General features: G+C 43.2%; 1 protein-coding gene across 1 annotated transcript; it reads right to left on the bottom strand.

Annotated features, from left to right (window-relative positions):
* Positions 1–1,899: 1,899 nt before the first annotated feature.
* On the bottom strand, positions 1,900–91,784 carry nop14 (NOP14 nucleolar protein homolog (yeast)). Its single transcript, XM_069942000.1, has 19 exons — positions 91,571–91,784; positions 88,393–88,583; positions 84,298–84,432; positions 83,681–83,822; positions 74,698–74,840; positions 73,592–73,720; positions 72,282–72,404; positions 66,806–66,937; positions 61,518–61,818; positions 60,689–60,819; positions 50,441–50,526; positions 46,043–46,178; positions 35,174–35,275; positions 32,449–32,602; positions 25,837–25,996; positions 17,880–18,027; positions 6,588–6,706; positions 5,144–5,299; positions 1,900–2,524 (listed from the first exon to the last, which is right to left on the bottom strand). Exons 2-19 carry the CDS (start codon positions 88,570–88,572, stop codon positions 2,425–2,427), a joined length of 2,577 nt encoding a protein of 858 aa, XP_069798101.1. The 5' UTR covers positions 88,573–88,583; positions 91,571–91,784; the 3' UTR covers positions 1,900–2,424.
* Between the last annotated feature and the right edge of the window lie 25,015 nt (positions 91,785–116,799).

Below are 116,799 nucleotides of genomic sequence, written 5' to 3' on the forward strand. Positions count from 1 at the left end.
TCTCTGCACTCTGGTATGGGGAACACCAATACCCCTGAGAGTAAAGCCCTGCAAAAGGTATCTTCTTGATACCTTTCCTGTAGTTAGGTGACCAAAACTCCAAATTTGGCCTCACCAATGTTTCATACAACTTTACCATTAACATCCCAACTCCTATACGCGATACTTTGATTTATGAAGGTCAATGTGCCAAAAAATCTCTTTACAACCTTGTCCATCAGTAACGTCACTTTCAGGAAAAAATTTATCTGTATTCCCAGGTCCTTCTGTCCTGCCGTACTCCTCAGTGCCCTACCATTCACCATGTATGTCCTTTCTTGGTTTGTCCCTCCAAAATGCAACACCTCACACTTGTCTGCATTAAATTCCATCTGCCATTTTCAGTCCATTTTTCCAGCTGGACCAGACCCCTCTGCAAGCTTTGAAAACCTTGACCATTCACAATGCCTCCAATCTTCGAATCATCTGCAAATTTGCAGATCCAATTTACCACATTATCATCCAGATCACTGATATGGACAACAAACCACAATGGTCCCAGCACCGATTCCTGACACACCTGAGTCACAGGCCTCCAGTCTAAGAAGCAATCATTCACTACCACTCTCTGGCTTCGCCCATACAGCCAACGTCAAATCCAGTTTACTACTTCATCATGAATACCGAGCACATTCAAGTGAAACCCTAATTTTCTTTTTCACCTCGCCTAACATAAATATTTAAAAGTTTTTTTTGGTGTAGATGGTATGAGAAGTACAGATGAAACCAACACTTATTGGCTGCTTCACAGGGAAGGGGACCCTAAACCTTTGAGCAGCCCTCGGTGGGGTGGGGGGGGGGGCTAGCCAAATAAAAGGTTGAGAATCGCTGCGCATTTAAGGGGAAGGGAGGAATTTTTAAAAGAGATGTGAATGGCAAGTTTTTCATTTGTTTTTTAGGCAAGAAGGTGTGAGGTAAGTGGAGGATCTTCAAAGGTGAAATTTTCAAAGTACAGAGTTTGTATGTCCCTGTCACGATTAAAGGCAAAGTTACAGGCAGAGGGAACCTTGGTTTTCAAGGGATATTGGGCATCTGGTTCAGAAGAAGAGGGAAGTGTTTTGCACCATGGAGCAAAAGAGGCACATCAGGAGTATGAAAAATGTCAGAAAAAAGTCAGGAAGGCAAAAAGACCTGAGGCTGCTTTGGCAAACAATGTGAAAATTAAAATCCTAAGGGTTTCTACAGGTATGCTCAGAGCAAAAGGATAGTAAGGGACAAAACTGGTCCTCTTGAAGATCAGAGTGGTTGGAGTATGGAAAACTTTAATTTTTTTTTTTCGTTCATCAGTATTCACTCAGGAAAAGGGCACAAAGTCATGGGAAGTAAGGTAAACAAGCAGTGAGGTAATGGAATCTATACCGATTAAAAAGAAAGTGCTTGCAATAAGGTGGATAAATCCCCAGGACCTGATAAGAAATTCCCCCAGACCTTGAGGGAGGTCAGTGTAGAAATTGCAAGGGCTCTGGCAGAAAAGCCATGGGTGTGGTGGATGATAGCTCACGTTGTTTAAAAAGGTTCAAAAGTACCCCTGGAAATTATAGGCCAGTGAATCTGATGTTAGTAGTAGGTAAATTACTGGCTTTCCACCCTATATAAACCCTATCCATACTTCTCTCCCACCGAATGCATAACAAATATTTGTTAAGCGAGGTGAAAAAAAAACAAGGCTTTTACTTAAATGAGCTGTGGTCCCCAGGGTGGGGGCTGTAGGGCCCCCATTAAGAATAAAGGGCCATGGGACAAGTTGGCCATGGGACAAGCTGAAGGGCCTGTTTCCACACTGTGTTTCTAAATGTTTGTTGGGTTACTTTTCAAACAGTTTCAAGTAAGTGGTTAAATAATTTCAGTCATCTCCACAAATAAGTGATCAAAAATTTGCTGCTCAATTACTTTATTGATAAAGGGACCTGACTCAAAATGTGGTCTGTTCATTTCTCTTCATGGTCGCTGCCTGACCCGTTGAGTCCCTCCAGCTTCTCTTTGTTTCAGCATCTGCAAGTCTTTGCATTTTTTGGGTACTCCACAATGGTTCTCAGTGGGTAATCATGAAGCTTCCCATCCGTGCAAAACGACGACAGGTGCTTTGCCATCACTGGCCTTGCAGCTGGGATGAAGTGGATCCCAATGAGCGGCACTTTGTGGCTCGGAGTGAAATCTGGAGAGCCAGTGCACGTCACTCAATCCCCCCTGCACTGGCATCAACCAGAGGGCAATTTCAATGTGCCGACATGCAATCTCCTTCTGATGGAAGATTTATTTAACATCAACTTTCATGGTACAACACTGCTGCAAAGTGCACTGGGACATTTCTGTGCAAGGTTCTGTGGATGATTTGAGTATTTGTTCCAGGACATTGGACTCTGGAACTGCAGAGAGGGTGGGCTTTCACAGCTTCCTCTTCTTCCTCTTCAAGGCTTTCCAATCGCCCTCCTGAGTGGCCAGACTGTTCATTAGCATCTTGACTTTCCTCTTCCTCTCCGAATCTCTGCAAAGCAAGAGCAACCACAGGGGTCAGCCAACTGTTAACACAAGTGGAACAGAGAATCAGCTTTATTATCATGAAAGTGTCATGAAGCTTGTTGTTTGTGCGGCAGCAGGATTGTGCAGAACAAGGTGCAAAGTTATTATAAAATTACAATTACATAAATACAAGATTTTTAAAAATTAAATATAGTAAGTGGCCTAATAGACGTCTACAAGGTTCTGAGAGGCATAGGTAAGGTAGACAGCCAGTGTCTTTTTCCCAGGGTGGGAGTAGCAAACGTTAAGAGGAATCTTACAACATTTTTTTTTAGATTTATGCATACAGCACGGTAACAGGCCATTTTGGCCCACAAGTCCATGCTGCCCAGTTTACACCCCATTAACCTACACCCCAGTACATTTTTGAACTATGGAAGGAAACTTGGAGAAAACCCACTCAGACACAGGGAGAATATATAAAGTCAAGGGAGGAAAATTTAAGGGGGACATAAGGGGGTAAACAAAGTTGTGGGTGCCTGGAATGCATTGCCAGGGATGGTGGTGGCCAGGACTGGAGGGGCCTTTAACAAACTCTTAGACAAGCATGTGGATGAAGGTAAAATAGAGGGTTATGAGGTAAAAAGGGTTTCATTTTTTTTGGAAGGAATATATAGGTCGGCAGAACATTGAGGGCCAAAGAGCCAGTACTGTGCTGTAGTGTTTATGTTCTAAACAAGTAGTGAAAATAAGAGATGGTGAGGAAGGGCCGATAGGTTCATTGTCTGTTCAGAGATTGCAAATGAAAGCAAAGCCCTGTAGACTCTGAGAGTCTAAGTTAAAACAAGGGAGTGTTGGGCCTAGTCAGTCAGGCTGATGGTAGTTCATCAGAGCTTGGAAAGAGAGCTGAAATGCCATGCCCGAGCTCTGGGTCCAAGACCCTGGAACTCCAGCGCCAGTGTTGGAGAACAATTACTGTGTAGTCGATTTGAATCCATGGGATGGACAATAAACTGCTGCTCTGTCCAGGCAACCCACATCAGTGAGAGCTGAGAAAGACAAAGGGGCCGGATCTCAGGACTGCAACCAGTGAGGGTTTATAGAGCTGTTTATTCTGATTTTCTACACTTGCCCAAGGCTACAGATTTGATTTTCCTCGCCAGGTACATCACTCGAGTTCAGCTGAAGCCCTCTGAAGCCCTAAGGTGCCTTATTGAACAGTACCTTATTGAACAGTAGGTAAGAAAGGCAGAAAATGCAAACATACCATGGTGCATTGAACAAAGAAGGGCCATCTATTAACCACATCTGGATGAGCCAAGCTTTGAAACACTGGTTCAAGCCCAGATAAATACCAACTAACTAGATGCTTTGCCAAGTTTAGTTATAAATTGTTACCAGTGAGTAAAAGTTTAGGCGTGAGCAAGAGAAAATGTTTAAAATAGCAAATTAATGAAGTGCAAATAAGAACACATTGCAAAGTTAGCACAGTGGTTAGTGCATTCCTATTACAGCCCCATCAACCCAGGTTCATGTCCGGTGCTGGCTGTAAGAATATAATTCTCCCGTTCCTCCCTTCAAATTGTATGGGGGTTGTAGGTCAATTGGGTGTAACTGGGCTCGAGGGCCGGAAGGGCCTGTTACTGCGCTGTTTGTCTAAATTGACAAATTTTTTAAAAATTAACAAAAAATGTTGGAAAAACTCAACATGTCAGGCAGCATCTGTGGAGGGAGAATTCAGATCAGAACTCTTGGAAGTCCATGTTTTTGGAGTGAATGCAATGCTTCATAATTCAGGATCTAATCTTGAGGGGTGTATCATACAAAAAAAAATTAATAATAACCTTGCAGGATCAAGAACTTGACCTGAAGGCTCAAATCATTTAGGATGAGCCAATGAAGTGCAAGGTCCAGTGATTGGCATTCATGGCTCTGATGGGCATAGGTTCAAGCCCCAGACTTAAATCTGGGCTGATTCGTGTGCAGAGGATACACTGTCCAAGATACAGGTACACAATCCTTTATCCGATCATCTAAAGTCCGGAAAAATCCAAAATTCAGAACACACTGTCCCCCAAGGGTTCTGGATAAAGGATGTGTACCTGTACACCTTTGAGGCAAGGTCTTGCCTGCTGCATTAGGCAGTGATAGAAGATCCCACTGCACCAACATCACATTATCTGCTCATGGTCACAGGAGGCCTGGTGCAGATAAATTGGCTGTTTTGCTTCAGAGGTCACAAGAGTGACAGCTCATCAAAAGCATTCACAAGATGGGGGCAAAACATCGTGGGCCGAAGGGCCTGTACTATGCTGCAATGTTCTATGTTAACATCTTGAGTTCTGACTCAGCCCTCTCCAACCAGATGGCAGCAATGTCGACGCCAATTTCTTCATCTCCCTGTCTCCTAATCCTCCAGCTCCCCACTCCCATCAGAGAGCTTTCCCCTCCTCTTCATCTCTGACCTGTCGGCCAGTGCTCCTCCCTCTGCCCCTTCCTCCCCACTCCCCACTTTTTTAAAATTCAGGCACCTGCCTGCTTTATGATCATCCTCTGACCAAGGGGCCAAGACCGAAACATTGGACACTGCATGACCTTTGTGCATGGCCATTCCGAGTGTACAGCTGCGGCAGAGAGTCCTTACCGTTGCACGATATCCGAAAACTTGTGCCTGGCCAGGAACTGTGCGTCCTTCCGGATTTCTCGGATGGCTCCTTTAAATTCCCGCCTGTGTTTGTGGATGAGCCTCAGGCGCTCTCTCTCTTGTTCCGTGCTGCCACGCTTTTTCCCGTACTCCGTGCTGGGAATCACAGGGTTTGACTCGTTAGAAAACCCAGTTATTTACAAGTTCCTCCTCTATCCTACCAAAGGCTGTAAGCTCCCTGCTGAGAATGTGGCTCCCAGGGACATCCTCGATCTCAGTTACAGGGATAGGTGAAACAGGTGAGGACTTTATTCCCTGGAGTGTCGGAGAATGTGGGGCGGTTTGATAGAGGTATACAAAGTTATGAGGGGCTTAGATAGAGTAAATGCAAACAGGCTTTTTCCACGAAGGTTTGGTGAGACAAGAACTAGAGGCTAAGGATGAAATGTTTAAAGTGAATGTTAAGGGGAACTTCTTCACACAGAGTGTTGAGAGTGTGGAACGAGCTACCACGTGAAGTGGTGAATTCAGGATCAATTTTGACATTTAAGAAAAATTTGGATTGGTACATGGATGGAAGGGCTATGGTTCAGGTGAGTGGAACTAGACCATAGTTCAGCAGAGACTAGAAGGGTTAGTTTCTGTGCTGGTTCTAAACCAGGTGATCCTTCTTTGACAGAGGGCCCCAACTTGCAATATCGGAAGGTAACTCAACCACAACAGAATTGAGGTGCCATCTTTCAGTGCAAAACACTGGAAGTACAGCGCACAGTTCTGATTCTCCAGCAATAGGTAAGATAACATTAAACTGAAAAGGGTGGTGCAGAAAGGATTCACACGAATATTATTGGGATGGTTAGACTCAAGTTACAAGGATAGGCTGGGACTTTTCTCCCTGGAGTGCGGGCAGCTTACGGAGGAGAGGAAAAAAAAATCACGAGGGGTATTTTTTTTTGCCAGGATATGCAAGGGATTTAAGATGCTAGGGGAAAGATTAAAAAGGAAGCAGAAGAGCAGCTTTTTCCATGTGGAGGATATTTAGCACATGGAACGAGGAAGTGGTGAAGGTGGGTGCAATTGTGACATTTAAAGACATTTAAACAGGGGCATGGATGCAGAGATACGGGCCAAACGGCAGGGAAATAGGACTTGTGTGGAAAGGTAGGGCGGAAGGGCCTGTTTTCCTGCAGTAAAGCCCCCTGACCTTATTCTGTGCTGCATATCAGTCTATAAATAGCAAAGTTTAACCCAGGAGTTGAATTGTGTTGCGATCTCCTTCACAACCTCTGTCGGGATGCTGATCTTTAGATCAACCGTGTCTGCCTGTCCCGCATCGGACTTGTCAGCCACAAACGAGCCTGCAGCTGACGTGGACATTTACCCCCTCCATAAATCTTCGTCCGCGAAGCCAAGCCAGAGAAGATGTGTGACCCAGCATACTTACATTTCAACTAGTTTGGGTGTGTAGAATTTTAAGAGGGCAGGTTTCTTCTTTTCGAACGCGAGTGGCCGATAGCACGAAGGCCTGTCTTTTATCTCCTTCAGCACCTCGTGGAACAGTTCCTGCACATCAACAGTAAATGCAATTTTAGCAGCTTGTATTCATAAGGACATCTTTAAAATCCCAAGTCGTTCCACAGGATCAACATTCAACAAGAGCTGACAAGCCGCAAGAACAAGGGGGAAGAGGACCAAATGTTTGGTCACAATTAGGTTTCAAGGCATGCCTCAAAGGAGGAAGAGTAGAGAGATGGAGGAGGAAATGCTAGAACTTTGTGGACTCATTAGAGGAAGGCTGTAGATGTTTTGAAGAGGGTGCAGAGGAGATTTACCAGGATGGAGCTTGGATTGGAGAACACCATATGAAGCAAGGTTGACAGAGCCGGGACTTTTCTCTAAGGAACAAAAGGATGGGAGGTGACTTCACAGAGGAATGTAAAGATTCCAAGGCCCTACGATAAGGGGTGGGCAGCCACCGCCTTCTTCCCAGGGCAACAATAGCAAATTCCAGAGGAGATCCGTTTATGGTGAGTGGAGGAAAGTTTAGAGGTGATGTCATAGGCGAGTACAGTTTTTTTTCCATACAGAGACAGAGAGGTGGGAACCTGGAATGTGTTGTCGGGGGTGATAGTGGAGGCCGGCACAATAGGGACATTCAAAAATTTGGGTTGGTTTATGGATGGGAGGGGGATGGGCAGAGTGCTGGTAAGTGGGATTAGAGGAGGGTACTTGGATCAGTGCAGACTAGAAGGGCCAAACTGCCCTGTTTCCGTGCCAATTATTATATGGTTATAAAAGATTCCGACAAGTACATGGATGCAAGAAGAATAAAGGGTTAAGGGTGTGAGGTAGGGAAACATTAGACCAATGGTTCTCAACTTTTTTCTTTCCACTCACATCCCACTTTAAGTCATCCTTATGCCATTGGGGCTCTGTGATTAGTAAGGGATTGTTTAAGGTGGGATGTGAGTGGGAAGGGAAGGTTGAGAATCACTGCTCTAGACCCAATTGTTACTGAAATATTTGGCTTGAGAAAAATGGTCATTGGCCCATTTCCTTTGGAGATCTGAAACCCTGCACATAATGAGTCATTGAGGGACGATTAAAACAGTGGTTTTCAAACTTTTTCTTTCCACCCCACATACCACCTTAAGCAATCCCTTACTAATGACAGAGCACCTATGACATAGGGAATACTTTTTTTTTTTTTTTTAAATTTTTTATTTTTCACACCATAAATCACAATAGGGAATACTTAAAGTGGTATGCAAGTGGAAAAAGGTCAAGAACCATTGCATTAGACTTTCGTGGAGTAGGTTTACATACAGTAGGTCGGTACAACAATGTGGACTGAATGGCCTGTACAGTGCTGTTATGTTCTAAGATGACTGGAGGAACTGTTTCCAGTGGCATGAATGATCAAAGGGGAGAATCAAGGTTCAAGTTGTGACATGTATGAGGAGTCACGTGATGGAGTAGTGGCTGGTAGGAGAATACCAGCCCTCTCCAGAAAAGAAGAAATAAAGTGAAGAAAATACAAAGTTCAAGAAACACAAAACACAACAAATAAAAGATAAAGGTGTGGAGAAAAGAAGGAAAATGGCACCCAAGAAGGAAAAAGCAAAAAACGGGGAAAAAGAAGAAAAGCCGCCAAAAGAGAAAGGAAAAGGCCATACTTGCATGAAGAGGCAGGGAGCTGTTGTGGACAGAGGAGCCCACTCCCCGAGTGACCTCCCGATAGTGGGACTGCAAAAATGGCTATCTGAGCCAAACAGAAGTGCGCAATGCGCACACCAAGGAAAAGGAAAACACCGACGGGAGGGGGGGCCCAGCTGTGGAGTGAACTTACCCAGCGCGACCAGCTGACAGCAGGGCTCTCAGCTGGAAGAAGAGGAAAAACAGCAACAGGAGGCCCAACAGATAATTAGCCCAGAAGAAGAGGACCAACAACAAGAAGCTATGGAAAAAAACACCCAACAAACTGAGGCAAGCAGCTCAACAAGAAAGTTAGAAGAGGCACAGATACAAGGAAGTAGAAGACACAAACACGGGTGCAGACCAAGCTCTGCACAGAGAAATAGAAGGTAACATAGATGGACAATATATAGATTTTAAAAAATTACAAGAACAAATGAAAGCATTAAAAGAATGGTTGACATTACAATTTAGTGAAATGAAAAGAAAAATGAAAAGTACAGAAGAAAATGTGAGTAGAATAGAGCTGGTCATAACAGATGTAGGGAAAGGATTAGAAAATGCGGAAGAACGAGAAATGGAAGTAAATGACTTAGGAAGAAAATTAGAAGAAAGAAACAAAAAAGTTAAAGAAACACAGGAGTTGTTAGCTCAGAAGATGGATAGAATGGAAAACTAGTAGGCGAAACAATATAAAGATAGTGGGCCTAAAGTAAGTTAAAGAAGGCAAAAATATGAAAGAATTTATAAAAGAATAGATCCCAAAGGTCCTGGGAATGCCAGAAATACAGGAAGGAATGGAAATAGAAAGGGCACACAGAACATTACCCCCGAAACCACAGTCACAACAAAATCCAAGATCCGTTTTAGTAGAATTTACAAGATACATGACAAGAGAAAATATACTGGAGCGGGCAAGGAAAAAAATGAGAGAAGACAAAAAACCATTGGAATACAAGGGTCAAAAAATATTTTTTTACCCAGACACAAGTTTTGAACTCCTAAAGAAGAGGAAGGAGTTTAACACAGCAAAATCGATCCTATGGAAAAAAGGCTATAAATTTACGTTAAGATATCCAGCTGTGCTTAAAATAGTTATCCCGGGGGAGCAAAACAGACTGTTCTCGGATCCGGAGAAAGCACGAGAATTTGCAGAACGTCTGCAGGACAGAAACAGAGATGAAGAGATGTAACAAGAACGAAGAACAACGACAAACTACATTTAAAGATGTAAAAATAATGTACAAGTAAGAACTAAAGAAGGGAAAGAAAAGGAAGTATGGGAGAGGGGAAAAAAAAGAAAAGAAGAGGGTGAGCTTTGTTAAATGTGAAGATAAAAGTCTTTTTTGGAGGGGGTTGGGTGGGAGAGAATAACAGTCACTGCGAAATCAGTTGACGCTTGCGAGCGGGTTCACAATCAGAATGGAGAGGGGAGTTGTGGTTGCCCAGCAAGGGACAAGGGGCAACTCAGAGAGGTGGGGGGAACACTTGGGGTTAAGGGAATTTTAGATGTGGGAGTTGAAGTATTTTATGTTTTAAATGTGTTGTCCCACATTTAGTTTAAAAAGGGAAAACTGAGAGATGAAAATGGGGAAAAGGGGAAAGGTGGTGGTGAGGAAGCGGAAATGAGGTGTTGAACTATATGACTTTAAATATTAATGGAATACATAACCAAATCAAAAGGTGAGGCTATTAAATTTATTGAAAAAAGAAAAAATTGATATAGCATTCATGCAAGAAACACATTAACTGAAGTGGAACACAAGAAATGAAGGAGAGACTGGGTAGGACACGTAACGGCAGCATCATATAATTCAAAAGCCAGAGGTGTAGCCATATTAATCAATAAAAATGTACCAATCAAAATAGAGGAGGAAATAATAGATCCAGCAGGGAGGTATGTAATGATAAAGTGTCAGATATACTCAGAATTTTGGAATTTGGTCAATATATATGCACCTAATGAAGAGGATCAAAAGTTTATGCAAGATATCTTTTTGAAGATTGTAGATAAGCAGGGGAATATATTGATAGAAGGGGATATTAACCTTAATTTGGACTCAAAGGTGGATAAAACCGGACAAAAGACTAACAAAAAGAATAAAGTGGCCAAATTTATGGATAAATCAATGCAGGAAATATATATCCTTTTGGATATATGGAGGAGACAACACCCAAAGGAGAAAGAATACTCATATTATTCGAGTAGACATAAAACATACTCAAGGATTGACTTGCTCCTGTTCTCAGCCCATATCCAAGGGAGAGTTAGGAAAACGAAATATAAAGCTAGATTGTTATCTGATCACTCACCCCTGTTATTAGCAATAGAGCTGGAGGACATTCCATCGAGAACATATAGATGGAGATTAAACTCCATGCTACTTAAAAGACAGGATTTTAGAGAATTTATTGAACGCCAAATTAAAATGTACTTTGAAATAAATACAGAATCAGTGAAAGACAAATTTATACTATGGGATGCAATGAAAGAGGGCAGATAATAAGTTATGTAACTAAGATGAAAAAGGACTACAATCGGGAAATAGAACAGCTGGAAAGGGAAACAGTAAGTACAGAAAGAACTAGCAACAAGGGAAGATACAAAAAAAAGAGAATTGGCGGACAAAAAAATAAAATACGAAACATTACAACATTATAAGGTGGAGAAGAACATAATGAAAATAAAGCAGAAGTATTACGAGCTGAGAGAAAAAACGCACAAAAAACTAGCCTGGCAACTTAAAACAGAATAAGCTAAAAGAACTGTATTGGCATCAAGGAAAAAGGACAAACAAATTACATATAACCCAACAGAGATCAATGAAAACTTTAAGGAATTCTTTGAACAATTTTACCGAACTGAGAACAAAAGGAAAGAAGACAAAATAGATGAGTTTTTAGCTAAAATTAAACTACTGAAATTGCAAGAAGAGGAGCAAAAAAAATTGATAAAACCATTTGAAATAGAGGAAATACAGGATATATTTAAAAAGCTGCCGAACAATAAAACGCCTGGAGAGGATGGACTCCCAATAGAATTCTATAAAACATTTAAAGAGTTATTAATTCCTCCTCTCCTGGAAGTAATGAACCAGATTGAAGAAACATAAAACTTGCCAGATTCATGCAAAACAGCAATAATTACAGTAATACCAAAGATGGGGAAAGATCCACCAACACCAGCATCATATAGACCAATATCTCTACTTAACTCAGATTATAAGATAATAGCAAAACTATTAGCAAACAGATTGGCCGAATGTGTACCAAAAATAGTAAAACTAGATCAAACTGGATTTATTAAGAAAAGATGAACAACGGACAATGTCTATAAGTTCATTAATTTAATCCATGCAGTACAAGGAAATAAGATACCAACAGTAGCTGTTGCTTTAGACACAGAGAAAGCCTTTGACAGGGTAGAATGGAATTATTTATTCAAAGTATTACAGAGATTCAACCTACCAGAAAAATATATTAATTGGATTAAAGCATTATATAAGGGACCATTGGTGAAGGTGACAGTAAATGGATATGTATCAAACCAATTTAAATTAAGTAGGTCAACTAGGCAAGGATGTCCACTATCTCCCTCTTCGCGTTAGCTATAGAACCATTGGCAGAACTGATAAGAACAGAAAATAAAATAAAGGGATAAAAATAAAGAAGGAATATAAAATCAGTTTATTTGCAGATGACATCATAATATACTTAACAGAACCAGAAATATCAGTAAAAGAACTACATAAGAAATTAAAGAAATAAGGAGAAATATCGGGGTATAAGGTCAACGCAAATAAAAGTGAATTGATGCCAATGAATAATGCAGATTTCACAAAGTTTAAGAAAGAATCACCATTTAAATGGCAAACACAAGCAATCTGATACCTAGGTATTAGATTAGATAATAATTTAGGCCATCTATACAAATTAAATTATCAGCCATTAATGAAGAAATTACAGGATGACTTAGAACATTGGCAAGAATTGCCACAAACATTGATAGGGAGGGTAAATTGCATTAAAATGAATGTCTTGCCAAGGATACAATATCTATTTCAATCATTATCAATTCCCTTAACAGAGAAATTCTTCAATGAACTAAAGAGAATAATAAGGAAATTCTTATGGAAAGGGGGGAAACCGAGGATAGCGCTAGATAAATTAACAGCTACAAACAAGGTGGTTTGCAGCTACCAAACTTTAAAAATTATTATGAAGCAGCACAATTAAGGTATCTATCAGATTTTTTTCAAACAAGGGAAAAACCAGATTGGACCAGGTTAGAGCTAGATAAAATAGGGGAGAAGGTACCTGAACATATACTTTATAAATGGGATGAAAAACTGGTGCAATATAGAAGTTCTCCAGTACTGCACCATTTATTCAACATATGGAAGAAGATGGCAGATGTAGGCAGCCTCCAAGAACGCGGCGCGGGCTACACACTCTACTGGTCTGGCAAGCCTTCGGATGAACGACGCCTATCTGGTGTAGGCTTCATGGTCAAGAGCTTCATTGCCTCCAAACTCGAAAACCTTCCGACAGGCCTCTCGGACCGAATCATGTCCATGCGACTCCCCCTTCAAAACAAGCGTCACATCACCCTCATCAGTGTCTATGCTCCAACCCTCCAGGCGGAACCAGCAGAAAAGGACAAGTTCTACACCGACCTGCGCAACCTCATCCAACGCACCCCTACAGCCGACAAGGTTGTCATCCTGGGTGACTTCAACGCTCGTGTCGGCAAAGACTCAGAAACATGGCCAGGAATCCTGGGCAAGCATGGCGTCGGCAAGTGCAACGACAATGGGCGCCTCCTGTTGGAGCTCTGCGCAGAACAGCGGCTTGTCATTACAAACACCCTTTTTCAGCAGAGGGACAGCCTTAAGACCACCTGGATGCATCCCCGATCCAAACACTGGCACCTCCTGGACTACATCCTGGTGCGAGAAAGTGACAAACGAGATGTGCTCCACACCAGGGTCATGCCTAGCGCGGAATGCCACACTGACCACCGGCTGGTTCGCTGCAAGCTCAACCTTCACTTCAAGCCAAAGCCCAGGAACAATAAAGCCCCCAGAAAGAGGTTCAATGTTGGAAACCTGCAGTCAGACGAAGCGAGAGGAAACTTCCAGGCAAACCTCAAAGCAAAGCTCGACGATGCAACCCGCCTCACGGACCCGTCCCCTGAAACCCTCTGGGATCAGTTGAAGACTACCATACTGCAATCCACTGAAGAGGTACTGGGCTTCTCCTCCAGGAAAAACAAGGACTGGTTTGACGAAAACAGCCAGGAAATCCAGGAGCTGCTGGCAAAGAAGCGAGCTGCCCACCAGGCTCACCTTACAAAGCCGTCCTGTCCAGAGAAAAAACAAGCCTTCCGTCGCGCATGCAGCCATCTTCAGCGCAAACTCCGGGAGATCCAAAATGAGTGGTGGACTAGCCTCGCCAAACAAACCCAGCTCAGCGCGGACATTGGCGACTTCAGGGGATTCTACGAGGCTCTAAAGGCTGTGTACGGCCCCTCACCCCAAGTCCAAAGCCCGCTGCGCAGCTCAGACGGCAAAGTCCTCCTCAGCGACAAGATCTCCATCCTCAACCGATGGTCAGAACACTTCCAATCTCTTTTCAGTGCCAACCGCTCAGTCCAAGATTCCGCCCTGCTCCAGCTCCCTCAACAGCCCCTAAGGCTAGAGCTGGATGAGGTTCCCACCCTGGATGAGACATATAAGGCAATCGAACAACTGAAAAGTGGCAAAGCAGCAGGTATGGATGGAATCCCCCCAGAAGTCTGGAAGGCTGGCGGCAAAACTCTGCATGCCAAACTGCATGAGTTTTTCAAGCTTTGTTGGGACCAAGGTAAACTGCCTCAGGATCTTCGTGATGCCACCATCATCACCCTGTACAAAAACAAAGGCGAGAAATCAGACTGCTCAAACTACAGGGGAATCACGTTGCTCTCCATTGCAGGCAAAATCTTCGCTAGGATTCTACTAAATAGAATAATACCTAGTGTCGCCGAGAATATTCTCCCAGAATCACAGTGCGGCTTTCGCGCAAACAGAGGAACTACTGACATGGTCTTTGCCCTCAGACAGCTCCAAGAAAAGTGCAGAGAACAAAACAAAGGACTCTACATCACCTTTGTTGACCTCACCAAAGCCTTCGACACCGTGAGCAGGAAAGGGCTTTGGCAAATACTAGAGCGCATCGGATGTCCCCCAAAGTTCCTCAACATGATTATCCAACTGCACGAAAACCAACAAGGTCGGGTCAGATACAGCAATGAGCTCTCTGAACCCTTCTCCATTAACAATGGCGTGAAGCAAGGCTGTGTTCTCGCACCAACCCTCTTTTCAATCTTCTTCAGCATGATGCTGAACCAAGCCATGAAAGACCCGAACAATGAAGACGCTGTTTACATCCGGTACCGCACGGATGGCAGTCTCTTCAATCTGAGGCGCCTGCAAGCTCACACCAAGACACAAGAGAAACTTGTCCGTGAACTACTCTTTGCAGACGATGCCGCTTTAGTTGCCCATTCAGAGCCAGCTCTTCAGCGCTTGACGTCCTGCTTTGCGGAAACTGCCAAAATGTTTGGCCTGGAAGTCAGCCTGAAGAAAACTGAGGTCCTCCATCAGCCAGCTCCCCACCATGATTACCAGCCCCCCCACATCTCCATCGGGCACACAAAACTCAAAACGGTCAACCAGTTTACCTATCTCGGCTGCACCATTTCATCAGATGCAAGGATCGACAATGAGATAGACAACAGACTCGCCAAGGCCAATAGCGCCTTTGGAAGACTACACAAAAGAGTCTGGAAAAACAACCAACTGAAAAACCTCACAAAGATAAGCGTATACAGAGCCGTTGTCATACCCACACTCCTGTTCGGCTCCGAATCATGGGTCCTTTACCGGCACCACCTACGGCTCCTAGAACGCTTCCACCAGCGTTGTCTCCGCTCCATCCTCAACATCCATTGGAGCGCTTACATCCCTAACGTCGAAGTACTCGAGATGGCAGAGGTCGACAGCATCGAGTCCACGCTGCTGAAGATCCAGCTGCGCTGGATGGGTCACGTCTCCAGAATGGAGGACCATCGCCTTCCCAAGATCGTGTTATATGGCGAGCTCTCCACTGGCAACCGTGACAGAGGTGCACCAAAGAAAAGGTACAAGGACTGCCTAAAGAAATCTCTTGGTGCCTGCCACATTGACCACCGCCAGTGGGCTGATAACGCCTCAAACAGTGCATCTTGGCGCCTCACAGTTTGGCGGGCAGCAACCTCCTTTGAAGAAGACCGCAGAGCCCTCCTCACTGACAAAAGGCAAAGGAGGAAAAACCCAACACCCAACCCCAACCAACCAATTTTCCCCTGCAACCGCTGCAATCGTGTCTGCCTGTCCCGCATCGGACTTGTCAGCCACAAACGAGCCTGCAGCTGACGTGGACTTTTTACCCCCTCCATAAATCTTCGTCCGCGAAGCCAAGCCAAAGAAAAAGGAAGAAGATTCACGTAGAAAGGAAAAAAAAAACAAATTACCAACTATCAAAATTATTATTGACACAAAAATCAACTAATCCCTTTCACAATAGATAACCTTTCTTTTAGAGAATGGGAGAGAAAAGGAATTAAAAGAATAGAAAATTATTTTTTGGGAAATAATTTATTAACATTTGAACAAATGAAGTACAATATGGAATAACTCATGGTACAATGTTTGCATACCACCAACTGAAACCCTACTTGAAGGATAAATTGGGAAGCAAACTGAGGTTACCAGAAGGAAGTAGCTTTGAATATGTGATTACAGACACAATGATAATAAAAAGATTTATAACAAACATGTACATCAATCTGCAAGAGAAGGAAAATGATGAAATAAGCTATAAACCCAAACAAAAGTGGGAATAAGATCAAAACAAAGATAAAAAATGAAATATGGGAAAAGTTATGCTCTGGAACTATGAAAAATATAATAAACATGAGGTTACGCATGATACAATATAATTGGTTACACAGGCTATATCATGCCCCAAAAAATTAAATAAATGGGATCCAACATTATCAGACAGATATTTTCGCTGTAAGAAGGAAATGGGAACAACAGTAGATGCAATTTGGGCATGTGAGAAAGTGAAAAAGTTTTGGGAAGATCTAAATCAGGTATTAAATAAAATCACAAAAAGCAACATACCAAAAAACCCAGAGATCTTCCTTCTAAGTAATATAAGAAGTAAAGAATTAGGCCTCAAACTGGATGAAGCGCAAAAAAGATTTATTATGATAGTCTTAGCTGGAGCAAAAAAATGTATAATGTCAACCTGGAAATCAGAAGAGAGCCTGAGAATACAGCAATGGTACATAGAAATGAATAAATGTATTCCATTGGAAAAAATAACATATAATTTAAAAAATAAAGTCACATTATTTGAACAAATTTGGGAACCGTACATGGAACACAACAGAGAGGGCCTACCGCGGACCCCCACCCCCTAAAATGATAGAATGAGAAGAAGACAAAATGACCTGATCCAGTATAAAAGTAGATGACACAATTTTCTTGTTTATTTTCATTGTGTGATGACATTGTTTAATGGTTTTATTGTATTATATATGTTGAACGTTTAATGGGTTGGGAGGGGGGTGGGAAGGAGGGAGGGAAGGTAGGGGGGAAAAAAAGGGGAGAAAATGCCACTGTGTATATTTAAGAAGGAAATGTTTGTATTTGATTGATATGGTTCATAGAGTGAAAAATAAAATTAAAAAAAAAGTTGTGACATGTACCTGGTTCAGTGAGATGGGTTTGTTTCACGAGCAGTTTAGCAAGTCAACTCTATTATGCACGCAGCCAACAAAGCAAAAGGCCAAGAGCACAGTGTACGATGTTACAGTTAACATATCACCAAGGGCAGCACGAGATCCATTATTCATTCAGGAACCCTTGAGAATGCAGGGAAGGAACAGATTTTGAATCTGTGAGCGTACGATTTCATACACAAGTGTCCGGGGTCTGATGGCTGTCTGTTGGGTTAGGCAACACTATTTCAGTGCCAGCTACCAGGGTTCAAATCTGGTGCTGCCTGCAAAGAGTTTGTATGTTTTCCATGTATTTGTGTGGGTTTGCATGGGGAGTATAGATTTATTTTGCTGAAATTGGGTAACGCAGGTTTAATTGGCCGGAATCTGATTCTATTGTGTTGTAAATAATGATATTAAAATTAAAAGATATGAAAATGTCGTTGGCAGTGGGAAGTGTACTTGGAGTTGATGGAGGGAGGGAGGTCTGGGTGATGTTCTGAACTCCAAATGCAAAAGAGAGGAGGAATGTAGGTGGTGGAGCTGAAGTGTGGACGAGTTGGCCAAAGGGCCTGTTTTCATGCTGTATGACTATGACTAGAAGAAGCTGGGGCCAGATGGCTTCACTCTGCCCTCTCCTCCATGTACCTTAACTGACCAATCTAAACCCAAGGAAACAGTTGAGCGATGAACTCCAGGACAGAAACAGAAACAGAAACAGGTCCTCACCTGGAGCTGTGGTGGGTAATCATTCATGGGAAGGTGCGAGGTGAGGAGGATTTCCAGGGGATGAATTATTTCCTGGAATGCTGGTAGCTCCCTGTACATCAAGCAGCACCTCTTGCACAGGTTGAAACACAATGCCATGCAGGAGAACCTTTAGGAGGAACAACAGACTTTTTAATCAGAGTAGAGTTGTGCACGACGCAGAACTTTCATCTCCACATTGTGACGGATTATGTTATATTGTATATAAATATGTTTTAAAGGAGATAAATTGTGGGGGTTTTTTTAAGTGTAGGACACAGACAGACACACTTCACAGCACGGATCTCATTTAAAATGCAAGAGCTCTGCTCAAGCCAGACGGTCCAGGCTTTGAAGAATGCCTATAAGGACTTCACAAGTAGGTGTTAATTGGACATGATGTGGAGTAATGGATTATTGTTCTGGAAATCAAAAGATGAATGGACTCAGAAGATTGAGTCTGGAGCCGCAGTCTAAATGAAGTTTGCTGTTCTAAGAGGGTCATGTAGTTTTCTGAGAGAGAGAGTGAGAGAGAGAATTCAGTTCTACAGTTCAGCGGCAGCAGCTGGGACTGGAACAGGACAAGCTGGCAAGCTTGTGGAAAAACCCCATTTTGAAGACAAGTTGTGAGTTCTTCGCCTGGTCAAAGCCCTTGTGGTCCATACAAGAGGAGATGGCTGGCTCTATGTTTCACTTGAGATAAGGGAAACAAAAAGGAACTCTGTGGTGACCTGAAAGAAAGAGGTTATCATCTTGAAATCCTGATGAGGCAAGTTTCTTTGGCAAGACACTGAAGTCACTGATCAGAAGGAATCAGTTTATGTTCGACAAGCAACAAATCTCTCTCTGAAAATCGACAAGAATCTTCCCAAGCAGTAACCATTTACCTTTCAGGCACCAAAGCCTGGTGAAGTTACATAAATGTTAAATTCTGTTTAAGTAACCATTTGTCTTGGTGAATTTCTATTGGGTTTTGGGGTCCTCTGGGCCTGTAACAACATCTTTGAACCTCATTGCATTAGCTCTCCTGTGCCAAAACAATTTTAATTTCTTGCTGAGTTTCCAGTAAGGGTTTAACTGCAGGTGGTTCTCTCGGCTCAGGAAGACACTATGGGTGGCAGGATTTGAATGGTGATTAGTCCAACTGAGGTCCTCCATCAGCCAGCTCCCCACCATGACTACCAGTCCCCCCACATCCCCATTGGGCACACAAAACTCAAAACGGTCAACCAGTTTACCTATCTCGGCTGCACCATTTCATCAGATGCAAGGATCGACAACGAGATAGACAATAGACTCGCCAAGACAAATAGCGCCTTTGGAAGACTACACAAAAGAGTCTGGAAAAACAACCACATGAAAAACCTCACAAAGATAAGCGTATACAGAGCCGTTGTCATACCCACACTCCTGTTCGGCTCCGAATCATGGGTCCTCTACCAGCATCACCTACGGTTCCTAGGACGCTTCCACCAGCGTTGTCTCCGCTCCATCCTCAACATTCATTGGAGCCCTTTCATCCCTAACGTCGAAGTACTCGAGATGGCAGAGGTCGACAGCATCGAGTCCACGCTGCTGAAGATCCAGCTGCGCTGGGTGGGTCACGTCTCCAGAATGGAGGACCATCGCCTTCCCAAGATCGTGTTATATGGCGAGCTCTCCACTGGCCACCGTGACAGAGGTGCACCAAAGAAAAGGTACAAGGACTGGCTAAAGAAATCTCTTGGTGCCTGCCACATTGACCACCGCCAGTGGGCTGATATCGCCTCAAACCGTGCATCTTGGCGCCTCACAGTTCGGCGGGCAGCAACCTCCTTTGAAGAAGACCGCAGAGCCCACCTCACTGACAAAAGGCAAAGGAGGAAAAACCCAACACCCAACCCCAACCAACCAATTTTCCCCTCCAACCGCTGCAACCGTGTCTGCCTGTCCCGCATCGGACTTGTCAGCCACAAACGAGCCTGCAGCTGACGTGGACATTTACCCCTCCATAAATCTTCGTCCGCGAAGCCAAGCCAAAGAAAGAAAATTGCAGTACCAGTGATCCACACTCAAATCTGGCGCTGTGGCACAGTGTCTCAGAATCAGAATTTATTGTCATGAACATCTAACGAAATTTGTTGTTTTGTGGCAGTATCACACAGTGCAAAATTTATATATACATTAACAAAATAAATTTAAGAAAAGTGTATGAAGAGTCAAAGTAAAGGCAGTGTCTGTGATTCATTGTTTTTTTTTTAATTTTTAAATTTTTCACACTATGAACCATATCAATCAAATACATACAAACATTTCTTTCTTAAATATACACAGTGGCATTTTCTCCCATTTTTTTTCCCCCCTACCTTCCCTCCCTCCTTCCCACCTCCCTCCCAACCCATTAAACGTTCAACATATATAATACAATAAAACCATTAAACAATGTCATCACACAATGAAAATAAACAAGAAAATTGTGTCATCTACTTTTACACTGGATCAGGTCATTTTGTCTTCTTCTCATTCTATCATTTTAGGGGGTGGAGGTCCGCAGTAGGCCCTCTCTGTTATGTTCCATGTACGGTTCCCAAATTTGTTCAAATAATGTGACTTTATTTTTTAAATTATATGTTATTTTTTCCAATGGAATACATTTATTCATTTCTATGTACCATTGCTGTACTCTCAGGCTCTCTTCTGATTTTTAAGTTGACATTGTACATTTTTTTGCTCCAGCTAAGGCTATCATAATAAATCTTTTCTGTGCTTCATCCAGTTTGCCTGCACGAATGCTATATCTATTTTCTCTTTGTTCAGTAAATTTAATAGCCTCTTCCTTTTGATTTGGTTATGTATTCCATTAATATTTATAGTTATATAGTTGAACATGGCCATCTCATACTTTGTTTACATCTTATTTCCACTTCCTCACCACCACCTTTTCCCCATTTCCATTTCCCAGTTTTCTTTTTTTGAATGCACTGTATGACAACACTTCTAAAACATAAAATACTCCAGCCACTCCCACATCTAAAATTCCCTTAACCACAAGTGTCCCCCTCCTCTCTGAGTTGCCCCTTGTCCCTTGCCAGGCAACCACAACTCCCCTCTCCATTCGGACTGTGAACCCGTTCCCAAGTGTCAACTGATTTCGCAGTGACTGTTATTCTCTCCCACCCAAACCCCTCCAGAAAAGACTTTTATCTTCACATTACAACAAAGCTCCCCCTCTTTTCTTCTTTCTTTCTTTATTTTTTAAACCCCTCCTCTTCCCCCCCCTTACTTCCCTTTTCTTCCCTCCTTTAGTTCTTACTTATACATTATTTTTACTTTTTTATACGTAGTTTGTCGTCATTCTTTGTTCTTGTTACATCTCTTCATCTCTCTTTCTGTCTTGCAAGCGTTCTGCAAATTCTTGTGCTTTCTCCAAATCCGAGAACAGTCTGTTTTGCTACCCTGGGATAACTATTTTAAGCACCGCTGGATATCTTATCATAAATTTATAGCCTTTCTTTTGCTGCGTTAAACTCCTTCCTCTTCTTCAGGAGCTCAAAACTTATGTCTGGGTAGAAAATTTTTTTTTTGATCTTTGTATTCCAGTGGTTTTTTGTCTTCTCTCATTTTATTCATTGCCTTCTCAAATATATTTTCTCTTGTCGTGTATCTCAGGAATTTAACTAAAACAGATCTTGGTTTTTGTTGTGACTGTGGTTTCAGGGGTAATGTTCTGTGTGTCCTTTCTATTTCCATTCCTTCCTGCATTTCTGGCATTCCCAGGATTTTTGAGATCCATTCTTTTATAAATTCTTTCAAATCTTTGCCTTCTTCATCTTCCTTAAGGCCCACTATCTTTATATTGTTTCGCCTACTAATAGTTTTCCATTATATCCATCTTCTGAGCTAACAACTCCTGTGTTTCTTTAACTTTTTTGTTTCTTTCTTCCAATTTTCTTTTTAAGTCGTTCACTTCCATTTCTACCGCCATTACACGTTCTTCCACATTTTCTAATCTTTTCCCTAAATCTATTATGACCAGCTCTATTCTACTCACTTTTTCTTCTGTACTTTTCATTTTTATTTTCATTTCACTAAATTCTAGTGTCAGCCATTCTTTTAATGCTTTCATTTGTTCTTGAAAAAATTCTTTATCTATGTACTGTCCATTCATTTTACCTCCTATTCCTCTGTGCACAGCTTGGTGTTCTTCTTCTTCTTCTTCTGTGTCTGCTCTTGGGTTTGTGTCTTCTATTTCTCTTCCTTGTATCTGTGTCTCTTCTGACTTTCTTTTTGAGCTGCTTGTCTGTTTGTTGGGTATTTTTGTTCCATGGTTTCTTGATGTTGGTCCTCTTCTTCTGGACTGGTTATCTGTTGTGTCTCTAGTTTTCTTTTTTCTTTATCACACCTCCTGTTCCTTTCTTTATCTTGCAGCTGGGAGGCCTGCTGTCGGGTCTCTCTCAGCTGTTCGTACTGTGGAGTTTCACTCCACAGTTGGTCCCCCCTCCCGTCGGTGGCCTCCTTTTCGTGCGCATGCGCAGTTGCGCACCTGTTTGGCTCCGTGAGCCATTTTTGCAGTCCCGCAGTCGGTGGGTCGCAACCTTGCGGGGTCTCCACTAACCTCGGGGAGCGGGCTCCTCTTTCCATGGCAGGTCCCTGCTTTTTCGTGCAGTTAAGGCCTTCACCTTTCTCTTCTGACGTCTTTCTTTTTTCTTCCCATTGTTTTTGGCTTTTCTTTCTTAGGTGCCATTTTCTCCACACCTTTATTTTTTTTATTTGTTGTGATTTGTGTGTCTGGGGCTTTGCTTTTTCTTCATTTTTTTCCTTCTTTTCTGGAGGGCTGGTATTTTCCTACCGGCCACTACTCCATCACGTAACTCCTTCTGTGATTCATTGTTCATTCAAGAATCTGATTGCAGTGAAGAAGCTGTCCTTATGCCATTGAGTGCTCATATACCTTTATCCTGGTGGCAGCAGAGTGACGAGGGCATGGCCTGGGTAGTGGGGGTTGTTGAGGATAGAGGCTGCTTTCTTAAGACACTGGCTCTTGTAGATATACTTGATGGCATGAAGACTGGTGCCCACGATGTCACAGGCTGTTAACCCTCAAGTATTTGCCTGTCCTTCGTGTTGGCACCTCTGTACCAATCAGTGATACAACCAGCCAGAATCCTCACCAAGGTACACCTGTATAAGTTTGAGAGTCGTTGGAGACATACCGAATCTCCTCAAACTCCTGACAAAGTACAGTCGCTGGTGAGCCTTCTTTGCGATTGCATCAACATGGGAGGGTCCAGGACAGATCCTCGGAGATGTTTACTCCCAGGAATTTGAAATTCTTGACCTCTCCACTACTGAGCCCTTGATGAGGACTGGGTCGTGTTCCCCTGACATCCTTCTGAAGTCCACAATATCTCCTTGGTTTTGCAGATGTTGAGTGTAAGGTTGCTGATCCATTCAATGAGCTGATCTATCTCCCTCCTGTGCACTTCCTCATTTTTGTTTGTGATTCTGTTGACAACTGTGGTGTCATCAGCAAATTTGAGTAGGTTTCCTCTGTGCTCCAGTTTCCTCCCACCTTTCAAAATGCACAAGGGTTGTAGGTTAATTGAGGCATTTGGGTAGCATGGGCTCGTGGGCTGGATGGGTCTTTGTCTCTAAATTTTAAAATTTGCTTTGCCTTACTAACCTCTACAGCAAGATAGTTTACAGATTCAGATTCTCCAAGCTGGCAAATAAACAGTAACCACTTGGGGAGTGTCCCCTTTGGCAACCAGTACTCACAGAATGGGACTCAGTCTGGCTGCAACATTGTGTGGGACAGTAGCTGCCAAGCATCGGACCAGAAGTCAATCCAGAAGATCAGCAGAACGGCTGAGAAGATCACTGGGGGGGTCTCCCTTTTCTCTATTGACAATATTCACTGGGAGCATTACTGAAATAGGGCTCAATGAATGATTGAGGTCCCTTTCTATCCATCACACAGTATCTTTGACCCACTACCATCAGGAAGGAGGGACAGAAGCATCAAAATCAGGACCGCCAGGCTGGAAAATAGCTTCTTCCCATAGGCTGTGAACAGTATCCTGCAACCCTGAGACTCTTATAAATGGAACTAAAGAATATTTACACATATTTATTTTCTATTACAGCACTGTCTCCAAGGAGCGTGTACATTCTTCCAGGCTCCACATGGGTTTCCTCCCACCTTTCATAATGTTTGAGGGGTGTAGGTCAATTTGGTGTAATTGGCAGCTCAGGTTCATGGGCCAGAAGTACCTGTTACTATGCTGTGTATCCAATTTTAAATTTATTACATATTTATGTATGCATGCAATTATTATGTACTGTATGAGAAATGTGTCTGCACTGTAGTACGGAGAGACGCTGTTTTGTCTGGTTGTATATGGACTGTCAGACAATAAAGAAACTTGACAGTGTCATAGAATTTGGGATGCCATAGTGGCCCAACTTAGAGGAGTCACTACCTCACAGTGACCCAGGTTCACTCCCGACCACCACCACTGACAGGGTGGAGTCTGCAGGCTCTTCCTGGACTCACTCCCACATCCCATGGACATGCAGAAGAGAAACAGGAAAACCAGAGATTCTGGAATGTAGAGTGAATAAGGAGAAGCTGGTGGGATGCAGAGGACCAGGAAGTGGCTGTGATGGAGGGTCCCGACCCAAAACATCGTTTGACCATCTCTCTCCACGGATGCTGCCTGATCTGCCAAGTCCCTCCAGCTTCTCATTGTTCACCAAGTGAGTGCAGTTAAGAGTCTGCTGTAAATTGCCCCCAGTGTATCTAGGGAATCGAGGGAGTACAAAATGTATTGGTGAATATCAGTGGTGAATGGTCAGTACTGACTCAATGGGCTGAACAGCCTGTTTCAACACACAGGAAGCCGTGCTGTCTTCAGCTGAAAGAGCACAATATGCCCATGGTCCGTGCTTCTCCGTTTGGCTCTGCTCAACCTTCCTATTCAAGCATTTCTTCAATGACCTTTTGAAAGCTGCCGGTGAAGTTGCCTCAATCACGCTGCAGCAGTTTCCAGTGTTTAGAAAACAGAATCTCCCCAGCTCTCATACTACTGTGTCCTGTGCCTCACTACTCAGCCTTGTGGTATTAGGTTGTAGAGTAAGGAACAGACCCTTTGGCCCAATTCATTCATGTTAACCAAGTTGGCATTTTGGGCTCGTCCATTTGACTGCATTTGGGCCATAGCCTTCTCAGCCTTTCATATTTATTCAGGTGCCATCCGTAACCATCTCTGACCCTCTGAATTGTAGTTGTTGCCTCCCCATTCTCCTTTGGCGAAGGCTCCATCTTTGAGCTGACACCGTAGTCAATGTTGAGTTCATGATTATACAAGGGAAAATACCAAAGTGGTTTCCCGTTGCCTTCTTCAGTTACAGGGTCCACACTGAATGGATAATCTTGACCATTGAGCAGCAGATTCATCTGCCCAGTGTTATTAGTTTTATAACCATAAATTCCAATTTGTAGAATCTGCTTGTAAAACCATCCACCATCTGCAATCCATGGCTTCACGTGACCCTGATTGGGAGGCTAAATAGGTACTACCCCTTGTCCAAGGGTGACCTGTAGGGTAACGGACAGAAGGAGGGCCTTACACCTCCTTTTGCTGAGCAAATGTGCAGCACTGACACCAACTTTCTATCCATAGATCTGTCTAAATGTCTCTTGAATGCCAGAAATATCCCGCTTCTAGTTTCCTATGGCAGCTCATTCCCGATACAGACCACCCCGTGAGTGGAAAAAGTTGCCCCTCAGATCCCGTTAACTCTCTCCTCTGAAATCTATGCCCTCTAGTTCGAGAACAGTCTACCCTGGGAAAAAGACTACGAGTGTTCACCTTATCTGTACCCCTCATGACTTGATAAATGGCAAGGTAATAAAGACCCAGACACTAACCCCGGGCTAGTGCAAGCTGGGACTCACTTGATGTGCGCTGCTTGCAACTCATCCCGTGGCTTTGTCTTGTGCATCAGGCTCATCGGCAGAGGCTTCATTTCCCAGGATTCCGCAGCCTCCTTATCCTTCAGCACCAGCAGGTTGGAGGATTTCCCAGCTGCTTTGAAAGGCGGAACCACTACGTACCCTGGAAGACATACAAAACCTTGAATCACAGGATCACCATGTCACGGGTAAAGCTAACAGTTTAATTCCCCAACTCTTTGCCTGTAGCCTGCAATTTATTTTTCTTTGTACACTTCAATTCCATTTGGGATGTTCTGAATGACATTTAAAAAAAAAATCAGAACGTTCCACTCTTTACAAAAAAAAAAGGACGACACGGTTAGCACAACACAAAATCTGGCATTTTCTGTTAGGAGTTTGTACATTCTTCCCGAGTCTGCGTGGGTTTCCTTCCACTGTTCAAAAAACATTCCGTAGATGTAAGTTAATTGGACGGCACAGGCCCCTGGGCCGAAAGACCATGTTACTGTGATGTATGTTTTTATCAAAAATGTCTTGCATCTCATCCCACCGGTTGTGCCTGCTGCTTTTTTAATCTGTGCCCCTAACTCTTCAACCATTTGCTCATGAGAACACCTCTTCATTGGCCTTATCAGAATATGCTCCATAAACCTCTATGAAATCTGAACTCGATTTCATTTGTACCAAGAATCTGTTTCTGCTGTCTAACCCTAGAGATAAAAATCAGAATTTATTGTCATGAACAAGTCATGAAATTTGTTGTTTTGTGGCAGCATTTTAGTGCAAACATTCATATTATAACCATCTTATACCATTATTATAAAAAAAAGTAAATTAATAGTACACAAAAAGTAAGGCAGTGTCTACGGTTCATTGAACATTCCGGAATCTGATGGCAGTGGGGAAGAAGCTGTCCTTGTGTCACTGAGTGCTCGTCTTTAGGCTTCTGTACCTTTTTGCCAATAGTAGCAGAGTGAAGAGGGCATGGTCTGGGTAGTGGGGGTCTTTGAGGATGGAGGCTGCCTTTTTTTAAGACACTGCTTTTTTAAGACACCGCTTTTTGTGGATGTTCTCAATGGAGTGAAGTCTGGTGCCTGTGATGTCACAGGCCAAGTTAACAACCCTCTGGAGTTTATTCTTGTCCTGAGAGTTGGTTCCTCCTTTGATGCAACCAGCCAGAATCCTCTCCACAGTGTAAGTTTACAAGAGTCTTCGATGACATACCTAATTTCCTCAGACACCTCACGAAGTATAGCCACTGGCGAGCCTTCTTTATGATTCTATCAACGTGGAGTCTCCAGGACAGAGCCTCGGAGATGTCGACACCCAGGAATTTGAAGTTCTTGACCCTCTCATCTACTGAGCCCTCGATGTGGACTGGGTTGTGTTCTCCCAACTTCCTCCTGAAGTTCACAGTCATCTCCTTGGTTTTGCTGATGTTGATCGCAAGGTTGTTGTTCCTACATCATTCAACAAGCTGATCTATCTCCCTCCTGGACGCTTCCTCGTTGCCATTTCTGATTCTGTGACAACTGTGGTGTCATTGGCAAACTTGTAGATGGCATTGGAATTGTTCCTGGCCCCACAGTCATGGCTGTATAATGACTAGAGCAGTGGGTTAAGCATGCATCCTTGGGGTGCGCCTGTGTTGATAATCAGTGAGGAGCAGATGTTGTTTCCAATTCTTACTTACTACCTAAATTGAGAAAGTCAAGGATCCAGTTGTGGGGGTGGGGAGGGGCGGGTGGTACAGAGGCCTAGAGTTTGTTGCTTCTTGACCAGCACTGAGGGAATGATGGTATTGAAGGACGAGCTGTAGTTGATGAAGAGCAGCCATATGTATGAATTTCTGTTTCAGGTGAACCAGAGCTGAGTGGAGAGCCAGTGATATTGTACCTGGTGTGGAGCAATTGTGACAATCGGTGACTTGCAGAGGGTCCAGATCTTTACTTAGGTGCGTGTTAATTCTGGCCATGACAAGCCTCTCAAAGCATTTCATCACAGGAGATGTTAGCGCAACTGGGAGATCGTCGTTGAGGCAGCTCACACTACTCTTCATGGGCACCAGGATGATTGCGGCTCTTTTGAAGCACGTGGAAACCTCTGACTGCAGGAATGAGAGGTTGAAAATGTCCATGAACACTCCAGCTAGTTTGTGGGCACAGATTTTCCAGTACCCTGCCAAGTACACCGTCAGGGCCTGATGGCTTGTGAGGGCTCACCCTCTTGAATGATGTTCTGATGTCACCCTCAGAGAGAGGTATCACAGGGTCCTCGGCCTTTTCAGGGATTTGGTACTTCTTCTCAAAGCAGGCATACAAGGTGTTCAGCTCATTGGGTAATGAAGCATCACAACCACCGATATTGTTTGCCCTCGTTTTGTACTGGCCTGCTCACCCTGCCACAGCTGGCGTGTATCTGTCTCCGTCTCTCGCTTCCTCTGGAATTTTGCTTCAGAGTTGGCCTTTGCAGGCCGTACCTGGACTTCTTGAAAAGATCCCGATCCCCGGCTTAAACACTCTTGTTCTCGCCCTCAGCAGGTTGCGTATTCTGATTCTTCCAGAGCTTCTGATTGGGGAACACCCTGTCTTTGTGCATGGGCAATCTCATCCACACAGATCTTGATGAAGTCAGTGACACCTGATGCATATTCATTCAAGTCTATGGATGAGATCTTTAAGTTACTGGGATCAGGAAGGAACATGAAGAGCAGCAGCCGAATATGCCAGGGATAATAATAGCTAAGTCGAGTTAGAAGGCCAAAAAAGCATTATTCTTTCAAGATTTAAGTGCGAACTTGGTAAAACAAAGATCTTGGTGTTGAAAGACAATTGTGTATACGGAATATAAAGTACTTGATGCTAATATCCAGTAACACTGAGGATCGATGTGCCAGAGGGGCCCTGAAGATTCTATAAATCCCCAAAAGAAGTAGAGAAGTTTCTACAAGAACTACAAGGGGGACCCAAGAATGAACTTTGGATTTTTCTTGTTCTTCTTTCCAAAGTGGACTGTAAATTTTAAAGTCGGGATAAAAGTTAAAAAGAAAAAAAAGTTATATTTGGAATAGTTTTGAGCAGATAATTAAAGTAATATCAAAATGGAGAAGGACAAAGAAGAGAAAAAAATGGAGGAGAGTTTGTACAAGATGGTGCTGAAGTTAAGGGGAGGGGTTCTTTCTCGGATAGTTCTGCAGGCTTTTTTTGCGGGCTTCCAGGGTTTCCTATATACGTCACTGTCAGAGCAGGAACATTGCAGGTGTTTTTTTAAAAGGAGAATATTATTGCACTGTATGGTTTATCTCCTAAATCTTATGGACAATTCAAGGATCTTTTGATACCTCTTATTATGGATGTACTAGACCAAGCGGTAGAGACCCAAACCCTCCCAGAATCCTTCTCAATAACTATTATTGCAGAACTACCCAAAAAGAACAGATCTGATAAAACCATCCTCTTATAGATCTATTTCCTTGTTAAATGCAGATTTCAAAAGTTTGGCCAAAGCACTAGCTAATAGGCTAGGGCAATATCTACCTAAATTGATAAATCTGGATCAGGTAGGGTTTGTTTAAAAAACAAAAACACTCTGCAGACAATTTGAGCAGATTATTCAGTATAATTCATTTTGCTAAATCTAAAGTGAATCCAAGTATAACTGTATTTCTAGATACAGAAAAGGCATGACTGGCTAGAGTGGCTATTTCTATTTAAAGTACTAGAAAAGTTTGGAATGGGCCAAGCATTTATTGATTGGATAAAAACTCTTTCCCGTATGTCACAGGCCAAAATCATAACCAATAGACAGACGTCACCGATGTTTCCTTTTAAGTAGATCTAGCAGGCAGGGGTACCCACTGTCTCCAGGTCTTTTTGTTCTGGCAATTGAGCCAATAGCAGAAATCGTAAGGAGAGATCCAGACATAAAGGGATTCAGAGGTGGCCAGGAAGAGCATAAAATTAACCTATTTGCAGATGATGTGCTGATCTATCAAACCCAAGTGAGTTTTTGGCTAAATTACAGACCACACTGGAGAAATATGGGAGTTTCAGATTCTAAAGTTAACTAGTAAAAAAGTGAAATTATGCCATTAATATATTTTGATTCTGAAAGATATCAAAAAGGAAGCCGGTTTAAATTGAAACTGGACAGAATCAAATATTTAGGAATAATGGTAAATAATAATCTACAAAATTTATATATTTATCTCCCCTCACTTGGAAAGAAGGAGGAAGACGTACAAAGATGGAAAAGTCTGCCCATCATCTTAGATGGGAGGGTTAACTGTGTGAAAATGAAAGTGATGCCGAGACTGCAATATCTCTTCCAGTCATTGCCCATCTCTTTGCCTAGGAATTTTAAAAAAAAGAAATTTAATGGTCATATAAGACTATTTCTTTGGAATAACAAAGTACCTAGGATCTCCATGGAAAAACTGACGTGGGAATATAAATTGGGAAAATTAAGATTATCAGATTTTTAAAAATACTATTTAGCAGCCCAGGTGAGGTTTCCCTCATCCTTTTTTGAAGATAACTCCCCCTCATGGATCCATATGGGATTACACACAATGAGGATGGGATCAGTGAAGGATTCTATTTACAAATGGAATGTCAAATTAATAACAAAAAAAGCACCATTTTAATACATATGATTAAAATTTGGCATGAGATTAATGAGCGTATTGAAAAAAAGTGGGAATATCACAAAGCACCACTGTATTTGGGTAATAGAATTCTAAATCTTTGGTATGAGGTGAAAATTGTTATGACGAAGGACTACTTATGTCCTTTGAGCAATTAAAACAGAAATATGATTTGTCAAATGAAACCTTCCATTGCTATGTTCAGTTAAGGGTCCTTCTTTAATCCCACAATGGTCCCACCCTCAAGTCATGAAGTGGAGGGGATACTTCATCTGGGAAATGCACCTAAATTTATAACTCGGTTGTATCTGTTCTCCAAAGTGAAAGTGCCAAACCAGGCCTACAAAGATCGAGGGAGAGGTAGGAGTTGGATCTGGGTGTTATAATACTAGAAAAATACTGGTTTGATTGGTGTCTGGATAGCAAGTTATCAAGGATAAATGCAAGATATGGACTGGTTCAATATAATTTTCTACACCAACTACATCTCACGCCACAAAGCTACACAAATCTGAAATGTGCTTTAGGTGTGGCATTTCTACATGGCCATTTGTGAAGGTACAGTCATTTTGGCATGATATCACTAACAGGAGTGACCTTCACATGTGACCCAGAGCTACATCTTGTTATTGCTTGATGGGCCGTGAAGAAAATAACTTGTAACTTAAAAAATAAATATGATATGTTTGTCCATACTTGGATTATATAGGGGCCCAATTATAAATTTGACTCAGTGCATAAAGTTACATTTTTGTATCTGTGGTTGGGGGGGGGTGGGGAAGAGGAGGGAGGTTCTCCTTTTTTTTCTTTTGTAAACATTTAATGTATAAAGAAAAGTTTAAAGATTCTATGAATATATTTATGAAAAATGAAAAATAAAACATTTAATAAAAGGCACTTGAGGAAGGAACAAGTTTGCTACCAGCTTGGTTGCATCAGACCTTTATGATTTATTAGGACTCCAGCAGCAGATACAGAGAGAAACACATTTTTATTTCAAAGAGGAAATGAACGTTAATGCATCTTTCTCCATCAACTTACTGTGCTGTATTGTTTGTGGTATAGGTTAATCTTTTATCCATTCATCATTCATTCAGCAATAATAAATCTGTACAAAGTGAAGTTTGGGAGAGACATCAGGGGTGATTTGTTTTATATAAACACAGAGTTGTGGGTGCCTGGAATGCCGAAATATTAGGGGCATTTAAGAGACTTAGACAAGCACAGGGACGAAATAAAAATAGATGGTGATGAATCAGGAAGGGTTTCATAATTTTGTTTGGTTGGAGTAACAAACATCGAGGGCCTGTACTGTGCTGTAACATTCTGTGTTCTACGTACTAAGTGAAAAATCAAAAGTGCAAACCCTAGAATTTGAAACAAGGTGATTGGGTGGGAAAAAAGGGCATTGGGTGCATTTGTATTCATTGGTCAGGGAGATTGGAAGTCACATTGCAGCGTATAAAACTTTGATTTGGCCACATTTGGAATATTGTGTGCAGTTCCAGTCACTGTATTACAAGAAGAATGCGGGAGGCTTTGGTGAAGAGGTTCACCAGAACGTTACCCGAATTGGAATGCATCAGCTATAATGGTTGGACAAACTTGAATTGCTTTCTCTGGAGTGTGGGAGGCTGAGAAACAACATGACAGAAGGAATATAAAATGATGAGAGGTAGAGATTGGGTAGACAAGAGTTTTTGTCCTAGCAAGGGAATGTCACAATCAAGAGGGCCTAGAAACAAGGTGAAAGGTGGCAAGCTTAAAGGTTGATGAGGTAAGGTTTCTCATACACAGAGAGTGGTGTGTCTGATGGCATGCTGAGGTACTTACCGAAGGCTTTAAGGTGAAGGATAATGGACGCGAAATGCTGGTTTTCTTTCCCTGCAGATGCTACCTGGCCTGATGAATATTTTTAGCATTCTCTGATTTCATTTCAATTTTTAAAACATTTTCTTTGAACTCACCCAGGGAGTCTTTACTTGGGACGGCCAGGTGGAGAATTCCCAGCAGGAAGTTGATGACCTCAGGAACAAATCTCTTAGAGAAGGAGACAAAGTCGAGGAAGAGGCAACACGTGAAGAGCCCGGCGGCCACTTCCCGCAGCGAGGAGACAGAGCACTGGTTGACAGAAAACAATGGGCAAGGTCAGTGCAGGGGCAGCTTGTAGATGAATCAACATCCGCTCATCCCATATTAATTCAGCTAAAAGTGGACTAGCATGGAAAATGGGATAGAATGGGGAAAGATGTCCGAGGTTACGGGGGTGAGAATGACCTGAAGTAACTCACGGATCTTATTAGAACGGCATGGTTAGTGCAATACAATTACAGCGCCGTTGGCCCGGGTTTGAATCCCGCGCTGTCTGTAAGGAGTTTGTACGTTCTCCCCTTGTCTGTATGGATTTCCTCCGGGGGGATCCAGCTTCCTTCCACCCTCCAAAAAATATATGGGGGTTGTAGGTTTATGGGCATATTTGGGTGGCATGGGATCGTGGGCTAGAAAGGCCTGTTATATCTAAAAAAAAACAACTCATTGAACAGTACAGTACTTGTCCTTTAGCCAAAAATGTTAGACCGACCTATGTAAACCTACTCTACAACAATCTAATCTTTCCCTGCCTCATACCCATAACCCTCTACATTTCTTGCATCCTATTCAATTGAATCACAAGATCCTGAGGGGATATGACAGAATGGGGGCTGACATGTAGGAGAAGCTTGAACAAGGGGACATGGACACAAGGGGGGTGGGGGGGGAGGGGGAAGGACAGGTGTCCATTTAAAACCAAGGTATGAAGAAGTTCCCTCTGGCAGAAGGTAGTGAATCTCTGGAATTCTCCAGTCCCGAGATGTGTGGAGGCTGGATCATTCAAAACAGTTAAAAGTGGAAGCAGATACACTTTTGAAAGACTGGGGAACCGAGGGTTATGGGGACATGGCCCAGAGGAGGAGTTGAGGCCAGCAGAGATCAGGCGTGACCAGAATGAATGCCAGGGCAAGACTGAGGGGCCAAGTGGCCGACATCTGCTCCCATTTCCTTGTGTTTCATTTTCGAATCCACATGCCTGTACTTTCCCATGACCTTGAAGGTTTTCATTTTCAACTATTTTCCAATTCTTGTGCAAAAGCCATTACTGAATCTGTTTCCACTGCCCTTTCATGCAGTACACTACCGATAATAACTGGAAATGCAAGGGACTGCAGATGCAGGAAAGACGAGCAAAAAAAAACAAAAAAAAAAACTGCTGGTGCATCAGTGGGCCGAGCAGTATCAGTGGGAGACATAGAATGGTCGGTTCGGGTCAGAGCCCTTCATCACGAGGTCCAATCCAGCACGATGACGGCTTCAAAACGTCGACAGCCTTTTCTCACACTGATGCTGTGTGACCTGCTGAGTTCCTTCAGCAGACCGTGTTTTCGTCATCCAGCCAGCCATTCTCTCTGGGGGGCCGCAGCACATTGAAGTAAAAGCCTTGTTTTCGTTTCACCTCACTTGACATAAATGTTTTATGTTTTTTTAGGAGAGCAGTATGGAATAAAACAAAACTCAACTGCTTCACAGGGAAGGGGGCCCATAAACTTGGAGCAGAATCCTAGGGAACCCATAGCTGAAAAATAGTTGAGAATGGTAGGTCCAGACAAGAATTGGTCCTTTGAAACCAGTGGTTTTCAAACTTGTTCTTTCCACTCACGTACCAGTTAAGTATTTCCTATGCCAGAGATGCTCTGTGATTAGTAAGGTGGTATGCAAATGGAAAGAGAAGGTTTGAAAACCATTGCTTTAATTGTCCCTAATTGACTAGTTGCGTGAATGGTTTCATAACTCCAAAGGAAATGGGTCAATGACAATTTTTCTCAAGCAAAATATTTCAGTAACAATTAGGTCCAGAGCAATGGTTCTCAACCTTTTTTCCCCACTCACATGCCATTTTAAGTAATCCCTTACTAATCACAGAGCACCCATGGCATAGGGATTACTTAAGGTGTTAGGTGAGTGGAAGGAAAAAGTTTGAAAACCAGTTTTAAACTAATGCTTGCCACTGGTTCTTTACCCGGCTCCCACATTCTTGTAGGAAGATAAAACCATAAGACACCAGAGCAGAAATAGGCAATTCAGCCCATCGAGTCTGTCCTGCCATTTAATCATGAGATGATCCATCTTCCCATTCACCCCCTCAGCCCGGCCTTCTTTCCATAACCTTTGATGTCCTGACTAATCAAGAACCTATCAATCTCTGCCTTAAATACACACAATGTCTTGTCCTCCACAATCGCCTGAAGCAACAAATTTCATATATTTAACAGCCTCTGGCTGAAAAATTGTAAAGCCTCTACCCGCATGTGGTTGTGAGTGAAGAGTTTAATCTGGTGAGATTAAATGTAGAGCTCTATACAACTTTGGTTAGGCCCAGAGTGTTCTGGTTAATTTACAAAGGATACTGAAGGGACAGTGTTTTATAGCATTGTTCTTTAGAAGAGATGGTTGAGAAGTAATCTGATAGTGGTCTGATCGGAAGGACAACAAAGTGGGAGAATACCACACCTTCTTTATATCTATCCAAACAAATCATTTTGGTAGATATGCACAAGTCAAATGTTTAAGTTGGACTTTGGAACTTAAGGATTGATTATTAAGGTTCCGCTAATTCTCTGCAACAGGATATAGCGTACATGTCGGACTGCTACCCACCTTAGTGACTAATTGACTCAAATGCACCAGCGCAGGCGTCACCACAGCATGTCGGAAGTCAGAGGTAGGGAAGAGAGCCCCCGTAAATTTTAAGTAAAGCAGCTGAAAGAAAACACAAATTACACCAGTGACAGGAAGTTACAAGGGGACAGCAACCATAATGTTAAGCAAATCCTTATCTGTTGCAATGGGTCACTGGACGATTCCACGGCTTTGCATTGCATGTTTCGCTCCTGTTCTGAAGGCATTTCCTTGCTTGTATGATACAGTAATAGAGAGACTGATCCACCGTGGACCTCAAAGCCTAATCGACTGCAGGGGCATCAGAGCAAAGAGCATCCACACAAGATTCTAAAAACAACCTGGATCTAGAAGCGTGGTTGTGTTCTCTCTCACCAGGGGTCCTGACACCAAAGCCCATACACAAGTGCTGGAGGAACTCAGGAGGTCATGCAACATCCATGGAAAGAAAGAGGCACTCGTCGTTTCAGACCTGAACCCTTTGATGGGATGGAGGCACAAATCGCTAACTGCCGAGGCATGCTGCATGACCTGCTGAGTTCCTCTAGCACTTTTGTGTGCATTCCAGCTATCCAGCATCTATCGACTCCTGGCTTACCTCCTAAAATCAAAGGGCTGCGGAAACATATGTCAGTTTTGACATATTGTATCGTATAATTTCAGCACATTGTACTCGTGTGAATGAGAATAAACTCAGCATTGTTACTGCTCAGATACTTTTAAAGGGTAATCCAATGATCCATTAGTGAGGCTGACAAGAAGTTTCAACATCAGGAAGGTCAGATCTTCAGTCTTTGAGTATTGTGTGCAGTTTCGGTTACCTAAATACAGGAAATAGATCAATAAGATTGAGAGTCTAGAGAAGATTTACTAAGAAGTTGCCCGGAACTGAGTCAAGAAGGAAAGGTTAAACAGGTTAAAACTATATTTCCTGGAGAATGAGGAGATCGTTGATAGAGGTATTCATAGAGTAAACCCAAGCAGCCTTTTTCCACTGAGATTAAGTGAGACAAGAAGTAGAAAACATGGGTTAAGGGGTAAAAGGTGAAATGTTTAAGGGGAACATTAGGGGGAAGGATCTTATTTACACAGAGTGTTGAGAGTGTGGAATGAGCTTCCAGCTGAAGTGGTGAATCTGGACTCAAGTTTAACATAAGATGGGGGGGGGGGGTGTCGAGGGATATGGAGTGAGTGCAGGTCAGTGGGACCAGGGAGAAGAGTTCAGCACAGACTCAAAGAGCCGAAGGTCTATTTCTGTGCTCTAATCTTCTGTGGTTCTATGTTTCAAAGTATGTGGACACGAGTCGATACCATTCCATTCTTCACAGGTGTCCTGGCCAACTGTGCATCAGTCTCCATGTTTGGACAGGACAATGAGCTCCCCCTGGTGGCTCAGCTGGTTTCTGTCCACAGCAGCATCTGTCACAACCCTGTGATTCCGAAGAAGGCATTAAAGTGAATGAGGTACTGTTTGCATAGGAGAAACTTATGCAGAGCAGGGTCCACACACAACACTGTGATGGCGACAAATCTTTCAGGAGAAACTTATGCAGAGCAGGGTCCAACACACAACACTGTGATGGCGACAAATCTTTCAGGAGAAACTTATGCAGAGCAGGGTCCAACACACAACACTGTGATGGCGACAAATCTTTCAGGAGAAACTTATGCAGAGCAGGGTCCAACACACAACACTGTGATGGCGACAAATCTTTCGGGAGAAACTTATGCAGAGCAGGGTCCAACACACAACACTGTGATGGCGACAAATCTTTCGGGAGAAACTTATGCAGAGCAGAGTCCAACACACAACACTGTGATGGCGACAAATCTTTCAGGAGAAACTTATGCAGAGCAGGGTCCAACACACAACACTGTGATGGCGACAAATCTTTCAGGAGAAACTTATGCAGAGCAGAGTCCAACACACAACACTGTGATGGCGACAAATCTTTCAGGAGAAACTTATGCAGAGCAGGGTCCAACACACAACACTGTGATGGCGACAAATCTTTCAGGAGAAACTTATGCAGAGCAGGGTCCAACACACAACACTGTGATGGCGACAAATCTTTCAGGAGAAACTTATGCAGAGCAGGGTCCAACACACAACACTGTGATGGCGACAAATCCTTCGGGAGAAACTTATGCAGAGCAGGGTCCAACACACAACACTGTGATGGCGACAAATCTTTCGGGAGAAACTTATACAGAGCAGAGTCCAACACACAACACTGTGATGGCGACAAATCTTTCAGGAGAAACTTATGCAGAGCAGGGTCCAACACACAACACTGTGATGGCGACAAATCTTTCAGGAGAAACTTATGCAGAGCAGGGTCCAACACACAACACTGTGATGGCGACAAATCTTTCGGGAGAAACTTATGCAGAGCAGGGTCCAACACACAACACTGTGATGGCGACAAATCTTTCGGGAGAAACTTATGCAGAGCAGGGTCCAACACAACACTGTGATGGCGACAAATCTTTCAGGAGAAACTTATGCAGAGCAGGGTCCAACACACAACACTGTGATGGCGACAAATCTTTCAGGAGAAACTTATGCAGAGCAGGGTCCAACACACAACACTGTGATGGCGACAAATCTTTCGGGAGAAACTTATGCAGAGCAGGGTCCAACACACAACACTGTGATGGCGACAAATCTTTCGGGAGAAACTTATGCAGAGCAGGGTCCAACACACAACACTGTGATGGCGACAAATCTTTCAGGAGAAACTTATGCAGAGCAGGGTCCAACACACAACACTGTGATGGCGACAAATCTTTCGGGAGAAACTTATGCAGAGCAGGGTCCAACACACAACACTGTGATGGCGACAAATCTTTCAGGAGAAACTTATGCAGAGCAGGGTCCAACACACAACACTGTGATGGCGACAAATCTTTCGGGAGAAACTTATGCAGAGCAGGGTCCAACACACAACACTGTGATGGCGACAAATCTTTCGGGAGAAACTTATGCAGAGCAGGGTCCAACACACAACACTGTGATGGTGACAAATCTTTCGGGAGAAACTTATGCAGAGCAGGGTCCAACACACAACACTGTGATGGTGACAAATCTTTCGGGAGAAACTTATGCAGAGCAGGGTCCAACACACAACACTGTGATGGTGACAAATCTTTCGGGAGAAACTTATGCAGAGCAGGCTCGAACACACAACACTGTGATGGCGACAAATCTTTCAGGAGAAACTTATGCAGAGCAGGCTCGAACACACAACACTGTAATGGCGACAAATCTTTCGAAGGGATGTTGATTGAGCGATACCCATCTGTTTGGAAAACATGGGGTGCTCCCCTTGCTATTTTTAATTTTTTTTTATAAAAAGATTTTTGACCTCCAGCACAGTAACAAGCCCTTCTGTCCCATGAGCCTGTGACCTCCAAATACACCAATTAATCTACCACCCCCATGTTTTTGAGGGGTGGGAAGAAACCGGAGCATCTGGAGGAAACCCACGCAAATGGGGGAAGAATGAACAAACTCTTTCAAACCGGGTCGCTGACACTGTAGGTAGTCGTGTCAAGGCGATGCAGAGGAACTTCCCGGGTTGAAAGTACGTACATTAGATGGTCTTATTTGGGATTCCTCTGGAGGCTCCAATTTTCTTCTCACTCTTCAAAACATACGGGAATTACAAGTCAATTGGGTGTAATTGTGCGGCAAAGGTTGTGGGCTGAAATGGCCTGTGTTGTTAAGCCTAAATTTAATTGAGCTTTAACATTTTTAAAAAGATGAAGATTTCTCTCTCAATACTACTCAGATAAATCCACTTTGGTTCCACTGACAACCCAAGCTCCTTGAAAAGCAGCAGAGAAGCAATGGAGCTAGTATCTCACAGAAAGCATTGCAACTCCAGAGTACCATTGCAAATTTGCGATCAGAACCTGGACTTGAGGTGCTTCCTAACAGGTCTGGCTGGTCTCGAAAGAGAAAATTGTCATTTATTTGACATGCAATTCAAAATTCAGCAATTATTTTTTCCCCCCCCTCAAAATCTTCAAATGACAATACTGGTTAAATCTGTGTGCTGTTCTAAAGAACACAACCCAGCTAATTCAGTGCTCAAAGTGAATTGCATGAGATTTACTAAGGTTACAGGTTGCAGTGTTGGGCGGAAAAGTAACAGATGGAATTCAATGTGATGCATTTTGGAAGGTGAAGGCAGAGAACATGGTTAATGACAGGATTCTTGACAGTGTGGAAGAACAAAGGGACCTTGGGATCCAAATCCACACATCTCTCAAGGTTGCTGTGCAGGTTGATAGGGTAATTAAGAAGATTTATGGTATGCAGCCTTCATTAGTCGGGGACTGAGTTCAAGAATAGAGAGGTAATGTTGAAGAGGAGATTCATTAGGATGTTGCCTAGAATGGAGAATGTGTCTTTGAGGCAAGGTTAGCAGAGCTTGGACTTTTCTTTGGAGTGAAAGATGACTTAATGGAGGTGCTGAAGATTATGAGAGGCATAATGGAGTGAACAGCTAGTTCCCTTTTCCCAGGGTGAGAGTAGCAAACACCAGAGAATGTCTGTACAAAGTGAGGAGAGGAAAGTTTAGGAGAGATATCAGGGACAAGTATTTTTTTTCTTTTTAAACACAGTATTGCATTGCTGGAGGTGTTGAATTGGGAAATTCAAAAGACAGATTGGCACATGGATGCAAGAGAAAGAGGGATGTGAGTGTGAGGGAGGAAAGGATTAGATTGTAAAGTAAGTTTATTTAGGATGGCACAAATTGTGGGCTGAAGGGCTTGTACTGTTTGCTAATGTTTTATGCTCTGTATTGGACAAAAAACAGCAATTTGCCAACACCTTCAATTTGAGGAATTCAGGAGTAGGGAGGTCATGTTGCAACTGTACAAGGTACTGGTGAGACCGCACCTGGAGTACTGAGTCCAGTTCTGGTCTCCATATTTGAGGAAGGATATACTGGGTTTGGAGACGGTCCAGAGGAGGTTTACTAGGTTGATCCCTGGGATGAAGGGGTTGACTTATGATGAAAGATTAAATCGTCTAGGATTGTATTCGCTCGAGTTCAGAAGAATGAGAGGAGATCTTATAGAAACATATAGGATTATGAAGGGTATGGATAGGATAGATGTAGGAAGGTTTTTTGCGCTGGCCGGGGTAACTAAAACGAGAGGACACAGTCTCAATATTCGGGGGAGTAGATTTAGGACAGAGATGAGGAAAAATAGTTTTTCCCAGAGAGTAGTGAATGTTTGGAAGTGGTTGAGGCTGCTTCATTAAACATATTTAAAATTCTGTTAGATAAATTTTTACATGATAGAGGAATTAGGGGATATGGAGAGAAGGCAGGTAGGTGGAGTTAGGTCATAAATTAGATCAGCCATCATTGTATTGAATGGCGGAGCAGGCTCGATGGGCCATTTTTGGCCGACTCCTGTTCCTACTTCCTATGTTCCTATTGTTACCTGGAAAAAAGAATTTAAGACCTTGAATAGATCAAGCTTGAAAGAAGATGAATGAGAAGAGACTTGAGGTAAAAAATGGAGTAGAGAATACTGAGTGCAATTTCAACTCGTATCAGAATACAGGATATTGGGATATGGGTGGAAGGCTTTTGTTGGAGGCTTGTGGTCAGAGGTGTGCTGCAGATATCAGTACTGGGTCCACTGCTGTTTGACATCAAATAATAATTTGGATGAGTATAGTTTGCAGATTAGTGGTGAAGATTGTGAGATTACAAAAGGATCTGGTCAACTGAGAAAGTGGGCCATGGAATAATAGCAGTTGGAATTTAAGCCTTGTAAGTGTGAAGTGATGCTGTTACGCTCCCCAGCAGCAATTGGGAGGCGCATAAACAAATGGGTTAAGTTTAACACAAAATTTATCAACAAACTAACGATAATAGAATTAACCCAATAAACTTAACACCCGAACACCAGCCTTAATGGCAGTTCTATATAAACAACAGATTACTATATGGCATATGTGGGGGGAAAAAAATCCCAGACCATTACAGTCCAACCTGAAATACCCTGAAAAATCACCAAAATTACCAAAACAAAACCCCCATGCCAGTCACGTTAAGTCTGTCAAGAAGGATCAGCTTTTGGATCTGGTCTCCCAGCTTGGAATTATTTATTTCCTTGCCCACTGGTCTTTTAGTTTGAGGCTGTATCCAGATGACGTGGTCCCTATAGACTTTCAACCCTGTCAGGGGAATGCGAGACTGGCTAGAGGTTCGAAGGTGGCAACAACCACCTTTACTTTCTTCACCTGGGAATTTTCAGTGACCACATGAGGTTCACTCCTCTGAAGCCCTCTTCAGGGTGAACAAGTGACCTTCTGTCACACGAGTCTTTTAAAAGTCCTCTTTAGGGTTAACAAAGTGACCTTCAGTCACACAAGTCCTCTCCTTTGGCCACGCTGGTTTAAGTGGTCCTGTCACATGAAGTCCTCTTCTTGAGAGGGGAAAGAAGAGGCACTGGTTAGTCCCACACATACTCTGGGTATCAGAGTTCCCCAAACTGTTGTCAGAAAAACAGCGCTGACACCCGTGGAAATGTAGCTCAGTCTCCCTTTTTCCACTAAAACTAGATGGCAGTGCTAGCACCCGTTAACAAAGCAACTCAGCATGTGGCTTGCTGAAGCTGCCAAGTAAGCAAGCAGTCAGACTAACTCTTCTTCTTTTCTTTGGCTTGGCTTCGCGGACGAAGATTTATGGAGGGGGTAAATGTCCATGTCAGCTGCAGGCTCGTTTATGGCTGACAAGTCCGATGCGGGACAGGCAGACACGGTTGCAGCGGAAAATTGGTTGGTTGGGGTTGGGTGTTGGGTTTTTCCTCCTTTGCCTTTTGTCAGTGAGGTGGGCTCTGCGGTCTTCTTCAAAGGAGGTTGCTGCCCGCCAAACTGTGAGGCACCAAGACGCACGGTTTGAGGCGAGATCAGCCCACTGGCGGTGGTCAATGTGGCAGGCACCAAGAGATTTCTTTAGGCTGTCCTTGTACCTTTTCTTTGGTGCACCTCTGTCACGGTGGCCAGTGGAGAGCTCGCCATATAACACGATCTTGGGAAGGCGATGGTCCTCCATTCTGGAGACGTGACCCACCCAGCGCAGCTGGATCTTCAGCAGCGTGGACTCGATGCTGTCGACCTCTGCCATCTCGAGTACTTCGACGTTAGGGATGAAAGCGCTCCAATGAATGTTGAGGATGGAGCGGAGACAACGCTGGTGGAAGCGTCCTAGGAGCCGTAGATGATGCCGGTAGAGGACCCATGATTCGGAGCCGAACAGGAGTGTGGGTATGACAACGGCTCTGTATACGCTTATCTTTGTGAGGTTTTTCAGTTGGTTGTTTTTCCAGACTCTTTTGTGTAGTCTTCCAAAGGCGCTATTTGCCTTGGCAAGTCTGTTGTCTATCTCGTTGTCAATCCTTGCATCTGATGAAATGGTGCAGCCGAGATAGGTAAACTGGTTGACCGTTTTGAGTTTTGTGTGCCCGATGGAGATGTGGGGGGGCTGGTAGTCATGGTGGGGAGCTGGCTGATGGAGGACCTCAGTTTTCTTCAGGTTGACTTCCAGGCCAAACATTTTGGCAGTTTCCGCAAAACAGGACGTCAAGCGCTGAAGAGCTGGCTCTGAATGGGCAACTAAAGCGGCATCATCTGCAAAGAGTAGTTCACGGACAAGTTTCTCTTGTGTCTTGGTGTGAGCTTGCAGGCGCCTTAGACTGAAGAGACTGCCATCCGTGCGGTACCGGATGTAAACAGCGTCTTCATTGTTGAGGTCTTTCATGGCTTGGTTCAGCATCATGCTGAAGAAGATTGAAAAGAGGTTTGGTGCGAGAACACAGCCTTGCTTCACGCCATTGTTTATGGAGAAGTGTTCAGAGAGCTCATTGCTGTATCTGACCCGACCTTGTTGGTTTTCGTGCAGTTGGATAATCATGTTGAGGAACTTTGGGGGGCATCCGATGCGCTCTAGTATTTGCCAAAGCCCTTTCCTGCTCACGGTGTCGAAGGCTTTGGTGAGGTCAACAAAGGTGATGTAGAGTCCTTTGTTTTGTTCTTTGCACTTTTCTTGGAGCTGTCTGAGGGCAAAGACCATGTCAGTAGTTCCTCTGTTTGCGCGAAAGCCGCACTGTGATTCTGGGAGAATATTCTCGGCGACACTAGGTATTATTCTATTTAGGAGAATCCTAGCGAAGATTTTGCCTGCAATGGAGAGCAGCGTGATTCCCCTGTAGTTTGAGCAGTCTGATTTCTCGCCTTTGTTTTTGTACAGGTGATGATGGTGGCATCACGAAGGTCCTGAGGCAGTTTTCCATGGTCCCAACAAAGCTTGAAAAACTCATGCAGTTTGACATGCAGAGTTTTGCCGCCAGCCTTCCTGGCCTCTGGGGGGATTCCATCCATACCTGCTGCTTTGCCACTTTTCAGTTGTTCGATTGCCTTATATGTCTCATCCTGGGTGAGGACCTCATCCAGCTCTAGCCTTAGGGGCTGTTGAGGGAGCTGGAGCAGGGCGGAATCTTGGACTGAGCGGTTGGCATTGAAAAGAGATTGGAAGTGTTCTGACCATCGGTTGAGGATGGAGATCTTGTTGCTGAGGAGGACTTTGCCGTCTGAGCTGCGCAGCGGGCTTTGGACTTGGGGTGAGGGGTCTTACACAGCCTTTAGAGCCTCGTAGAAACCCCTGAAGTCGCCAATGTCCGCGCTGAGCTGGGTTCGCTTGGCGAGGCTAGTCCACCACTCATTTTGGATCTCCCAGAGTTTGCGCTGAAGATGGCTGCATGAGCGACGGAAGGCTTGTTTCTTCTCTGGACAGGATGGCTTTGTAAGGTGAGCCTGGTGGGCAGCTCGCTTCTTTGCCAGCAGCTCCTGGATTTCCTGGCTGTTTTCGTCGAACCAGTCTTGTTTTTCCTGGAGGAGAAGCCCAGTACCTCTTCAGTGGATTGCAGTATGGTAGTCTTCAACTGATCCCAGAGGGATCTAATCCACCTAAAAAACAGTGCGTTGTCTTTTTTAAACTATCCAGCGCACGCCTCCTGCTCTCCCCATTGGTGGGGAGAGGGTAACAGCCGCAGGCTCACTCTCCTACGAGCCCACGGACTTCTAACGCGTTGTTCCTGTGCTTTGACAGCCGTCAAAGATCCCTAGTGGTAGCCCAGCCCTACTACAGCACCTAGCAGCTGTCAAATCCTCCACAGTAGGTTCAGTCCTGTCCTCAGTCAAAAACAAAATTCTCCAAGGTCCATCACAATACATTTTGGGAAGTTAAGGCAGGGAAGGACATACAGCGAATGACAGGGCCCTAGGAAGTGTTGTGAAACAGGGAGATCATAGTTCCGTCTTAAGGGACTGCTTTCACTTAAGCAGAGGAGTCTCAGAGGTGACATTAATTTATTTTTTCAAATTTAATTTAGGTACAGCACAGTAACAAGCTCACAATATTACAGAGCATTGGTTTTCAAACTTTTTCTTTCCACTCACATACCTCTTAAAGTATTCCCTATGCTACAGATGCTCTGAGATTAAGGGATTGCTTAAGGTGGTATGTGAATGGAAAGAAAAAGTTTGAAAACCACTGTTTTAATCTTACCTAGTGGACGCGTTATGTGTACTATTTCACAACTCCAAAGGAAATGGGTCAAAGGCAATTTTTCACATGGAGGGGAAGAAGCTGCCAGACAAAGGGGCAGAGATGGGTACAATTACAAAGTTTAAAAGATCTTTGGGCAGGTACATGACTAGGAAAGGTTTGGAAAGATATGAGCCAAATGCAAGCAAAAGCTCTGGTAGGCAAATAATAACTCAAAGCTGGAGAAACTCAGCAGGGACAAACAGTGTCCTTTAGCAAAGGTAAAGATACAGAACCGACGTTTTGGGATTGATCCCTTCATCAAGGTATGAAAAAATGTCAGCAGGCATCCGAACAAAAAGGTAAAGGGAGGATGGGGGGGGGGGCGGTGGGGGAGGAGCATTGTCCAAAAGGCAAGAGGTAACAGGCGGAGAAGGGAGGGAGGGCACAGCAGCAAGCATGGTCCCCTGAGCGCCACACCTCCTCCCTTGCCACTGTTCAAGGGCCTTATCAGCCCTTTTATGCAACATTTTCCCTTGTGTATCTGCGAGTGATCTACGACATCCGCGCTCCCTTTGTGGTCTCCTGTACATCTGGGAGACTGGGCGCAGGCTGAGTGATCGCTTTGCTGAGCACATTTGCTCTGCCCGTATCAATGACCAGGATATCGCAGTAGCCAACCATTTCAATTCTGCGTCCCGTTCCCATGACTGTCCATGGCCTCGTGTAACTATCTCACCAAGACACACCCGTAAGTTGAAAGAAAAACACTTGAATTTCCATCTGTTCACTCTCCAGCAGGATGGCGTTAACACGGACTTCTCCAGTTTCTGCTAACCTACTCTCCATTCTCCTTTCCCCTTGTCTCCTTTCCCTCAGCTCTCCACCCCCTTCCCTCTCTATTCACCTAGCCATCCTTCCTCCCCATGCTTGCTGCTGTGCCCTCCCTCCCTCCCTTCTCCACCCATTACCTCCTGCCTTTGGGACCATGCTCCTCCCTCCCCTCCTTATCTTTTGTTCTGATGCCTGCTGACATTTTTCCATATCTGGATGAAGGGCTTAGGCCCAAAACATTGGTTATGTATCTTTATCTTTGCTACATAAAGTACAGTCTGACCTACTGAGTTTTTCCAGCATTGTGTTTTTACTTCAACCATTGTCTGCAGACTTTCATGTTTTACTTCGAGCCCTGGTAGGCAACTTGCCCGTCGTGGATGCGTTGGGCTAAAGGGCCTGTTCATATTGTTAAACTTCACACCAGCAGGTTTACCTTGTCCAAAGTAGGGTAAGTGGCCCGTCCTTTACTCTGCAGCTGATCCTCCACTTCCTGCATAATTTGCCTCAGTGTAGACTGAACTAAACTACACGAAGCTTCAGGGAACATCTGGGATAGATCATAAATATGGCTGCAAAAAAAAAAATGAAAGGGGGAATTAATTAAACCTAGATGAACACAATGAGCATATATAACAGGGATTAGACAGTAACCAGGATACGAATGGGCTCCATTTTGGACTAAACAGCAACATTGTGCACGGAGCTCAAAGACCTGGGTCTGGTCATTACTTCCCATCTCAGTATACCTAGGAGAAAACCAAATTGGATTCAGATTTCAGGGAGGGTGGGTACATTCTAGGGCTGTTTACTGCATCCAGTGGTCCTGACACAGCCTCTTCTACATCAGGGAGATGGAATGTAGACCTGGAGATAGCTTGGTTGAGCACCTTAGCTCTGTCGGCTGCAATAGCAAGAACATTCCAGTGGCTAAAAAATTCTATTCTAGACCCCAATGCCACATGTGTCTGACCATGGCCTCATGAACTGCCAAACTGAGGCCACATGCAAATCAGAACACCTCAAATTCTGTCTTGGCTGTCTCCAACCAGATGGCATTAACACCCAACTTCTCCAATTTCATTAATGCCCCCTCTGCCTCTCACCCCTTCCCTTCCTTCTCCTATCAAAGAGCTACCCCCTGCCTTCTCCCCCTATCATTTCTCAGCTTCTTTCTCTCCCACCCTCCAACTTGTGTCCCTCCTATTATCTGTTATAGCCTGTGTTTTTCCCCTTTCCTCCACCTTTGCATTCAGGCACCTGTCTGTTTCTCCACATTCCTGACGAAGGGCTCAGGCCCAAAATGTTGGTTATCTTTTATTTCCTGTGGATGCAGCGTGACCTACTGAGTTTCTCCACCACTTTTAGGTGCTAGGCATATTCTAGAGCATGTTATCACTAATAGGGAGATATTAAACATCTAGGCATATAGGTGGATAGAAGGGCAGGGTCAGATCAGTGCTGCACCAAACCACAAACTTCTGGAAGAACTCAGTGCATCAGAATGCATCTGTGGAGGGAAAGAGATAGGCAATGTTTTGGGTTGGGATCTTGATTCAGGGTCGAGAAGTGTAAAGAGGAGAGAGTCAGTGTAAAGAAGTAAAGAGCGCAAGCTCGCATCATTAGGAGGGGCTAAGTGGAGGGATTGGGAGGAGACAGCAAAGGGAGCTGAGAGATGACAAAGGGAATCAAATAATAACCCCACATGCTCTCGCTATATCCACCAAATTGTCGACTCTCGCTTTTCCTTCACAGGTGCCTGCCTGACTTGCTGAATTCCTTCAGCGCTTAGAATTTTGCTCCAGATTCCAGCATCTTTCGGATCCTCGAATACAACCCGCCAGGTCTCCAAATAACATTGAGGAACAGAGGGACCTCAGATTACAAGTTCAAGAATCTACAAGGATGGTAGCACAGTTAGAGAAGGTGGAATGCTAGCCTTTATTCGCCATTGCACAGAATGAAAGATCAGGGAAGCTATGGTACATCTTTATAAGGCTGTGGGCTGCTGGTGACTTGAGGTCAAATATTCATACCCAGCCGTGGGCTCATGAGAAGCAGGTATCAGAATCGGGATTTGAGAGAAAGCTGAAGGCAAGGAGGGCAACCAAAGGCTTCCTCGTCGTGTCGGAGGTTTGGATCTGGGCTCTAGTTGCCGATTGTTTGAACTGAATTCTGTGGGGCTCCAGAGGCAGTGGAGGTGAATCCACGGACACTTGATGACTCGGGGAGGGGAGGGGAACGACTCTCTTTTATTTCTCTTTCTCTGACGATGTTAGTGGCGAATCTTTTATTACACTTCTGTTTTATTACATGTCAATGTCAATGAATAGTATCTGATCTGATAAAACTCATAAAGAAGCATAACCAAAGCTTCGCATGCGTTTATGTCCTTATGACATTGGAGCCCATTTGGCCCATTACGTCCATGCTGGCTCTCTCAGAACAATCCCATTCGTCCCACTCTCACTTATTTCTCTTCCATCCACCATCCTGATTTTCACTGGGTGAGAGGTAGAATTTGGGGGCAATGATTGATGAGAATGTGGGGAGAATTGAATGTAAATTGCATCTCGGGAATGCCTTGTAATAGCAGGCAACATATTAAAAGACTCATCTCATCCTGGCCACACTACTCCCTCCTCCGGTCAGGAAGATGATTCACAAGTGAGTGAAATCATACAGCACCGCATTAGAGTAAAACGGAATCTCCAAAGAAACTCGGCAGGCCTCACCACGACCATAGGCGATAAAGTCATACTGTATAACCAACATCTTTAGTCGGATCCTTTCCTCAAGGTACGAGGAAGAAGTTATCAGACTGGAAGTTTCAGGAATATATCTCCACCTACTATGGACGCTGCGGAGTTTCTCTACGATTACGGCGTCTGCAGAGTTTTCTGGAAGTTTCAGGAATATATCTCCACCTACTATGGACGCTGCGGAGTTTCTCTACGATTATGGCATCTGCAGAGTTTTCTGGAAGTTTCAGGAATATATCTCTACCTACTATGGACGCTGCGGAGTTTCTCTACGATTACAGCGTCTGCAGAGTTTTCTGGAAGTTTCAGGAATATATCTCTACCTACTGTGGACGCTGTAATCTGTACCTATAGAGTTTTGTGCTTCACAAGCACCAGATTCAAGGAGAGTTTCCTTCCCACCCAGACTCCTGGATGAAGATCACACCAATAGAACTCTGCTCTAACTGATCTCCCTGTAACTTCACCTTCCTCCCGTGGGCGGCGCGTTGAGCTCAACACTATTACAGCGCCAGCAACCCGGGTTCTAATCCAGCACCGTCTGTAACGAGTTTGTCGGTCCTCCCCACGTCTGCGTGGGTTTCATTCAGTTTTTCTGGTTTCCTTCCATTGTTCAAAAACGTATGGGAATTGTAGGTTAATTGGTGTATTTAGGGACACAGGCTCGCAGACCAGAAGGGCATGTTACTGTGCTGTGCTGCCATAAAACAAACTTTCTCACAGTTATCACAAACAGTCTGAATGAAGAGGCAGAAGGTTGGGTCAGTAAGTTTGCAAATGACACAAAAGTTGGAGGAGTTGTGGATGGAGCTGAAGGTTATCGAAGGATATACAAGAGGATATAGACAGGGTGCAGAGTTGAACAGAAAAGTGGCAGATGGAGTTCAATCCAGATAAGTGTGAAGTGAGGGATTTTGGAAGGACAAACCAGAAGGCTGAGTACAGGGTTGATGGTCAGTTACTTAAGAGTGTGGATGAACAGAGGAACCTTGGGGTTCAAATCCATGCATCCCTCAAGGTCACTGCACAGGTTGATAGGATAGGATAGTTAAGAAGGCCTATGGGATGCTGGGCTTCATTAATAGGGGGATTGAGTTCAAGAGTAGAGAGGTCTTGTTGCAACTCCACAAATTTCTAGTGAGACCACACTTGGAATATTGTGTTCAGTTCTGGTCACCTCATTATGTGAGGTGAAAGCTATGGAGAGGGTGCAGAGGAGATTTAACAGGATGTTACTTGGATTAGAAAATAAATCTTGTGAGACAAGGTTAGCAGAGCTGGGACTTTTTTTTGGAGCACAGAAGGATGAGAGGAGACTTAATAAAAGTCTACAAGATTATGAGAGGCATAGATAAGGTGGAGATCCAGCAGCTGTTTCCCAGGCAGGATAGCAAACACCAGAGGTCACGAGTACAAAGTGAAGGGAGGGAAGTTTAGGGGAGAGATCAGGGGCAAGTTTTTTTTTTAAATACAAAGAGTTGTGGGTGCCTGAAATGCCTTGCCAGGGATGGTGGTGGAGGCTGAAATATTAAGGGCATTTAAGACACTCTTCGACAGACACATGGATGGAAATAAAATAGTGTGTTACTTGGTAGGGAGGGTTTAGTACTTTAAGGAATACATGGGTTGGCACAACATCAAGAGCTTGTACTGTGCCGTTCTAAACTGAAACATGACTGAAGGAGCACCATCTTTGGCACTGAAGACAACATTTTGACAAATGAGTGAAGCCTTGGTCAGAGACCAGTTTTAATGTCTTAAAAGAGAAAGATGCAGATAAATAGAAGTAATAGTGGATTCTGGAGAGTATTTCTCCTTCCTTAACAGCATTGGGGCTGACTCCTGCTACTGCCTGAGCTGAACTGGACATTTGAATCCGATGCTTTCCTGTACAGCAACAAATCTTTGGTGTAAGGGATATCCATCTGTACATTTGTTGTTGGACCACAGGACAAGTTTAAAACTATAAAAGACAAAGTTTCACACCAAGGCAAATGCATCCAATGAGATTCCATCAAAAATAAGTTGGTTGTATATAGTTAGAAAACAGTAAACAATGGTCTTCTACTTACGGCACCATCTTGTCAATGGTGTTCAGTTCAGGTGGATGCCTTGTTGCCAGCTCGCCAACATGTGTCCAGAGGAGACCAAAGAAGTTCTACAAACATATTAGAGGTACATCATTAAGGACAAGCAGTGGCTCTCAACTCCTTCTCCACCCATAGAGCATTGTAAAGTTTTCCTTTATTTACCACCTATAACAAACCACAGACAACCAGAGGGGGCAAGTTCAAGCCCTTTTCCCAACTACTGTTTTAGTTTGGTTTCAAGGGAATTTTTTTTTTAATATATATATAAAGATTTTTTTTGGGTTATCAAATTTTTTTAAAAATTTAGACAGAGCATGGGCCTAAGAGCCTGTGTCGCCCAATTAACCTACAACTCCCGGTACGTTTCAAATGGTGGATGGAAACCAGAGCCCTCGGGAAAAACCCATGAAGACACAGGGAGAATGTACCAACTCCTTACGACAGCACATGATTCGAACCCAGTTTACAATCGCTGGTGCTGTAACAGCGTTGCGTTAACCACTACACTAACCATACCACCCACTTTTTGTCAAGAGCTATTTGTCAGAGATGTACAGCAAGGAAACAGGTCCTTTAGCTCAAATGATTCATATTAAGATGTCTGCCATTTGCCTGCATTTAGCACATATTACTAAAATCGTAATTGTAGCTGCCTCTACCAATTCCTCTGGAAGTTTGTTCCACATTTCCAACACTGAAAAACTTACCCCATGCATTCTCTTTCAACCTTCTCACCTTAAACCTATGCCTTGTTTTGGGAAAAGACAATGACAATCTATCATCTCTGCATCTCTAAAGCATCTCTGAATCTTACCAATCTCTCAAAGATCACCCCCTCAGCCTCCTTCACTCCAGAAAAGCAGTCTAAACCTATCCAAACCCAATATCTCGTGATAACTGGAGCAAATCAGTCTGGTTCCATGCAGTAGAACCCAATAATTCTACTTTACAACATGCAATATTTCACAATTAATTCTTTAAAATAATCACTGGTTTAACAGGCACATTTCAATGGTTCAGTGGGGAATAAAGCGTAGAATCATCAGTTAACAATGTTTAACAAGGCTACATAACATTATTGCAACTTTAATAGAGTAATGAAGTGTTTATTTTGACCATCACTGCTTAAACAGTAGTATGAAGATGCATTTTGTAATTCTGTGGTGAATGAGTTTTTGTGCACATAAAATGAGGCAACAATTTTTTTTTATCAATCCATTTTATAAGATTGGTGTACTGTTGGTACGGTCAGCATTTGGAGTCAATCACATACCACAGAAATCACCCCAGAGTCCACTGTGTCTCAGCTGACTGCTAGACTGAATCGCAGTAATCCCATTTGCTCACATTAAGGACCTATCCTCAAAGACCCTCACCACCCAGGCCATGCCCTCTTCTCACTGCTACCATAAGGAAGGAGATGCAGGAACCTGAAGACGAACATCCAGCGGTATGAAAGCATCTTCTTACCCTCTGCCATCAGATTTCTGAATGGACAATGAACCACAGCCACTACCTCCCTTTTCTTTTGCACCATTTAAAAAAAAATGTAATTTAGTCATTTTTGCACCTGCCACAAAACAATGAATTTCGTGACACATGTTCAGGATAATAAATTCTGTCAAATTTTACTCTGCCAGAGCAATTCAAGTTTGTCTGGATGGCTCCTAAATGGGATTGAAGCTGCCTCCATCGAATCTGGCAGCTCATTTCAGATATCAACAACTGTGACCCCTCTCCTCCCTTTTAAACCTCCTCCTTCATTCACTGTCCATCCCAAATCTGAGAAGGTACTGGTGAAAAGCTTTCATGTTAGGGGGAGGTGCAAAGAATAGGCCAAGTGATGATGAATATAGAGCAGGGGTGGCCAATCTTTTAATTTAGGCATACAACACTGTAATAGGCCATTTCAGCCCACGAGCCCAATTCACCTACTTGTGGGCCAAAATGACCTGTTACCGTGCTGTATGTCTAAATTAAAAATTAAAAGGTTGACCACCCCTGACGTTGAGTGATAAGTCAGGATGTTGTTACACGTGAGGGGTATCATTCAGGTGATGTTCCCACGCACGATGTTCTTGCTCTGCAGGTAATGGTTGCGGGCCAAGTAGGGGCTTTTGGGAGGGATCCAGGCAAGTTAGCTGCAGTGCAATTTTATAGATGGTGCAGACTGCAGCCACCATATGTTAATGATGGAGACAATATTTGTTTATTCACAGAGTTTTACAGCACACAAACAGGCTCTTTGACCAAACTCCATACTGTCCAAGTTGTCTACCTATGCTCAACCTATTTGCTTAATTTGGCCCATATCTCTCTAAATCTCTCCTCTCCATGTACCTGTCCAAAATTCTTTTAAGCATTACCACACGTCCACTACACTCTGTGGGAAGATGCCCCTCAGGTCCCTTTCACATCCTTCTCCTTTCTTTTTCAATCTTCTTATCAAGTTTTAGGTTAATAGACAACAATAATACTAATGTCGACAAACACAGATGCTGATTAACATATGTAAACTGAACCTCCCAACCTCTTAAAAGCCAAACATGAAAAGAATCAAATTTTATGACAAAAATATCCCCCTAACTGGAAAAAAAGAGAAAAAAGTTAGGCTAACATATTTGTCGGTAACTCCGCTCCTCTACACTCAAATAAAAGTTAAGAGGATTCGGAAAGGATCGACTTGCATCATTTGAAAATGTTGAATAAATGGCCTCCATGTTTCTTCAAATTTAACCGAAGGGTCAACAGTACCATTTCTGATTTTCTCCAAGTTTAAACATGCAAAAGTTTGGGAAAACATTGAAAGGAGGCAGGTGCTTTAGGATCTTTCCATTTGAGTAGAATGGATCTCATAACTATTAAAGTAACAAATGCAATCACACAAGCTGAAACAGTTAAGTGGCCAGAATCCAAAATTGGTCGTTCAAAAAGTAGTTATGGGATGAGGTTGTAGGTCAATAAGTAAAACTGCTGAAATAATATCAAAAATATCTTTCCAATATTTTTTCAAGGAAGGGCAGGACCAAAACATATGTGTCAGGAAAGCCAACTCAGAATGACATCTGTCACAGGTAGGGTTTACATGGGAGTAAATACAAGCTACCTTATCTTAGGCATATGGGTCCTATAGACCACCTTAAACTGTATCAAAGAGTGTCGAGCACACATTGAAGAAGTGTTAACTAATTGGAGAATTTGCTACCGTGTCTCTGTAGGTAAAGGTAAGTTCTCTTTCCCATTCATTCTTAATTTTATCAGATATCACTGGACATATTAAACTCTTTTGAAAGGGGTTTAAATATAAATTTTAATCAGTCTGATGTGGTATCGGAAAAGTAGATAAAGTGACATTTGTCAAGTCCTCTTCTAACCAATTTTTTTTTCAATCGTCTAGAATTGATCAAGTTTTTTTTCTATGGAAAACAAAGCGAACAGTATGTTTTTGAAATTTATTTATGGATAACTGCCTCATGTCTTTTGAGCAGTTGTCTAATAAATATAATTTGCCTAGATCACATTCTTTCAGATATACACACAATGTCACATCCTTCTGCTGATACCATAAATCAATGCCTTCTAGCCTGGGAAGAAGACTACCACTGCATCTATGTCCCTCAGGATTTTCTAAATCCCTACAATCCAGGGAATAAAGATATAGCCTCTCCTTGTAATCAAGCCCACCAGTCCTAGTAATATTCTTGCAAAATCTTCTGCACCCTCTCTAGCTTATGAAACATTTCATGTAGCTGTGTGACTAGAACTCTACTTATTACTCCAGCCTCACACCTGAGGATTGTGGAAGTGGTACCAATCAAATTAGGAAGAGTCCTGATGAAGGGTTCCAGCCCATAGTGTTGGCAATTCTTTTCCTCTCACTCTTGATGCGTGACCTGCCGTGCTTCTTCAGCAAGTTGTGTTGAGCATTGGATTCCAGCATCTGCTGACTCCTGTACATCTCTATCTCTACAGCTACATGACTAGGCAGCTGAAGCCTGATCACCTATGGTATTGCCAAAGACACTGGGAATGTTTAAGGGACAATAGTGTGGGGGGGGGGGGGGAGAAGAGGCAGAATTCCCAGGGAATCAGAGACAGAGAAATGCTAAGGAATTTAAATTAAGGGGTGCAACCAATTTTTTAATTGTGTGTTTTTTTGGTCGCCCCATTACTGGAGGGGGTTGGGGAGAGAGGAAGAGGGAGGATCAAGTTTTTTTTTAAATACCATGGGGTGGTTAGAACCGGTTGCTGGAGTAGAGGTGGAAGCAGATACAAATGGAGAATTTAAGAGGATTTTAGATATAAATTCACAAGGAATAGAGGGATATCTTTCACATGCAAGCAGCAGAGTTTTAGTTTAACTGGATACAGACTCCATGGTTCTCCCTCCAAATACAACAGAATGTGGGCTGATTACTGAACTTCTACTGCAGCCCAGGTTAAACTGGACATTGGAACCTGGTTTTTTGTTGTGAAGAATTCTTCAATTGTTATTTTTATACTTAATTTAAAAACCTAATTCAATATTCTTTCATTTTGGGATTTTTAAAAAGTTTTTAAATTTAATTTTCTATTTTAAATTAATTTTCCAGTTAGCTCAACACCTTTACAGTGCCAGTAATCGGGACTGGGGTTCGAATCCCATGCTGTCTTTCTGAAGTTTGTATGCTCTCCTCATTTCTATGTGGTTTTTGCACGGGGGCTCCGGTTTCCTCCCACGTTCAAAATGTACCGAGGGTGTAGGTTAATTGGGTGTAAATCGGGCAGCATGGCTCATGGGCCAAAAAATTTGATATGCTTTCTATTTTTGGGAAAGTTCATCCTTATCTTTTTACTGGTCCATTGACCTCCAGTTCATGACCAAATCTGCTTTCAACATCTTGATTGTTTTAAAGATGCCCCTAGAAGCAATTGAAAAGTATTCCCATATTCTTGACTTGTGCTTTCTACATAGTGAAAGGTCCTGGAGTGTCAGGAGGGGAGCCACTTTAGATTTCAGATTCAGATTTATTGTCAGGGTACATCTATGACATCACATACAACTGAGATTCCTTTTTCCTGCGGGAGCTGCAGAATTACTAATTGGTAGTGCAAAAAATAAACTGTACACATGGTAAATATGTAAACAAATAAACAAAATGTAAACAGATAATGAATGTAAACAAACTGACTGTGCAATTCAGAGAGAATTTTTAAAAAATCAATAAAGTGCAATAAAGAGTCCTTAAATGAATCTCTGATTGAGTTTGTCTTGAGCAGTGTGATAGTGGAGGGGTTGCAGCTGTTTCTGAACCTGGTGACGTAAGTCTTGAGGCACCTACATCTCTTTCCTGATGGCAGCAGTGAGAATAAGCACGGGCTGGGTGGGGTGGGTCTTTGATGATTACTGCTGCCTTCTGATGGCAGTGTTCCCTGTAGATCAGTGGTTCTACTCACATATTACTTTAAGCAATCCCTATGCCATCAGTGCTCTGTGATTAGTAAGGGATTGTTTAAGGAAGTATGTGGGTGGGAAGGGAAGGTTGAGAATCACTGTTCTGGACCCAATTATTACTCAAATATTTTGCTTGAGAAAAATTTTCATTGGTTCATTTCCTTTGGAGTTATGAAACCGTGCACATAACGAGTCAATTAGGTACGATTAAAACAATGGTTTCAAACTTTTTCTTTCCACTCACATACCACCTTCAGCAATCCCTTATAGAGCACCTATGGCATAGGAAATACTTAAAGTGGTATGTGAGTGGAAAGAAAAAGGTTGAGAACTACTCCTGTAGATGTTCTCAATAGTGGGGAGGGTTTTGCCTTTGATGTCCTGTGCTGTGTCCACTATCTTTGGGAGGGCTTTACACTCAGGGGTATTGGTGTTCCCATACACCATGATTCAGCTGGTCAGCACACTTTCCACCACACCTCTGAAGAAATTTGCCGGGTTTCTGATGTCACACCAAACCTGCACAAATTCCTGAGGAAATAGAGGCCCTGACATGCTTTTTTTAAAAACAATGTCATTGGAGTGTTGGGTCCAGGAAAGATCCTCAGAGATTGTGACTCCCAAGAACTTAGGCACTCACCCTCTCCACCTCTGATCCCCCAATGATCACTGGATTGTATACCTCTGGCTTTCCCTTTCTTAAGTTAACAATCAGCCCCACTGTTTTGGAGACATTGTGTGAAGTTGGTGTTGATGCACCACACAGCCAAGTTTTCAATCTCCATCCTGTATGCTGACTCATCACTTTCCTTTATACAACCCACGACCATCAGCAAATCTGTAGATGTTATTGTCGTACTAAGCTACACAAGTATCTTGCCACAAGATACTCAGCATCTGATCTGATCTTGTAGCTACATTATGTGTGGCTGGTCAGCGGTTCCAAGCCAACTATGACCTTTGCAACAGCCATTCTCCACGGAGGCCGTACAGACTCCCTGTGGAACACAGCACATTAAGAGCTGAAATTATAAAATATTTTTTAATGGTAGGAGAGAAGTATGGTGAAACCAATTAAACTTGACTGGATCACAGGGAAGGGGACCCATCAACTTTGAGCAGAATCCTAAGGGGGCCATAGCTGAAAAAAGGTTGAGAATAGCTCCTCTAAAAGATTGATGGTGGAGGACTCAGTGATCCTAAATGAACATGGAGGATGAATGGCTAGACTTTCTTGAAGGAGTCGATCACTGCCCAGAACCTTTAAAGCATAAGTATCTGACCATGTTCTCCAAGTCCACCTGCATGGACTGCTTCAACTGCTGAAGAATTGTGAATGGAACCATCAGCAAACATCCTCATTTCTGACCTTAGGATGAAAGGAAAGTCCTAATGAAGCAGCTAAGGATAGATGGAAGTAAGAAACAGAAATATATTTCTAAGTCCGGGAGATGCATGATCTAGGGATCATATACCATATATGCTGGCAGATAAGATGACTCATTTAAGATGGCCTCCTGAATTTCCGCCTAACATGTAGGTTTTGAGCTATCTTTTCTTCTTCTTCTTCTTCTTTGGCTTGGCTTCGCAGACAAAGATTTATGGAGGGGTATGTCCACGTCTGCTGCAGGCTCGTTGGTGACTGACAAGTCCGATGCGGGACAGGCAGGCACGGTTGCAGCGGTTGCAAGGGAAAATTGGTTGGTTGGGGTTGGGTGTTGGGTTTTTCCTCCTTTGTCTTTTGTCAGTGAGGTGGGCTCTGCGGTCTTCTTCAAAGGAGGTTACTGCCCGCCGAACTGTGAGGCGCCAAGATGCACTGTTGGAGGCGAGATCAGCCCACTGGCGGTGGTCAATGGGGCAGGCACCAAGAGATTTCTTTAAGCGGTCCTTGTACCTCTTCTTTGGTGCACCTCTGTCTCGGTGGCCAGTGGAGAGCTCGCCATAGAACATGATCTTGGGAGCTATACTCGTTGTATAAAACTACCCCAAGTCTTAATGCCCCATCAGTCCTTTACCAACCATCCCACTGACCAGTGAAGTGATGCTATTTTTAAAACAAATTATCCAGTAAAGGTTTACATTTTATTAGCACATTTTAAAATAAACCACCATTGGCTCCTTTAATGGGCCGTTTAAAGTCTGTGCAGACCCGATGGCAGTCAGACTGGGCGGATGGACTACATGGGGGAGTGCTGAGACTTCGCTGGTGAGGTTCAGATTTTATACTTGGCATAGATGACCCATGGTTTTGGGGTGACTATTTTAAAGTTCAAGACCCACCTTATATGCCAGCATATACAGTAGGTGGCAGCCTTCATTAATGGTAAAGATTTGGTAGGTGCTATTGAAGACCTTCCAGATATCTGCAGCTCTTTGATTAACACACAACTCTATTCAATTGTGGAAGGTATGACTTCCCCTTGATCCCTATCAACTTCACATTTTTTCAGCCTTTCTTGACATTCCATGTCCCTTGATGTCAGGGCCAGTCACTCTCATCTCAAGTCCGGAATTCAGCTCGTTGGTCCATGCTTAAACCAAGATGATGAGGATATCTGGTCAAGGTAAAGGTCAAGTGATCCAGGGCGAACACAAACTGGACATTGGTGAGTAATTAGTTAAAACACAGAAATTCTGGAGAAACTCAGCAGGTCTCACAGTGTCCATTGGAGGTAAAGATATAATTACTAATGTTTCGCGCCTGAGCCCTTCCATCCAGATCTCAAATTCGCTTGGTCCATCACTAGCAACACTCTCCCTTTTCTTGATCTCTCAGTCACCACCTCGGGAGACAAGCTCTCAAGACATTTTCTACAAACCTCCCAATTCCCACAGATTCCTCGACTACTCCTCTCGAACAATTAGTAGATGCCGTTTGGACAACACTTACTTTTTTTGAACATTTTATTTATACCTTTTCCACTCAAACTCCAACAATATCAACATTACTTACATTTCATACTTGTTAATTCCATACAATCTTTTCATAGAGTTCAAGTTCTTCTTTAGTTTGGAAACACCAAACTAATTACACACAATAACCAAAACACGAACAACGAGGTATGAAACTTATATTTCGGGGTTAACAGATTTGTTGTGTCCCAGCGGCCAACACATACATTGCCTCCTTTTTTCCCCCGATTAGAATGGGATGGACCCCCTCCGCTCCCCTGTGGATTAGGAGGGTAGAGTAGGGTGGCTAGGCACAGTGGTCCACACTACAATTGTGCCTCTATGTAGTTTTAAGTTGGGCTGCCAAACCTTCAAAAAAAACGTGCTGTTATTGTTTCCTTAGGTTGTAGGTAATTTTCTCCAGGGGAACATAGCTCTGCACTTCTGTGTTCCAATGTTCAATGCTCAGGTAGGAGTCGAACTTCCAGGCAACTGCTGTGCACTTCCTGGCCACCCCCAATGCGATCATGACAAATTGAATTTGAAATTTGGACAGCTTCATTGTCCATTATGTTTCCCAAAAGGAAGAGCTCTGGGTACTGTGGGAATTCTTTACTTATGATGTTTTTCCAGGGCTTGGCCCAGTTCCACCTAAAAGGGTCACATATTCAGGTTGCATGCACAAAAGGTCCTGTAGCAATGCCACATCTAAAACATTACTCTAATAATTCAGGGTGAGATCTGTTCAATTTTTGTGGCGTCAGGTACAGCTGATGTAGAAAATTGTATTGTACCAGCCTGCACCGTACATTAATGACTGCAAGTCATACTGATCCGACACAAATTGGACCAGTATTATTTATCAATTGTTATTCCCAAGTCCAACCCCCACTTCTGCCTCAACCTTTCAAGGCCTGGTTTAGGTCCTTCTGTTTGGAGCAAGAAATACATGGCTGAAATAAGCTTCCGTGTATTCTCCCTTTGAATCATAGTCTTTTTGTTACTGCATGCTGGTAGGGCTATAGTTGGACCTAATTTGCCCTGTAGAAAAGATCTTATCTGAAGGTTTCAGTGAATCATCTTATTTGATAAATTATACTTATTCCTAAATTGTTCAAAAGACATTAGCTGCCCCTACTCGTAACAGTCCTCTACACACCTGATGCCATTACGTCAGGTGTCCAGGATCTTGTGACCCACCGTCAATGGTATTAATCTTTTTGGAGTCAGGGGTGTTTTTTGGGGACAGACCCACTTTGGTTCCTATATATTAGTTAATTTTGTTCCAAATGAGGATTATTTGTTTTAATATGGGGGTGCCTTTTATTCCCGATAGCAGTTTGACAACTTTGTTGCTGACACCCTCATCAACTTGCTAATGGTGCAGTCGACTGGGTAGTTTACGGGCCAGATTTGTTTGGGTAATATTGTTAAACAGGGAAGTCTGCAGATTCTGTACATGCACAAATCAGCAGGCATAAGCAAAAGAGGGAAGGTCAAGTAGGCCCATCGAGTATGCTCCGCCATTCTAATCATGAGCTGATCCATCCTCCTACCCAGCCCCACTCCCTGACCTTCCCTTGATGCCTTGACTAATCAAATACCTGTCAATCTCTGCCGTAAATACACCCAATGTCCTCACTTCCACAGCAGACTCATGACCCACTGACTAAAGAAATGTTTCTACTCCTGTTTTAAATTGATGCCCTTTTATCGTAAAGTTGTGCCCTCTTGTCCTAGACTCCCCTACCAAGGGAAATATCCTTGGCACATCTACTGCAGTCGAAATGTCTCTATGAGGTCCACCCTCATCCTTCTGTACTCCAACGACTACAGTCCAAGAGCTGACAAATGTTCCTCATGCGCTAACATTTTCAAATTTTAAATCAGTAAAGAAAACTCACTTCCAACTTGGATTTGTTTCCTTCAGCAAGGCTTGGGTGGTTGCATTTCCAAATGCGTTCCACTATTAGGCTCTGCTCCTCTGGTGATTGTCCTGCGAGCAGAGACTTCAGATCCTCATACGATTTGGGGACTGTGAAAACAAAGCCATTAGAAAAAGATTCAGAAGGAACTCAACCTCAGGTGCCTTGTTCTGGTCTTTGGAAGACGAAACAAATATTTACCAGACAAGGAGAGCCAAAGGAGGAGAATGAATCTACATTCAGAGCTTCGAAATCTGAGAGTTGGCATCATAGACACAGAGGGATGCAGCACCAATGCAAGCCCTTCAGCCCACCAGGTCTGTGCTGACCATCATTCACCCATATCTAATAATTCTACCCAAATCCCACTTTTTACTCTCCCCACATCCTCTTTCCAGATTCTACCACTCACCTACACACTAGCAGCAGTTTACAAGGGCTAATTCACTCACTAATCCTCACGTCTTTGCAATGTGGGAGGAAACCAGAACACCCGGGGAAAACCAGACAATCACAGGGAAGGGAGAACATGCAAACTCCGCACAGTCAGTGCCAGATGCCAGGATTGAACTGGGTTTCTGACAAATAACATCTCCACTTGCTGTGGCATCTTGTAATGAATACAATTCTGCAATGTCACTTTGCAAGAGACTAACTTCCCTGTTTGGGGAGAATCTACAATCAGAACCTATGCCATTGTACTCAAAGATAATCCAATAAATTTGATTTATATTCTGCTTTCCAAAATTTCTAGAGAATACTCCAAGTTTGAGCCAGAAAATACAAAAAAAGGTGCCTCTTCACTTACCAGAAAATATAAAGGGGAGTTCTTTTTTGGCCGCTTCCATCAAAGCTTTTCTTTCTTCGTCATTTGGTGCCTTTGCTTCACTCAGTCTCGATTTGAAAGCTCCCCTCCTTCCTGTATCCTGTGCACTTTCAAACGTGGAGCTTTGGTTGAAATGGCCATCGTCTTCTTGGTCTGAAAAGTCGTCTTCATCATTCTTGCGTTGGTACCCTTCCTCATCCACTTTGCCGTTTATATATTTTCTATTTTCCAGTTCATTTTCATCACCCAGTTGTACCTCCTCAAGTTGTTCCAACTTCCCATCCTTTTAAAGAGAAAGTTGATGTCAAATGCAATTTACCCTCACACCTAATGCAGGTACAGTACCCCTTATCCAAACACCCAAAATCTGAAAAGATCCAAAACATTTTTCGTTCGTGGTCCCATAAGGCAATACGTAATAGAGTTTACCAATCCTGATGGGAGAATGGGACATAGTCAATGCAAGCCACTGGTGCATTTCATGTAGATTTTTTTTGTATAGAGTGTAGATTTTTCAATATGTGTAAACATTTGTATTTTAATGTGAATGCATGCATCTTTAAGACTGAGTGCATTTTTTAAATGATGTTCCAAAATCCAAAAAAATTCAAAATCCAAAATACTTCTGGTCCCATGCATTTCGGATAAGGTGTACCTGACCTGTATTTTGAAAAAAAATCCATGAATAAAGGTAATCATTCATTAAATTACATTATTAAGACACATGACATTTTTCACCGTCTGGGAGAAATTACAAGGGACAAGGGCATTGGGCGCATTACAGACCACCAAATGGGCCAAGAAAATTAGAGGAACAAATTTGTAGGGAGATAACATATGTGTGTGAAAATCATAAGGTAGTGATCATGGGAGATTTTAACTTCCCACACATTGATTGGGATACCCATACGGTTAGAGGGCTGGAGTTCGTTAAATGTGCTCAGGATTGTTTTCTAAATCAGTTAGTAGAAGAACTGACTCGGGACGGTGTAATACTGGATCTCCTGTTAGGGAACAAGCTAGGTCAGGTAGCGGACATTAATGTTGGAGAACCAATTGGGTCTAGTGATCATAATTCTGTTAGTTTTAGGGTAGTTTTAGGGAAGAGCAAGGAGAGGCCTAAAGTTGAGGTTCTGGATTGGAAAAGAGCAAATTTCGTAGGAATAAGAAGGGATTTGCGGAGTATTGAGTGGGATAGGATATTTTCAGGTAAGGATGTTAATGAAAAATGGAGGATATTCAAAAAAGAAATTTTGAGGGTACAGAGTAGTTATGTCCCAGTGTGGGTCAAAGGAAAGGCTGGAAGTCATGGGGAGGCTTGGTTTTCAAGGAATATTGGAAATTTGGTTAGGAGAAAAAGGGAGGTGTACAAGAGGTATAAGGAGCAGGGAGCTGAGAAGTTGAAGGAGGACTACAAGGAGTGTAGAAGGAATCTTAAGAAAGAAATTAGAAAGGCCAAAAAAAGGCATGAAGAGGCTTTGGCTGACAGAGTAAAAATAAATCCAAAGGGTTTCTACATTAAAAGTAAAAGATTAGTGAGAGATAAAATTGGACCCCTTGTAGATAGTGAGGGTAGGGTGAGTGAGAAGTCTGAGGAAATGGGGGAAATTTTGAATGATTTCTTTGCCTCGGTATTCACTAGGGAAAAAAATGTTGAACCAGTTGAAGTAAAGAAAAATAGTGGGGGGGGTCATGAAACATATAAGGATAAATGAGGAGGTAGTGATGGCTGTGTTAAAAAAGATAAAGGTGGATAAATCTCCCGGACCGGACAAAATATTCCCTAGGACACTCAGGGAGGCTAGTGGACAGTTCGTGGGGCCATTAACAGAGATATTTAGGATGTCACTGGCCACGGGGGTGGTGCCAAAGGATTGGAGGGTGGCGCATGTGGTTCCTCTGTTTAAGAAAGGATCCAAATGCAAACCTGGGAATTATAGGCCTGTAAGTCTGACGTCTGTGGTGGGCAAGTTGATGGAAAGTGTTCTGAGGGATGCTATTTACAAATTTTTGGAGGTACAGGGATTGATAGGGAGTAATCAGCATGGTTTTGTCAGGGGTAGATCATGCTTGACAAACCTGATTGAGTTCTTCGAGGGGGTTACAAAAAAGGATGATGAAGGGAAAGCTGTGGATGTTGTCTATTTGGACTTTAGTAAAGCATTTAACAAAGTTCCCCACAGAAGGTTAGGAAAAAAGGTGGAGGCATTAGGTATAAATAAAGAGGTAGTGAAATGGATTCAGCAGTGGTTGCATGGGAGGTGTCAGAGAGTAGTGGTAGAAAATTGTTTGTCCAATTGGAGGCCGGTGACTAGTGGAGTTCCTCAGGGTTCGGTCCTGGGTCCACTATTATTTGTTATATATATTAACGATCTGGATGTAGGGGTGGAGAATTGGATAAGCAAGTTTGCGGATGACAAAAAGATTGGTGGTGTTGTGGACAGTGAGGTAGATTACCGTAGATTAAAAGGTGATTTAGGAAGGCTGGAGGTGTGGGCTGAGAAATGGCTGATGGAATTTAATACAGATAAATGTGAGGTGCTACATTTTGGAAAGGCAAATTTAAATAGGTCATATACATTGAATGGTAGACAATTGAGGAGTGCAGAGCAACAAAGGGATTTAGGAATTATGGTAAATAGTACCCTCAAGGCTGATACTCAGGTAGATGGTGTGGTGAAGAAGGCATTTGGAATGTTGGCCTTCATAAATCGGAGTATTGAATTCAAGAGTAGGGAGGTTATGATGAAATTGTACAAGGCATTGGTGAGGCCAAATTTGGAGTACTGTGTACAGTTTTGGTCACCAAATTATAGGAAAGATATAAACAAAATAGAGAGCGTGCAGAGAAGGTTCACGAGAATGTTGACAGGATTTCAGGGTCTGAGTTACAGGGAAAGGTTGTGCAGACTGGGGCTTTTTTCTCTGGAGCGTAGAAGATTGAGAGGGGACTTGATAGAGGTGTTTAAGATTTTAAAAGGGACAGACAGAGTAAATGTGGATAGGCTTTTTCAATTAAGAAATGGGGAGATTCAAACTAGAGGACATGGTTTAAGATTGAAGGGGGAAAATTATAAGGGGAACATGAGGGGAAATTTCTTTACGCAGAGGGTGGTGGGGATGTGGAATGAGCTTCCGGCAGACGTGGTTGAGGCGGGATCATTGGTTACATTTAAGGAAAGACTGGATCATTACATGGGTAGGAGGGGACTAGAGGGGTATGGACCGGGTGCTGGTCAGTGGGACTAGGAGGGTGGGGATTTGCTACGGCATGGACGAGTAGGGCCGAACTGGCCTGTTCTGTGCTGTAAGTGGTTATATGCCAGATAAAGTGGTTAAGGTGGCACGTTTAAAAGCCATTTATACAGATACATGAATAGGAAAGGTTTACAGGGATTATGCACCAAGCGCAGCCTAATGGGACTTGCTCGGTAGGAAATCAGCCAACATGGGCAAGATGGACCAGGGCAATGCCGGACCACGAAAAATGCTGGAAAATTGCAAATGCTAAGAAGATAGCTGTCAAAGGTGCAGTAGGTGCCTCGATCAGACCCATCTTCTGAGCTAAAAGGATCAAATCTAGAAAGGGGTGGCATGGTGGGTGTAGCAGTTAGCGCAGCGCCTTTACAGTGCCAGCAATCAGGACTGGGGTCCAAATCCCACGCTGTCTGTAAGGAGTTGACACGTTCTTCCCATGTCTGCATGGATTTTCTCCGAGGGCTCTGGTTTCCTCCCACCATTCAAAATGTACCAGGGATGTAAATTGGGTGGCACGGGCTTGTGGGCCAAAATGGCCTGTTACTGTGATGTATGTACGTCTAAATTTAAAAAGAAATTAAAATTAAAAAAAAAACTCACAAATCAAATTGCGGTTTGCGCAACACCTTTACAGCACCAGCAATTGGGACCGCAGTTTGAATCCCTCGCCGTAAGAAGTTTGTACCAACAGTGAATGCTGAACCATGGGAGTTGCCAGACCACAGAGGGCCAGATTGAAGAGGTCAACCTGTACCATTTTATTGTCAACATTCAACAACTTTTATTAGCTGGGCCATGCTGAGTGCTTGACCCGCTGAGTGCCTCCAGATTGTTGATGACAATGCTCTTTGAATTTAATTTCTGTTTAAGCGTGGCTTAAGCAGCATTCATTCTTTCCAGCTGGCATCTTATTCGATGAGATCATTGCTGACCTGCTACCAGTGTAGACATGATAATAGGAGCAGAAGTAGGCTAATCGGGGTCGTCAAGCCCACTCCGGCATTTCATCACGAGCGGATCCATTTTCCTAGTCAGTCCCACTCCCCTGCCTTCTCCTCTGCCTTTCATACCTTGACTATTCAGATACCCATCAATCCCTGCCTCGTGTACAGGCCACAACCTGGTCTTCAGAGCCACCACAATGGTAACAAATTCCAGAGGTTCTCACCACTCCCTAGTCAAAGAAATTTCTCTGCATCTTTGTTTAAAATGGGCACCCCTCAATCCTGAAGTTGTGCCCTCTTGTCCTGACTCCCCCACCATGGGAAACAACTTTGCCACATCTACTCTGTCCATGTAGTGTTTATGCTCTTGGGAATCATTCAATGATCACCAGCTCCCTCATTCTCTCACACCCTGGACTCTTGACACCTCTCTTTAAAAAGAAAAGTCACCTTGACCCACATTCTGCTCCCCCTCCCATCACTTCATGAAGTGAAACTTCCTCTGCAGCTTACCTGTACCATTGTAATTGCTACAGTTAAACTTGCACTGCACAACATCAGCAATATTGATGTAAAGGTGCTGTAAAGGTGTTGCGCTAACCGCAATTTGATTTGTGAGTTGTTTTTTTTTAAATTTTAATTTATTTTTAAATTTAGACATACATACATCACAGTAACAGGCCATTTTGGCCCACAAGCCCATGCCACCCAATTTACATCCCTGGTACATTTTGAATGGTGGGAGGAAACCAGAGCCCTCGGAGAAAATCCATGCAGACACGGGGAGAACGTATCAACTCCTTACAGACAGCGTGGGATTTGAACCCCAATCCTGATCGCTGGGACTGTAAAGGCGCTGCGCTAACTGCTACACCCACCATGCCACCCCTTTCTATATTAAAGAAAGATTACTCATCAGAGATTGATGAATTTTTAATAGAAAACTCAAAAGGAACAACCGGCACAATGAAAATTACAGAATAAATCATAGCTATAAACAATTCTTGCGGCCTGGCCCAAACCCCTCTATCCAGCCAAAGACAGGCGACAACATTTCTTGACCCTCACCTTGTAAACAAGACAAGGTTGATAAACCTTATCTAGGATGAAGCCATCATTCAAGTCATCTGCAGACGTGTGTTTCGGTCTCCTCCTGCTTTTGCCTTCAAAGTCCCCACGCATTCGACGCAATCGTGCAATCTGAAAGACATGATTGATTGCCAATGTTAATTTATGGCACACCAAGCGAAGCCACGCTTAAACAGAAATTAAATTCAAAGAGCATTTTCATTGTCATCAACAATCTGGAGGCACTCAGCGGGTCAAACAGCATCAGTGGGAGAAAACTGGTCAATGTTTCGGGCTAGACATCAAGGCGGAGAGTGCAGAGGGGAGTCAGTGTAATGAGGACAGGGTGGGAGGGGTTGGACAGGTCCAGTGGGGATTGGTGACCCAGGGAGGGGTGAATAACAATGGACAGATTGTACTCTAGATTCTCACATCTGCAGTCTCCTGTGTTTCTTACTTTTTAAAAATCTTTTGTACTTCACTATCCCAATGCTTAATGGCCTATTTGATGCAAGATCTTCCATTCCCATGTTAACTGGATCACCTGAGGGAATACTAAAATGCCTGGTCCTCCTGAAATGGGGAAGAGTGCAAAGGAAAACTGTCCACTTGCTGAGTAAATACTGACAGAATCCTGTCCACGTTGATGTTGAATTGGGCCCATCACCAGAAAATATCCATCACCGCAGTACAATCGTGGAGAATGACAACTTGTATGCTTTAATCAGACTCGGACATGGAAGAATATTAGTGAAAAGGGACAACATTTCCCCACTCAATCTTCAGGCAAGGTACATTGAACGGCTTGCCAACAAATTCTTGACATGCTTGGATTGACTCGGTCAACCTAAGATAAGTATCTTGCACATATGTGGGCCACAGGAAAAATAAAACCTGGGATGGTTTCTAGCTTAGTTGCATGAACTCCAGGATCCAAAATATAGAATTGCTGGAGGAACTCAGTGGCAGGACAGCATCCACAGGTCTAAACTTGTCTTCATTTTCCACTCTACCAGCCTCCACATCTGACAATTACCCTCTGACACTTCTGCCGACTTTAGCATGATGCCACTACCAGTGTCATCTTCCCATTTTCACCCAATCCACTTTTTGCTCTTCCCTCCCCACCCTCCCTTGGAAACCTGCTGCTGTAATCATAGAAAGTGCAAAACTTGTCCCGACATGTCCCTCTCTAACCTCCATCGAGGGCCACAAATAGACCTTCCAAGTAAGGTTTCAGCTTAGCTCATCCAACCTCATCTACTGCATTTGGGATACCCAGTATGGCCTCCTCTACATCAGTGAGGCCAAATGCAGATAGGGTTACCATTTTGCCCAATACTTTACTCTGTCTATGGTTCCAAACTTGAGCTTTCTGCAGCCAACCATTTCAACTCCCCCAAACATTGATACCTTATCCAGTATCAGGGTGAGGCCAAATGTAAAGTAGAACAACAATGCATCAGATTCCTCCTGGAGAGTCTGAATCTAATGGGATGAACATTGATTTTTCACATCTTAGATAACTCCCATCCCCATCTATTTCAATCCCTTCTTTACCCACTCTAATTTTTCATCTCTCCACCCCAATGGCCTCTCCACCCCTCTCACCTTTTGACCCATAAATCTGAGCCCCTCCCCGAGCTTCATTTACCCCTTGAAATATGTAATATCCTCCTTTTAGTCTTAATAAAGGAGCCAGACTCAAGATGTTACTGATCATTTCTATCCATGGGTGCTATCTGCCAGCTGAATTCCTCCACTAATTTTTTTTGTTCCCTTCAACTGCCTGATTAGGAGTTGAAGAACAAAGAACCAACTCTAATGTACAACTACGATTATCTGAAATGGTCATGACAGGTCCTATGTCGGATAGACTTTTTTTTGTGAGAACTGGTCATTTTTTGAAAAACAGCCTGGTAGCAACAGCAAATCATTTGTAACAGTATTTAAATAACAACAAGGGAAGACTTTTTAAGCATTAAAAATGCTGGCTGCTGCCGATCACCGACACCTCCCCACCGAGGTCCACGGTGCCGCCGGCAGCCCAACGTCTTCAGTCAGTTCGGATCCAAAAATTTTGGATAAATGAGGATTTTGGATAATCGGAGTTGTACTGTATATCTATCTGATGATGGATCACCTTCATCCTCCCCACAGGAAAACAAGACCCTTTTCAAAACATATCTGCTCAAAGATAAGCTGATGAAAGATACCTTGCTTTGGTAAACACTCTATACCTTGACAAAAGGACCCAGGTCAGAAAAGCCAGTAACACATATCTCTGCCTCCCAAGGATACTGTGGGACCTGAGTTTTTTCAGTACCTTAAAATATTAACTCCAAAGATGCTTCACTCACTGTAGAGCAAGGTGAAGGATTGATCCAGCTCAGTAACCCCACACGTGATTAAATCTCAAGATCTCCATTTTAAATTCACAAAAAAATGTTTCAATATGTCCCAGTGAATACCCCTGCTGAATTGGAGCATCTGGTTTTTTTTTTAAATTTTTTTTAAAAATTTTTTATTTTTCACACCATAAATCACATTAGCCATGATATACACTATTTCTTTTTCACACATATACAGTGACTTTTTCTCCCCCCCCCCCTTTCCTCCCAAACCACCCCCCCACCCCCCCCCTCTCATCCATTTTAGGTATACAATCTAGGTTGCATTAAGCCAGTCAGACAATGTTGTCATTCAACAAAATTACACCAGAAATTCTACTGAGTCCATTCTTTTCTTTCCTTCTCCTTCCATCAACTTAGGTAATGTTTGTCCCCGGTAGGTTTTCGCTATTGTATTTAATGTAAGGCTCCTATACTTGTTCGAATATTTCAATATTATTTTTTAACCTATATGTTATTTTTTCTAATGGAATACATTTATTCATTTAAATTTAGTAGTTTCTTCCTTTTAATTTGGTTATGTATTCCATTAATATTTAAAGACATATAGTTCAGCGTAGCCCTTTTATATTTTGTTTATCTTCTCTTTCCGTTTTTCCATCATTACCTTTCCTCCTTTTCCATTTCTGTTTTCTTATTTTCAACTCTTTATAAGACAACATTCCTACAACATCCAACATTTTCCTTATTCTCCTATTTCTATCTTATTTATCCCCAATCTCCCCTTCACCTCCTGAGTTGTCCTTTATCCCTTGTCGGACAACCACATCTCCCCTCTCCATTTGGATTTGTGAATCCACTCGCGTCAACTGATTTAAGGCTTTTTGACTAGACTTCCCTGCTGCTGGCATTTAAGGCAATAATGAATGTGCAAACTACAGCCTGGCATTCCGATTCACCATTACACCAGATGATTCACAGGTTATGGCATTACTGAATGACAGGGGATTTCCCCCCCCCCCCCCCCCCCCCACTATCCCAGGACTCTGATGAGCTTTGGTGGGAGGAAATTGGTGGAGAACAGATTCAGGAGCCAGGAGGAGATTGTTGATATAAGTGTGATGGACAGCAAGACCACAAAATGTAATCAAACATACATCTGCATTCAAATCATTTTCCAGGTTGTGGAAACGTTTGGGCTAAAAAGCCTGAAGCTGCACTTTCAGCCTGCTTCTCCCAAATGTTAACATTTACAAAATTATCAGTGTCATTGCTTGGAATACCAGTGCTTTAATGAGGTGCTTGAATGAAACTTCTTCACATGAATTCAACAGTGCTTTCCACTTTGTACAAATGGAATATTGATTAGCATGAGACTATTCCAGCACCAGCGACCAGTTCGAATCCAGAGGTGACTGAAAGGAGTTTGTTCAGTGTGTGTGTGTGTGTGTGTGTGTGTGTGTGTGTGTGTGTGTGTGTGTGTGTGTGTTTTTCCTCCAGGTGCTCCAGTTCCCTCCCAACCCCCAAAATGTACAGGGTTGTAGGTTAATTTGGGTGCAATTGGGCAGCAAGGGTTAAATGGCTGGAATCGGTTTCTACCATGTTGTAAATAACAAAGTTTTAAAATTTGCAGCTGGAAAGACTGAGTAAATTACTCAGCAGGTCAGATGGCAGCAGTGGGGAGGAAACCAAGTTTAATGCTTCAAGTCAATGACCTTTCATCAGAAACCTCTAATATCAAGGACATGAACGTTGGATGAAATGAAATAAATTTCATTAATTGCTCTGTTTTTTAACCAATGCTCATCTGGTCACCTAATCTAGGTTCAAAAATACTTTTTTCCCCAATCATCTACCAGGCTCTTGAACCTCCCTGTACTATCTTCACATTAACCACAAGCTATTCAAGGACAACTAAAAGATCTGCCTGCACTTTTAAAATGTCGCATTTTTTCCGGCGCTAATTGTGACTGTGAATATTTACCTCTCCTTTAATATTTATCTTCTTTTTGGATTTGGCTAATGATGGTAATTTAACTTTCACTATTGTAGCTGGTGTGTCTTATCTCTCTGTGTGGCTCTGGCAAATAAGTTTGGTGCATCTACACATTAGACATGTGTGTCCGACAATAAACATCTCATCTCATGATATGTAGAGGTCGCAGTCAAACTATTCATTGTGTGTGATTTCAAGGGGCAGCCAGACTCCACTACTTTGGTGTGAAAGGATTCAACTATAAACCAGACCTTGCTGAACGCTGCTATGAGTCTTGAATCTAAGTTACCTTTCTGTAATGGTGGGATTCAAACCCACACCCCCAGTTGCCCCCTGGATGGTAGGTTGTACTGCAGAATTTACTCATCTTCAGTGTGACAACAGTCTAGGTTTTTGACTGGAAATGAAGAGGATGTCAAAAGAGACAAGCCTCAATGATTCAAGCTAGCATTACTTAGAATCTTGTTTTCAGTTCTGGTCACCTTATTACAGGAAGCTATGGAGAGGGAGCTGAGGAGATCTACCAGGAAGTTGCCTGGATTGGAGAATCTGTCTTATGAGGCAAGGTTGTTAGCAGAGCCAGGGCTTTTCTCTTTGGAGTGAAGGAGGATTTTAGGTGACTTCATAGAGGACTACAAGATTATCTGAGGCATAGAGAGGGTGAACAGTCAGCACCTTTTTCCCCAGGGTGAGAGTAGTAGCAAACACCACAAGACATCTGGGCAAAGTGAGAGGAGGAAAGTTTAGAGCTTAGTTTAAGTTGTTTTTGTTTTTATTTTTAAAAGTAGGTAGTGCCTGGAATGCATTGCCAAAGGTGGTGGTAGAGGCTGGTAGAATAGGCACATTTAAAAGAGACAGGCATGTGGATGCAAGAATAGAAGGTTATGGTTGTGAGGTAGGGAAAGATTAGTAAGTTTATATAGGTCAGCACAGCATGGGCCGAAGGACCTATACTGTGCTGTAATGTTCCATGTTCTAAGTTACCAATCTGCAATGGCTACAAACCCACACCCCCAGTTGCCTAGTTTGCCCTCGAGATTGCAGAATAAGGGAATCCTCTATCCGAAATGGCTGTGATTGTCCAGGTGATCGGGGAATACCCATCTGAAACATTCAATAGAGTGCATACCTCAAGTTTCTGCAGACGTTCTTTTTCCTCTTTTGCCAGCTCTTCTTTGGTTTTTAGTCGATCAGAAGGCTGGGCTTTCACGTCGAAGAATAACTGTCGCACAATTATATCATAATCTTCAGCCTAACAGATGAAATAACGAAGATTAAAACTAAATTAAAATCACACGAGGACTTCATTACTTTTCAAAGCATAAATCAAGTTCATTGCACATTGAAAACATGAATCAGGTTCACTGCACATACAGCTGAAACACCAGATGCTGATGCATTCTCCACACAAGTCTCCTCTCAACCCCACTTCATCTCACCTTTTCAAAATGAATTTTCAAAGTAACAGGCCCTTCTGGCCCACGAGCCTGTACTGCCCGATTAAATTCAATTAACCTACAATACCTGTATGTTTTGAAGGGCGGGAGGAAACCAGAGTCAGCCCAGACAGACATAGGGAGAACGTACAAACTCCATAGAGACAGCGCAGGATTCAAACCCGGGTTGCTGGTGCTGTAGTAACATTGCACTAACCCCTATGCTCACTGTGCTGTCCGAACTTCACTAATTTTACTTCAACGGCATTGAACATCTCCTTTTGCCAACCATTTCAATTCCCTTCATCATCCTCAGCTTGATGTGCCTGTCCTCAGCTTCATCCATTGCCAGGGTAAGGCTGAAAGTAAAACTCAAGAGTAACTCATCATGTTCCTTCTGGACAGCCTTAAACCCAATGGCATGAACATCAATTTTTCTAATTTTAGGTAGCTACCTATCTGGTTCCACCTTTTTACCTACACCACTTATAACTTTTCTCTCCAACCACACCCCCAACACAAAGAAAGTGGTCTCTTCCTCTATCTGTCCCTTATCCTCTTCTACCTTCTGTACCTCCGCACCTCCCCACATTTCCCTCCCAGGAAAAACATGTCATCACCCCTTTCGACTTTAGTCTTGATAAAGGGCCCTTTCCCGAGATGCTGCCTAACCATTCTTGCCCATGGATGTCGCCTGACCCCACTGGAGTCCCTCAAGCATCTAGTTGTTTGCATGAACATCCGCATCCCTATCACAGCATCAATCTTCGTCACTGGAAACTGTGCACGGGGAAGGACCTGGAATGAAAACGATGATCACCAGGAATTCACAGCAAGTCAGGTTGCATCCATGTGAGAAGAATCCAATCGATGCTCCTTCATCAACAGCCAAATAAACAGAGGACCGATGGAATTGATGAGAAGCGGGTGCAATTCAGATGCTACTTCTTTCACCTCCACCCAGATGGTGGAAGCAGCAAGATCTGACAAAGGAGTGTCTTACCTTGGGCTTTTCCTCTCCCTGCTCCATTTTGGGACCTTGATGAGCCAACAGGGAATGGATCTCCTTCCAGTCATTGTCCAGTTTCTCGGTCAGCTCCTGGGCCTTATCCCGTTGCATCTGCCGCTCACGCTGCAAAAATCAGAACAAGTCATCGTTACTAAAGATAAATTTAGCAATGGGGAATGGAGCACAAAAGTAGGGCCATCACTTTATAAGTTTTGCTAAAGCTACGTCTGGAGTACTAGACCTAATGAAAAGAATGCTCTTTGTTCTCTAACATTTGGGTTCATAAGCACGTGGATGGCAAAGCCTCATGAAACAGAGGCAAATTAATACGAGGGGAAAGGAACTTTATATTGTAGCGGGGTATCTAACATTAAACATCACTCATATTAACAACGCACTGCCACAGACACAGTCCACGTGGGCTTGGACCAAAGTGGCCAAGTTTCCATACTTGAAGACAATCCAGTTGCATTATGTTCAACCTACTGAGAGTTCCATTCAGTTCTGGTCGCCTCAATACAGGAAGGATGTGGAAGCCATAGAGAGGTGCGGAGGAGACTTACCAAGATGTTGCTCTGATTAGAGAACGTGTCTTAAGAGGTAAGATTAGCAGAGCTCGGGCTTTTTCCTTTGGAGTGAATAAAGATGTGTGGTAACTTAATAGAGGTCAATAAGATAAGTAGAAGCATACAGTAGATAAGGTGGACACCCAGCACCTTTACCCCGGGACTGGAGTAGCAGAGCATTTGTACAAGGTGAAGGATGGAAAGTTTAATGGCGAGGTCAGGAATAGATTTTTTTTAATATACAGTGGGTGTCTGGAATGCATTGCCAGGGGTGGTGGTGGAGGCTGGACAAAAGGGACATTTCAAAGACTTTCAGACAGGAAAATGGATGCAAGAAAAAGAGAGGGTTATGGGTGCGAGTAGGAAAGGTTTAGATGATTGAGTAGGTTAATATAAGACAGCACAACATTGTGGGCCGAAAGGCCTGTGCTGTACTACCTGTATTTTCTGACGTTTTCTCGGTTTCTCTTGGATCATGTGCAGGTTAACTGATTTCTCAACCTCAGAATCCTCCCACCATTCTGCAAAGTTTACCTTCTCCTTTTTGGATTTCATAATAAGTTCTTCAATGAACTCTTTTCTGGATTTGGGCTTCTGCTCCTCTTCATCAGTCTTCGAAGATACTTTCTTCTGCAACAAGCCACCACCTCCAAAGTGTGCAGCAGCTGTGAACTCCGCTGTGGGCAACAAGGGAACAAGTGACTAGAGAATCTCATTCAATCAAAGTCAGAGAATTACTCAACGTGTTTAAAGAAAGAATAAGGTCTTGCTGCCCTGGTAATATTAGCCACTGGCAAGGGTATGGTGTTAACTGTCTTATACTTGTGCATTCATCTCATTCTGCAATACACAAATGTGCCGGAGAAACTCAGCAGGTCACGCAACATCCAAAGGAAGTGAAGGGTAACCAATGTTTCAGGCCTGGGCTCTTCATCAGGTATAAGGTATACCTGTGGACGCTGCGTGACCTGCTGAGTTTCTGCAGCACATTTGTGTATTGCGATTGATCCCAGCGTCTCCAGACTTTCTTGTTTAAATCAAGTTTTCACTCTAATGTGTTGTTAATCTCCATGGACACCACATGGCAATACTGGGGGACTGCTGCATGCTTTTGGACAAGTTGATAAAAGGTTTGGGCCCAATATGGAACTAAGAACCTGTGGTGGCATGCCACTTGGAAGGCAAACCAGTCCCGTTTGTAATTCACGCGGCAGGGCAGCGACCAAAATGGCGCCATCGGGGGTTTCCCCTTCTTCTCAGCACCAGGCTCAGAAGCCCGCGCTGGGGGACCAGGTGACGCCTGAGTGACGATGGCGCCTCCCAGCACGGTTCTCAGCCAGGTCCAGGCTGGGAGTACAAGTCCAGCCCGACAGCCAGCAATAAACCAGTTGTTCTGCTCACTGAGCTCAACCCGTCTGGTTGTGTGTTCTTTCAGTAGCAGTGTAGCTGCTGTTACAATTGGTGACCCCGACTGTTTCAAACGTCTTTGAACCCAACATGAGTGAACTTGGGATCAGTGCTATAGCCGTCAAGCTGCCTGACTTCTGGGTTCAGGAGCCAGAGACTTGGTTCAGTCACGCGGAGGCTCAATTTCACCACCGCCAGATTTCATCCAACACAACCAAATTCTACCACGTGGTCGCCGCCGCCAAACGTGTGCTGCACCTCGTTCAGTACCCGCCCAAGACAAATACGGGACCATCAAGCGAGTGCTCACCGGATCCCTCGGACTATCCATGCTGCTCGGATGCTGCACCTCAACGCCTTAGGGGGACAGGTCCCCAGAGCTGATGGACAAGATGCTCGTGCTCATGGGTGATCACACCAACTTCCCACTCTTTGAGCGAATTTACCTCGATCATCTGCCCGATGACATCCGGCTGTTACTGGCCCAAGAGAGCTTTTCCGACCCGAGGAAGGTTGCTCAGAAGGCCCAAGTACTATGGTTCGAGCGATTCCGGGAGAGCTTGGCAGTCCAGCAGGTCACGAGGCACAGGCTTGACCACACCAAGCCTTCCCCAAGCACTGCTGTAGTACACCCGGCCCCTGCAGCAGCCACCCAGAGCATAACCAGGGGCACAGCATCCGCTCTGGGCCTCTGCCTCTAACACCAGCGCTAGGGAGCCAAGACTCGGAAGTGTCGTCAGCCCTTCTCGTTCCAGGGAAACGAGCAGGCCAGTCGCTGTTAATGGCTGTGGTGGCTGGCCAAGGACACAACCTCCTCTACCTGCGGGACTCAGTCAGCGGCTGGCGCTTCCTCGTCGACACTGGGGTCCAGATCAGCATCATCCCGGCCACGGCCATCGAGTCCAGGAACTGACCTCAAGGACTTCCCCTCCGTGCAGCCAACGCAAAAGAGATCCGAGCGTATGGGAATAAGACAGTCCACTTCCAGATCGGCCGGTGAAATTTCTCGTGACGGTTCATCATCTTGTCCCTTCCAACCGCCATCCTGGGTGCCAACTTCCTCCTCACCCACGGCCTCCTGATCGACATTCAAGGTAGGCGCCTGGTACCCTCTTGGACTTTCCAGGCCGTTCGCCTCGACGCCTCCTGCACAGAGCAGCCACAGATGGTCACATTCAGCACGCCCAGAGACGCGTTCCAGTGAATTCTGGACAAGTTCTCGGCCCTCCTCAGGCCACAGTTCTCCGCTGCCTCACTACATCACGGAGTGTTCCACCACATCCCCACCCAGGGTCCACCGATTCACGCCAAGGCAATGCCAGCTCCCGCCTGACAAGCTCCAGGTGGCGAAGGAAGAGTTTTCGCATCTGCTGGAGCTGGGGATCATTCGGCACTCCGACAGCCCATGGGCCTCGCCGGTCCACCTGGTCCTGAAAGCCTCCGGCGGCTGGCGCCCCTGCGGAGACTATCAACGGCTCAACTAGGCAACAGTTCCTGACCATTACCCCATCCCACACATTAAGGACTTTAGGGCCAACCTGCATGGTGCGAGGGTTTTCTCCAAGCTTGACCTGGTGCGAGTGTATCACCAAATCCCGGTGCACCCTGAGGACATACCCAAGACAGCCATCATCGCCCCCTTCGGCTTGTTCGAATTCCTTCACATGCATTTTGGGCTAAAGAACGCCACTCAGACCTTCCAGTGCCTCATGGACTCAGTGGACAGGGACCTGGATTTCGTCTTCATTTACTTGGACGACATCCTCATTGCCAGCAGGGATCGGGCGCAACACAAGGCCCACCTGTGCGCCCTCTTCACCCGGTGGCCGACTTCAACCTCACCATCAACCCAGCCAAGTGCCAGTTCGGGAAAGAGTCCATGCAGTTCCTTGGCCATACCATCACTGCTGAAGGAGCCACACCTGCTGCTACGAAGGTCGCCGCTATCAAGGAACTCCCACGCCCGGACAACCTCAAAGGGCTGCAGGAGTTTGCGGGTATGGTCAACTTCTATAACCGATTCATCCCAGGAACCCCGCGCATCATGCAGCCGCTATTCAACCTCATCACAGCCAAGCACAAAATGCTCACCTGGACCCCAAAGGCCTGCAGTGCATTCAATGCCACCAAGGACGACCTCGCGAAGGCTACCATGCTCACCCACCCGCACACCGACCTGCATATGGCGCTCTACATCAATGCCTCTGCTACAGCCGTCGGCGCTGTCCTGGAGCAGCAGGTGAATGGACAATGGAAGCCGCTGGCATTCTTCAGCCGGCTTCTCCGCCTACCAGAGTGCAAGTATAGCACCTTCGACCGTGAGTTACTGGGCATGTACCTGGCGGTGCAGCATTTCCGCTATTTCTTAGAGGGCAGGACTTTTACCATCTTCACTGACCATAAACCCCTCACTCAGGCGCTCGTGATTGCAAAGGATCCCTTGTCAGCCCGTCAGCAGTGTCACCTCTACTTCGTGTCGGAGTTTACCACCGACATTCTGCACAAGGCGGGGAAGGACAACGTGGTCACTGATGCACTCTCACGACCGGCCATCTGCGCGCTGACACCTGGCCTCGACTTCAACCAGCTTGCTCGGGACCAGAAGTCCGACGAGGAGATGCGAGCCTTCAGGACTGCCATCACGGGCCTGCGGTTCAGAGACCTCCCGACTCCTAGTGGCAAATGCACCGTCCTGTGTGATGTCTCCATGGGCACCCAGCTGCCAGTGGTTCCCCAGCAGTGGCGCAGGCAAGTCTTCCATCACATCAATGACCTTTCGCACCCATCCATCAGGTCCACGGTTCATATGGTGGCAGAGCGGTTCGTCTGGCATGGGCTGAAGAAGCAGATCGCGGGCTGGGCCAGAACATGCACCCATTGTCAGATCTCCAAGGTGCACAGGCACACCAGGGCGCCCGTGCAAGAGTTCAAGCACGTCCAGGAACGGTTCAGCCACATTCACGTGGACATAGTCAGGCCCTTACCAGTTTCCTGGGGCAACTGTTACTTGTTCACAGTGGTAGACTGCACCACTCGTTGTCCTGATCCCGGATGCTTCCATGGACTCCTGGTCCCGAGCGCTGTTGCACGGTTGGGTTGCCCGGTTCGGCGTTCCAAATCACCTCACCAGCGATCGGGGCACCCATTTCTCCTCTGCGCTCTGGGCACAGCTCGCCAACAGGTTGGGAATAGAGCTACATCGCATCATGGCCTATCACTTGCAGGCCAATGGGCTGGTCGAGCGTCTGCCACCTTAAGTCGACACTTATGGCCCGACTCAGCCGGTCCTGACTGGGTGGACGAACTGCCTTGTGTGCTCCTGGGCATCCGCTCCACGTCAAAGGAGGATCTGCAGGCGACATCAGCCGAGCCGGTCTACAGCACACCGCTGGCACTGCCCGGTGAGTTCATCAACGCACCTCACAACCCCCAGCGGTTGCCGCATGAGCTACTTCCCCACCTCCGGGCCCACTTGGACTCCTTTGCACCCCCACCGCCGCCCAGACACAGCACACGGTCATCTCCGCAGAGTACGTTTTTAATTCGGTGGGGCCCACCCGCGGCACCACTGCAGAGAGCTTACGAGGGGCTGTACAGGGTTGTCTAGCATTCATGATCTACGTTCACGCTGGACATCAGCAGCAGACAGGAGCTGTTTATTGTGGACAGGCTGAAGCCAGCTCACCTTGACCCCACCGAACCATTGATTGTGGCCCTGCCCAAGAAGCGAGGCCGCCCAGATAAAAAGGACATTGGCGCCGGTTCTGGGGGGGCTGTGTGGCGGCATACCACAAGGCAGGCTAACCAGCCCTGCTTGTAATCCACGCGGTGGGGCAGCCGGCTAAAATGGCGCCATCGGGGGGGGGGTTTCCCCTTCTTCTCAGCACCGGGCTCAGAAGCCCGCGCTGGGGGACCACGTGACACTTGCGTGACGTCGGCACCTCCCAGCACGGTTTTTCAGCCGTGTACAAGGCCAGGGAGTGTAAGTCCAGCCCGGCAGCCAGCAATAAACCAGTTTTTCTGCTCACTGAGCTCAACCCGTCTGGATGTGTGTTCTTTCGGTAGCAGTGTAGCTGCCGCAATAAACCCATCTTTACTTGGCATCCTGACTAATATTAGGGTTAGGGTTATTAATCTCTCAACCAAAATTAGATTTCCCTGTCATGAAATTAATCTTGTGCACAAATGGGCTATTGAATTTCTTACATTAAAGAAAGGCCATACTCCAAAGTATTAGCGATAAAGCATCTTGAGATATGCTGGATCACAAGAGGCAGATCTAAAGTGTTTAAATATTTGATTCAGCTGTACAAATTTCTCCAACTATAACGAAAAGAGGAAACGCTGTCAACACTCAGCATGTCAAACAGCAGCCATGGAGAGAAACAGCATTGGTGTGGATGAGAAAGGTCTTCATCAATCCTGATGGGAGTCTGAGTTATAGAGCATGGGAACAGGTCCTTTGGCCCAACTTGTCCACAGCAGCCATGTTGTCAAGGAAATGACATAAAAATTGGAGGAGCTTTCAAAGCTTGCAGAGGGATCGGGACCTGCTGGAAAAATGGGCTGCAAAATTTAATGTGGACAAGTGGCACAGTTGGTGCAACGCCTTTACTGCCCCAGCCATTAGGACCAGGGTTTGAATCCCAAAGGGCCTTGGATTTTAATGGGCCACTAATCGTATCAAAGGTTTGGACCCAGAGCTCAGATTGCCGATAGTTTGAACAGGAGTCTGTGCTACTGCAGAGGCTGCTGGGAGCTCTGGAGGCAAATCTATGGACATCTATGCCTCTGAAGGGACTCTCTTTCGCTTCTCTTGCTCTTGGTTGGCGTAGTGGTTAGTGCAACACTGCAGCAGCACCAATGATTGGGATTGGGTTTTGAATCCCACCCTGTGTGTAAGGAGTTGGTTTCCTCCCAATGTTCAAAACATACCAAGGGTTGTAGGTCAAATGGTGCAAATTGGGGAGCACAGACTCGTGGGTCAAAATGGCTCATTACTGTAGTGTATGTCTAAATTTAAATTTAATTTTAAAAGTTTTAAATTAATTTAAAAACATTAAGTGTGAGGTGTTACATTTTGAAAGGACAAACCAAAGCACGGTAAATGGTAGGGCACTACAAAGTGTGACAGAACAGAGGGATCTGTGAGTACAGCTACGGTATAAACCTCTGTTATCCGGAATTGGAGTAACTGGCAACCTAAGCAACCGGCAAAATATTTGCGGAAAATAAATATATAAAAGTACAGAAGTTTAAAATTGGTGTGTCATGCCATTAGTTCACCAATCATGCAATACGCAATCTCAAGCAACCGTAAAATTTACTTATCCGGCACCTAACGATCTCTTTAGGTGCTGGATCCCAAGAGTTCTCCTGTACATAATTCCCTGAAAGTGGAATCACATGGTCGTAGAGAGTTTTTGGTACATGGACCTTCATAAATCAAAGTACTGTAAAACCCACTTTATTTGGCACCTATGGGGAAATCGCAGATGCCAGAAATGTGAATTTTCCGGAGGTCTGAGACTCAATGTCTAATACACCTGCATTAAGAATACATTGTTTAAAAGACAAAAGATAGTGCAAAATGTAATTTGGGAAAAAAAGTACTGTTGCCTTTAATTCTGTAAAGTTCACTTTAATCAAGTAATTCCTGTAACTTACAAAATTTAAAATTTGAACCCTGGTTGCTGGCACTTTAACATCATTGCGCTAGACGCTATGCCGTTATTATGAACTCCCTCCCCCAGATAAAGCCTAATATACCGAATACTTTTTAAAAAAAGTCTCTTACGAGGCAGGGATGGGGAGACACTTGAAGAAAGTTGCCCCAGTGGTGAGCAGCATCGACTGGCTCTTCATCCTGGTGTCCCAGACATGCCCTCAGCGCAACACGACACACCTCCATGCCAGTGTCCTGGTCAGGCCTTTGGCGCATCTTTCTCATGCCAACAACCCAACTCACCTCCACGCAGGAGGCAACAGCAAAAAGAATGTACGTGCATTGAGGGGCATTGCTAGTTCAGCAGGGCAAACCTGCGCTTGACCAACAAATTCTCAGCGCTCCCCACGCGGTCAGTCTGCCCAGTCTTATTTATTTCAATCATATCCATTTTTTTACTTATTTGTGTATTTATGTGGGTCTTTTATTTATTTCTTTGAATTTTTTTTGCTGGTTGTTTGAGGTTCCAGTTGATTGAATTCCAGATGATGAGGATTTTACTGTATTGGAGCTGGGATGTGATGAGAATGTTGTACAAGACATTGGTGGGGCCAAATTTGGAGTATTGCGTGCAGTTTTGGTCACCTAACTGTAGGAAAGGATTTATACCCTGGAGATTTGATAGATGTATACAAAATTATGAGTATAGAGTAAATGTAAGTACACTTTTTCACTGAGATTCAATGAGATGCAAACCAGAGAGTGAAAGGGAAAATGTTTAGAGGGAACATTCTGGGGAATTTCTTCACACAAAGAGTGGTGGGGGTAGGGAACATGCTGCCAGCTGAAGTGGTAAATGTGGGCTCAATTTCAACATTTAAGAAAAATTTGGATAGGTACATGGATGGGAGGGGTATGAAGGGATATGGCCTCGGTGTAGGTCAGTGGACAAAGCAAAATAAGTTTGGCACAGACTAGAAAGGCTGAAAGGTTTTTTTCTGTGCTGTAATGTTCTATGGATATCCATCCAAGCTAGTCCCTCTTGCCTGCTTTTACTCCATTTCCCTCTAAGCCCTTCTGAACCATGTACCCATCTAAATGTCTCTTAAGTATCATTGGTGCACCATGGAGTACCATGCACAGTTTTGGCTCCCTATTTAAGAAAGAATATAGTAGCGTTGGAGGCAGTCCAGAGGAAATTCACCAGACTGATTCCTGGGATGAGAACCCACCCCTATCACAAGAGGCTAAAGACATTGAAATTCTCTAGAAAGATGATCTTAATGCAACATACAAGATCAGAAGGGTGGACATTGAGATACTTCCATAAGTGGAAGATTTCAAACAAAGGGATTTAGTTTCTAGATAAGGAGGCAGTCTAAAACCAAGAGATTTCTTTGCTCAAGGGGATTGCGATTGCTGGATCAATGGAGACATTTAAAGAGGAGTTTGATCTGGGAATGAAGGGCAATAGGGAACGTACACAGAAGAGGAGTAGAGGCCTGAGGCAGCTCACTCACGATTGTGCTGAATGACGGATAAGCTCGAGGGACTGAGTGGCCCACTCCTGGTCCAATCATCTTCAATCCTGCATCTCTCTTTGTAACGGTTTTGGATGGCTGGATCAACCAGTTTAAGGCGGTAAAATGTGAGAATTTCCCCACATTTTGGATTAAGAATTCAGTTGGTTGCTATGTGTTATAGGAGGGGATTAGTTACGAAAGCTTTCCTCAAGCTCGCATTGCCAAAGTGTGTCTAGAAGGAGCGCAACTATAAATAAGATAGAAATAGGAGAATAAGGAAAATGTTGGATGTTGTAGGAATGTTGTCTTATAAAGAGTTGAAAATAAGAAAACAGAAATGGAAAAGGAGGAAAGGTAATGATGGAAAAACGGAAAGAGAAGATAAACAAAATATAAAAGGGCTACGCTGAACTATATGTCTTTAAATATAAATGGAATACATAACCAAATTAAAAGGAAGAAACTACCAAATTTAAATGAATAAATGTATTCCATAAGAAAAAAATAACATATTGGTTAAGAAATAATATTGAAATATTCGAACAAGTATAGGAGCCTTACATTAAATACAATAGCGAAAACCTACCGGGGTCAAACATTACCTAAGTTGATGGAAGGAGAAGGAAAGAAAAGAATGGACTCAGTAGAATTTCTGGTGTAATTTTGTTGAATGACAACATTGTCTGACTGGCTTAATGCAACCTAGATTGTATACCTAAAATGGATGAGAGGGGGGGATGGGGGTTGGTTTGGGAGGAAAGGGTGGGGGGAAGAAAAAGTCACTGTATATGTGTGAAAAAGAAATAGTGTATATCATGGCTAATGTGATTTATGGTGTGAAAAATAAAAAAAATTAAAAAAAAAAAAAAAAAAATAGAAGGAGCACAACTGATTAAGATTCAATGTCATTCCCCTTACTCACCAGACAGCTTGCCCTTTTCTTCTGTATCACTGTCACTGTCTGGCCTGTTGTTGAAGCTCTCAATGTCAGCCAAAGATTGCCCATAATGGGTGAGCTCTTCATCCTCGTTCAGGTTGTAGATGCTCTTCTTTGTGTAGATGCGCTGGAATGTCAAGAACAGCAGATAAGAATCTAAAGAGGATTGAGGTGCAAGGGATGGATCTAGGATTGGAGATTCACAAACCATTCAAAATACCAAGACAGGTTAACAAAATCCAAGCATCGGAACTAGGCAGAACCACAGTTTGGCACAGACTAGAAGGGCCTGTTCCTGCGCTGCATGGTTCTATGGTTCCACTGACGCTGCTCTTGTTCTCCAGGCCAGTCTAAAGGAGGACAAAGAGAAACAAACTGCTGGAAGTTCTCAGAGGGTCAGGCTGCACCTGTGGGAAGAGAAGCTGAGTCAACATTTCAAGTCACAGATCCTTTGTTGGAACTGAAGAGGAGAGAAAAGCTGAATGAAGGTGTGGGAGGTGGGGGGGGGGGGGGGGGGAGGCTGAAACCAGGGTGACCATGGGGATAGGATGTAAACCACCTTCACCAAACCATATTATTTTCTTTGTTTAAAAGAGTTTTACCTGTTGCTCCAGAGAGAATCTCTTTGCCATCTTCTCATCTTCCGTTAACTTTGTGTCGTATTCACCGAACCTTTTGTCAATAAATGTATTTGCCTTCCCCTTGTTCCGGTACTCTTTTAGCAAAGTCTCTGTGCGCTGTGGGTAATGGGAATAGTAAATGAAACATTCTGCCAGTAAAAATAGATAGAGCAATGTTCAGGGATATACAGAAGTGCTGGAGAAGCTCAGGAGATCACACAGCATCAAAAGGAAGCAAAGGGTAACCAACATTTCGGGTCCAAATGTTGGTTACTGTGAATGCTACAGGTCCTGCTGAGTTTATCCAGCTCTGTAGTATTCCACTATAATCACAGCTACTGCAGACTTCCCTGTCTAAATCCATCACAATATTCAGCTGTTTACTTATATCCAGTTTGAATAAACCCAAATCTTTAACCAGATGCTGCACGCAGGAAAATGGCAGCAGAATTAAGATTACCCAGACACCTCCTCGGTGCTCTCTGATCCCACAGTCAGCTTTCTGGTTCACCATTTGATTTAATGAAGAATTAGAACATGCAGAATAACGAACAAAAAACCAACTGTTGGAGGAACTTGGCGGATCAGGCAGCGACTGTGGAGAGAAAGCAATCGGTGACATTTGTGGACTACAGAAGATCTTGACCAGAAACTTCTGTCTCTTTCCCCTCACAGATGCTACCTGACTTGCTGAGTTCCTCCTGCAATGTGTTATTTTTTTTTTTAAATCTCTCCAGATTCTACCATGTGCAGCCTTTTGCACCTGCATGAAGAATAGATTTTTTGGATAAAAGTAACAAAAATAAGGCCTTTAGCCAAATTATTCACATGGAACAAGCATGGCCCATTTGCCTACATTTGATACGTAGTGGTTAGCGCAACACCTTTACAGCACTAGCGATTGGGACCGGGGATCAAATCCTGTACTCTCTGTAAGGAGTTGGTACATTCTCCCCATGTCTGGGTGGGTTTTCCTCAGGGGCTCCAGTTTCCTCCCACTGTTTGAAATATGCTGGGGGGTGTAGGTTGATTGAGTGTAAATTGGATAGCATGGGCTTGTGGGCCAAAATGGCATGCTACTGTGCTGCATGTCCAAATTTAAATGTAATTTTTTGTTTAATTCTTTTAAAATGTTAATGTTTAATTTTAATTTTTTTTAAAATTCCTCCAAATCTTTCCTGTCAACGCACTTGTCTAAATGTGTTTTGAATGTTACACATGTCCCTGCTTTTACCACTTCATCTGGCAGCTCATTCCACACACCAACCACCTTGACTCAAGGGAACAAGATATTGGCACCAGGAATCAAGAGGGTGCTGAGAGCAAGGGATTCCAAAGGGCCTCGGACGCTGAAGGCTTACTTATCATATCGGAGGTTTGGATCTGGAGCTTGGGTTGCCGATGGTTTGAACTGGAGTCTATGCTACTGCGGGAGTGCTGGAAGCAAATCCACGGACACTCAGTGTCTCTGAAGGGACTTTCTTGTGCTTCTCTAGCTCTTATGAGCAGCACAGTTGGTGTAGCAGTTAGTGCAATGCTGTTACAGCGCCAGCGATCGGGACTGTGGTTCAAATCCCACGCTGTCTGTAAGGAGTTTGTACGTTCTCCCCGTGTCTGTGCGCTTCCCCCCTCCTTGAAGAAGGACTCAGGGCCGAAATGTTGGTTGTATACCTTTACCTCCCATGGACACTGCGAAACCTGCAAAGTCCCTCCAGCATTTTTGCAACTGCAGACTTCTGTGTTTCACTGATACTCAGAAAGCAAACTGCACCACTCAGGAACAACGTTGTCTGTGATTTGCTGCTATAAATGTCTGTCCTGGCTGTCCTAAACATTTCAGTTCATGTTAATTGTACACATCAGTTAAGCAAAAATTAAACAAATAAAAGACTATGTTAGAAGTAAAACACTGCAGACACTGGTTGAAGTAAAAACACATGCTGGAGAAACTCATCAGGTCAGCGTACTTTATGTAGCAAAGATAAAGATACATAACCAATGTTTCGCTTGAGCCCTTCATCAAGGTGTGACAAAATTTTGGCAGATGCCCAAACAAAATGGTGGGCAGGGGCAGGGTGGGGGAAGAGCACATTCCCAAAGGTGGGACGTAATAGGTGGATAAGGGAGAGGGGGCACACCAGCAAGTAGGAGGAGGAGGATTGGCTCTGTGCATGAAAGAGGTGGAGAACTGGAGGAAAGAAGACAAGAAGGAGAACAGACAGCAGGCGAGCAGAAACCGGAAAAGTCGATATTAATGCCATGTGGCTGGAGAGGGCCCAGACAGAAAATCAGGTGTTGTTTCTCCAATTGATGGGTGGTCTTGGTGGGATAGTACAAGGACAGACATGTGATTATGGGCACAGAATTTTTTTTAAAAATATTTTATTTTTGATTTTCAAAGACTCATACAAATCCAGAACACAATCTTACTCAACAATGATATATTATATTCAGAGCCTTTTCCCTAACCCCCGCCACCGCTCATTCCTCTCCCTTCCATACCCTAATATCACAAGGAAGAGATTATTTACATTAAACAAAAAAAAATCTATAGAGTCACAGACCCTTAAAGGAACCAAATATAAAAGCAAACTAACAAAGTAAAATGAAAAAGACAAAACAAGAGCAGGTCGTCACGACCCACTTCATTTATCTCAATCATTTTACTATTAGCACGGATTTCTACCTTTCTTCTATTTGGAAGAGGTGTAACTATATCTGCGTACCTATCTGCTGCAGATAAGGCTGCCATACCCCAACTAATGGGTCATATTTCCTCCTTAAATTGTATGTGATTTTCTCCAGAGAATACAATTCTGCATTTCGTACTCCATTGTGTACTATTTAGTTGGGAGTCGGACTTCCACATGACCACTATACATTTCCTGGCTACTGCCAAGGCGACCTTCACAAACAGAATTTGGTACTTGGACAGTTTAAAGCCCACGTCCATGATGTTTCCCATAAGGTACAATCCTGGATCCTGTGGAAATCCACCTTTGTAATTTTTTTCAGAACGTTCCCCAGATCCTCTCAGGAGGATGAGCAGGCCACAGAATTAAAGTGGTTGGCCGCTGGCAGATCCCTGTCACTGAGGTGAACAGAGCGAAAGTGCTCAGCGAAGCGATCTCTCAGTCTGTACCCAGTCTCTCCGATGTTACAGACCACCACAAAAAGAGCACTGGATGCAGTAGATGACTCCCACGAATTCACAAGCGAAGTGTTGCTTCACTTGAGAGGTCTGTATGCAGCCCCAAATGGTGGTGAAGGAGCACATGTGTGCGCAGGTATGGTACTTCCTACAGCCACAGGGGAAGGTGTTGGCAGGGGGGGTGGGGGGGTGGGAGACAGGCTCTGAATGTTATGTACCATTGTTGACAGAGATTGTATTGTTTGTTTGTTTGGATTTGTGTAAGTCTTTGAAAATAAAAAAATTCAAAAAAACGATAGGCTTTTGAAGAATAGAGGGCGGCACAGTTAACGTAGAGGTTAGTGCAACGATATTACCCTAGTGCCAGCAACTGGGGTTTGATTCCTGCACTCTGTAAGGAGTTTGTACGTTCTCCCCGTGTCTGTGTGGGTTTTCCACGGGGGCTCCAGTTTCCTCCCACCGTTCAAACATACCAAGGGTTATAGATAAATTGGGCGACACGGGCTTTGTGGGCCGAAAAGGTCTGTTACCATGCTGTTTGTCTAATGGTCACGTGGTAAAAGGAGACAGGTGGAGCTGAGTCCATGGCCAGATCAGCCATGAGCAGACTCGAAGGGCCAGATGGCCAACTCCTGCTCCTAATTATGTTAAAACACAAGAAAGTTTGGAGGGATAAGGGCTAACACAGACCAACAGGATGAGCTTTAATGGCCAATTTGGTCAGTGTGGATATTGGGACGAAGGGCTTGCTTCCTTGCTGTAAAATTCTGACGGTGACAAGTGGATTATTTACCAATTTGCAAGAATGCAGGAAAGGAGCATGGAGCAGCAACTGATCAGACAGCTCCCACGAAGAGCCAACTCAGGCACAATGGATCAAACATCCGTGCTCCAGAATGAGCTTGTCTAAAATTAGAAACACTTACTCTTTTAATGGACTTGGATCGAGAAACTCCAGGCAGACCACGTTCACGGTTTCTCTTTCGGCCAAAGACAGAGAACTTCTGTTTGTTTATTTTCACCTCAAACGGATTCAACTTGATATCTTGTGTGGATTTCTTCTTTCGGATTTTATCCGAAGCAGTTTTCTTCTGGACTTTCCCCATGTTTCACAGCTCTGAGTAAATGCAAAAAAGAACCCATTGCAACACATATGTTTGCTTTCATATTCAGCTTCTCAGTGCCTGAACCCAAGATTTGAGGCAGCACAACTAATGTAGTGGTTAGTCCAATGCTGTTGTATCACCAGCAGATTCAAATCCAGCGCTGTCTGAAAGGAGTTTGTGTCTGCACCGGTTTCCTCCCCACTAAAGCATATAGGGGTCATAGATTAATTGGTGTATTTGGGGAAGGCATGGGCTCATTCCGGATCTCTTTGCGTCCATCTCAAGAGACAAGCTTTCCACCGACATAATATACAAACCCACCAACTCCCACAACTACCTGGAGTACACTCCCTCACACCCAGTCCCCTGCAAGGATTCCATTCTCTTCTCTTAATTTCTCCTTCATATCTGTTCCCAAGATGAATCTTCCAATCCAGATCATCTGAAATGTCCACTTTCTTCCACAAACATGGCTTTCCCTCCACCAGCAACTCAGTCCTCACCCACATCTCCTCCATTTCTCGCTCATCTACCCTGGCCCCCTCTGCCCCAAGGTGCAACCAACACAGGACTCCCCTTGTCCTCACCTACCAACCCACCAGCCTCTGCCTCCAACATATAATCATCCAGAATTTCTGCCACTTACAGACATGATCCAGACACATCTTCCTCTTTCCTTATTTCTCTGCCTTCTGTGGGGATCTTCCTTGTGTGCTTATTCCTCCCCAAGAATCGGCCTCCCGGAACCTTCCCCTGTGGCCGTAGGAAGTGCCACACTTGTGCCCACGCATCCTCCCTCACCACCATTCAGGGCCCCAAACATATTTCAAGTGAAGCAAAACTTCACTATGTAACCGCAGGAATTATCTCCAGCATCTGGTGTTCTCTTTATGGACTCTTCTACATTGGAGAGACTGGGCACACCCTGGGAGGTCACTTCGCCGAGCACCTTCTGTCCGCATTAGTGATAGGGATCTCCCAGTGGCCAACCATTTCAGTTCTGTGTCCCACTGCCATACTCACATCTGTCCATGGTTTCATGTATTATTCCACCAAGACCACCCGTAAATTGGAGGAACACCTGATTTCTGTCTGGACACCCTCCAGCCAAATGGCATTAACATCGACTTCTCTGGTTTCTGCCAACCTACTCTCCATTCTCCCTCCCTTCCCCCTGTCTTCTTTCCCTCGGCTCTCCAGACCCTTCCCTCTCTATTCAGCCATCCCTCCTCCCCCTGCTTGCTGCTGTGCCCTCCATCCCTTCTCGCAAATGTCACCCCACTATTCAAACAGGGAGGGAGGCATCAGAAAGGAAATTATAGACCGGTTAGCCTGTCAGTGGTTGAGAAGATGTTGGAGACACAGTGATAAGAGTTAGTAGCTGTCTTGATGCAAGCGACCCAGGGTTCAATCCTGATCTCGGAGGAGTTTGCGCATTCCCCCTATTTCCTGCAGGTGCTCCTGTTCCCTCTCACAACCCAAAAATGCTGGTTAATTTGCTGAGTGTTTAGGTGAGAATTTGGGGAGAACAAAAAATATGATTCATGTTGGGTGGTTAATAAAATCTGTGGGCTGGAGGGCCTGGTTCTGTGCTATATCTCCCTGTGACTATTCCAAAACTTGTATGGAGACAAGAGTTATGATAGCCTTTTGTTCAACATCTCCTTGTTGCCCAAGTTGTCGAGCCAAGTTTGGCTGCATTTTGCTCATAACCCCTCTCCCCAAAACCGTCCCTATTTATTCATCTGTCCAGTAAAAGCAGATAATGCTGGAGTTACTCAGTGGATCAGGTCACATCCACAGGGAGAGACAAGCAATAAACCTTTTCTCAGAGCCGACTGATTTTCAAAAGCCTTGGATGCTGCATTTCCGGTTTTTGAAAGTAAAGAGATATTCCCACACCCACAGGGTGTTGAACAGGCAGAATTCTCCGCCAGAGGAAACTGGTGAAAGCTAGGAATGTCTTAAGCCGCTTTCAGGTGGAATAGCTGGGAGAATGCATCTCCGCACTCGGCTGCGGGTGCATGCGAAGCAACATTCAGGTGGCAGCGCTGAAGGTACTGTTCTGGCACCTGAAAGGTCAGCAGTGGGGAGAGGTGCCATGGAGCAAAAGCCGGCTCCTGTTGACTGTGGCCATAGTCCGGCCGGCTTTCAAGTGCCGAGGGGGAGAATATACTTAACCGAGGAGGATTGGGGAAGTACTCCTCGGGTCAGCGTTCTCCGCTTTCAGGTGGCCTCCCATAGCCACATTTGGGTATTTTAGGCGGCTTTACATTGGGGATATTCTGGCCACCTGAAACCAGCTTTAGAGAGAGGTTGATTAATCCCCAGGCCACGAGCGTGGGGAGAGAGGAGAGGTGCGATGCTGGGGTGGAGGATCAGCCACGATTCTGTTGGCAGACAAGGCTGGAAGGGATGAATGGCCCCCCCAATTGAAGGAACAATCAGGGGTAAAGCCCAAGGGTCAGGACACATCAATAGGAAGGCAAGAGGACTAAAAGCAGGCGCATAGGCTAGCCCAGAACTCCATGGACTAGCTGGGCCGCAGGGGCTATTCTCCTGGCACACCTGAAGAGGGCCCAGAAACACTGTACACAAGAGAAGGTGGGGAGGACAGGTCAGGAGCTGACAGTGGTGGGGAAGGCAGAGGGATGGGGGAGCCTGGGGGAGGGGGGCCCTGGGGGCGCCGGGGCCCTGGGGGGCCCTGGGGGAGGGGGGCGCCGGGGCCCTGGGGGAGGGGGGCGCCGGGGCCCTGGGGGAGGGGGGCGCCGGGGCCCTGGGGGAGGGGGGCGCCGGGGCCCTGGGGGAGGGGGGCGCCGGGGCCCTGGGGGAGGGGGGCGCCGGGACCCTGGGGGAGGGGGACGCCGGGGCCCTGGGGGAGGGGGACGCCGGGGCCCTGGGGGAGGGGGGCGCCGGGGCCGAGAGGGACTCATGCCCAGCTCGGGACAAGGACATCGCTCCCCTCCGGTACTAGGCCGCAGGCAGCGCCGCCGCTCACCGTCACCGGGTTACCATGGAGAAGAATCCGCCGCTCCGAGTCCATGCGCTGTCCCCCCAAGACACAAACCACACACGCTCTCGCGATCCTTAACTTCCGCTTCCGGGTTCCCGACCGCTGGAGCTCCGCTGCTTTTGTAAGGGGCAGAGATGAACTTCCTGGAGAGCTGGGGTTCCGCCACCTTTGATGGGGGCAAGCGGGGCTGCCTTTGGCGTTGGAGCTCCGCCATCTTTGATGGGGGCAAGCAGAACTTCCTCCTCCTTTGTTCGGGTCAAGCGGAACTTCCTGGGCAGCTGGGAGGGGCAATTTGTCTCAAATCCAACCTTGGTTGCTGCAGAATCTGGCTATGAAACAATGGCTGCTGCCAGAAGAGGAGAATATTACAAGCAATGCATAGTTTTATTTCAACATAAACGTTACTCATAAAATTTGTGCAAGAATTACAAGATTCCTTCATTGACATGTCATAAAACAGATGTAATATTACATGTAATTGGCTTTCGTCTGCTGCAAAGCAGACAGATTCACCATCAGCCTGAAGCCGCCCCTCACGTTCAGAGAAAGAGATTCAAAGGAGAGTTGCCTCAGTCACTGAGTGTCCGTGCATTCGCCTCCCGCAGCCGCACAGAGTCCAATCCAAAACCACTAAATCTGAGCACCAGATGCACACTTCCTCCATGATCAGGAAACCTTCGGCATCCTCTTGCATCCCTGTTCCAATACCTGGTACCCCATCAGCCAGTCTCCAGCGGCCGGTAGCCTGTTGTCAGCCCTTCAGACAGCTTGTGTGTTCTTTAGCCACAGAGCCCCTCACTGGTCTGCTGCGATGGTCACTGTTTCAAACCTGAGCCCTTCTTCAAGGTGTGAGTAAAAACCAGGCAGGCGCCACGGGGTGCATCTCCCAGAGGCTACTCTTTTCAATTTCCCACCTATTCGCTTGTTGGCATGTCTGCCAATGGTTTCGTGCACTGCCAGACTGAGACCACCCACAAATTGGAGGAACAACACTGAAGAAGGCACGGATGGTGTAGTGGTTAGCGCAATGCCTTTACAGCGCCAGCATTCAGGACTGGGGTTCAAAACCCATGCTGTCTGTAAGGAGTTTGTACGTTCTCCCAGAGTCTGCGTGGGTTTCCTCCGAGGGCTCTGGTTTCCTCCCACTGTTCAAAACATACTAGGAGTGTAGATTAATTGGGTATAAATTGGGCCAAAATGGCCTTGTTAGAAACAGATTTTACCTTTAAAGAAATTGCTCGAGACAAATATTGAGAACAAAGAACATTTATTATAACAACAATGCAAAGTTGGGTGCTTCCCCTTACCCTGGGAATACACACATACACTGGGGCTCACCCAACTTTTATACAGTAAATTTCAGTATCAGAATACCCTCCCCCTTACATTCTTCTGCCCCCTGGATGGGTTTGGCAGAGGCAATCCTTCCTGCCTACGTGCAGTTTCAGTATACTTGAAGGACCAGGGGGTATCCTGTGGGTGTCCCATCATGTCATTGTCCTTATTCACACCTTCCTGATTCTCGGAACTACAGTCTCTTGGTAAGTAGAGTTGGCTCATCCTGTCTAGGGTTGGCTAATTTAATATGTATAAATCTGTGAAAGGTTAACTAATTAGATATGTAGGACTTGGTACTTCTGTCTAGGGCTAGGAGACCCTTATCTGATCCAAACTACCTCAACTTCCTACATTCTATTGTTCCTTACCACTCCTTATCTTAGTCTTATGGTGGCTCTTGTCACAAAGACTAGAAGATTCTTATGTTAATCGTGCTGACTCTGCTTTCCTGCATCCTAATTCCCAAGCTCATCCTGCTTGTACTGGTTACAGCCATTAACTGATGTATGAATTTCAGTTTCCTTCATGTTCATAATTTTAGATCAGTTTTCCCATCTCTCACAGCCTGTTACCCTTCTGTATGTCTAAATTAAATAAATTAAATTTCTCATATTCCGTCTGGATACCCTCCAACTGGATGGCATTAACATCGACTTCTCCGGTTTCCATTAGCCGCCCCCCCCCCCCAACCTATCTCTCTGTCTCTAGCTTCCCTTTTCCATCACCTTTCCTCTAGCTCCCTCTCTCTTCCCTTCCCCCCACCCCCCATTTCCTTACCCTCACAGAGCAAACCTGCTCTTCCCCCAATCAATTCTTACCTTTCCTTGTTCCTGTCCTCCTATTAACACCTGATGGTCTGTACTCCTCCCCCTGCCTTCTCTTCCCTTCTCCCCCTGCCCTTTCTTGTTATTCAGACTTTTTAACAGGCCCCAAAAAATCGGTAATATCTGTTGCTGCGAGACCAGATGAGTTCCTCTAGCATTTCTGCATTTTTACTGCAATCACAGTGTCTGCAGACTTCAGTCTTCCACTCGAGTGGTCTAAGGGTGTCTCATTAAACGTTTGGACCACATCACCAAATCTGAATGTCATTCAACGCTGATTGGAGAACTGGGTAAAGAAATGCTTTAAAGACATATGATGATCAGTGAAGGTCGGTTTGAATGAACAATGGGCAGAGACATAAAGGTCCAATTTCAAGATCCTAAGAACTCTGGTTAGAGTAGCTTCATGAGTAACATGTCATCACTGGGGGTGTGACCCTCCAAATTACCAGGGAGGGTAAATTCCAGGGAATTTGGACTGGTGTGTAAGTCCCAGAAGGTCACTCCTCGCCCATGATGTGAAAAGGACAAGGGGAAGGACAGGACCTCCCATGTTGAGCTAACAAAAGGCTATAGGCCTGAAACGTTGGTTTTTGATCTTTGCCTCCGATGGACGCTGGGCGACCTGCTGAGTTTCTTCAGCACTTTTGTGTTTTTACTACAATCCCAGCATCTGCAGACTTCCGTGTTTCACCCCATGCAGGGTTGGAGAGGTATCAGGGATCCAGGCCTGGAAATGAAGCTGGAGAACACATGAAAGGATAGCAGGGAAGGCCATTCTTTCTCCCCCACTGATGCTGATCGATCTGCTGTTTCTCCAACAGACTGTTTTTAGCTTCAGATTCCAGCATCTGCAGTCTCCTCAGTGTCCCCTTTATTTTTCAGAATCAGAATTTATCGTCATGAACATGTCACGAAATTAGTGGATTAAAAAAAAAATTTAGACATACAACACGGTAACAGGCCATTTTGGCCCACGAGACTGTGCCACCCAATTACACCCAATTAACCTACACCCCCAGTGCATTTCAAATGGTGGGTGGAAGCCAGAGCCTCTGCAGAAAACCCACACAGACACAGGGAGAACATACAAACTCCTCACAGACAGCGCAGGATTCAAACCTCAGTCCCGATTACTGACGCTGTAAAGGCGTTGCACTAACTGCTACACCAGCTGTGCGGCAGAGTTACTGCTCAAATATTGCTATAAATTACATTATAAAATTAAATAAATATTTGTAAGAAAATAGGTGAGGTAGTGTCTGGTTCATTGTTCATTCAGAAATCTGATGGCAGAGGGGAAGAAGCTGCTTTTGTGCCTTTGGATGCTTGTCTTCAGGCTCCCGATGGTAACAGAGTGAATAGGGCATGGCCTGGGTGGCGGGGGGTCCATGAGGATAGAGACTGTTTCCTTCAGACTCCGCCTCTTGTAGACGTCCTTGATGGAGTGAAGTCTGGTGCCCTTGATGTCACTGGCCTAGTCAACAACCCTCTGGAGTTTTTTCCTGCCTATCTCCTGTAAAAATTATCGAGACATGCCACATACTTTGGTGACATACCAAATCTCCTCAAATTCCTCACCAAGTATAGACACTGGTTGCATTGACGTGGAGGCTCCAGAACAGATTTTTATATGTTGCAGGTTGACTTGCCTGGATTGCACGCAGCAATGAGAAACTCCATTCAATTACAGTTCAATTGGTCAAATATATTTTCAGTTTAATAAGGGCAGCACGGTTAGGGTAGTGGTTAACAATGCTGTTATAGCAGCAGCAACTCGGGTTCGAATCCCGTGCTGTCTGTAAAGAGTTTGTACGTCTCCCTGTGTCCGCATGGGCTCCTTCCAGGCACTCTGGTTTCCACCACCATTCCAAACATACGTGGGTTGTAGTTTAATTGGGTGTAATCAGGTGGCACAGGCCCGTGGGCCGGAAGGGCCTGTTACCATGCTGTATGTCTAAAATCTAAAAAAAAGTTATTCAATTAAATTAATTAAGCCAAGACTCCCTGACACAAGCCCCTTAAAAGAGCAATACTTTGTGGTATAGCGGTTAATACACTAAAATTAATTATCTGCTCATCATCACAGCTTTGATCATGGGAACTTGCTCCGTGTAAATTAGCTCACACATTTCTTGGAAGAAAACATTTGTTAAAAATGGATTGTCTCTGTTTAGAATTACAGAAACTAACTATTAACAGTTACTGGTAATATAATATAGAAACATATTCAGGTCATGTATGTAAAAACTGTGGAAACACTCACTGGGCCAAACAGTGTCTGGAGAGACTAAAATGGGGTTTATGTCTCAGGTTCATGAACTTTCATCAGGATTGGGATATAAATCTAGACAAAACCGGGGGGGGGGTGGTGGAGGTTAATGGGGTGTAAATTGAGCGGCACGGACTTGGGGGCTGAAATGGCCTGTTACCATGCTGTATGTCTAAATTTAATTTTTTTTTAAATTATGACTGAAAGCAACCAGGCCTTTTCCACTGAGGTTGGGTGAGACAAGAACTCGAAAAAGTGACCACGGCAGCTGACCAGTGAAGGTCAGCTGAAGAACATGCAGGCTGCGGGCTGCTGGCAACTGCGTTCAAAGGACTGACACCAATAGACAATAGACAATAGGTGCTGGAGTAGGCCAATTGGCTCGTCGAGCCAGCACCGTCATTTATCGGATCATGGCTAATCTTTCCCTTTCAATAACCAATCCCAGCCTTATCCCCATAACCCTTAACTCCCCTGCCCACATGATCCTTATCCAACTCTCTCTTAAATCTATCCAACGAATCTGCCCCCACTACCCTCTGTGGCAATGCATTCCACAGACCCACAACTCTCTGAGTAAAAAAATTTCTCTAATTTCTGTGTTAAATAGGCTTCCCTGTATTCTTAAACTATGCCCTCTAGTCCTAGTCTCACCCATCATTGGGAACATGTACTCTGATTTCACCCTGTCAAGCCCTTTGATAATCCTAAATACCTCAATCATGTCTCCCCTCATCCTTTTAAACTCTATCGCATATAATCCAAGTCTTTCTAACCTATCCGCGCATGACAATCCTGCCATCCTGGGAACTAATCTTGTAAACCTGTGCGGCACTCCCTCTATACCAAGTATGTCCTTTCTTAAATATGGGGACCAGAACTGGACGCAATTCTCTAGGTGAGGTCTCACCAGGGCTCTGTACAACTTCTCTACTCCTATACTCCAATCCCCTCTTTATGAAAGCCAACATACCGTTCGCCTTCTTCACCACTTGCTGAACCTGCACGCTAGTTTTCATTGACTGGTGAACAAGTACGCCCAGATCCCTTTGCATTACCCCACTCCCTAGCTTAACTCCATTTAAATAATACTCTGCTCTCTTGTTTCTGCCTCCAAAATGGACAACCTTGCATTTACTCACATTAAACTTCATCTGCCATCTTTCCGCCCACTCCCCTAAACTATCCAAGTCCCCTTGCAATTTCCTGACATCTTCCTTGCTCTTTACATGACCACCCAGTTTAGTGTCATCTGCAAATTTACATATGTAGTTACTTATCCCCTCGTCCAAATTATTTACATAAATGATAAACAAATGAGGGCCCAACACCAACTCCTGCGGGACCCCATTCATCACATCCTGCCATCCAAAAAATGACCTGTTTATCCCAACCCATTGTTTCCTATTTCTCAACCAATTATCCATCCATGACAGCACCCTACCCCAATACCATACTAATTGATTTTGCAAACTAGCCTCTTGTGTGGGACTTTATTGAAGGCTTTCTAGAAATCCAAGTACACCACCTCCACTGGCTCTCCCGAGTCCAACCTCCTTGTTACGTCCTCGAAAAATTGCAGGAGATTAGTCAAGCAAGATTTTCTTTAAGGAACCCAATCTGACCAGCATCTATATTATTATTTCTTCCTAAGTGTTCTGCTATTTCTCCTTTATTCCAATATCTTCCCCACCACCAACATCAGGCTGACCGGTCTATAATTTCCCGTATTCTCTCTCCCTCCCTTCTTAAAACGTGGTACAACATCAGCGACTTTCCAGCATGCAGGCTCTTCCCCTGAATCTAAAGAACTTTGGAAAATGTCAACAAGTGCTTCCACAATTTCCAGATCAACCTCTCTAAGCACTCTGGGATGCAGCCCATCAGGCCCAGGGGACATCAGGCCTCAGTTCTAACAATTTGCTCACAACCACCTGCTTCTGGATCTGAATATCCATCAAATTCTCTGTTTCTTTCGGTAATTTCACCGTCCCTAGATACTGTTTGACCCCTATCCCTTATCTGATCATAACCTATATCCTCCTTGGTGAAAACATCTCCATGTCCCCATTGATAATTTCACCTTTCTCCGTTTTCAAGGGCCAAATTTTGGCCCAAACCAATTCTTCCTTTTAACATAACTGAAGAAGCTTTTGCTATCCCATTTTATATTACTTGCCAATTTACCCTCATACTTCATTTTCCCCTCCCGAATGACTTTCTTAGTTTCTCTCTGTTGTTTTCTTAAAGGCTTCCCAATCCTCTAACTTCCCACTCTGCTTTGCCATCTTGTATTTATTTCTTTTGGACCTGATACTGCATTAGATTTCCTTTGTCAACCACAGCTGCCTTTCCTAGAGCCTTTCCTCCTCTTTGGAATGAATATATTCTGAATCCTGTGAAAAATGTCTAGAAATACCTGCCATTTTTGCCCAGTTGTCCTCCCAGCTAGAATGTCCTTCCATTTTATTTTGGTTAGATCCTTCCTCATAGCTGTATAGTCACCCTTATTAAGCTGTAGCACTAATGTTTCTGGCTTCCTTTTCTTCTCCCTTTCCATTTGCAGATTAAAAGTAATCATATTATGGTCACTATTACCTCAAGGCACCTCTACCTCAAGGTCCCTATTAACTCCACATCATTGCACAGTATCAAGTCCAGAATCGACTTCCCCCGGTAGGTTCTGTCACAAGTTGCTCCAAGAATGTATCTCGGAGACATTCAATGAACTCACTCTCTAGCTTTCCCACACCTACTTGATTTTCCACAAGGGGCAACTCAGAGGTGGGGGGGGGACATTTGAGGTTAAGGGAATTTTAGATGTGAGAATAGTGGAGCTATTTTATGTTTTAAATGTGTTGTCATACAGTGCATTCAAAAAAAGAAAACTGAGAAATGTAAATGGGGAAAAGGGGAAAGGTGGTGGTGAGGAAGTGGAAATGAGATGTAAACAGAATATGAGATGGCCATGTTGAACTATATGACTATAAATATTAATGGAATACATAACCAAATCAAAAGGAAGAGGCTTTTAAATTTAATGAAAAAAGAAAAAATTGATATAGCATTCATGCAGGAAACATATCTAACTGAAGTGGAACATAATAAATTAAGGAGAGACTGGGTAGGGCACGTAACGGCAGCATCATATAACTCAAAAGCCAGGGGAGTAGCTATATTAATCAATAAAAATGTACCAATCAAAATAGAGGAGGAAATAATAGATCCAGCAGGGAGGTATGTAATGATAAAATGTCAGATATATTCAGAATTTTGGAATTTGGTCAATATATATGCACCTAATGAAGAGGATCAAAAGTTTATGCAAGATATTTTTTTGAAGATTGTAGATACGGAGGGGAATATACTGATAGAAGGGGACTTTAACCTTAATTTGGACCCAAAGATGGATAAAACTGGTCAAAAGACTAACAGAAAGAACAAAGTAGCCAAATTTATGGTTAAATCAATGCAGGAAATGCAACTTATGGATATATGAAGGAGACAACACCCAAAGGAGAAGGAATACTCATATTATTTGAGTAGACATAAAATATACTCAAGGATTGACCTGTTCATGTTGTCAGCCCATATCCAAGGGAGAGTTAGGAAAACGGAATATAAAGCTAGATTGTTATCGGATCACTCACCCCTGTTATTAGCAATAGAGCTGGAGGACATCCCACCAAGAACGTATAGATGGAGATTAAACTCCATGCTACTTAGTTTCTAGCTAAAAGTGAACTACTGAAATTGCAAGAAGAGGAGCAAAACAAATTGATAAAACCATTTGAAAAAGAGGAGATACAAGATATATTAAAAAAGCTACTGAACAATAAAACACCTGGGAAGGACGGACTCCCAATAGAATTCTATAAAACATTTAAAGAGTTACTAATTCCTCCTCTCCTGGAAGTAATGAACCAGATAGAAGAAACACAGAACTTGCCAGATTCATGTAAAACAGCAATAATTACAGTAATACCAAAGACAGGGAAAGATCCACTAACACCAGCATCATATAGACCAATATCTCTATTTAACTCAGATTATTAGATAATAGCAAGACTATTAGCAAACAAATTGGCCGACTGTGTACCAAAAATAGTAAAACTAGATCAAACTGGATTTATTAAGAAAAGACAAACAACGGACAATGTTTGTAAGTTCATTAACTTAATCCACGCAGTACAAGGAAATAAGACGCCAGCAGTGGCGGTTGCTTTAGACGCAGAGAAAGCCTTTGACAGAGTAGAATGGAATTATTTATTCAAAGTACTACAGAGGTTCAACCTACCAGAGAAATATATTAATTGGATTAAAGCATTATATAAGGGACCATTAGCAAAGGTGACAGTAAATGGATATATAATCGAACCAATTTAAATTAAGCAGGTCAACTAGGCAGGGATGTCCACTATCTCCCTCACTGTTTGCATTAGCTATAGAACCCTTGGCAGAACTGATAAGAATAGAAAATAAAATAAAAGGGATAAAAATAAAAGAGGAGTATAAAATAAGTTTATTTGCAGTTGACATCATAGTATACTTAACAGAACCAGAATTACCAATAAAAGAATTACATAAGAAATTGAAGGAATATGGAGAAGTATCGGGGTACAAGATCAATGCAAATAAAAGTGAATTGATGCCAATGAATAATGCGGATTTCACAAAGTTTAAGAAAGAATCACCATTTAAATGGCAAACACAAGCAATCCGATACCTAGGTATTCGACTAGATAATAATCTAGGCCATCTATTAAATTAAATTATCAGCCATTAATAAAGAAATTACAAGATGACTTAGAACATTGGAAAGATTTACCACTAACACTGATAGGAAGGGTAAATTGCATTAAAATGAATATCTTCCCAAGGATACAATACCTATTTCAATCGTTACCAATTCCCTTAACAGAGAAATTCTTCAATGAGCTAAAGAAAATAATAAGGAAATTCTTATGGAAAGGGGGGAAACCAAGGATAGCACTAGATAAATTAACAGAATGGTACAAACAAGGGGACTTACAGCTACCAAACTTTAAGAATTATTATACAGCAGCACAATTAAGATACCTATCAGATTTTTATCAAACAAGGGAAAAACCAGATTGGACCAGATTAGAGCTAGATAAAATAGAGGAGAAGGTACCTGAACATATACTTTATAAGTGGATGAAAAGCTGGTGCAACATAGGAGTTCACCAGTACTGCACCATCTGCTCAACATTTGGAAGAAGATTTTTTTTTTTTTAAATTTTTTATTTTTCACACCATAAATCACAATAGCCATGATATACACTTTTTCTTTTCCACACATTTACAGTGACTTTTTCTCCCTCCCCCCTCCCTCCTCCCAAGCCACCCCCCCACCCCCCCCCCCCCCTCTCATCCATTTTAGGTATACAATCTAGGTTGCATTAATTCAGTCAGACAATGTTGTCATTCAACAAAAATACACCAGAAATTCTACTGAGTCCATTCTTTTCTTTTCTTCTCCTGCCATCAACTTAGGTGATGTTTGTTCCCGGTAGGTTTTCGCTATTGTATTTAATGTAAGGCTCCCATACTTGTTCGAATATTTCAATATTATTTCTTAAACTATGTTATTTTTTCTAATGGAATACATTTATTCATTTCTATATACCATTGTTGTATTTTCAAATTATCTTCCAATTTCCAGGTTGACATAATACATTTTTTTGCTACGGCTAGGGCTATCTTGACAAATCTTTTTTGTGCATCTTCCAAGTCAATTCCAAATTCTTTATTTTTTATGTTACTTAGGAGAAAGATCTCTGGATTCTTTGGTATATTGTTTTCTGTTATTTTATTTAATATCTGATTGAGGTCATCCCAAAATTTTTCTACTCTCTCACATGTCCAGATTGCATGAATTGTTGTTCCCCTTTCTTTTTTACATCGAAAACATCTATCAGATACTGTTGGGTCCCATTTATTTAACTTTTGCGGTGTAATGTTTAGTCTGTGTAACCAATTATATTGTATCATACGCAGCCTCGTATTTATTGTATTTCTCATCGTTCCAGAGCATAACTTCTCCCATGTTTCCTTTTTTATCTTTATATTTAAATCTTGTTCCCATTTTTGTTTAGTTTTACCATTTGTTTCCTCATTCTCCTTTTCTTGCAGTTTAATATACATATTTTTTATAAATCTTTTGATTAACATTGTATCTGTAATCACATATTCAAGGTTACTTCCCTCTGGTAAACTCAAATTGCTTCCTAATTTATCTTTCAAGTAGGATCTCAGTTGGTAATATGCCAGCGCTGTATCTCCAGTTATATTGTACTTATCTCTCATTTGTTCAAAGGATAGGAATCTACTTCCTGAAAAACAATTTTCTATTCTTTTAATCCCTTTTTTTTCCCATTTTCTAAAGGAAAGGTTGTCTATTGTAAAAGGGAGTAGCTTATTTTGCGTCAATATTAGTTTTGGTATTTGATAATTTATTTTATTTCTTTCTACATGAATCTTCTTCCATATATTGAGGAGATGGTGTAATACTGGAGAAGTTCTATGTTGTACCAATTTTTCGTCCCATTTATATAATATGTGTTCAGGTATCTTTTCCCCTATTTTATCTAATTCTAGTCTCGTCCAGTCTGGTTTTTCCCTTGTTTGATAAAAATCTGACAGGTACCTTAATTGTGCAGCTCTATAATAATTTTTGAAGTTTGGCAATTGTAAGCCTCCTTGTTTATACCATTCTGTTAATTTATCTAGTGCTATCCTCGGTTTCCCCCCTCTCCATAAAAATCTCCTTATTATTTTCTTTAACTCTTTGAAGAATTTTTCTGTCAGTTGTATTGGCAATGCCTGAAATAAGTATAGTATCCTTGGAAAAATGTTCATTTTAATACAGTTTATCCTTCCTATCAGTGTTAGTGGTAGCTCTTTCCAATGCTCTAAATCGTCCTGTAATTTTTTCATTAGTGGATTGTAATTGAGTTTATATAATTGGCCTAGATTTTTGTTTATTTGCACACCTAGGTATCTTATTGCCTGCATTTGCCATCTGAATGGGGATTCCTCCTTAAATTTTGAGAAATCCGCGTTATTCATAGGCATTGCTTCACTTTTATTTACGTTTATCTTGTATCCCGACACTTCTCCATATTCCTTCAATTTCTCATATAGTTCTTTTATTGATAGTTCTGGTTCTGTTAAGTACACTATCACATCATCCGCAAATAGACTGATTTTATATTCCCTGTCTTTTATTTTTATTCCTTTTATATTATTATCTATTCTTATCGATTCTGCTAATGGTTCTATAGCTAGCGCAAACAATAATGGTGATAGTGGGCATCCCTGCCGCGTTGACCTGCTTAAGTTAAATTGCTTTGATACATGTCCATTTACTGTCACTTTCGCTAACGGTCCCTCATATAATGCTTTAATCCAATTAATATACTTCTCCGGTAAACTGAATTTTTGCAATACTTTGAACAAGTAATTCCATTCTACTCTGTCGAAGGCCTTCTCTGCGTCTAAAGCAACTGCTACTGCCGGTGCTTTATTTCCTTCTACTGCATGAATTAAGTTAATAAATTTACAAATATTGTCTGTTGTGCGTCTTTTTTTGATAAATCCAGTTTGGTCTAAATTTACCATTTTCGGTACCTGTTCTGCTAATCTGTTTGCTAATAGTTTAGCTATTATCTTATAATCTGTGTTTAGCAGAGATATTGGTCTATATGACGCTGGTGAGAGTGGATCTTTCCCTTGTTTTAGTATCACTGTAATTATTGCTGTTTTACATGAATCTGGTAAGTTTTGTGTCTCATCAATCTGGTTGATTACATCCAGGAGGGGCGGTATTATTAGATCTTTAAATGTTTTGTAGAATTCTATTGGGAGTCCATCCTCTCCTGGTGTCTTATTATTTGGTAAATTTTTTATTATCTCTTGTATTTCTACTGTTAACATTTGGAAGAAGATTGACGTAGAAAGGAAAAAAAAATGTTACCATCTACCAAAATTATTATTGATGCAAAATCAACTAATCCCTTTCACAATAGATAACCTTTCTTTTAGAGAATGGGAGAGAAAAGGGATCAAAAGAATAGAAAAATGTTTTTTGGGAAATAATTTATTATCTTTTGAACAAATGAAGTACAAATATGGAATTACTCACGGGTACAATGTTTGCATACCACCAACTGAAAACCTACTTGAAGGACAAATTGGGAAACAGACTAAGGTTACCAGAAGGAAGCGGCTTTGAATATGTGATTACAGACACAATGATAATTAAAAGATTTATAACAAACATGTACACCAAGCTGCAAGAGAAAGAGAACGAGGAAATAAGCTGTAAACCCAAACAAAAGTGGGCATAAGATCTAAACATAAAGATAAAAAATGAAAAATGGGAAAAGCTATGCTCCGGAACTATGAGAAATACAATGAACACGAGGTTACGCATGATACAATATAATTGGTAACACAAGTTATATATCACGCCCCAAAAGTTAAATAAATGGGACCCAACAGTATCAGACAGATGTTTTCGCTGTAAGAAGGAAACGGAAACAACAGTAGATGCAATTTGGGCATGTGAGAAAGTGGAAAAGTTTTGGGAAGATCTAAATCAGGTATTAATTAAAATCACAAAAAGCAACATACCAAAAAATCCAGAGATCTTTCTTCTAAGTAAAATAAGAAGTAAAGAACTTGGCCTCGATTTGGATGAAGCACAAAAAAGATTTATTATGATAGCCTTAGCTGTAGCAAAAAAATGTTTAATGTCAACCTGGAAATCAGAAGGAAGCCTGAGAATACAGCAATGGTATATAGAAATGAATAAATGTATTCCATTGGAAAAAATAACATATAATTTAAGAAATAACATCACAGTATTCAAACAAATTTGGGAACCGTACATGGAACACAACAGAGAGGGCTTGCCTCGGACCACCACCCCCTCAAATGACAGAATGAGAAGAAGACAAAATGACCTGATCCAGTGTAAAAGTAGATGACACAATTTTCTTGTTTATTTTCATTGTGTGATGACATTGTTTAATGGGTTTATTGTATTGTATATGTTGAACATTTAATGGGTTGTGAGGGTGGTGGGAAGGAGGGAGGGAGGGGATGGGGATAAAGGGAAGAAAATGCCACTGTGTTTATTCAAGAGGGAAATGTTTGTGTGTATTTTGGTTAATATGGTTCATAGTGTGAAAAATTTAAAAATAAAAAAAAACCTACTTGATTTTCCTAGTCCACTTGCAAGTTGAAGTCACCCATAACTACTGTATCACTTCCACTCTGACATGCCAATTTTAATTCTTTATTTATACTGATTCCCACATCAGAGCCACTGTTTGGAGGTCTGTATATGAGCCCCATTATGGTTCTTTTGCCTTTGCAATTTCTCAACTCTATCCAAACAGACTCTACTCCACCTGATTCAATTTCTTTCCTTTCCATCGCCTGAATTTCATTCTTTACTGACAGAGCCCCCTCATCTCCTCTACTTTCTGTCTTTTCGATAGGATGCATACCCTGGAATATTAATTTTCCAATCCCGTTCCTCCTGCAGTCATGTCTCCGTTACTCCGATAACATCATAACCTCCTATGTCCATTTGTGTCTCAAGCTCATCCATTTTATTCCTTATACTCCGTGCATTCATATACAAAACCTTGAACCTGTACCACCCTGCTCTCTCCAATTTGGTGCCTGACACCCTCTCTGAAACTCTCCTATCCCTATTTGCTCCCTCAGGCTTTGAGATTTCACAGACTATTGGAACTACCCCTATGTTCCCCTTCCTATCCATTTCATTATCTGTCTGGATCCCCTCCCCCTGCCAATTCAGTTTAAAACATATCCAACAGCATTATTATATTTGCCCCCTTTGGATTTAGGTGCAACCCATCCTTCCTGTAGAGGTCATGTCTCCCCCAGAAGAGATCCCAATGATCCATGAACTCGAAACCTTGCACCCTGCACCAATCTTCCAGCCATACATTTAACTTTCTGATTTTTTTCATTTTTTTTCCCTTCCCGCACGCAGCACGGGTAGCAACCCTGTTATTATGACCTCGGAGGTCCTGCTTTTTAATCTCCGTCTTAGCTCATGGTACTCCCTCTTCAGTATCTCCTCTCTTGATTTGTCACCAGGGGGATAGATGGGAGGAGGATCTAATGGAAACTGGAGAGGTCAGCGTTAATGCCATCTGGTTAGAGGGTGTCCAGGTGGAATATGAGTTGTTTATTTAATTTAGACATACAGTGCAGTTACAGGCCATTTTGGGCCACGAGTCCATGCCACCCAATTTATACCACATCAGCCTACAACCTCGGTACGTTTTGAGTCTGTTGGAGCAGCTCAGCAGGTCGAGCAGCATCAGTGGAGAGAAAGAATGGCTTTTCCTGCTATCTTTCCACGTATTCTCCAGCTCCGTTTCCAGGCCTGGGGATCCCCAGTACCTCTCCAACTCTGCATGGGGTGAAACATGGAAGTCTACAGACACTGGCATTGTAGTAAGGGTGAAATCTTTGAAGTGAACATTAGGGGGACGCCTTCACTCAGAGTGGGGGGGGGGGGTGAGAGTGTGGTATGAGCTACCAGCTGAATGGCCTGTCTCTGTACTCTACGATTGTGTGGGATCACTGGAAACTAACGGGTTTGTTTATTTGGAATGTTGTGTGCAGTTTTTCAGGGCGGGACGATCACAGCACCAGCAATCAGGACTGGGGTTCGATTTTAAATGTTCTTTTTCAGGTAAATGAGTTTCCTGCAAAAAAGCAATATCCACTTTCATCTTTTTTATATCAGCTAAAACACGTTTATGCTTAATCGGGTTGTTTAATGTTGCAAAATTCAAACTAGACATTGTTATCAGAATTTTAAAAAACTTTCTATTCCTTCAATCCACAAAAAAACCCTCTCCTTAATAAAAAAAATGAAGCTCCCCTTGTGAAATAGCCCTTAAATTATATAATCACTAAAACCCCCCCCCTAAACAAAATAAAGATTACACAAAAATAGAAAAAAGTTTTTTAAAAGTTAAGTATAAACTACAAAAGTAGTAACTCCCCACTTAACTGGGTGTGGAAAGAAATAAAATCCCCCACAGGGGGTGGATGACTTCCAAAAGCTTCAGCGACATCCATCCCCCACAACCAGACTTACAAAATTATAAGCCTAAATTAGTTCACAACCCCAATGAATTCAATCCCAAGGCTTGTTCCAGATCATCAATATCAATCAAACTCTTTGGCATATTTGTCTTCCCATTCCCATTTCCATTCTTCTTATCAGATGTCTTCCTCTTAGGTGAAGAATGCCTTTCAGTCGCCGTGTCTGGGAAAGAATTGGCAGAAATTAAAGCATCACGATCACTCTCAAAAAACTATGATTGGAAATTACCATAAAAAATCTTCAAAACTGCAGGGTATCTAAAAGAAAATTTGTAACCCTTCCTCCAAAGCACCTTTTAATGCGCGTCAAAAGAACCAAAGACTTGTTGATCCAAACCAAGGCTTTTATTAACTAAAAGACTGGAGCATATCACAAGTAGGTCGACCAGTCCAGAATGACCTGGTCTGGCTAGGAGCAATCCTTTAAGACCTGCCAGTAGGTGTGGCTACACTCTCAGCCAATCACAGTCATCCTACACTACCATCTGTACATATGTACATATACACATTGGTGATAGAATCTGTACTATCACACACCCCTTTAGCAGAATTGAATTCTTTACGCCTTTTAATAATTTCTTGACTTAAATCCAGGTAAAAGAAAACCTTGTTTCCCTGTACCCTCAATGGAGACTGATATCTACGTGCATTTTGGACTGCAACTCTCAAAATGGTTTCCCTCTCTTGATACCATAGACCACGAATCAAAACAGCTCGTGAAGGTTGGCCCAGATAAGGTTTACTTCTCAAAGCTCTATGTGCCCTACCTAATTCCAAGCCTTCTGGAAAAAATTCCAATCCCAACGCTTCAGGGATCCTTTAAAAAAAATTTTTTATTGGATCCGAACCCTCAATTCTTTCCGGAATTCCCACTATTTTGACATTATTCCAGCGGCTTTGGTTTTCCAAAGAGTCTATCTTCTTCAATCAGTCCTTCTTCTGAATTTCCCATCCAAAAAAAGAATCTTCAATTTTTTCTATTTTTTCTTTACGTTCCACTTGTTCTCTATGGACTTGAAAGGCACCTTCCATTTTTTAAAAATTGTCTTGAACTGTATCCACCATATTAAAACATCTATTGACATCAGTTTTAACAACAGAAATATCTTTCTTAACAGAAGAGACTTCCTCACAAATATTATTCATTTTTTCAGTCATGTTCATAAATCCATTATCAATCCGAGTGGACATTTGTGTTGACATATCACCCATTTGATGAGCTATAGATTCCAAAATTGTAAAAACAGCATCAAAAGTAGTTTCACGAGTCTCTCCTTGAGGCCGACCTTCTATCACTTCAGCAACAATCAATGATTCTTCTTCCATAGCTTCAGTTTGCAGAGAGGCTTTCCCTTGCTGTTCTTTTAATTCCACCAACGATTTTGTCACCTACAGACCCAGTCCCGACGTGATCAGCCCATTGCCGACCAACTTCACTGACAGCCCAGACCCTATCAAGAAGATCGCGGACCCAGGATCCACCGCGCATGCCCAGCAGCACCGGGGCCCGCGCATGCGCGTCTTCCAATGCACTGCCTTGCGCCTCTGCGCCGCCAGGACTTGCAGTGATGTCGTGCACCAGGCCCAATGCTGCAGACTCCGGCAACTCTACAGTGTGCTCAACGTCACAAGCACGCTGATCAAAATAAGAGGAAAAATTTGGAAGCCTGGCGCCATCTTGCGAGGGCACCGGGGTAATACTTAGGTGAACTGGAATACGTTGCTGCTTAGGTAACTGTCCAATTGATTCCGTGGATTCCACTTGGTAAGTAGGCCTCATTACATCTATACTCTTAAAAGGAAGTTTCTTCTGAATCTGTGCTTTCAATTTCTTTGTATTAGCAGCCATTGTAGTCTTTTAACATTCAGACAACTTCAGAACAAACTTTCAAGACTTTTTAAAATTCTTTAATTCGGGGGTATTTGTTAGTCCAATAACATAACATAACATAACATAACAATTACAGCACGGAAACAGGCCATTAGGCCCTTCTAGTCCGCACCGAACCAAACACCCCTTTCTAGTCCCACCTCCCTGCACAATGCCCATAACCCTCCATCTTCTTCTCATCCATATACCTGTCCAACCTTTTCTTAAATAATACAATTGACTCCGCCGCCACTATTTCTCCCGGAAGCTCATTCCACACGTCTACCACTCTCTGAGTAAAGAAGTTCCCCCTCATGTTACCTCTAAACCTCTGCCCCTTAATTCTTAACTCATGTCCTCTTGTTTGAATCTTTCCTCCTCTTAACGGAAATAGTCTATCCACATCCACTCTGTCTATCCCTTTCATAATCTTAAATACTTCTATCAAATCCCCTCTCAACCTTCTACGCTCCAAAGAATAAAGACCTAATCTGTCCAATCTCTCCCTATACTCTAGATGCTTAAACCCAGGTAACATTCTGGTAAACCTTCTCTGCACTCTCTCCACTCTGTTTATATCCTTCCTATAATTAGGCGACCAGAACTGCACACAGAACTCCAAATTAGGCCGCACCAACGTCTTATACAATCTCAACATCACCTCCCAACTCCTATATTCCATGCAATGATTGATAAAGGCCAGCATACTGAAAGCCTTCTTCACCACCCTATTCATGACCTTCCTCCCACAAATCCATGTTGAGTGCTCCTGATCAGACCCTGTCTATCCAGATGTTTATAAGTACTATCTCTAAGAATTTTCTCCATTAATTTACCTACCACAGACGTCAAACTTACAGGCCGATAGTTGCCAGGCTTCCTCCTTGAACCCTTTTTAAATAACGGAACCACATGTGCAATGCGCCAATCCTCCGGCACTATCCCCATATCTAATGACATTTGGAAAATTACCGCCAGAGCCTCTGCTATTTCCTCCTTCACTTCTCTCAATGTCCTGGGGAAGATCCCGTCTGGTCCCGGAGAATTGGGGGAAGATGAATTACACTTCTTCTTCCTTCGCCATCAGGCTGGGTTGGTCATGTAATTTCATCTTCTTTTAACTCGAAAGCACGTGGAGTGGCAATTTTGATTCATAAGAAAATATCATTTGAACTCGAAACTTTGGTGGAAACAGCTGGTCAAATTTTAATGATCAATTGTAAATTGTTTGCTGAGTCATGGTTCTTGTTGAATGTGTATGTGCCTAATGTTGACGATGAACAATTTATGTCTGAAGGTTTTTTAACTCTGAGTCAAGCTAAAGAAAATATTTTGATTGGGGGAGATTTCATTATTGGATAAATCTCCAAAAACCTTGAAAAAAATCAAAAGCAGCGGTCCAATTGGTTTCCTTGATGAAAGAGTTAAATTTGATAGAGGTTTGGAGAAGGTTAAATCCTACTGAGAAAGATTTTTCATTTTATTCTTTGTGTCATGATTAATTTTCAAGGATTGATTTGTTTTTGGCATCAGCAGATTTGTAATCTCATTTTACTCAAGCTGAATATAAGAGTAGAATAATTTCTGACCATTCATTGTTATTTATTTCTTGTGTTGGGCTGGAAGTTACTCAATCAACTTTTGAGGAGGTTTAATGCAATGTTATTGACAAAAAAACAGAATTTGTAAAATTCATTATGGATCAAATTTTTTCTGGACTTGAATAGGAATACAGTTCAGAGTAATTTTACTTTATGGGATGCTTTTTTTTAGAACAAAGAACATTTATTATACAAGAATGCAAAGTTGGGTGCTTCCCCTTACCCTGGGAATACACACCCTTTATGGAATGCTTTGAAGGCATTTTTACATGGTCAAATTATTAGCTATGCATCAAAAGAAAAGAAGAAATTTTTGATGGAGAGTCAGTTATTGGAAAAACAGATAGCTGATTTGGAAAATGAATTTCAGAGAAATTGTACGGAGGATAATAAGGCAGTTTTAAATAAATTGAAGTTATGATATAATACATTACAAACATATCAATATGAATGTTTGATTCAAAGATCTAAGCAATGTTATTATGAGTTAGGGGATAGAGCCCATAAAGTTTTAGCGTGGCAATTGAAAACAGAACAAGCATCGAGAACTATTAATGCTGAGAGGAAAGATAACTCAATTACTTTTAAACCTCAGGAAATTAACGACGAATTTTTATCATTTTACCAGAAATTATATGCTTCTGAGGGAGTTCAAGATAATGGTTCCATTGAATCTTTTTTGTCAGATTTAAACTTGCCAATATTAGGGGAAGATGATGTGAGGAAACTGGACTCTCCTTTTATGGATTTAGAAATAAGGGATGTTATTCAACAAATGCTTAACGGGAAGTTTTCAGGAGATGATGGGTTTATTGTTTAATTTTATAAAGTTTTTTATGATGATTTGTCTTCTCTATTTATGGATGTTCTTCAGCAGGTAACACAAGAACAAGCTTTACCAGGTTCGTGTTTGAGTGCAATAATAACGGTTATACCAAAAAAGATAGAGACCCTTTGAATGTAGCTTCATATCGGCCAATTTCTTTATTAAATGTAGATTATAAAATAATAGTGAAATTATTGGCAAATAGACTTGCTAAGTATTTACCACAATTGGTACATGCTGATCAGGCTGGTTTTATTAAAAATAGGTATGTCTCTGACAATATTCTTAGAGAGATTTCGCTGATCAACACTTCACATCAGCAACCCAACCTACATATGGTTGTTGCTTTAGATGCTGAAAAAGCTTTTGATCAAGTCAAATGGAATTTTTTTATTTAAAGTTTTGGAGAAATTTAAGTTTGGACCCTTTTTTATTGGTTGGGTGAAGGCATTATATAATAATCCAGTTGCTAGGGAGGTGATAAATGGTCAAACCTCTTCTTTTTTAAAATTATCGCATTCAACTTGTCAAGATTGTCCCTTGTCGCCAGCTCTATTTGTGTTGGTCATTGAACCGTTAGCTCAAGCTATTAGGCAGAATGAGAATATTAGAGGTATAAGGATAGCAGACGAGGAATATAAGATTAATTTATTTGCTGATGATGTTTTGATATATTTAACTAATCCGGAACGATCTTTAATTTACTTGCAAGAATGTCTGGAACAATATGGTAAATTGTCAGGATATAAAGTGAATTGGATAAAAGTGAAATATTATCAATTTCTGAGGCAAATTACGATCAGTGTAGACAAATTACTATATTTTGTTGTACTGATAAAATTAAGTATTTAGGTATAATGATTGATGTAAATGTTCAACCATTTTGTATAATTTAAATTATGTACCATTAATTAGAAAGATCAAAGCTGATTTGATTAAGTGGAAGGATTTACCTTTGTCATTAATAGGCCGAGTAAATTGTATTAAGATGAATATTTTTCTGCGAAGTCAGTATCTTTTTCAGTCGATTCCTAGTTTACTTCTGAAATCTTTTTTTCAGGATTTAAATAAAGTAGTACGAGAATTTTTATGGAAGGGAAAATTAGCCAGAGGAGCGATACATAAATTGACTTGGAAATAGGCTTTGGGAGGTTTACAATGACCTCATTTTCAAAATTATTATGAAGCAGATCAATTAAAATTTATTAACCGTATGCTGGATGTTTTGCACCCCACCTCCCCCCTAGCTGGGCTAGGGTAGAATTGGCTGATATTTCTGAACCTAATTCACATCAATTTATACTTAAGTGGAATTCTGTTTTATTACAGAGATATAATGTACCGATTTTAAAACATTTGTTAGAGATTTGGACTAAAAGGAATTTATTGATAGGTTTGAAAGGTAAAATATTGATTCAAGCCCCAATATATCAAAATAAATTGATTCCTTTTTCATTGAATAATAGATCTTTAAGAGAATGGAAGATTAATGGAATAAAATTGTTGCAGGATTGTTTTGAATAGGGTAAATTTTTATCATTTAATCAACTTAGAGAGAAATTTGGAATTCCAGTGAATTCTTTGTTTGTGTGTTATCAAATTAGAGCATTAGAGAAAGATAACTTTGGAAGAGAAATGAAAATTCCTAAGTTAACAAAATTTGAGTTTATGATTTCTCATTCATTAAATGCGTTGTTACAAGACACTATGGATAAAATAAATTTAGATAAATCTAGGATTAAAAGGGAAAATGATTTAATTTGTGATATTAATCAGGCCGATTGTGAGACGATGTGTTTTGATGGTGTGACTAAATTGCTTAATGTAATTATAATTTTTTGCACCAGTTATATCTAACCCCTGAGAAATTGACAACATATGGATTTTGTAATTCAGAGTTGTGTTTTAGATGTGGATTATGTGTAAGAACATTTTTCATTCAGTTTGGCTTTGTGATAAAGTTCAATCATTCTGGCATAAATTAGAGAATTTCTTCAAAATTTGTTTAAGATCCAATTTTTGTTAGATCAAAAAATTTTTGTTGAGTTGCACTGCCCCATTTATGGATTGGGTTAGATAAGTTTCAGACAGCATTTTTTCATTTAGTATTGGCTGTAGCACGTAAATGTGTTGCAATTTCATGAAAGACAAGGTTAAGATAAATGTAAATTGTTGGCATAATGAGTATTTATCAGGATACAGGATCCCGTCCTGTATTTATATGGAGAAAATAACATACAATTTGCATGATAATTATGACTTTTTTGTAAGATGTGGTCGCCTTCTTAAAATGTATGAATTTAGTAATATCTAAATTGTTGTATGTGTTTCTTTTATTTTCTTAATGCTTCCCTTGTGGAGTTTGCTGAGGGTAGGGGAGGGTTAGTTGCAGCTTTCATTTTTATATTACGGACTTAGTAAAAGTTTTGAAAATATTAATTAAAGTTTTTTTTAAAAAAGGACTGGGGTTCGAATCCATGTGTCTGCATGGGTTTTCTGGGGTGGGGGGGTTGGCTCCAGTTTCCTCCCACCATTCGAAACATACTGGGGATTGTGGGTTAATTGGGTGTAATTGGGCAGCATGGGCTCATGGGCCAGAATGGCCTGTCTGTCTAAATTTTTTTAATTTTGGTCACCTAACTACAGGAAAGGTGAAAGAGGATTTACTAGGATGTTGCCAGGTCTTGAGGAACTGAGTAACAGGGAAAGTTAAACAGGTTCAGACTTTATTCCTGGAGTGTAGAAGAATGAGGAAATATTTGATAGAGGTATTTAAAATTATGAGGGGGGACAGACAGAGTAAATATAGATGGGCTTTTTCCATTGAGAGTAAATGAGATACAGACCAGAGAATATGGGTTAAGGGTGGAAAGGGGAAAAGTTTAGGGGGAACATGAGGGGGAACTTTCACACAGAGATTGGTGGGAGTGTGGAACAAGCTGCCAGTGACGTGGTGAATGCAGCTCAATTTTAACATTGAAGAAGATTTTAGACAGGAACATTGGATGGCTATGGACTAGATGCAGGCCAGTGGGACTAGACAGAATAATAGTTCACCACATACTAAAAGGGACGAAAAGCTTTTTCTGTGCTGTAATATTCTGTGGTTGATTCAATGTTTTGAAGGACTGGTGATGAAGCAGATCAGCTCCTGTATGAGCAGTGACATGGACACATCCCAGTTTGCCTATCGTAGAAACAGGTCGCTCAACACAAAGCCCTGGAGCACCTGACAGCAACGATGCATTCATCAGGATGTTTGTTATCGACTACAGTTCGGCATTTAAACACCATCATCCTCTCAAAACTGATCACCAAACTCCAAGACCTGGGACTCAACATGGATTTCCTCACCTCCAGACCACAATTAGTGAAGGTTGGTAAGAACTTCTCCACAATCCACATCAGAACCAGAGCACCACAGGGTTCTTCTTAGCCCCCTGCTCTACTCACTTTACACCTCTGACTGTGTGGTTCAGGACAACAGCAACACCATCTACGAATTTACCTACGAGACCGCCGTAGTGGGTTGTATAAAGATAGCATACAGGAGGGAGTTTGAAAATTTGGTTGAATGGTGAAACCAAAACCAAGGAGCTGATTGTTGACTTCAGGAAGGGAAAGCCAAAGGTGGAGAGGGTGAGCAAGTATAAGTTCTTGGAGTCACTATCTTGGAGAATCTTTCCTGAACCCTACACACCAATGGCATTGTGAAGAAAGCGCCTCTACTTCTTAGGAGTTTGTGGAGGTTCAGTATGACACCAGAAACCCTAGCAAATTTCTACATCACGACCCGGCTGCATCACAGTCTAGTATGGGACACCAATACCTCTGAGTGTAAAGCCCTCCATAAGGTAGAAAATCCAGAAAATCACAGGCAAAACCCTCCCCACCACAGAACACCACACCAACATGGAGAGCAGCAGCAATCATTAAGGATCCCACCACCAAGCACATGCACTGTTCTTGCTGCTGCCATCAGGAAAGAGGGAGAGGAGACACAAGACTCGCATCCCAGGTTCAGGAACAGCTGGCACCCCTCTACCATCAGACTCTTCAATGACAAACTCAATTAGGGACTCATTTAAGGAGTCTTACTTGTGCACTTTATTGATTTTTTAATTCTCTCTGTATTGCAGAGTCAGTTTGTTTACATTCATTATCTGTTTACAGTTCTTTATTTGTTTACATGTATGAACTGTGTACATTTTTTTCCCCTATCATTTAGTGGTAATTCTGCCTCGCCCGCAGAGAGAATCTCAGGATTTGATGTGACATCATGTACATACTGACAATAAATCTGAAATCGATGATTTTAAAAAGCTGGAGTGGGGGGGAGTGGGTGGGCGGTCTACAACATGGCTGCAAGGATGTAGTTTTCCTGTTTGGGGTGTCTGGAATTGAGGGGTCCTGTTAAGAAATCACGTCTGAAAATTAAAGGAGTGGTCGTTTGGGATAGAGATGAAAAGGATAGAGATGGGAATCTTCTGAATTCTCGAGCCAAGAGGCTTGTGTGGCTTGGCTAGAGACCTTTTTTCATTAAGGGAGTGAGGGATAGGCAGTGTTTGTGCTATGTTGAGGTATTGTGGAAATTAATCATCCATGGTTTTATTGAGTGGTGGAGCAGTTCATCTCCCCCTTTAGTCTGCGTCTGGGGTCCCAACATTCCAAACGGATCCCAGCTGCAATTCCAGCCTTCGTCCTCGCATCCACCCACAGAGGGTGGATGAAACTCAGCAGGTCGTGCAACATCTGTGGGAAGTAAAGGGTGACCAACGTTTCGGGCCTGAGCTCTTTGTCGGAAATTTAGATGCCTGAATAAAAAGGGGAAGAGGAGGAGGAAGGGGAGGGGCGAGAGGAGGAGGATGGGGAGGGAGGAGGGGAAGGGGAAGAGGGAAAAAGGGAGGAAGGGAGGGGAGTGAGATGGGAAAGAGGAGGAAGGAAAGAAAAGGGAAAGAGGGAGGAAGGGGAAGAGGAGGGAGATGGGGAGGAGGGAGGGGAAGAGGGAGGGAGATGAGGAGAGGAGGAAGAAGGGGAAGGGGAGGGAGATGGGGAGGGAGGAGGGGAAGAGGGAGGGAGATGAGGAAGAGGAGGGAAGAAGGGGAAGGGAGGGAGGAAGGAGAGGAGGGGAAGGGAAAGCAAGATTTCACCATCCGGATCTCATCTGTTCTCATAACAAATGATGGGTGGCGGCGGAGTCTTGGCCCCAGTCCCGTCATGTCCACAAAATGCAGTCCTTTCTCAGCACGAAACTCGGTTCCGCTGCCTTGGAATCGTGCAGATCGGCCCGTGGGGGGAA

The sequence above is a fragment of the Narcine bancroftii genome, chromosome 1 (genome assembly GCF_036971445.1).
Source record: "Narcine bancroftii isolate sNarBan1 chromosome 1, sNarBan1.hap1, whole genome shotgun sequence".
Lineage (NCBI taxonomy): Eukaryota > Metazoa > Chordata > Chondrichthyes > Torpediniformes > Narcinidae > Narcine > Narcine bancroftii.

Excerpts from the sequence above, each read along its gene's own strand:
- nop14 (XM_069942000.1), bottom strand. The coding sequence starts at position 88,572 with ATGGGGAAAGTCCAGAAGAAAACTGCTTCGGATAAAATCCGAAAGAAG. Across the intron at positions 74,841-83,680 it reads AGAAAAGGGCAAGCTGTCTG|CGGAGTTCACAGCTGCTGCA; the intron begins GTGAGTAAGGGG and ends TGTTGCCCACAG. Across the intron at positions 61,819-66,805 it reads AACCTTGTCTTGTTTACAAG|GATGGGAAGTTGGAACAACT; the intron begins GTGAGGGTCAAG and ends TCTCTTTAAAAG.